Source organism: Pyxicephalus adspersus, chromosome 2 (genome assembly GCF_032062135.1).
Source record: "Pyxicephalus adspersus chromosome 2, UCB_Pads_2.0, whole genome shotgun sequence".
Taxonomy (NCBI): Eukaryota; Metazoa; Chordata; class Amphibia; order Anura; family Pyxicephalidae; genus Pyxicephalus; species Pyxicephalus adspersus.
Window position 1 is genome coordinate 31,656,185 of NC_092859.1, and position 110,091 is coordinate 31,766,275.

The 110,091-nt window shown below is 38.9% G+C and overlaps 1 protein-coding gene across 2 annotated transcripts; it reads right to left on the reverse strand.

Annotated features, from left to right (window-relative positions):
- Positions 1-11,739: 11,739 nt before the first annotated feature.
- PRR5 (proline rich 5) lies at positions 11,740-80,518 on the reverse strand. 2 transcript variants are annotated; one of them, XM_072400283.1, is made up of 10 exons: positions 80,292-80,518; positions 53,336-53,427; positions 47,338-47,523; positions 30,336-30,416; positions 23,073-23,121; positions 21,684-21,741; positions 21,086-21,177; positions 19,640-19,780; positions 15,296-15,434; positions 11,740-13,756 (listed from the first exon to the last, which is right to left on the reverse strand). In XM_072400283.1, exons 3-10 carry the CDS (start codon positions 47,487-47,489, stop codon positions 13,209-13,211), a joined length of 1,260 nt encoding a protein of 419 aa, XP_072256384.1. In that variant the 5' UTR covers positions 47,490-47,523; positions 53,336-53,427; positions 80,292-80,518; the 3' UTR covers positions 11,740-13,208. The 2 variants fall into 2 exon arrangements, with proteins under 2 accessions (XP_072256384.1, XP_072256385.1); XM_072400284.1 differs by having other exon boundaries at positions 47,338-47,451; positions 80,292-80,517.
- Positions 80,519-110,091: the final 29,573 nt, after the last annotated feature.

A 110,091-nucleotide genomic window follows, 5' to 3' on the forward strand; every position in this document is an offset into this window, starting at 1 on the left:
GCTCTTCAAAATGTAAAGATAACATGGTTGCTCCTAATTACACCAGCAACAAAAAGGGGCAAAGATAAAATAACGTGGATTTTGCTGCAGTAATCCAGCCAATCCAGTTTTCCCCTGCAGTACTTTTATTGGCCATTAGATGTCCTCAGTTTGATGGCCAGCATTACTTAACCCACTTCCTCTGACCCCAGGTTGTCCTCGACCCACCTAAGACTGAAACCAGCCAGTAAAAGGAGGAGAAAGCAGCACAGTAGAGAGTCCACCCTGTTTTTTTCAGCATGTTAGTGTGCTTGTTAGATCCTTGTGCTGCTCTTTACTCTGAAACTCCAAAGACACCAAATAGCTGATACCAGGTTCAATTCAGGTACTTAAAAGATACTTGCATTTAAAAAAACAGGATCTAATAATGTTTTAATGACTAAAAAATGTAATAATTTGCTATCTTCACATCTTCGAGTTTAGCTTAGATGGAAACCCTAACTGAATGATACTTAATTTGCTAAAGCACTGTATATCAGAAGCAACTACATTATTTTATTTTGCAGCCACTTCCTACTTGCACCCCGGGGATGGCTAGTCTCCGGTGGGTTTCCTATTGGTGACAACAGTGGACCGTGCCTGTGTAAAATTTGCTGAAATGACCACTTGTAGTCTCCATTAGAAGCCCATGTGATGTGGACTGACCCTTTAATGAAGGGAGATTATGACAGATTGCTGTTTGACACCAGTTACCTGGCATTTTATATGTTTTATTTTAATTCACTGACTGGTTTCCAGCAATCCCATTGACATCATAGTGTAATCACTCTCTTGTACAAAGATGTCCATGAAGCAGGCGGCTCCCGGGGCTGAGCTGTGCTTTGATGTCCCAATATGTTGAAATGTATAAAGCCCTCTATCTACCTTCTCCCAACCTCAGTTTTTACATTAGTCAGAGATCAAAGTGTGCGCTACGCGGCAAAGCCGGTGACATCACACACAGGCGAATTCAGTTCAAACGCAACGCCTTCATCTCACATCAGTAAAGGAACAATTTTCAAACGCATGTAATGTCATCCATTTAGGAGGAGGCATTATTAATGAGTAAATATAGCTTCAATCCATGGGGAGTATATTTAGCTCTTTTTTTTAATAGGCCTTATAGCAGATATATTTGTTCATCCTACAAAGTAATGCGTACATGTAACACTTCCATGTATATATTACCTATCACAGCACTCTCCTGGACAATGATTTCCTCTGCTTTTCTCTGGAGAAGGACAGAACCATCATTGCTTAGCCATTAGCTGAGCACACCATTTGCTTCCTGGCCGTAAACAAAATACCTGATTCCTGGTGCCTCTGCAGCTTTGGGTTGTGCACACCTGGCAGCCTCACCTGGCTGGCCTACATACTTACAGTTTGTTGAATTCCAATTGCTATAGGAGAGGAGAAGAAAACGATCCCTCCTGCATTGTACTGCATGCTGAAATGCATTTGAATGTATGGGAGCAGTTGGGAACAACTTTGTACAAAAGTTTGCATGCTATTGTATTTGTGTTGCAGTGGTAATGGCGTTGCGGGACAGTCCAGGGAAGCGACATATTGCTTCTGCCTGTGCATCTTTCTTGTCCTCCTCTGGAGAAAGATCAGCATGGCCACTGCAGACACAAGAGCAAACTTGTGCAAATGCGTTGGACTGCACCTTGCCAGCTGCTCAGTTACTTGCACTAGGTCCTAAAGAACCAGAACCTGCAGATTTGACTATGGATGGCAGTGAGTGGTGCAACCCCCATTCATTATGTTTTGGCCTGCCACGGATAGAGGGCACCACAAACACTCTCACTGCATTATGGGTTCAGGGCACTGTGGTGATGCCCCCTTAGGGTGGGCATATGATGTTGTGTACTCACAGTATGTCCTGAGTCTCCTGGATGAAATAACGCTGAGCATGAATAAATCTAGAGTAGTGGTCACCAACCTTTTATGACCCACAGACTACAAAAATTTACCGGCTCCGGACCGTGTATGCGCAGGGAGTCGTGCCACTCAAAGGGGAAGAAACTTCCCCCATAGTGACGTCATGATGCCAGAACCTGCCCACTCTCTCATTGCAGGTCTGAGCCTGCGTTCTGTACAGGGGACATGGTGTGTCCTCCCAGCGGGGTCTATTTTCTTGATGCACCGGCTAGAGCCACAGTCCACCAAAATTTCCTTGTGGACCACTGGCGACCGCTGATCTAGAAGACTTAGGTTATCTTGAAGCAGAATGAGGGTTCTGCAGGGTAAGCTCCATAGAGGATTTTACCCAGCACTTCATTTTTTAAACACTAGACAGGACTTTAAAGAAATGGATGTACATGCTGACTTGGTTTAATATGAATATTTGTATTCTATATCATCAATGAATAAACTTGGAATGAAATGTAACAATCATTTACCACACTTAGTGAAGAATAAAAACTCTTTTGTTGCACAAATCCGTCTTATTAAATGTCATGTGATCAAGGTGAGCCTTCTGTATGATCTTATCACTGACACAGAAAATTAATAGATCTGCCTCAGTATATTTCACACGATTTCTCCGAAGTCTTTCTGTTCTCATATCCTTCAGATTTATCTCACAGTGTCACAGATGATGTATCATTCTCCTTCTGGATCAGATATTCCATTCTGATTCCACATTTTCTTCTACATATAGACAGCAGGTATATGGTACTGTACACATACCTCTGATTGCATGTTTTTACCATGAAAACTATTGATATTAAAGCTTCACATTAAAGCAGCCATTAAACACACACATTTGAAGTCCTGTATTCATAAATATATAATTACATTTATTTAATCTGTACCTGAATTTTATATGGTAACAGCCCCTGTACAGCAAAGCTCAGACTAGTGGAGGAACAAACAACACAAGAAGCCAATCAGTTGTGCTACAGTACAAATAATATTCTGGTAATAAAAGGGATCAGAGAGATGGGCTCATCAGTCTGCTGCTTCTTTTTTACTGTCCAATTAGGAGCTAAGAATTACAGTGCAATGACTGTAGTGTGTAACAGAGCCAGACAACTCATAGAACTGGATGGGTAAAAATAAACAGTCAGTATATATACATTTCATCTGTGTATTTAACAGTTTGCCAGGAATTTTCTTTAAATCTGGATGAACTTGTTTTTTCAACACATGACATTTAGTTGTTGGTAACAAGACCTTGTTATAATATCTAACTCTTGTGAATATTGTTTGAGTCAGCCATTACTATGGCCCTTTCATGTCTTTATATTGTAACTTGTGGCCTGTGTGTTTCTCTATGCGTTCATTATTACGCATTACACAATTATTGCCTGCTAATGTATTGTCAGCACTGTTTATCTCCTCGTCATTCCATGCCGCCCTGTGTCTGCACTGCATTCTGTGTTTATAAATCATGTTAAATATTAAACTGAGCCGGGAGTGTAGACCTCTGAGTCACCTGGGAAAAAATGTGCCATGCAAAAACTATTTTGGTCTCATAGTAGAGGGAAATTCTGTGTCATAGTAATGCTGGGTCAGACTTAATACAGGTAATCAAGAGTATTTCCACTGCTGAAGAATGGTTTTTTCTAGAAACAGATCTGACATTTATTTTAAATTTACAAAAATTTATTAAAAGGGACAAAAAAGTAACGTGGGATCAGTATGTTTATTTTATACTTTATTTAGACAAAATATTTTATACTTTGTCAGTTATACTTAAGTTGACCTTTTGTGCACAGTTGTTAGCCACCAATAGATGGCACTGTGTCCTCATATATGGCGTGTAAGAAACTCTATAAACAATTGCAAGTTTGTTAAACACAAGATCTGACATTTCTTTATAATAATTCTAGGAACACTTAGCTGCTGAACTGCCTTGTATAGCGCACATGACAACTCATACTTAATTTTGATGCCTTTTAAATCTGAGCTCCATTTAAAACACCATTTATGCATTTATCCATTTAAACCCATTCTTCAGCTTTGTAAACACAGCACTGTTCTGTAATATGGAGAGGGGAGATGGGAGGAGGAGTAAAATGCGCCTCATTGAACCCTTCTCTATTGGAAAGTACAGTGGTTGTTCCTGCAGTCATTCATCAATCTGCTTGGGTGAATTGATGAACAAATTTGGGGGGGACTGCTGTACACATGCTGGATCCCCCCCCATAACAATCATGACTGTTTGTCTCAGGTGACAATCATCTAGCGTGACTGAAAAGCTCAAAACCAGCAGAAGGAGGCATTAGAAACCAATCAGGTTTTGCTGCATGCCAGGTAGCAGGTAGAAAAAGAACACCCAAAGTATAACAGAAAGTGGTGTCATCCTCCTGACTGTGCTGCTTGGCAAAATTGTATAAACCGATGAAAGTCTCCGGAAAGATTGCCTAGGCTGATTGCCTATGGTTCGGTGCAGGAGACTGTCAGAGACAGGGTATATGTTACAAGAGACTGCTAGAGCTCACTGCTTTTACAGCTCATTTACAGCTCATAAGTCAGAGGTCTCTACTGCTCCTTGAAACAAAACACAGAAGAAAGACTTTTCAGCCAAATCTAATATTACAGATCAGAGAAAAAATGAAAAAAATAATGGAAAGCTTAGAAAGAGTAAGAATGTGTAAAAGGAATAAAATAAATAATTAGGCTTGCAGAAAACATTTGAATTATTATTTTCATTCATTGTCCCAGGAAAACCTTGGCTGTTTTGGTCTGAATACTGTACATCAGGGGTGCCCAAAAGGTGGATAGCGATCTACCCGTAGATCTCAAAGGCAACGCGAGTAGATCGCAGAGCCCTGCCGTTCAAAATAAACTCTACGGCGTACAGGAGTTATTGGGTCCAAGTTTTTATTGTTGGTAGATCGTTTTGACTTGGTTTTTTTAAAAGTAGGTCGCAAGCCAAAAAACTGTGGGCACCCCTGCTGAACACTAATTATCAAAGGGCCACATATGGCTTCTGGAAATCAGATTAGGCACCATGGTCCCTGAATTGTATATCATGACAAAAAAAAAATAAAAAAAGGAATTTTTAAAAATATTTATTGTGCTTTATTACTTTAGAGACCCTTAAGGTACAAATAAATATCCCAGTTGATCTGCCAGAAATGCAGTTCTGTTGTGGCCTGAAAAAAACCGATGCCTTTGCTGGACTGAAATCACTAGAAATGGTTTAAGCCATGCCCAGCTCTTTTTGCTGAGATAATGACCACTCACTGTTTTTTTCCATACAAGAAAGGGGTGAGGGAGTGTTCTGTAGTCCATAGGGAAGAACTAGGAGAGCTGATTAGACTGTTTGAGATAACATGGGAATTGTGCACAGGACAGCATTAGTTTCTAGCAAAATCAGATATTTTTTGTTTTATTGTACAGAAATATTGTATAGATATTGTGCATTGTTTTATTGTTTTTGTTTGTATTATTCTACAGCTAAAACAAAAAAGTTTCAATGGTATAGTAACTGATATTTGTACAGATAACCACCCCCCTCACACACACAGTTAGAAAAAGAAAATGGCGCTCCTTACCTAGGCTGTGCAATTAGTAGATATACCTAGCCTGGCCTGCTGCCTCTCATATCAACAAATGGCTGCTATGCAGGGTCTGCAGAATAGAGAATATAGACCCAGCTCCAATAGTTTCTGGAGGCCTGGAGATGGAAGTAAACCCTGTTCATGCATAGTGGTGTTCATGATATTCATTTGTTTGCATAGTAAGACAGGAGTTGAGGACACAGCAATCCATAATTAGAATATTTACATAGTAGCACAGGCCAAATAATGAGCTTTTTCCTTTACTTACGTTCAGATATCAATGGAAATGTGCACAGTTATCCTTAAACAGAGCAAGAAGAGCAAACAAAACTTAGGGTTTACATACGATTTAAAGGGCTGAAATGTTTTAAACAAAATTAAGTAAAAAAAAAAAGCTGATTCTCATATTGGATTGCAAAATAGAATTGGAATAATTTATTTAGTTCTGCTTGCTCATATTTCTCACAAAGACCCAGACTAAAGCACAAGCTGTTTTTTTACAATTTTTCCTTTTGGTCTTTATTGATTCTCTGGGGAGTAGAGGTGTTCAGAACACTAACATTCAGGTCGGATTTGTGGGGAAATCAGAATTTATATATTTTGTTAAATGAGCCATTCCATACATGTCACTGTTGCACTGGAATTCCGATCACTCACATTTTCAGTTCTTATTGGAGACTGACATAGCTACAATTCAAGACAGTATTGACTCCAATCGGATCTATCTGACCAGTACCGTTTGGAAGCTTTTTGAAATGGAAGTGAAGGCAATAAAAACCTGACAGATATTCTTCTTCTGTCTCTCTTCTGTGGAGGTTAGAATGGCAATTTTTTCTGTGTATACCTTCTTGTATCTGTGACAACTTCCCCTATAAGATCTAGTCCTGTTGTCACAGGGGCAGGAATTGATGTGAATTCTTCTGAACAAAGTCCCAAAGTCTATTGAAAACAAAAAGGTTTGATCTGGAGTAGGGCTTTAAATTGAGGAGTGATGAGGCATTGAATTCTTCCATATATTTTAGCATTTATAGGTGACCTTTCTAGAGGTAGCAGATAATGACAACTCTCTCTGCAATAAAGATGCATTGCGCCCCCCGCTGGGGAATATGTACATTTCAGGCAGAATAATGCCTCTTCTTTTATCACTTTGTGGAAATCTTTCTGAAAGCATCTCTATTATTATTATTATAAAACAGGATTGAAATAGCACCAACATATTACACAGTCCTGTACAAATAAATAGGGGTTGCACACGACAGACAGATACAGACAGTCAGGAGGGGAGAACTTGCGCAGAAGAGCTTACAATCTAGGAGGAAGTCTCACATAATACTCACGCTCTAACATTTTTTTTACACAGCAGTTGACTAATTAGATCAATTACAATCTTTCTACGCTTGTCTGTATTAATGTTACATCATATTGCTAAATTCACTGTCAGCATCTCTATTACACTATATGACCAAACTTTGCCACCTAATCATTAAACAAAGAATATGTAAGCACTAAAACAAATATATATTTTGAGCCCCAGGGTTCTTCTCACCATAATGTGCAGATAATGTAATTGCACATTATAGCAACAGACAGTAACACAGGAAGAGGAGAGGACCCTGCCCAGAAGAGAAAAAAATATCCTTCAGTGCCATTGGCACTTTTTATTTCTTCTGGACTTCTACTGGGTTTGGAGTCTTCAACCTCTTTATTGGCGGGGCCCCAATGATGTTACTCATATGCATATACATAGGCGACTCACTGACATACTGGCAGAAGAGAAGTTTATCTGCACTAAGTTAAGGCTATGGGAACAGTGGTTTTCAGGTGACATCTGCTCGGCAGCCCCAACCACTATACTGAACCAGCATTTCAACCAGTTGACAGCAGTTGGCAGCTGGTATTCTCTATCAATTTCATTCTTCCCAATTGGTCACCCCAAGTGAACTGCTGCATAAAACGTTTCGACCACAGGCACCAAGTTGTAACCGCACCACAACCTCATTGCCTGTGTGAACTAGTCTGGAGTTGCCCCCATTACATTCACAGCTACAATAGCCTCAACAAATGGCTGCTATGCAGGGGCTGCAGAATAGAGAATATAGACCCAGCTCCAATTGTTTCTGGAGGCCTGGAGATGGAAGTAAACCTTGTGCATGCATAGCTGCATGATATTCATTTGTTTGCATACGGTAGTAGGACAGGAGTTGAGGACACAGCAATCCATAGTTAGAATATTTACAAAATAGCAAAGTTATCCTTAAACAGAGCAAGGAGAACACACAAAACTTAGGGTTTACGAACACTTTAAAGGGCTGAAATGTTTTAAACAAAATTAGGAGAAAAAAAAAGCTGATTCTCATATAGGATTGCAAAATAGAATTGGAATAATTTATTTAGTTCTGCTTGCTCATATTTCTCACAAAGAACCAGACTAAAGCACAAGCTAGTTTCAGTTTTTTACAATTTTTCCTTCTGGTCTTATTGATTCTCTTGGGGAGTAGAGGTGTTCAGAACACTAACATTCAGGTCTGATTTGTGGGGAAATCAGAATTTATATATTTTGCTAAATGAGCCATTCTATTTATGTCACTGTTGCGCTGGAATTCGGATCACTCACATTTTCAGTTCATATTAGAAATTGCTCCAATTCAAGTCGGTTTTGACTCTGATCGGATCTATCTGACCAGTACCGTTTGGGAGCTTTTCCAAATGAAAGAGAAGGCAATAAAAACCTGACAGATGTTCTTCTTCTGTCTCCCCTCCAGTGGGGGAACAGACTGCGATAAGTAATTTGATTTTCTAGCCCTATTCTGGAGTTGCCCCCACCACATTTACAGCTACAAAACCCTCCACTTCTTTGGGAAGGCTTTCTACAAGGTTTTGGATTGTGTCCGTGTGAATTTGTAGGAGCACTTGTAAGTTTAGGTACTGATATTGGATGAAAGGTGTTCAGTAGGTTTGAGGCCTAAGGCCACTGAGTCCCTTCACACCAAACACAAAAGCCAGTGTTTATGGTGCTGGTGTTGTGCACATGGACACAATCATGCTGGAAAAGTATAAGAACTCTTCTCTTTATTTGAATTTCTTTTACCGGTCCCTTTAACAGTTCAATGCTGCACTGAGCAAATTATCTGATTGCATATATCTCTGTGTTCTATGATCCTGAAATAATGAAGGTTTACATGTAACATTTCATTAGATTAGCAACACTCCAACTCTCCTGTCATCCAGAGAGAGAAAGACAGTGAGCCATCAGAGAGGCTCATTGTGTATTCCAGACTACGAGGCGCGTTCAGTTGGATTTGCTTTAAATAACAATGAAACACTGATGTTTTCACGTCCTGCCCTGCCGAAGCTGTTTATTAGATGTTAGATCGGTGAATCCCATGACAAGTCTGCAGTGAATACAAAATGTTCAAGAATGGAGGGTGAGTAGAGGTAAGCCGCCGCTGTTATATTCGGTTACTGCAACTCTCTCTGAAACTGCGCAGCAGCATTATACATATTTACGGCAAAATGAAAAAAGATGATTTTTCTTAAAGGAATTTCTGTTTTGTTGAGGTCTCAGCTTCAGATTATGCTGACAATACAATACAGTAAGCAGTCATTTAAAGACCAGGCCTACAAAAACCAGAATTCATAATAATGCATTCAAATTGTTGACCAATAAATTTGGATGTGCTGCAGTTAGTTACTGAACTTTATACATTCACCCTTCCTTAAAAGAAAACTTAAATTCAAATAATGGAAATCCATTATCACATGGGGAACATACAGATGCTAAGGGTAAACTTCACCCTAAATTTCTCCTGAAAAATAGCAGCACATTTTTAGTGCATGGTACTCCTTGAGCCTTTAAGATTTTCATCTACAGTGTGAGTTTATCTAAAGCGCTGATGCCTTTTACTATGAGACCCTAAGATTTGGTAATATCATTACTGTGCTGCTCACTGTTCTCCTTGCTGGAAAGGAAGCCGTACCTAAGGAAATGCTGTGGGAGAAACCCCCTGCTTCTAATTCATTCAATATGTGTGTTTGTTTTACCTAGACATCTCCTCCTACTACTACTACTACTACTACTACACTTTACGCAAACATGATGCATTTGTACAGCCAATGAAAAATTCCAGTGTGTGATGCATGACCTTCACCGAAGATACATTTTTCCTGTTGTATGGTCTGGCTGGTCCATCTTTGCTGTAAACAAGCTGCTCCTTGATCATTGTTACATGAAGTTTGTTAAGAAAGAACAGAGATAATTGTTAAAAGTTCAGCCACACTATACTTTTTTTTGGCAAACTCAAAACAATGACAATTTTTCAACTTTTTTTGAACAATAATATATATATGAAAAGGATACTTTTTAGTTTTTGGTCTGTTGTCTTCCTAGCACACAGTAACAAAAGATATTTATAGGAGCTGTATTATAACTGGCCAGGCTAAAACTAAGTTATTATCAATAACAGAATCCCCTTAAAAAAAAAAAAAAAAAAAAAAAAAAAAACTTGACAATCAGCGAAGTTCTTTTTAATAATAAAAGCCTTAACCCTTGATGTGTTCCCACTGGGGCAATGGCTTCTGTCCCCTGATCCAGCAAACTTTCTATCGCAGGCAGCTCCACTTCATTCTGCAAATGCATGCTGCCACCCTATTTGTGAATGAGGGTAAGTCGTCCACTAAAGGAATGCTGGAGACTGCCTAAAGTACAACCGTTAAGAATGAATAAAGCTGCAACACACATGCACTATAGAAAGAAACTTGCCTGCACCTCATCAGAGGAAGGATCATTGGAATGGACAGTACTGACCCAAGATGACTGCATTTAGAGGGGTGGAGTGATGTTTTAAAGCAATACTTTAATAAAGGCTGTAAAGCCGCATACACACCTGCAATTATTGTCTTTGGAAAGGATCTTTCACGATCCTTTCCAATGACAAAAGACTGAAAGATGCATGAACAAGTGCTGTACATACAGCGCCATCCCTGCTGCGCGCTCTGCCCCTTCCCTTGCATTACCATCATTCGACGTCCAACGTCCGTGGATCCGCCAGGGCGGTCCTTCGGACGATGGACGATGTACACACGCCAGAATTTCACCCAATATCGGCCCTGAGCCGATTGGACATCCATTGGATGTGTGTACACAGTTTAAGTTTTATTTTTAAGCACTGCTATTGTGTTGAGCTTTTCTTGATTAGAGCATAAACTGGGAACCTAAAATTGTCGTTTCATATAAAATTGTAATAAACCAACATTATTTTTTTGCACCCAGTGAGCTCATTTGTCCTGGGATCATGCAAATAAAACCCTAAACTACAACTTTATTCTGGAAAAGTAGAGACACTGCATTTCACATGACACATAGTTAAACAGACGTCCTCAAGTGGTACCACACACAAACACCATTCTGGTATGTGTAAAAGATATTTATTATATTAATGGACATGTAAAAGTATTTGGAGATTATAAAAAAAACAAAATGTAACATGAAGATGGCATGTTGAGGAGATATATTCCTACACACCTCAACATCCTGTCCAGTTATCCCATAATTAAAACCTTGACATTTTAGTACCTCTTTTGCCTGACAGAGACAATAATGTACAACAATAGGCTGACAAATAGAGTTCCTTAGCCCATTGACTGTGCGGTCATGGAAGCTTTCACCTACATGATGGTAAGCTGTTGTAGTTTCTCCAAACACTGAAGAGCTGGCCATAGATACAAAAATGCAGAGATATGGGGTGGAAATAGACCAACCAATGTGTCTATTGACAGGAACGGACATACTTAGCTCTATGTAGAGAGATAGGGAAGATAATCTGCTGGTGCCTTCAGTCCCCAACCCAATGAAATCAAGGACTGTTTGCATGTCTCCAAATATAAGGTTTGAAAAGCACCTTAAAGTGTATGTCCAACCAAAACTTTTTAAGTCTTGGGGAGATCAAAGAAAAGTTTAGAAGATGGCAAGTTTTTGTTGTTATTTAGGACTTTAGAGAGATTTGTCCTCACTTTCTGTCCTTTTGACAGTGGTATCATCATACAGAAAAATCTCTAACTATATTAAAGGGTAGAACCACTTTCATAGTTTTATTTTTGTCTATGTTGCATATTTTGCCTCACTTCCTATCTTGTGAAATTGTTGTCAGAGTGTCAGGAAGTAAGGGTAAATCTCTTTACCAGATATCAATAAACAAAGCCTATGGCTAGACCCTCACTTCCTATCTTGTGAAATTGTTGTCAGAGTGTCAGGAAGTAAGGGTAAATCTCTTTACCAGATATCAATAAACAAAGCCTATGGCTAGACATACACTTTGATCTTTTTAACTTTTGCTTTCATGTTTCAGCAGCAATTTTTGGAAGTAGGTGTACTGAAGCTTGCATTTATGTTTGAGGTGTCCTTCACTGGAAATGCCACAGCATAATCTTCACTCCTTTAGTGTTCTCCAATTCCTCCAGGAGGCAAACACTACTGTACAAGTTAATCTTGTGGTGCCAGAGGCTAAAATCAAATATAGAGCTCCTGTCCTGTAAGCCTGAGGATTGGGGATTGAGCAAGGATGGCAAAGCTGGTACAGAATTTCCATCAAAAGGATGTCAATTTAAACTTAAAGATTACACCTACCAACTCAAAAGCTGCTGTAACACACTTCTAATAATATCTCCCTTTTAAAAGGAGAATAGAAAAGCAAGAAATATAAAAACAGCATGACGCAGAACACCGTACAAGGTACTTTTGAATTATCTGTCCACAACACATGCTACACAGTGTTCCAGCGTTCAATAAAACATTATTTTGCCAGAGGCATGAACAACGATTAAGCTCATCCTAGGGTGAAATGCACCAGTAAAAGTAGTACCTGGTGGGGCTTCCTTGTTTGTACCTCTGCAAAAATAAATGTTTTTTTTTCAATGCTGAAACATATGATGTCCAGCAGATCTTTTATCTTGTAGACTTTGTGAATAAACTCTGATCTGGCAATGGCACCCAACAGCCAGGAACCGGAGCCACTAGTGAGCCGTGTTAGAATCAAATTGTTGCTACCAGTTGATGACAGAAAGAAAGCAAGTAAGAACAAAGACCATGAAAGGGTGAAGTAAGAGGAACATTTTTCTGGAAGAATTCCACCCTATTCCATGCAGGGTAAGGCAACAGGTTTACCTTCATGCCAGTCAATACAGCTGCTCATACTTATCTTCCTTTTACTCCTATATTATGTACCCATTATGAGGGCAGTCATCAGGAGGGGGACAAGGGGTACTTCTGTGCCAGGCCCGATGAAAGAAACTTAACTTTTGCAAGGCTGGAACTTTTAAACATGGGGGTAAGGGGTCCCAGGAAGTTTGATGTGACTACCCTTTCACCTTGAGAGTCAGCTCTGCTGATTAGTGGCTTAGGAACCCATCATTGTATATAAGGGGTGAAATGAGACTCCTTAGCCTTTTGGATGTACAGGTCATAAATTGTAAACTATGAAGTTTACTTTCTCCTTATTTCTGTAGGCAAACCAATTAAAGGACAAAGGAAAGTAAATATAGGCAGCTGCAGATTTGGACTACCTTCCTTTTAATTTTAAAGATAGACTTCTTTAACCAAACATATCATCTGTAACTGAAAGTCATGCCCCCTAAAGGTGGGGCCAGTATAAAAAGAAAATTAAAAAAAATAATTAAAAGTTTTTATACAAGGCTTTGTCTGCCCACATCCATGCCATATCCTGAAGACTGAGAACATACCCTCCCAAAATCAATGAAAATTCCTTCAGAGTCTGAGTCTATGGATTCTAAAATCTGATCAACAATTGTCTCTGGACTGGAAGAAGGTGCGGGTAGCAGTGTGGAGTCCCTGGACAGATTTTCTATGGAGTTCTGGCTGTGTAATATTCCTTGCTGAGGTTCGCTGGTATTGTGGACGGGTGGAAATTGTCCGTTGCCTATGCCAGGTCTCTCTGGCTCGGCTGGAGGTTGTGTTTTGGTGGTGGTGGTCATAGAGAGTTTGGAGCTGGAGTCCAGAATGGTGGTTAGGTTGGAGTAGCTTTGGATCTCTAAGAAGGTCGTCATCTCTGACACAGAGTGCCTACGAATTCCTGTGCCATTGCTTGCAAGGTTTTCCATTTCGTACTCAGCCACAGGTGTTAGTAGTGGATTGTTGTAGCTCTTGGATCGCACCACTGGGTTCTTTGCTACGACATCACCAGACTTTGGACAGCGGCGAAATATGCGCTTTTCTGTTGGGGACAAAAAAAAAAAAAAACAAGTTTGAGGGTTCCCGCATCACATGACTGGATTTGGGACTTGTCTAAAGTGTCATACAGGAGCCTCTAGTTGTGTTTTAAACTGACAATTGTAATAGGTTATCATTATCAAAATATTTTTAGATAATAGTGATAATTTGTATAAATAGACAATTAGAAGACTCCCAAACACAATGAAGTGTTTTGTACATGTGAACTGGCATTATTAGCATTCAAAACTGGAAAAAGTTTCATTATCCACAGTAGGCACTAGGTGGTGCCAGATCTCTTCTAAGCCCTGCAATTGGTGGTAATACTTGCTGGTAAAGAAGAACTCTGATCTAAAGGATGAACTAATTAAATATATATATTTTTTGTAAATGTGATAAAATCCATATCAGGAGATTGATGGGAAATTACTTGATTGAAGACAAATAAAGGAAAATTTTATTAAAGTGTTGAAGGCTTACAACTTCTGGCAGTGGCTTTATTGCTGTTACTTGCAGATATCAATAAGAAGCTAGCAATATGTTCTGCTTTTTCTTATTGTATCCAAAGCTAAAAAAGTTAAGTAAATCTAAAAAGGCTTTTAAGAATCAGTTAAGTGTTAGGAGGTAGGTAAAAGTAGGTCTAAACCCAATAACTACTATATCATATATGCTTTATCTTGATTGCCGTATGTTCTTCTGTGTCTGATGTAGACTACAGGAGGCTGTACCAACACACATTAAGCAGGAATAATGCAAGATTGCCAGTATATGAAAGCTGGTCCAGAAAAATGATATATAGCGGAGCTGAAGTGCATATAGATAGAATGTGGTTAGAAAATGCTGGAAAAGCAGTAAAATAACTCATCTAGTTATAGGGTAGATCTATGTAAGTGGTAAATTCAGGTATAAAGGTAGTGCTGGGGACATGGATTCACATACATTACAAATTTACACTTGTTTTTGGTGCCAACAACCATTGAGAGCTAATGTACCATCCTAATAAGACTCATCACAAGAAGAAAGTGACTGTTGGCAAGTTTGTAAATACTTTTCAAAGGAAATAAAAAAGTTCTCTTCACCCATTTTTAGAGAGAAAACCAACCTGAAATTAAAGCTATATGCAGAATGGAGGGCAATACCCTCAAAATTTATTTTTTCTCTATTAGTTTCTACTTTAGGATTAAGTTTAACTCTGGGCACATTACAAATTATGAAAATTGCCCATAAGAAACTATTGCTTCTTTTTCTCTAGTGGATGAGCTAGCAAACAATACCTGAAATTAGATCCTGTAACCCAACTTTGGCAAAACAGAAGTAATGAGAGTGGGAATTCCTAGCATTATCCATGTTCATTCCAAACAATGTGACCTGTGATCCTATACTCGGTGTGATGACACTGGTGACAATTATAAGTCATGCAGACCAGGGGATTATATTAGCACATCCTATAATAAAAACATCAATAGTAAAGAAGGCAGCAAACTTTCCTTACTTTTGATGTGCCTTTAGACATTTTGTAAGCTGCTATAAGAAAAGATCTTACCTAGAATGCAGGACGATTGAGTGAAGGGAGCATCACTAGAGTACAATCCATATGTACCAAGGTAAGGAGAGACCACCTTCTGAATAAGTGACTCCAAATTCATATATTCCTCTGACACACCCTTTGATTCATGGACACCCTAAAAAATGGGATACAAATCAGAGAAGTTAGGGTACTGCACACTTTATACATGTTTATTAAGCTTGAGTCAGAAAACTCTAAAGCAATTGAATGACAATGACATCCAGGCACTGCCAAATTACAGGACAGTAAAGTTACAAATCCTCATATTGGTTTCAGTTTAAAAACATTATAGTGTTATAGTGTAAATTTATTCAAACTGACATTCAGGTTTTCTTTATATACTTATATGTCATAACATAAAAATACCCTTCCTGAATAAAAGAATAATTGTAGTTATTATACATGGTAAATTTCACACCACATCCTGCCCTAGTGTTCAGAATATATCCAACAAACAAAATGACCTTTAAACAAAGAACAACCTTTATCTGATTTTTCAACTTTTACAAATTCTGCAGTGTTTTATTCCCAGGTATTCCTCAAGCTATTTGTATGGTAATTTTTCGTTCCAAACTCGTTGTAATTAATCGCCAGTTCCTCTGTCAGCAAAAGCAGCACATTTTCATTAATGCAGGAAAGAGTGGAAGTGAGATGCAGAGCCATCGCTAATAAATTTCTAAAGAACGGACACAACTGATCCATGGGTTTTCTCCTTAGTGGCACCAACAGCATCCAACATGCAAAATAAAGGTGCAGTTGTTTGTCTGTCACAATATTTTCTTGGTCTCCCATCTAGAGTTTTTTTATTATACCAAATGGTACCCCCAGCACACTTACTAGCTATTTAGTACTCCCCTCCTCACCAAATCTTTACTACTTTACCGATTTGCTTAAAAACAGAGAATTTTGTAAGTATTTAGAAGGCCTCCTGTCCTGCTAAGTAACCTATGCAAACTCCTAAATTGAGTTTATCAAAATTATTATATTACCATATATACTCAAGTATAAACCAAGATTTTTTACCTTCACAATGGAGTAAGAAACAAAATCTTGGTTTTTATTTAGGTGTCATCTAGTGGCCATGTCCTGAAAGTGAATTTGTCTCTGGTTTGAATAATACAGGTTCAGTCAATGTGATATATTTCTCTTTTAAATTAAGGTTTTAAAAGTTATCACACCATGTATGTATTTGTTCACATAAATTTTATTGCCATTTTTTGATTAATGTTTTATTAAATGTAAGTAGTAAAGGGTGCATTTTGTGCCCTAGGATTATACTCCTGGTAAAAGTAGGTACCTTGGTTTATAATCAGAATGCTTTAAATTTGTAAACAGTATTTATATAGCACCAACATAATATGTGGCACTGTACAATAAATAGGGTTTGCAAATGACAGACAGATACAGACAGAGACACAGGAGGAGGAGAGGACCCTGCCCCGAAAATACTGTAATAAATTAGGAGGATACATCTTGAACTTTGTTTTATCATTTTTTGCTTACGAACATGTTAGTTGTGAATTTTAATGACTTGTCCGCTTTGCAGTTGAAAATTGTGGTGATAAGCCTCAATGTCGCTCAAAGTAAATCAACCTTTTCATTTGTGTTCTTCGATAAAGCACCAGCAAGCGTAAGAGATGCAAAAGCAACAAGCCTTGCAATGTTTTCAGGCACTCTAAATAATACATGTCCTCTTCATTCTGCAGGCTCGCCAATGTTACTTAAAGCCTATTCTGACCTTTCAAGAACGAATCCATTGTATGCAATGTTGTGTATATAAAGCCTTCAGTTTAATGTAACTTCAGATAATATCTGTATATAAAAATTCTTTCTTGACCTTGTCCGCTTCACTTAACTAAACCACAGAGGCTGCTTGTTTAGTATTAACTCGTATAAACACACCAGAGTGTAACAAATCAATTTTTAAATTGAATCATGGAGGTATATTCGCTTCCTTGAGCGCCGCCAACATATAGAGACACAATTCACTATACATTATTCATCCTAGGGGAACGTGAATGTGTTGGGCTGCCATCATTGCTCCTGCGATTCTGAATGTACAAAACAGGGTTTACTTTCAAATAAGACCCTACATCAGGCTTTCCAACTGTCCCAGATTTGGTGGGGGGGGGATCATCCTTCAATGTTAAGGAAAACTTATGATCTCATGGAGCCCGCGATAGTTCCAAAAGCCCTGCTGCCTGTATATGAGAAAGACTCTGCTTTCACTGAGCGGATTTGCTTCTGCCTGTACTAGATCGGCAATAAGAAGATAACATCATCCGTCACATGTGGCCATTCGGGAAATTTGCATGAGATAGTGGAGGGCCATATGGAAGAAGCCATATTTTCACGTTTCTTCTTTTGCAAATACCATTCTTTATATGTTGCATTCCTTCTACCTACTGACTACTGAAACCTGGGCTTTTCTTCATTCCAATGATAACAGACAGGGTATTTTTTATGCCCTCTAACACCAGAACATTTTGACCAATTTTTTTACTCTCACTGACCACTAATACCAATTAATGTTTTACTCCAAATGACCACCGAGATCTGAGCATTTTTTCTTCCACCGATTACACAGTATTTTTCCCTCCCTCTTTTTTTTTTTTGAGCAGACATCTTTATGTTTTATGATGTGGAAAGTCTGTTCTGTACAAAATAATACACAAACAGCACTTCAGTATAATTCCCTTTTCTGAACCTCTCTCAGAATCATTGCCAAACGCCCCCGTTCTCTCCTGACCACTTCTCATGGATGTAATACATTACATTCTGCAGCGTGATCACATGACGAGGGACACGGGGGATTTTTTATAACACCGTGTAAACGTCTTACTGTGGGTTCATGATTTATAATGGCCAAGGGGAACAGTAAATGCATTGTGAAGAAATATGCTGCTTCTTTACAGTAGCTTTCTGTGTCGGAAATATATTGGTGTTTATTGACAATGTATAATGACAGACGGTTGGGTTGGATACAGAAACCAGAGCATAAATTAGGTAGAACTCAAGCTAACTTTTTTGTGTGTAATGAGTAAAACCAAAATTTAGATTCAAAGCTCCTCAATATATGATGGCAACAGGGAAGATTTCCCACAGGCCTAGGATGCCACCGTCACAAGGGGCAGCAACTGAGCCCCTGGCACTGCCTTTACCACTCCTAGCTGCCTCCTCTCCTGGCTGACCTTGTCCTGGGGTCCTGTGTCTATCTAGCAACCACAATAACCAGCTTGCTTTCTACCTGCCCTCAATATGTCGAGAATGTCTTAAAAAGGCCCTGTCTCCACACAATCAATTTCAACAACAATCTACCCTATGATTATACACTAATTAGCCAAAACATTAATACCACTGGCAAGTAAAGTGAATTTATTACCATAAAGTGCAACACATTAAACAACACTTTCTATAGTCATGCCACACCTGTTCCTTAGAGAAGTACATAATCCAATGTTTTATCAAAGTCCAAAAAGATAAAAAGCCAAAAAATCTTGTAGAGTTATTTGGGATGTGGTGGAAACTCTTACAGACAGTGTCCTGGCCAAGAGATGAACCTGAAATCCTAGTATGGTAGTTAAGGATAAAGCACTAGCCACTGAACCACCATTCTGACCAACATGTTTTGAGGTTTTAATATATCCTTTCATTAGGTGTCAACCTTGGTAAGATTTTAGTTCCTCTACAGACTGAATATGGCCAGCTCATGGCAGAGAGATTTCTAAGCCATGTGCCTGTGATATGTATTACCAATACATTACCAGGATAAGGAGTGTAGGCAACTCTCCCCAATAAAGACACAGGCTGAATTTAAGCTAAGCATCCAAATCACTTCTCCATTCTTTTCAAATATAAAACTTTTTTAATAATTAAAGTTTATTTTTTTTTTCAGTAACCTAATTTAGATAAGTGTCAGAACTCTAGTCAGCCAGCATGCTACAGCACTTATCTGCTTGTATATCTGCATTTACAGTTTTTTCCCCCTACGAAGTCTTAAAAACACTAGTTGATCTTGTCAATTAGATTGCAACCCTCACGTAGTCTGTCAGTGTTACAATGATTTACAAGCCTGTAGCTAGCAGCTGGCCACATCTAGTCCTGTCTACTGGTTTTAGCATTAAAAACCAAGCTTATTACCTCCAACTGTGAGCTCCAGTGTCTGGGAGGGAAGACAGAAAAGATTTTAAGTCAACTTTTTTTTAAGCCTTATACATCACACGGCAACTGGATTTGGTACTTTTTTTTTTTTTTAGATAAATGAGCCTTTAGTTGTACTTTGAGTAAATTGTCCATGCATTGCCCCTTAAATTAATATACCTGAAGTATTAGCAGCATCTGAATAATGGAAGGAGGTACACGGGCTCGTGGCCGGGATAAGGCATCGTCCAGTTTTAGATTTAGGGTTATTATATTTCTGAAATGTAGCAGAGCTAGCTGTCGGATGGAGGGTTCCTTTCCCTGCAATAAAGAACATGACATTAAGACATTTATCCAATTCTGGAAGCCTAACTTGAAAAAAGTGACGTTTTACAAAATAGCACATAATCTGATCTGCACCTGCTCAGACATGGGGATGGGGTCACCAAAAATGACTAGCATAGGCTGGTTTATTTAGTAAGCTGTGGGCAGACACAATGATGGGCAAATCTAAAAGATATAGGAGGGAGTTGAGTATTGGTTAGACAATAATGTGTCAGTGTCCAAAAAGAAGAATTTCATAAGGTATCAATTTCAGGTGTGTTGTGGAGAAACTTTACCACTAGTTGGAATCTTTCTGTAAATGAAAAAGCTTTAAAACATTCACCCCCTAAACTTACTGGGATCATTGAACCTTTACTGTGTGATGCTTTTGGCTATGAAATCTGACCATATTGTTTGTGACCACCCTGATCCGGAGACTGATGCAGCCTGTGTTGCTAAGGTTTATACAGTGAACCTTTAATAGACACAGATGACAGCCCTTGTTGTGGCCATATTCACAGTTCTCCAGATTAACAGGATTCTTGTACTTAGAGCACATGCCCCAGATATTTTACTGAGTGCATTTCTGCAGTATTTCCTGCCGTCATCACAATAATGACTGTAAACAAACATATCAATCTTTGCAATTTTTAGTTTATGCATTCTCATTTATTACAGTAATTATAATCTAAAGAGGCTTTTATTAATACCAACAAAAGCCATTTGCACATATCAGTTTAGTTCAGTCTTCAGGAAGTGTAATAAGATATATAAGATAAGTGGACCTAAGGGCATTGCCTTTACAAGCCTGGGTTACTTAATTTAATATTGCTGTAAGCAAAAGGCAAGGGTATTATTAGAAAGAAAGGGAAAAGAGAAACAAAGAACAAAAAGAGAAGATGCAATTTGGAAGACCTTTACCCACTTTTTGCCATGGTTTGATACACTCCCAATAATAAATATAGATACCCAGGAGTACCTTAGGTCTTTTGGTAACCTGGACACATCCTTGCCTGATGTAAAAAAAATAACTGTTTTTGTAACCTACACATCAATAAGTATTTTTTTTTTCCAATGTATTGCACTAGAGATTGGAAGTGGAAAGGCTGAGCAGCAAGAATTGTCCTGTTAGATTATCTATTTCCATCAAGATACCTAGCTTGAGCACTTTTTTGGAGGACATCTTCAAGATTTTAGCTGAAGAAATACTTGGATTGAAGATCACTCTAGATATTGATATGCATGTCCATATATTGTGTGAAGAAAAGTGAAAATAGGAGGTAAAAGTAGCAGACCGTTTACCTGAACAGGATAGAAAATGGCCTGAAGCATTGGGAGGACATCGCTGAAAAAGAAATCCCAAGTCTCAGCTAATGAGTCCAGGAGTTTCTGACCTGTAACACACAAATACAAAGAGTTTGTTAACAGAAATAGGTTGTAGTTTTTATGTATCTGTCTCCAACATCCAATTCCCAGACATTGTTTGTCAGGGCAAAAAAAGTCTAAGGTAAACCAAAAAATTCACATTTGTCAACAATTAGGGCGGAACTGTTCCTAGTGTCAACTGGCAAATGTGGGATTTCCTCTCTTTTTAGGATTACGCACTCTATTCTACTGTTCTTCCCAATGGGGACACAAACAGCAATCTATAGCCATTTCTCCATATCTATCAGGTCAGGAGCTATGGAAGGTCCATGACTAGGCTATATGGTTTTACCATAGTGATTATGGCAAACAAGTCCAGGACCTGTTTGTGCTCTTTAGAAAGAGGGCCTGGACCACAAGACTGGCTAAACTGTAATTAAATGTGTTATTTGTGGATTCCTGGAGTTCTACAGTAATTCTACTGATTCCTGGAGTTCCTGCAGTAATTCTACTGATGTCAAGCAACTTTGGTTACCTTCATAAAAGCGAATCTTGTCTCGGAGAATGACCATTCCTTTGGTGAGAAGTTGGTTCTAAAAAGAGAATAAAGGATGTCAAAACCATTCTATTTCTCAGACAAATAAAAAGTAATAATGTTGTAGGCAATATAGGCTCTAAAATATGAGAAAACTTCAGGGTTTTTTGAAAAAAAATATCTGGTATGAAATATTGCCAACTAAAAACCATATGTAATAAAAAGCTATGTATTAGAATAATACTATATTGTTACTTCTGTCCAGCTGGTCACATTTACATTTCTATTCAAAATAGAATGAGCCAGTCATAACTACAAATATTGCCTTGGAATGAGTACCACCCACCCAGGTTTATTATCCATGCCCCTATATTCTGCATCAATCTACCCTATTCCTTTTCCACATGGGAGTATTGTATTGCAGATAACTCTATGGTTAATACAGTTTCTGCAGCATGCTCTGCATAGTGTTCTAGTACACCTACACCTGGACTATTGACATAGTTTTTTGTTTTTTACATTATTAAATACCTTAATACTATTTACTTATACTATTTATTTATCTTAATAAATAGTATAGGAACATTAAAACAAACCGCCACTGACCTCTTTAGCTGCTAGTACTGCTGGGCAATAAATCAACATACATCCTCAAAGATCACAACAGAGGTTAAAAGTCATCATTCAGTGGTTTCTAATAGCTTACAAGCAACTGTTGTGCGTTAACATTAAAGGGGGCAGACTGCCAATATTCTACTGACAAATAAGGAAATGGAAGCATCTGTTGTGAACCTTGAAGAATAATTATTCCATAATGCCTACAGCTACATAGATGAATGATGGCTTGTTTTTAATGTCATTACTGCCTATAAATTACGTATTTAAAACAGACTTTAAATCAGACGGTCTGCCAACACTGGCTGGGTCTCTTCCCAAAATTAGCTTATATTTGTAGGTGAAAACAGATTAAATTAGAAATATACCTGATTTCTGCCTTCCACAAATCAGGACATGATGTTACCATTCTTCTAGGTCAAGTCCTAAAAGAACAGGGGAAATCTTGCAAGAGGAACATCCAGTCGCATATAAAGGCTTCTTAAAAAATGTCACCTTTTCGGCATTGCCCAGGATTATAATCCGAAGGATGGCAACGTCATTCTCACCTAGGTGCTGTAGTCTGAAGACCAGATTAAGGTATGAATAGTTTTAACTTAATCCTTTACAGGGACACTTTCACCTTTATATAGGCGATTTGGGGAGGTGGCCCAGCCAGCATAAGTGGAATTTTCATTTTAGTGGAAAATCCACTTAATGTAAACATGTGCCCAGAACATGAACATTAAACCGTTCATATACTGAAATACATATAAAACCTTGAAATGTCCATACCTGAAGGTATTCAGTGAAAAAGGAGCCCAGTTCAGTTTTTAGAAGTTGCCTATAGAGGAAACACAAACCACACGTTAACTGAGGTAGAACTGACAAAACTAAAATACTGTGAATCCTTAATGCAAAACTACTCCATTTTTTTAAAGAACACAGATATGTAGTTATCATTGGCATCAAGTTTACACTGAAGTCATTTCAAGTGATCTTTAAATATTCTTGAATGGGTAAATTTTTGTATACAAACTTTCATATTCCTCTTTAGTTATTGGCTATCTATAGTACTACTAACATTCCAAATGAATGTCATATAGATGGTGGCATTTGGGTAGTCATACATCATCAAATCAACCTAATGGTTCCAAATCTTTACTATCCTATCCAAAACTAAAAAAAACTCTTTGGTGCTATAATCATTTTAAATAAAGCCTCCCTGATATAGTTTTACAGTTTGTTTTTTGGAAGCAGGGAATGTGTTGGACCCTGTACGGAGATCACTGCTTTCACATTCTGGAAGTGGGCAGCCTTCTCGGCTTCTATTCGGTAAGACCTTAAATATCTTTTGTTTTTAGGAATCCAAAATGTACTTACAGATAATATCAACTAAAACCAGTGGCGTAAATTGGGAGGTGAAAAGTGTGCCACTGCATGCGGGCCCCAGACTCTTCTCAGGCAACAAATGCCCCAAGTCGGTTCTGCACAGGGGAACACTGTTGACTAAGTCCACAACTAGTTGGGACACCAATACTTCAAGAGCCCTTGCAATAAATGCTATTCACAAAATTCATTTTCTGCCTTACAGTACACATTTGTTTGCTGGACTTCTGTAACACGTAGGTTTGGCCCCAAATATGCTCTGATATTAGCAAGTGAAAAACCCCTGATCATAAAACATAATAACACATTTATGTGGTGATAACCTGAGATGTATAAAAAGTCCTTCACACACTAAACTTTGCAACAGCTGAACGGTGACTGTTCGAAAAGCTATAATAAAATAAACCAATAAAGATTTTATGACTTAATTAAGCCCTTTTTAAGGTCAGATTTACGGGAAAAATAAAATCAGGGACTTCCAAGAATGAAATATAAGCCACGGCGGTCATGATCAGAGGCTCCGGAAATGTCTGTGTGCTTCCTGCCAACAATTTTTGGAGAAGGAGACACAAGGCCAAATATATACTGAGAAATATGGATAATGGAGAGTTAATCCTTCAATTCTTAACAATGTAGATGGGTTGGAAACCCTTTGTTAGTTATACTAAAAAGTACAGTCTGGTTAACTGCTGGAAACTGCAAGTGTCAGTTAGTCTCTCTTCGGGGGAAAAGCAATATGGTAGCTTCTATTACAACCTATTATGTGACAGTTAGTCCCAAATGTCAGTTAGTCATGCTGGTCAATATCTCGAAGAATGAGTTAGCCATTCTGTTGGTACAAACTTATGTTGCCTTCCTACGAAGGCAAAGGTTAAATCTTCAGATTGGGGAACCTTGAACTGATTAGGAAAGATCATAACACATACACAGTAAACTTCTAAGTTATACTAATATTTTGTAAGACTGCAGATTACTGACATGCTAGTAAAAACTTCAACTACACAATTATCAAAAACATAAATTGTATTAGTAAATATCTTAGGCTGCTTTTTTGTTAAAGACATGCCACCCTCTTGCTATTGGTCAGAGATTCCAATGTCCTAGCTCTTGAATATTAGAACAGGTCTATAGGATTCATGTCAGAAAGGAAAAGTCGCTAACTCATTCGCCCAAATGGCCATAGAATTTACCTTACTATCCACAATCAGCAGAGTTGAGAGATTCCACTGGAAATAGTAAATTTTATTATATTGGTTCTTTAGTTGACAAAATGTTTATATATAGTTCATATTATGCACTCACTAAAATACAATTTTTTCCATTATAAATCAATATCATACCTTCCAACAATTAAAAAAAATTAAAGAAAAAAATCATGCCAGCAAGCCACATAAACTCCACCTAGCATTAGATAATATTGTATACATCCTTTGGCCATTGGTTGCCAAGCTTAACCTTTTGAAGATCTATAAATTGGCCTAATGGCACTAAATGCAAGATCAGTTTCACAAACCGACAATACACATTCGTCCTGGCAGGCATACATGTAAAACAGATTTAATGCATAAAACAGTCACAATGCTCTGTGCTTGTCATTACAAAAAAGTCATCTTCAGCTGTTTGGTCAGCGGAGGACCCAACTTGAGATCAACCATGACAATATTTATCTATCTGTATGAGCCTCTGAAGCTTTCAGTGTTTATGTCCCCATATCCCATTAACCTATAAAAGAGTCATATAGTCAATGGTCCTTGTCATGAGGATGATTATGGATTTATAGGCAAGTTATTACCATTAGCTTATTAGAACTCAGAAGAAAGAAAATGAACATTTGCTCCATCAAATGAAATTGTTTCAATTAAGAAATAATTACTCTTGGGAGTGCCAATTACATACACTTTCATTCACTGGCAAGCTAACGAGGGTCAGATCTTTTCTCCAGGAGTACAGCTACATTATGCTAGAATTTCTGAAAGATAATCTAAGAAATAAATACAGCTATCTCGGTAAACACAAAGATTTAAACAATTTAAAATTTATAAAAAATATGGGAATATGGGAAAAGTAATAGTAAAATCTCTATTGAAAGTGTCCCAAAACTTCCAAACTAAACTGTAATACATCATACCAGTCCTTATATTTTGTGGTTGAATCAATTTCCTTTACATAGTGTCCTGTCCTAGGCTGACAATGCACATTCACCATATTGTATTTATGGAGGAGCATTGTTGGACTCCAGAGGTTTTCCCCTCTTCTTATTTCCACATAAAAGGGAGGAGGTGTGCAATTCACAAAATAGTTTGGAAAGTTAATAACCTTTTTTGGCATATCAGTTTGGTGCCCAAGAAGTTACAGAACTCTGGATTTCTATCTGGATCAACAGGTATTTTCTGTACCTAAAATACGTATGCCATAAAATAGTTATTTTGAGATATACATTAGGTAACATTAGGGCCTGTATTTATAGTATTTATTTAAGATGGGTATGCTTTAACTATGTGATTTTAATTTTTAGTGCACAATAACAAAGCCTCTTCAGTGACCACCTTCCCCAACCAATTTCTGCTTATGTACGCTGAACTCTTCCATTATTCTTTTGGATATTACAAAACATCTGGTGTGACCTTCTCATTTAGTACAGTGCAGACCAGGCTTAAGCTTTGTCACATAAAGCTACATACACATGTCCAATAGTTCTTGCCCGATAATCGGCTCAGGGCCGATATCGGAAGAGAATCTGGCGCCTGTACAGAGCCCGACGTCCATTCTCCGAACAATGGTCCTGGCGGATCCATGCACGATGGAGGATGAACAATCCTAATGCAAGGGAAAGGGGAGAGCGTGCAGCGGGGTTCTCCCCCGTCATTCTCCCCCTCCCCTCTCCATACAGCAGAACAGTGTTGCATGTACATCGCTCGTTCATGCATCGTGCAGTGCTTAGTCGTTGTAGAGGATTGTGAAAGATCCTTTCCAATGACTATAACTGCACGTGTGTATGCAGCTTTAGGTAAATTGTGATATCATCGGCATAGGGGTTCATTTCTGGCCCCAACAGAGGAATGGCATGGTGGGAGAGAAGGACATGGAAAAGTATATTTCAGGTAGGAAGGGTGGTTTTTCATTAACCTTTGCCACCTAAATGGTAGAGTCTTATGAAAGCAAATTTGCCTTAAAAAGGACACAAATGCAGACAGGTGCCATAAATGGTCAGAACACAGCTTCTATTCTTTAGACTGGTGTTCTACTCTGGGAGCCCAATAAGCTTTCTAAAGACTTCCTAAAATTCAAAGCTTATACACCCAATAAGCCTTTTATTGACCGATCGGGGCATTGCAGGAAGTAGTGCAGATGCACCATGAAATTTCTGAGATTTACAGCAGGAGCAGACACTTTTATTTGTTTGAGGATCTTTATGCGCATTGTACCATGTATATGCTCGAGGACAGACAGATATCTTTACGCCCATTGTACCATGTATTTGCTCCTGTTCTATGTTTCATGACACATTTATTTCCTCTTGTCATCAATAGCCCTGAAAATTTTTTAACATTGGACTGTATGCTATCATATTGGAAGTCAAGACTCTGTGTAAGATATGTTACTTTAAATTCACTATAGGATCTCTTTAGATGTGCACGGCTTTAAAAGCTTGCCCATAGTAGGCTAGCAGTAGTGAGAAGGAATAAGCTCAGCTGTAGAGCTTATGTCTTCATGTCTTCTTCCAGCAGCTACTCTCCTTAGTACTTTTAATACTAAGACAAAGCATGTGTTATATAGAAACCACATTTTTTGGTTTCTGGCACCAAAGCCATAGAGACTGCTTACAGCTTACAATAAAATGCGTTATTTCAATAACTAAAGTGCACTTATCCAACATATGTCCTTACAAAAATGATACATTCATTATAAAAGTGAGATATCTTTTTTCTAAAAATCCTTTCCTGGGATTATTATTCTATAGCCATTTGCCAAGCAGCCAAAAAGAATTATAAAACACATAGTCCATTACAACAACATGGCTAACCTGCAGTTTAAGCTAAACTTTTATGGTCTTCTGAAGAATTTATGTTTCTCCTGATCAGCCAGTTAAAAGGATAGATTGTTTGAATTATACCCATTGGATATGTCAACGAAGAGCCAGGGGGAGGACTGTTCTATGTTTCAGTCTGCAGATCATCTTTCTATGAGACAATTTTGGAGTCTGATCAAATAACATTTCCAGTATCAGCATTTTCACTTGGCAAGGGTTGTTTAACGACTTTTAGTGCTTAAAAAGACATAGCAGGATCTTTATCAAATAACACATTATAAGTGAACATATAGCAACCAATTACTATATAAGTTTGTAGCTTTTGCAGGTCCATATAAAATTTACAAATGTCTTGTGCCAGCTTTCATAGGTGCATTGTGAGTGTTGGTGCCACTTTTCTGTATTGCTCGAGTACTGCTCCTTTCATAATCTGAAAATATGAGTTTAAATTTCACATTTTGTTTTCCTAAATCATAAAAAATGCCTGACCAATCAGTGGGGAGCATAAGCCATACTTATTGCAAAGCTATTGCTCTGTATTTGTAAGGATCATGTCAAAACCCTGCAATGGGACCACTGCTTTCCCACAAGTTTCTGCAGCGGCTGGCAGGGGAAAGGCTTTTTTTCCTTTGGCTGCTTTAGAAAGAACAAAGTTGTGTTGTGATGAAGCTGAATTGTATTTTACTCAACAGAACTAAAGGATTAATTGGATATACATTTAGTAAGCTGATGTAAATCAAGCCCCCCAATTTCTTTGCTCACTCTGCTTTCTCCTGTTCTAAGCATTTTCCTTCTCAGACATTTACATGCAGCCTCATATGCTGCCCCTTCCCACTCCTAATATGAGCTTTACCCCTCCAAGTAAAATTCAGGTACTTCCATAGCTTACATTTAAAAAACAATACATGTAATTATTGCAGACTTGTAATATTCCATGCCTTTTATATCTGTATGGAGGTTGGATTTTAGTACTAGAAGTTTGAGTATAATAAACAGTGGAAAGTACCTATTTATAAGGATGGCTCACTCATATATCTTTAGTCACGGTTGTTGTAAATCAGTAACAGACTTCTCCGATACTGATTCCTAAATAAACCTGACCTAATTTACCTGGAAATCCGGCTAAGCCCCTGACATAACCTCTGCATTCAATTTCTTCCTGAATGTTCCTTAAAGTAAACAAGATCTTGTTGGCGATTCCTCTCTGGTCCTATTTAACTAGTGAAGATTTATGGCTTCCCCAGCTGCATGCCAAACAGTGGCCACTATCAGATTACAATATCCCCAAATATAGCACCGTGGCCTTGGGGGAAATTACTATTACGGGCTAATCTGAAATCTACATATACGGAAATGATGGCATGCGTCAGAAAAGGCCAGGGTCAAGGTAAAAAAGATGAAGTGTTATTGAAAGGTCTCTAACCCTCAAGTTAACTCTATTGTTATATAAAAATCCAAGGAGCAAGGATGCTGTTTACAGTGCAGTATCCAATAGCACCTAGTATACTAAATTTAGGATAAAAATAAGTAAAGAAAAAAATGACTTTGCAGAAATCCATTACAGATTTTCTGGATCACCCAGCTTCACTGATGAAAGTGTATTCTCTCCAGCCTTGGATAGCTTTAATAAATCAGGGCCAATATAGGCGAGGAATCACAGAAAGATTATCTTGATCATCATACCTACAATTCTTATTTCCTCTAAATGTCATCTGTCTTTACTGATGCAATAAATAGAAATATTTTCAAACAGACAGCTCTGTAAATCATGATGTGACTTTTTTATGACTCATAATACAAACATACTTTACTCATCTATTATCTGATGGAAATCACTGTGTGATTTATATTCATTGTCAAAGTTTTCACAATTTTTTTTTTATGTTTAGTATTGATTTCCTAACAGTTTCCAGTACAATCTGTGTGTCCTGGATGGATCATGATATCCTCAGATGGAAAAACAAAATAGTATTTTTATGTAGATTCTATAGGTTACGTTGCATGCTGTTTCAATGCTCTTTATTTATTATGAATAATCTGTCAATGCATGGCAAAGGCCCAAAAATCATATCTAACTTTCTTTCCAATGCTCTGCAAAGTAGTCATATCTGGTATGGTGCAGTGCAGGGAGCTCTGCAATGACAGTTTCCATTTCTAGGTACATAGTTTGGTTAAAAAAAAAAAAAAAAAAGTCAGAAGTTCACTTGTAATCGAAACCCATAGAATAGTTTAACTCTATAATCATAAACTAAGCACACTCACAATCTCCAGGGGGCCTGGACTGGGGGCAGAAAACCATTTGCCCACTGGGTCACTTATCTTAATGTTCACCCAACTTAAGGAATCTAAGTATTTCAGTATTACTATTCAAATCGATTTTTTACTTTTAGCAAAGAAGTTTTCTAGGTTAAACTGCACAGAAGATACCAGTTAACTAAATGCAAAAGTATGCAAAGAAAGCTGAGGTTGAAACACATGGAAAAGGTACGGTATGTCATCAACTATGTCTGTTTCTTTAGCCTGCAGAAGTCGGTTTCTACCATGAAATAGCCACTTGGTTATATTTGCTCCCCAAACTAAATGGTCCTCAATGCTCCCCTGGTGTAGTATGGTTCAGTATCCATAAACTCATTATTTACCGGACTCCTTCGTTGAGGTTATACAGTTCATGATCCTGAAGGCCTTTCTTCTGAAAAACCGATATCACTCCATTCTGAATGCTGAAAGAAAGCACAAGTCATCAAAACCAGTTCTACTGAAGTTTTCATTCAAAAATTTAGGGTTTATCACAGTCAATGTAAACCTAAAATAAATTTATTCTGTTTTAGTAAAATAAATTTATTCTGCTAGTAAACTAGCTTACCATAACAAAAGGGCTTAACAAAGCAAATATTGTCTGAGGGATAATAGTAGCCATAGTGTAAAGAGCTCAGGTTTACGTTGTAATAGATGTTGTACGATGATAGTCTTTTTGTATGAAAACCAAAAATAAAAAACTAGTCAAACCTTGTTTAATATAAGTACAGTAGATTTAGCTGGAAATGTTCATATAAAATGTAAATATAAAGTGATTCGAAATAGTTTGGTAGTATCCATGTTTCTTTTTTAATACACCCTTTTTTTTAATTTACATATTGGATGTATGCCTTTAGCAATCTTTCATCAATGACTTCATGTACAGCGTCTCTCCTCAATGATTACATGGGAACGGCCTAAACTTACTTGTTATTCAGCGTTTACCTCTTGTTTTGTTTAAAGAAAAAAAAAAATCTACCCAATTCCTTCACTATTCTATATATCCCGAAGTATCATGAAAATAATTTAAAAAAAGTTGGAGCATAATTTGCAATAAAACAGTATCAGAATAGTATCCCTTAAAGAAGGTGTAAACGCATTACCAAAAACTTACATACATGCAGAAAATGCTTTTCATGGTATTTTTAAAAGAGGGTGCAGCTCCACACCTTTAAGTTTTGATCACGGTGATCAGGGAGCCCAGAGCTTACCGGGATACCTACATCACGCATCCTGGAAGGCTCTGGCTGCTCTTTCTGCGCATACCCGAGATCAGGGCATTTTTCCTCCTAGGGGAAAGAAATGCCATTCTCACGCAGACGCAGAGAGATCGGCTCTTGTTTCTTTCCTCTTCACAGCGGCTACATTACCTGATCTTGCACCTGCACAGTGCGAGATCAAGTGACAAAGACAGAAGGGAAGATTGAAAATGGCGGTGCTGGGACAAAGAGGAATTCCAGGACGAAGCCGGACCAGAACGCAAGAAGGAGCAAGGCCATCGAGGGACCTGCAGGATTAATGGTAAGGTAATTTTTTTGTTTTTAAGTTTATTCCCGCTTTAAACATATATAAGTTTTCTTTGGGTTTACTTACAAAAGTTCACTATTGATCCAAGTTTATGACACTTGAGAAAGGTAGGCCAATGTGTAAAGTCGAGATTTCAGTTAGTTCATATCAGTGACTCATTTTGGAAAAGCCAATGACCAAGAAAATCCACATAAACAATTTATTGACTTACACTAATAATGCACTAAAAGTTTCTCCTAAAGTTGACTTGCCAACCTATATCATGTTTTAAACCTTAAAAAAATTGCAGGTATTGCCAAATTGCAACATATCATTTGGTATCGCATTATACATTTTATACTATACGCTTTAGCAGTGTCCCTTGCTTTATCATGCATTTTTGCCCCGTTATGAAATTATGTAAACCTATACATGATGTTTCATTAAATTAAAGGTCTGTAAGATTTCACAGACCAGCAACTTGCAAATTTTTGATAAATTAGAAACTGCAAAACTTCAAGTACGTTGGGGAGGCAAATCTCTAAACAGGCCACAAAAAGTCAAGGTGCCAGCTGGCAGATAAGACCTGAAACTGGTATAAGTTGGAATATACTGATTTGACTATCACAAAGGATTTGATAACTGTATAGAGAAAGTAGAAAATGTCAACTAAGATATTCCTGCTCAGTGCCAGGACAGGGAGGATTATGTATGTCGTTGGGTATCATAACTGAAACGTTGCCTTGTAAAACATGCCCAGACAGATGGAGGAATCTTATCATTAGAAAAGGGCTGTCAAAATTATAAATCCAACTGAGCTAAGCTGTCTCTTTTCATGACACTGCAGCGTGCCGGCCCGAGTGACAGTGAGAACAAAGTTATCCTGGGAGCCGAGCCCTATACAGTGTGACAATATTATGAGACATGACAGTCAGTCCTCCTACACCGTCAGAGCTACAACACCACCGAAAAATCTATATTCAGTAGACAAGTGGAACAAATTTGCTGCAGCTTAGCGCTATATGATTAGAACTGTAAAATACACCAAAAATGTTATACTATTGAACATTTGATAATACTCTCATATCCAGGGTCCAAAACTTTGTACACAGGCTAAATAAACCATCATAGCAATATTAAATTTTGGAATACTCCAACGGTGAAATCTCCGTTCCATAAGTTATGACTGTTCCTGGCCATCTTGAAGATTTGTGTGTTCCAGCTCTTCCCGTTATATACCGTTAACTAAAATAATAAAAATCTTACAAGGATGGTAAAAGTCCTGTAAATGGACATATCAGATGCGGAGACCCAGAAAATCATGGTACATCTCATTAATAAAATCAATTTATTCTGTCATCTACTAAAAAAGTATTTTTTTTCAGTGGACTGACCCTTTAAGCATATAACTGAACAAAATGACAGGAATCCACAGCCCACATTTTTCCTGAATATGACTTTTATAGAATAATAGTTTTTAAAGCCATGCAAGGTTATTTTCCTGAAGATACAGCCACACAGGTTTATATTTCTCCCTGTACAGAGGGCAGCCTGGTTCAGACATCTCAATATTATAATTGAATCATTTATCTGTATCGCAAGAGACATGGTTTCACTTTTCAAAGGTTAAATATGAATTATTCAATTCACATGTAATATACTCCCCAGTATTGGATCTTCTTTAACCTCTGGTGCCCAGATGAATTTAATGCTATAAAGGAAATATTATGCAGACATGTGTACCATAAGGCCAAAGGTTTGTAGACGCCTGGACATCACATCTACTTGATAAGAGCTTGTTGGGCATCTTATTGCAAAACCATGTCCGTTATATATAGAACTAGCGGAGTAGAAACGATAGCAGCCTCCACTCTTCTGAGAAGGGTTTCTAGAAGATTTTGGAGTGTGTATGTGGGAATTTGTGCAGTACGAGAAGACCTGGATAAAGAATTCATATTCCAACTTATCTTGAAGTTGTTCATTAGGGTCAGTATTCTGTGCAAGCCACTCAAGTTCCCCCACATTCATATCTAATCACCTGAACTAAAGATGTCAACATAATTTTGGATTCTTTATAGCTACTAACTGTTACTAATTTCCAGTGCAAGTTGGTAATTTGAGGCATCATCCTTTAAAGAAGAAGGCTGCAAATCATGTGAAGAAGCTGTAGATCGCCTTACAAAAACTGCAGAAAGTCCTTGGCATTGGGGAACAATGAATACAGTAAAATTTAGGGTCACGAGTCAGTTAGTCTGATAATTCTTCAGTTACAGGTAAATGCAGGAAAGCCAAGTTTATCACGGACACCTATAACATGAAACAAATCACCACTGTCCTGCAGGCTGCACAATCTATCTACTTCATGGGACTTAGGGCTGTGTAGGCAATATAGGAGTCTTACAGTTAGAAAAATGTCTGCATTAAAAAAAAAAAAAAAAAAAAATTCTAGGGTAGAATTAAGAATCTACCATAATGGAGGCTGCAATGCAGTTCTGTAATGGTAATGAACTACAGCATCCGTACAGGCAGCAGAAAACTTGTCTGGAAATCTTGGCAAGACCCAAGACAGGGAACAGTGAATCACTGTGGTCTGGCTTCTTGTCCATTCCAAGGGAAGAAACCACTGCACTACAAAAAAAAAAAAAAAAGAAAAAAAAAACAAATTACATTAACTCACCTCCCCTACCTCCTCAGAGAAAACCCCAGTACAAATGCAAGGTGCTAAAACAGTCTAAATGATCCCAGTTAAATCTTACATTTATACAGTGGTGACACTAATGTTCTGGGATCAATTTTTAGGAGGGCTCCTTCTCTTGCATGATTTTGTGTTATCCACTATAACAATAATTACATGTAAACAGGATGCCAATATGTTTTACTTGATTCTCCTTGATCTTCTTGTACCAGAGCCTGTGTTTTTTTTAATCATTGCCAGGTAATGGATAAAAAAAAAAGCTAGATCAGAAATGTTTCCATGGGTAGAAGTAAAGTTGTCCAGAACTGATCTTTTTCATTTGTTATATAACAGTAAAATAGGCCAACACATTTCAAGGTAATAGGATCGGCATCACGAGCCACTGCTCAAATGTCTTCATTTTTCAGAGTACAGTAATGTAAATTACAGCTTGAGCTATGGAGCTCTTTTTTTAATGAAACTATTTACCTGGCTAAGAAGAATATTTACCTGACTTAACCTATCTTAAATTATAAGAAAAAGTGTACACTATTTTTAATAACCATTGATGAAAATATGAGCCAAACTACTGTTTGTTCTTTTAGAAACAACAGCTGATTTATTCCATTGTTATGCGATATTAACACCTGTCTGTTGCCTAAGAAATTCCTAGCAGTAGCAACTGAGACAATAAAGACAGCTCAGCAATCATCATTCCTACTTATGAGCACCCAACACTAGTCACTAAGAGAGAAGAGACTGAGAAAATGTATTCCTGTGTGTGCAGTAGATAGATGGCATCATTCCAGCCTAGGAAGAGAAACTTTGAAGAAAAATAGCTATTATATTGTTACATATTAAGAAATTATTTATGCAGATTTGGAATAGACACTTTTAACTGACTGGTTGAACATAGGATAAGACTGAAACAGCTTTAGAAATTGTCCAGTTTCCTTAAAAAAATCTTCTACTGCAAAACAAGCTTCTCAGCTCTCTCAACATGAAACTAATTATTCGCCTTTGGATTACATCTCTTTACATTCCAGTGAATCACGTCGAATGTCTAAAAGCATGACAACCAAGCAACAGTGAACAACGTCAAGGAAATTCTGTGGCTTGACTAAAATCCGATTTGTAACTTCTGGTAAGATTAAAAATAAATTTGACGAGACCCATAAAATCATGTTTTGGGAGGAACCCAGAAAGCTCCAGCTGTCACGAAACCATCGGCTGAATGTACAAAAAGGCCAGGGCTTGACAAAGAAAAATTATACTTGTCCTGAGAATTCAAGCCATGCATAAACAGTTGGGACAAATACAAACAGCAAATGATTCCTCCTATACATGGCACGTTTCACAGTCCCCTTTTTAGGAAACCAGAAGGAAAACATATCAAAGATTTTGTATGTTCCAGAAATAATTTTGAACCTTTAAAATAATGTTTACAAGAACATTAAGAAATCTAATTGTGCTTAAAAAAAAGCACTGCACATCCTGTACAGCTATACAAATGTGTACCTGCAGTGTGAGATCATCTAAGGCACCGCTGTCCTGCCTAGACTCACTAGATTTGTTGTGAGATTTCCCCATGTCATTACAGCTCTCCTTTCCCTTACTTTCTCATCTCCCGTTCCCCTTGCTGGAGAGGAAGCTGTACCCAAGGCCCTGCTGTACAAGAATCTCCCTGCCTCTGCTCCATTCAGGGGGCACAAGGAACCAGCAGGTGCAGTGTTAAGGTATTTAAATAGGGGTGAACTAGGTGTCCAATTAAAGGTTTCGTTGAAGGTCAGAGGGAGGAGGGGATATGAGGCAATAAATAAAAAAGGCAAGGGGGAAGTAGTTAGAAGAGAACGGACAGGAAGGTGGTATTTTCTGGGTATGGTTTGGTGTTGAGGACCCATCATAGGTATGGAGTCTCCAAAAATTTTGAGTGAGTAGTAGAAGTTGGTGACCTATGAGGTCTGGATTGGCAATTTTCTTTCCACAGTCAGTGTGTTGCAGCTGGGAGAAATATGGTTTAGGTGGTGGCAGAGCCCAAGTTGGATGTTTGGGTGCTTAAGGGCCCTTAAAAACCTGTATCCCGGGGATTTGTGGTTACTATACCCCTTATATTAAACCCAATTTCAATGTCATTGTTGGGTGGTGAACTTTAAGCTCCCCCTGTCAAGGCACAGTAAAGAACACAGCATGGTAAATAAGCAATGGGGAAAATGAAGGGATACAGGAAGCCCACAGACAAAACTAGTTACTATTCCATTGCCTATTGCTTGCCTTTTTTTGGGCACAGCTTCACAGAGTTCTCTTTAAGTCTACACGGACTGTTTCTCAGCATTTAACTTGAGGCTTTAAAAGCCCATGTTTGAAATTCCCATGTATTCCAATGGGCTAATCCACACCAGGAAGTTTCCTTGAGGCACGCTTTTGAACATTAAAGATAAAGCTTCTTGCAATGTTTAAAAATTCAAATGCAGGGTTAACACAGCAAAACATGGCATAACGCACGTAAACGAGTCCATTGGTTTTCATTGGGGTGTTTTCCAGCATTTTCCTGCATTTATAAGTGCTTGAAATGCAAATGCCGGAAAAAAGTGTGAAAAGGCATCATAGACATTTTGCAGAGGTTTAAAGGCAAGCTTTAAAATGCTAGTAAAAGTGCATAAGACCCATATAAACGCAGTAGGAAGGTTTATACGCATTTTTAAAACTGTCTGTGTAGACCCAGGCTAAAGGAAACCTGAGAGAGATATATGTAGGCCACCATTACCGACTTGTCCTTATACAAATACTAGCTTTTTTGTATGCCAGTTTGACCGACCCAAAAGACAAATCTAAATTCCGGACTTCATGGATTGTTAGGTTGGCTTAAGATGCCAATCAGCGAATTGAAGGGAATGCAAACATACCCCTCCCATACCCATTTCTGTCTGGTCAAACCCAACTAATGGACCATCTCGCAGGAATAACACGTGTATGACACAGGAGAATTATACATAATAGATTATAACATATTATTGACAAATGGATTATGAGTCAGATGTTACGGTCCCACGATGCCGTCGGGGCTCATCAATATTTGATTTTTAATCACCACCTTTTGCTTGTCTGCTATAAAAATCTTTGTCAGATATCTTGCTCACTCAAGCCCTTCATGTCCACATGGCCTACAGATGTTTCTAATTCATAACTAGTGACATTGCGGATAAAAGTACCTCCTTTTGGAGCCAACTTATTTCGGCTCATTTATTTATAGGAAAGAAAAACAATATGTAGAGTGCAGGAAACCAGAACAGCCATTAACGTTCATCTTTATCAACCAATAAAATTCACCTGTACTGGGAGAAGAAGAGGGGCTGCCATGGTGGACCATTCCTTATGAGTATGCTAGTTGCCTGGCTCCCTTTTTATTCTAATATTTTGCATATCAGAAGTTGTGACATTTACGGAAAGCCTGCTTTAAGGTGGTGACTCAGAAAGTACTGACGCCATTCACAATCAGGCAGTTAACATCTTCAGAAGAAGTGTAGCAATTACAGCCAACATATTTCTTTCTTCACTCTTATCTTTCACTTGACTTGTCCAGAGAGACTTAGCCTGTACTGAAAAGATAACATTAGCACCTGCAGGCAGGAGGAAGGAGTTCCCAAATCTCTCCCCTAACCATCACCTATGTTTATAAAATTGACATTCCCACAAACATGCCCTATTCCCCAATATTTTATTCCCTGTTTTATAAATGGAGCCCTAATACTATATCTGATTCTGGGTTAAATCCAAGACCTTTGACGCACCTTCTTTTTACCATATATTTTCTCTATAATACATGATATTTTTAACACGCACATCCTTATTAGTTTTAGTAACTGCTTCATAAGATATACACTCAAAAAACGATACAAAATCACAAGCTCTTTATTTATTTGTTTCATAAATATTGTATCTATTTCAAATCAAACTTTTCATATATGTTATTTTTAGTCAAACCTTGGGTATATGACAATTTAATCTTATACTCTATATATCCTTTTTTGCTGGTTATTGGTTGGTTCTCACTATCCCGAGGAAGCCCGTTGGGTGAAACGTGTCGGGAGTTGAGACCCGTCATGTTAACAACGTTTATTCGTGTTTCTTTGTTACTCTAAATCCATAGTTCTAGACAGATGATATATGTTTGGTACTAAATTAAATCCAACCCACAAACTAGATGAAGCTTGGATTATCTTTACTTTGCTGTATTGTTTTTCATTGTATATATGTAGAACACTTGATTGTATTTATTGTTGTAATCATACAATTGTATGATTGTACATGATTGTATTTATTGTTGTAATCAACACACATGGATAAATATATATATTTTATTTTTTGCTTCGAAAAAAAACAACTATGGTTTTCTTGCTCTATCCTTTACTAAGTTAAGGGGGTGGCAAAACACATTTAGGAAAGAACCATATACTGTTTCTTTACATGTTTTGTAATTGTAATGTTCTCGGTCATAGTGACCACATATTCGGAATCCAATCAGTGTGGTTCTGGATCCTTAGTATGAGACTGGTGGCTGTGTAATGAATATAGAATTGGATGTAATATATGATGTGCACCCACAATAATAGTGATTTCCTCATTCCTTACTTCCTGTATCACCAGTCACATTAAGGGCCATTTCAGACTTGTGGTTGACCACAGCATTGTTTTGCGGGCTCAACCTCACTCTGAACTGCTCCTACTCAAGTGAATGGCAGTATTAAAGTGTGGTTCCTGGACGCAATGTGTTAATTTTGGCTCTACAGTTGCTTTTCTATCTCTGAAGGAAGAACCACATTGCCAGTGCAAAAGCAAGGGCAACACTTGGCAACAAATGGCAACAAATGTGTTGACCTGTAGTAGTGCCATTTGTCACTTCTGGGCATATAGCATCAAGTTGCAATGTGCCCAAGAGTAGCTAATCATGCAGTTTTCCACCACAAAGAGGCCTTAGGAAGATTGAGGAACTGCTCTGCAAGAACCTCTGTGCATTCATATGCAGAACAGCACAGTGGGGTTCTGCTTCCTTACCCCCCCTCCAAAGAACTGAACAATGCTGTGTGTACAGTGCTCATTCATTCACCTGTCACTGGAAATGAATAGGAAAGATCAGCTTTCAGCTTCCAGGACAGGGTTGAATTTGATTGGGAAAAATCAAATCAAAAAACAATTTGCCAGTAACTTGTTGTACAATATTCCTTTTGTGTGAGAGGCAGAAAGAAGAGTGTCCCAGCATCACCAGGAACCCTAGACATAGACATTAGGGAGTGGTGAGGACTGCCGCATGTCTGGATGTAACATTGAACCTCTCAGTTATGCTTTAATCCCCAGGGTTTCATTTTTTATTGTTGCTGGAGTATACAAGTGAAAGAATTCCAATCCCAGCAAGCTTCTGCCACTAAAAAAATGTGCCCTGTTCAGCAGCTGTTTTTTTTATTACTTTTAGTACTCTGCCATGTGTATGTCTTTTTGGTTTTCATAAACTATGGAACGTATGGTTCAAGGGTTTATTAATAGTTTTTTTGGACATTGTGTAAAATAATTTGTATAATAAAGACACACGAGTGCTAGACAGATGTCAGATTTGCAGTACAGGTATTGTTTATTTAACAACTTACCTGTTTATTGACTGCTCACACTTACAACCAGCACTCCAACGAATACACTGTACAAGAATTGTACAGTGTACAGGCATGCAGCAACTCCACTTCAGTCTTACATGCTCCATCTTTCCTTGCAATCCAATTCTGAAGACTGTCAGCGAACTTGTCAGCACTGCAGATTGGCTCTTTAGTATGTTCCTTACCTAATGACCAATTGACTTAATGACCAGGTTGTTGGAATGGAACCTGGTCGTTAAGCTAGGAGTACATTGGATCAGGGTTGCGCAGTTTGCTGTGATTGAATACTTTTAATTTTAATGTCCCTTGTCATAAAGTTTGCAAATAACGCTAACAGTGGATCCTACCATGGGCAATTTTATTATAGTGATCAAGTAACTTGTAGGAAGATTTAGGGGTATGGAGTAATGATATCATGGAACAGAAATATATACCTGACTACACAGCAGCTTCTGCTACCTCTGTACATGTGCAGCCATAAACATGTTACTCATTCCTTGTGATGTCATTATATAATCGGGAGTCACCTCTGTACAGGTAAGGCGGGCATCACCTCCTCTCTACTACATACCAATCGCAGTGACAAAGCTCACCCCCTGCTGTGTAGTGCTAGAACACAAATACCAATCAGTCAGACAACTCAGGGCAAATCTTTAACTATTTCCTGTACTGCAAAGGGGCATGCTGGGCCATAGATACTTCACAGGTGTATACAATGTTTGTAGAATTAGATTGTGAGCTCTATGGTCATCTCAAACTAACTTAAGTATGATATAAAAGACATAAATATTGCAGCTCTGTGTTTATTATTATATATCATTAAATGTATGTTTTAAATGAGAGCAAGGGAAGTACCTGAATATGACCTGATATTAGTACATTGTACTGCAGAGCTTAAACTAGTAAAAAGAAGCACAATGAGCCAGTCAGGAGTCATGTAAAAGGAGGTGACATACTGACCGGAGGAGGGAGCAGAGTGACCATAGGATGAGCTCATTAATCTGCCTTTTCCTATTCTGTCTTCAATCAACGGTTTGGGAGAGGAACAATACCAGCAAGTGTTTCTTAACTGCAGCAGAGAAAAATCTGGTCTCCGTCCAAATAAAATCAGTTATTTGGAAGGAATAGCCATCCCCCCCTTACCCTATATTTCCTTTGCCTGTGTATTCAGCAACCTAAGCTTATAAAGGAACCCGTGATTTTTGCTATGCAAGGTTCTCTAAATTACGGACACCCTGCCCCATGCTGCCTATTTCTCCCATCCCGTTTGCCCAGTGCAGTGGGAGGAAATGGTACATGACGAGTATAACATAGAGGGGGCATTTTAGTTAAAAATCATATTGGTTTTATTTAGCACAAGAAGATAACAATGTAAAGGATAACAAGTATTATCAGCAATATTTCTGTTTGCAGATTACGTGTAAATGAACTTTGACATTATGCAGAATCCGGGTAACTAGTAAATTATTAGATATTTGCAATGTTTATTCTCAAATGATTATGGCCATTCTATAATTTCACTGTTGTATTACATAAATAAATTTGTAGATTGCCCGAAACGGCCCAGTCAATCTTCTCCCAGATGATTGGATGAATCAGCTAAATTGGGCAACACCACTGTGTAGCTCTACCAAACAGGAAGCAGAGCCGGATTATGTAATAATTAAATATGACTGCCCCATGTACAATTACAAATATGTGTCCTGTATGCTAAATGTTTTGTAATTCTATCCGTCCACTTTTGTAATTTACCACTTTTGTGATACTCCTGTGCCACCTTCTTCTTTGGAGTTTTGGCATATGCAAAGACAAAATATACTGCTTCATTCTGAATAGGTTAGGTACTTAGTAAAGACATAGTTAAGCCTTTTTTTATATTTAGATTTATCTACCTGAAGGTACATTTGTCCAAAAAGTGGGATATACCCACTTACGATAGACAGGTATCGCTGGTAGGAGTGCCCACTTTCAAATTCACTATTTCTAGTGGCAAATCAGAATTTTGCATTGAAGTTCAATACCAGCGACAATAAATAGGTGCATGTCCCAAACACAGGTATAGGCCGTAATACCAATCTGAAGAGGTTTAGGCCAGTATTCCATAGAACCCCAGGGATCCTCCATAGTGTGCTAGGGGTTTCCTAAGCAATCAGCAATTGGGCAGTTGACATAGAAAAATGATCTTTTTGGCTATCTGGGGGACATTCTTCTCAATGGCCATCAATATAAGAAGCATTCTTCCCACTGACCTCCACACTAATATATTGTGATCAGTGGAGATATTAATTATATCAAGAGTTTCTCTGTGGTATATGGGTCAATAAACACTGCTTTAGGCTTTCAAAAAATGTTTTTGGTAAAAATACCCTATAACGAATACATTAATATCACCCCTCTGACTGCAACTTATAATTGATCAGCTCATTTGCTTATTTTACTTTCTCCCCCCTTCAACATGTTCCATGCTAGCACATGTGCATGCAGCAGAACCTGACTGGCTACAATGATGACCCTTCCAGTCTTCATGCCATGCTTAGACAAAAATATTCAAATTATGCAAAAAAAAAAAAAATACATTTAACCATTTCAGCGTTTGTACCTACAGGTTATGGACCAGAGCACATTCCTTACTAAGTGACACGGTGAAAAATATTCAAACTGAATATAAATGCAAAATATAATATTGGTTAAAAAGAAAAAAAAGGAACAGAGAGAAATCATGAGAAAAATAAAATCTAAAGGCAGAGGGCAGGAAAGATGTAATTGGGCTGATTAGCTTTATCTGGTTAATAACGGGTTAAATAGATTTTTTTTTTACTTCTGTTTACTTGTAACTTTATAAATATTTACCGTTTCAATGAACGATCATTGCAACTAGTACAAGGGGTCATTGAAGGAGGAGTCACAGACAACAGAACTCGCTCAGGTGTGCGCTATTGTGTGTACCTTGGGCAACATGAATATACTGTATCTGTTCTTAATTGGTTAATTGTGTTAAAAGCAACACCCAACTACATTAAAGAGGTATTTGTAGTTCTAATACAGGTCTGGAATTCAGCATTATTACACATTGATCACCATATTTATGTTAAAGTGTATTTTTAAAGCCAAAACTTTTCATTTTATTTCCTATTTATTTTGCAACCCTCTGTGCCTAATTTTTTTTAATTCTTGTAGATACAACAGGAAGTGAAAAAAACCTCTAGGACAGGTGATGTCTTTGAAGATCCTATTGCAGTAATGGTAGCAACTTAAAACTGAGAACTTGCCAACACCTTTATTCCTTGTAGTCACTGGGGCAAAATGAAATGGTGAAGCAGGGACACAAAACAGCAATAAGAATTGACAGGGTAACTAATTAAAAAAAAGTTTATGGTTTGGATTGGATATCATGGAAAGTCTTCTATAAAGCATCATCACAATAATCAGCAAAAATGTCACTGTTCCCAAAGTACTTATTTTTGGTGATCTCATTTTTAACGGTTCATAAACATTGCCACAGTGACCCAGCAAACAACTGCGGGCACATCCAGGAATGACTCCAGCTCGCTGATTGTACATTGGCATGCAGCTATGCCTGGCACTCAACACATGCTGAGGCTCTGTACAAACCATGAAAATTTTACAATTCATTCATTATATAACATATGGGAAGAGGAAGCTGCAGCTATATTTACAAATGTTACAACGTTTGTAAAAACGCAACTGTGAAGTGTAACAATGTGTAACAGGATGGTATTATTCCCATGAAAGGCTTTGTTTGTTAAGGCTGGGTCTACATGGACGTTTTTAAAAACACATGTAAACGTTCCTCCTTCGTTTAAATGCGGTTTAATGCACTTTTATCTGCGTTTTAAAGCTTCCCTTTAAAATGCTGGAAAATGTCTATGCCGCGTTTTTAATGCAATTGCGTTTCAAGTGCTTATAAACGCGAGAAAACGCCCTATTTAAATCAATGTAAGCGCTCACCCGCGTTTTTTAGCGTTAACCCCGTTTTTTAATTTTTTAAACGTTGCAAGTAACATTATAGGTAACGCTCATAAACGTGCCTCAAGGAAACGTCCTGGTGTAGAATATCCCATTGGAATGCATGGGAATTTCAAATATGGGCTTGTAAAGCCTCAGGTTAAAAGCTGGGGAAAACGTCCGTGTAGACTAATGAAATCTGAGCAAACAGTAGGAGCATGTGGAGTCAGACATTGAAGTGTCATGAGGATGCAATTTCCGGTGTTCTATGAGATCAGCCACTGTAACCAATCATGTCATCCAGTTTAGTTGGGGACAACTGGGGTATTCTGTAAAACTCATATTGGCATCTAAAAAGAGGGGAGGGGGAAAGCACGGTGGTTGTCCAGCTCTGTCTTTGATCATTCCACTACGGCAGATTGATGAATAATGTTGGGGGACCACTGTGAACATGCTGATTTTTCACCCTAGACAGATATAGTTGTGTTCAGACTCCTCCGCATGCTTCCAAAAGACTAAAACTCGACATAAAGTCTGGTTGATCAATTTCTATTTTTTATTTGCAATCGAGAAAAAACTGAAATAATAATTTACCACCACTAGGCAGTTATTCTGAATGTAGCAGAAAATCCAATCACTTTCTATCAGATTAGGCATTGAAGTTCCAAATTTTAATCAACTTTAATCAATTTTTCTTGCACTAAATCTATTTCAGTCCATAAAAGTGATCAAATTTTGCCAGTAGAATGAATTTCCTAATAATAGATTGCCTAAATTCTTTCAATCCCTTTTGATCATATTAAAGCGGAATTCCATCATAAGCAAATATTGTCTATATATAAGAAGCTTGTATCTTGGTGTGCTTTGTATATTACCTGCAGGGTGGGAATAGCCTTTTGTGCAGGAGCTTTAATTTGGGAAGACACTTATGCTCTGTCCATGTGCAGTGTGATTGGTCTTGTATTCACCCATTTTTATGGTTTTTAGCAGGCAGACTGTGATGAGTGGACTTGATAGATCTCTCTCATATTTACAATGTGATAACTGGGTTCACAATCACATCTGATGCTCACATAATGAATTTATATGTTTTGTGCTCTAAGTTGGTAAGAATTGCCTGAAAATTGAAAATTGTATTGCTGGTATCCATAGTGTATCTATATGTTCACATGGGATAAGCAATGTATAAAGCAATACAAAATTTCCCAGATTGAGAGATCAAATTTACAGAAGTGAGCTTCCAAGTGCATTGTTTAAAAAAACCATTCTGCAGAATACTTTTTTCTTTTAAATTGGCTACACACCATAATCAAAATGCAAGGTCAGAAAAATGAAGTGTACAAAAAATTAGGTGCTTTTTTAGTTCCCTATGAGGCCGCTTTAATGGAACAGAGTTGGCAAAAACCAAATATGCAGCAAATCTCCAGCTATAGCTTATCTTTCTAAAGGATTGAATGCTACAGCTGTGGATTAGCTCCTAGTTATGAGGATCTAACACATGCTTATTTTGTAAGTTTTGTTACCAGTTAAGAGTTATGGAGCAAGGAAGGGTGAGTACAGACACAAAATAGTTTATGGTGTCTGAGTACTGGATGTACTGGGTGCAGGAGAAGAAGGAACACTTTAAGTGGCTTTATTTTTATGTTTTCAATGGATCTTATTAAAGAAATAAAATCTGATTATCCATGAGAGCAGAGTTCCCCTTTAAAATTGCATAGCACACCTTCTTTGGTTAGATTTAGTTTTTGTTTATGGCTGCAGCAAATGCCAGAGAGGTGACTACGCATGGTGAGGTTGATGATTTGCATAGGGCAGAAAACTTTATGTAATCATTTCAGAGTTTCCTCATCCTAAAATGATTCATGATTGAAAAGCAACAAGTTCATGTTAAAGCAAACAAGTGCATATACACCACCACTGATAATTATATGTACCTGCCTTATATTCCTCATTACTACATCAGCTACTGGAAGGTAAAGGAAAGCCCTGCGTAAGGCATGGATCACTGGAGTTGTACCTTACATAGGGCCATGGACTTGCTGGGTAGCCCATTATTATCATCACATGGAGTAAGTCACATTTTCCTCCATACACCAAAGCTCTGGCTATTTGTTTTGGTTCCTAGCACTGAATGGGTTAGCAGAATAGTAAGGGACAGGTAAGTATATGATGATGAAAGCAAATCTGTCACTATGCCCTGAATGCACAAAGCACTCCATCAGGTATTTAATAAAAATGAAATGGTATATCTCTGTAATAGAAAGGGAAAGTACATTGACCTCTCTGGAAGCCTGATACTTCTACCTCCCCTCCGCTCTAGTGTCTATAACTTCCCCCAAGAAGTAGTTTTAGCAAGTACTTTAAAAAAAGATGAATGCTTTTCTAGAAGTACAGAATATAACTGGGTAATAACGTTTTAAAGTAGAGATAACAGAGACTGTTAATCCAGGGAACATCCAACTGGGTTTTTTTGCCTTCCTCTGGATCAACTATGGCTATAGGGTTTTTATCTGGTATATGTTTATTTCCCTAATGGATGAACCTGATGAACCTATGTCTTTTTTCAACCTGACTATGTAACTATATCACTACAGTGAAGAAGGTGTCAGAGAAAGGATCCACAGAGCACTGCAGAGGATGCAGGCATTTTATATTGCAAAAAGTGTTGAATGCAGAAGACACTGACCAAGGCTGCAGTATGGGAAGAGAGGGTATGAGATATTGGCTGCCACAGAGGTGAGAATTTTATCTCCTCTCCTATATAGAGCTACCATTTTCAGTTCTTTAGACACTTTGCATTGTTTCTCTAACCTCTACATTGATCTATTTGACCAAAAGAAAATTGTGGGGCCCCCAGGAGCATATTGCTATAAAATGCAAGTATGCATGACCAATTTTTACATTATAACAGCCAAAACTAACAAAGAGATCTCCTCCAGAACTGCAATCTATGTACTACCATTGTACACTAATACGTGTGTTCATCAAGTCTTCTTTTGGGTTTGAAGTCTTTGGCCACCCTGATTTGCAAGGCCGGGATGATGTATCTCCATACACATATACATTTACAGAAAACTGTATAGACAGACAAGAAGAAGCATCTACGACACAAAAAGCTTGCATGTCAGTATTTTAAATGAACCAAGTTTGGTTCCACTTTAAGCCGGTATGCCGGATCAAGCTGACTGCCAGTGTTTATTTAGCACTTTGTAAAGTTTAGTCTGAAAACACATGTATTGTGCTGCACCTTAAAATGTCTATGGATGAAATATATAATATACAAAATCACTTTAAATTTGGGCACAAACATTCATATTTTTTCCAGATCCATTATGACAAATTTGTGAACAACTATATAGCGTGAATGTTTACCTAGCAAACCCATTTATTATTTTATTGATCTGTCAAATCAAAACAAAATGTGACAGTGTGTACCCAGCTTAAATGATTTTACACCAAGGTGGTAAATGGGGCGTCCTGACCATACCTGTTCTGGAATGACATCTTATTGCTCAGACAGTTTACAACACTGTATATAGAGTATATAGAAGGATTTACCTGTTCCAGGTGGCGTTGGATCCGGCTCTCTTCTGCTGCGTCCCTCTCTCATCCAAAGCTGCCTGTTCTTTCTTGCCCAAGTCACTGAGGCTGGGCGAACTCATGAATTTCGACCTGCGAAGAGTCCTCATGGTCAGCGCCAGTCTGAGCATTTGCTAATGACAGATAATCCTGCAAGCTCCCAGGCTTTGCATTGAAGAAAAAAAAAAAAAGAGGCAAGGCAAGTTTTCTTAACAGAGCTCAAGTGAGGCAGGGGCAGACCTTTAATCAGAGGAAAAGTACAACCCATTCGTCATAAAACTCCAGCATAACTCCAGTCCTAGGGACAAAGCTACATATTTTTTCCCTCGTTGTTCTAGCCAATGTGCCTCCATCCAAGTGGTATTTTTTTTGTTTTATACTTTTGTAGTTCTAGAACCCAGCTGATGCCTTGCAGTTGTCAAGAATGCAATTCTTCTCATGTTTCCTCTGTCAGTTGTAAAACTCTCCAGTCAGTATGTGTCTGCCTGACTCTCTGCAAAGTTTTTTTTTTTTTTTAAAGCAGCATTGCTGAATAAGAGATGGCGGAAGCTTGAATTAAAACAGAAACAGACAGAAAGAGAGAAGAAAAATGAGTTGCACAAGGGATGGGCCCAGATGTCGCAACACTTACAAAGTGTACAAACCACGGCTTCTTCCTAGGGTATGGAAAGTGGACTCTGGAGACATCAGATAAGCGTGAAAATAAGAGAAAGAAAAGAGAAGAAACACAACATCAGGACAAAAGACAAGGGGAAGATGAGGGAAACACACATTTCAACTGGCTGCCATGTGTAAAGTCACCCTGTGTTCAATGTGGCTTATCTCACCCAGGGCATTTGCATCTGAATGGAGAAAGAGGGGAGCAATGTGGGAACCGGACTGCAATGCCAATTCACTAAACCATACTATAAGATAAAGCACACAAGCTTTTCTTTATTGATTCGCTTTCTATTGCATGTCAAAACTGATGTGTACTTACTTAAAGTGTATATAAAACCAAAACTTGTTTCTAGTTTTGAAAATCTATAAGGTATTTTTTGATGTCTGAAGCCTTTCAGGGAAATTTCCCTTAATTTGCTGTCCTAAAGATACAACCGGAAATGATAAGTAATCTCTCCACCGGGACAAAATCTCGGTTGACAAATAGGGGGGGGGGGGGGGGTTGTTCCTACTTTGTACAAAACTAAACAAATACTTTTTGTCTTACACTTTAAAGTGAGTCTCAAGTGTAAATTGATCTTTGATTACTTTCTTATACTGCATGTGCCCTTGTCTCACTTCCTATTCCCAATGAAGTCAATTCAACTGCCAATGGTGGGGTTTCGTCCTCAACTTCGGCCCAGTGTCAATGTCTATAATGGGAAGTGATGGTGACACAGCTTTTAAAAATCTGACAGGTGCCATCTTACGCCCACACTATCAAAAAACTAAAAAAAGCAAAAATTTGCTTGGGCTTCCACTTTAAATTTAAACTGACGGTTTGGTCATGTAACTGGCAATAGGAGCCCGGAACATGGGTAAATAATGCCAATCTTGGATGGTCCAACCTTGCTTATAACTAAATCCACCATAAACAAATGCTTGGCTGACCATTGATATTTATGATATGAAGAGAGCTGGAGGTGGTAGTAGAGCAGCGATGGAGGATGTTACACTCATGTTCTGTCATACCCGTCCCATCAATTGTTCCCGCTAAGTGTTTGGGTTGTGGTTTGTCCATATTGTTTTGTTGTTAATTTTTTGGTGGCCTTCATGAACCATTTTTGGCTATTCCACAGACAGGTAGGACTGCATTCCCAGGGCAATAATACAGACAATACCACTGATTTCTGACCACCTGGATATATACCTAAACACACAGTAAGAATTGAAAAAATGTTCAATTATAATACCAAAAATGAAAACAGGCTCCCTTCACCAGCTTTTCTTAACCTGGTTAACGCTGAGCAACCTCTAAAATATTAGAGAATCCAATTATTGGGGACCCAATTTATTGAAAACCTAAATTGGTGGCAAGTGGATAGAATGCCCCCCTACAGTGGTGACTACAATACTCACTTTAGAGACAATTAAAAAATTCCTTGGAGTCATTCGGCTTGCTCTACTAAGTGATGTTGGTCCCAGAACTATGCAGGCATCAACAAACTTAGAGATCAATCTGCAACAGTTTTGGGAACCCCTAGCAACCACTGGAGAAACCCTGGGACTCCACAGGACCCTAGTTGAGAATGGCTGCCTTATACAAGCTGAATCTGATTACTAGGGATGAGCGAGCAAGTTTTTAAAACTTGATCTCGCGGAGAATTCAGCCATTCACGCTTACCGAAATTGCGTTAATAAGCCAGAACGGCTGGTGTAATATCGCTAAACGAGATCGAATTTTAAAACAAGAAAAAAAAATTTCAAAAAAAAAAGTATTGCGGGCTGTGTTGATCATTGAATGCAGCGGCTGCATTCATTGATCAGCTCAGTGTTTGATCCCCGACACTAGAGGTTAAAAAGGGACAAGTCTCCCCATTCAAAACCTCTAGTGCTCTCATTTTGGCAGAGGAAAGCTTTCCTAATTAACCTCTAGTGCCCGTGGATCGCAAACAGGAGGATTCCCAGGGCTGCGTGAACAAATGTAGCCCTGAGAATCCACTGCGATCCCGGTGCACTAGAGGTTAATTATTCTCTAGTGCCCGGGGATCACAATGGAACTGCAGATGAACTCTCAATGGAGTTTCTCTATTGAGAGTTCATCTGCAGTTCAGTAGCCACGGTCACCAGGTTGATAAGTAGAGCCCAGTAACTGTGGGAACTGTGTAGTCACAGCTGATTGGTAGCATGCGAGTGCCTCCAATCAGCTGTGACTGCAGGTAAACACTCAATGGAGTTTATCCATTCCGAGTTCATCTGCAGTTTCACTACGATCCCCGGGAACTAGAGGTTAATAAACCTCTAATGCCGGGGATCGCAAACAGGAGGATTCCCTGGGCTGCAAGAATGAATGCAGCCCTGAGAATCTACTGCAATCCCAAGGCACTAGAGGTTAATTAACCTCTAGTTCCCAGGGATCACAGTGGAACTGCAGATGAACTCTTAATGGAGTTTCTCAAACAAACTCACCAAACTGTAACTGGTATTTCACAATTTATAAGTCAGACGCTAAACCGTCATCTGCATCTATAAACCCTCTTCCTGTTTGCTGATATATAAAGAGCAGTGATGCATGACTGTCACAGGATAGGAAGCGGTGTCTTTGACAAGTGGGTTGTGATCTAGCTTTATGCTGCAATTAAAGGTGACATGGTAGAACCAGGTAGAACCCTTGTTTATAATCTCAGTAAGTTGTATTTGGGAGTGGTTTCTTTAATAAATGGATCAAGGAACAAAAATAAGAAAAATGGACAGTTTTGTAGGACAAAGTATGCAGGCGGAAGACACATCCCTGCCAATTATATAGACACTGAAGAATTACTATGATGGATTAAACCAAAAATGCTTCATGCTAGCTTTCCATAATAGCAAATCTAATACCGTAATTTAGAGGTTATAAAAAGGCTAGTTTAGTAGTAAGGAGGGACTGTTGCTTTAAAGGAGGGACCGTTGGGGGTTTTGGCTTTAGGAATGGCCTTAGATGGGGTAAATGTCTCTTCAGATGTAAAGAAGCATATGCCCACCTTTGATGGCATCACAACCCTAAACTGTTTCCATATAGTCCACCCGGCAGATTAAAGGAGTTTGCTCACAGACCACAGGCAGCTTCCCTATTCTAAAAGAAAACAGATCAACTAGATCACGTCAATGAAAACATTTGCTTCTAATATTGAAAGTGATATTTTTGCCTTAAAGGTATCCCTATAAAAGTAGCCAATCTCTGCCCATTCCAAGGGTGGGATCAATGTTTATTCTAATTCCATAGTTCTCTTCTTATTACCAGTTTACTCTCAGTTTAGGCCAGTAGTGTGATGACAAGGTATTGGTAGAGAATTAGTAATGTTATTGTGCTGTTATCTGTATTTATACTCCGGGAAGCAGTTTGCACAGGAAGATGAGTCATTATATTCAGGAATTCCTGAGGTGGGCATGTATACCTTTCTGCAGGTACAGTAATACGTGCATACACACACACACAGCTCATAGCTTGATAAGCAGCATAACTTTCATAAAGGGAACACTCTGCATCACATTGCAGCCTGTATGTAATATATTCTATGTATTTTCTGTTCTTCCAGACAGTATTAGAATTATCCTGGGTGGAGGAGTTAAACCTGTGTACACGGATCTATAGATCAAGGCATCCAAAGGGACAGTCCTTGTCTTGTCTACACTGGTCCTCCCATCCCTGCTTCTGCCACAAGTTACAAATCTGTATAATTTAATATATTATAAATTAGCTTTAAATCAGCGTAAATATAATCTTGACACTTTTCATAACATTTTACACATTTGTATGCTGATGTTTTATGTCAAATAAACATTTAACATAGGGTGAAGCTATGACATTCACTTTGCAATGACTTATAGGCTTTCCTAATGTTTATGTTTTATTATATTTATATTATTCTATTGCTTTTACACTTCATTACATATTCATTTGTTTTCATGATGATGCCTCAAATTTCCACTGCTTAGGATAACACTGCTTAGGATTCAGTGCAACAGAGGCACTGAATTGTAAACTCACATCTCAGGAGTTTATTGGATTCTGGATATTAATCAAGTATTATTCTGTACATGCAGCATTTTAAGGAAGCATTTGAAAATGTTTAAATATTTCAGAGGTGTAACAAATGTGATTTTTTTACATAGACATACTAGATTTAATTTGCAAAGTTCTCTAAATGGTGAACTGAAAAAGTGTAATCCTTAGGAGAGTGTTTTGTTATTGTTAGTCGATAAGACTCATTGATAGAGACGGGGAGGGGAGCAAAATACAATCCATGTGGAGTTATAATAAGCAGGAAGTAGAGCCAGTGTGGGCAATGCAAAGAAGAGACTACCCTTCATATATAAATTTATTACCTTTACATAGTAACAAGTTTTTAAAGAAATATTAGAACACATTTATAAAAATGTTACAAACTGACTGAAGATAAAGATGTTACATAAAGATAAAGATGTTACAAACTGACTGAAGTGCAAACGAGTACATAGACACAAATACATAAGCAGGGGTTAACCATAGTGAAAACCACATATCAGAATGATTAGTACATTATATACAAACTTCTGCCTTCAGAAGCCAAGCCTGGCCTCTTCTTCCCCAGGATCTTTATAGGTCATTTTATATGATGGAAAACCTTTATAGGGTGGGTTATTATTAATATTATTATTATTAATAATATCATTAATAAAAAAATTAGATAGTGCTAACATATTATGCAGCGCTGTACATTAAATAGAGTCCAATCTGATTACATGCACATTATGGGATTGATTTACTAAAAAAAAGGGATTTGTGGTGACAATTCACTTTGCTAAGAATATCCAGAAATCTAAAAAGTAGGATTTTTTGACTGGATGGTTGAAGTTAGCAAAGCTTCACCTTATTCACATGGCTAAGTAAAATTTCCCTTGAGTTAATTTACTTTGCTATTTGTGCAGCTTTTATTCCTTTAGTAAATCAACCCCTATACCTGTATCATTTTAATGTGAACTTGTTTACTCGAAAAAATTGGAAACTAAATGAATTTCATAAAATACTACTGCCTATAGTAATGATCAAATATTTTCTAGCCCTAGGAAGTGCCCCAAACAAGCCTCAAATTTAGCTTGGACTAGGAGTCCAGCTATGCCTCAAGCAAATGCCAATGCCTCTTTATTGCCTTCCTATTAAAGGGCTATATATTGCAACAGTCACCAAGTGCCATATTGATTTGGCTCTCATTTTTCATTTTTCTCAGTAATGTATCTATCATTTGTCTATATTTGGTTCAATGTCTGTGGTAACATTTCAGAGCAAAAAAGGAAGGCTATAGAAACATGAACCCACCTTTTGAGCCAAGTCAGGAGTTTCTTGAAGTCAGTTATCAACCTAGCTCGGCGTATTACAGGAGATGACAGACATGTTGGGTCTGGTTAAACCTGCAAAATACAAAATGTATAAATAAGGGTTTTGTCACAAGGGTTTTTGTGAGAATACACATGTTGTACACATGCTGGTTTGATTTTGAATGCATGTAGAGAGCTCGAAATATGACAGAGACAATAGAAATATGATAAACTTGAACTTAATAAACTTAATAAAAAACACAAAACATTTAAGAATTGATTGGTTATAGGTGCTACAATATTTACTCAGCACTAAAAGACATATTTAATAATTAGCTCCTTGGAAGCTCATATTTAGGTTTTGGATGAATCAGAGCGTTGGAGAAAAACACATGCTTCCTTGTCATGTTTTGAAGCCCCATAACTGGGATCCACTAAAGCATATATAGTGTTGACCCCCAATATTGGGCCTGATATATTAAAGTTCACTGGAGAAGATAGACTATCATAAGAGAACCTGGGTTTTTCTGGGATAGTAAATCAAGCCCACTGAGTTCCATACCATTGGAACCATTTTGGACATTGGCATGGCTTTATGAGAAAACCCTGGATTGCCCTTCCGTTCTGTCTCCAACAAACAGACATAGAATTGAGTGCTAAACTTTGTACAAAATTGTACACAATTTTCAAAAACAAATACTGAAATATAATTTCTCTAAAGTAAGTTTAAATCCCCTTTTATACAACTTTTTAATCTCCTTCTATAGTGACCTTGTTTTCAAGTGGACAGCAATAACATTTTTAAATTTCTATCACTTTCTGTTTGACAATTGCCACCAGAAATATAAAGGTCAATTAGTTCAGTGGAGACACATACAGCAATAAAAACTTCATCCTAAACAGAAAATGTTTAATAGAATTAGTAAACTGTCCCAAAATCATTCTAAGATTCCTTTAAGAAGCAGGAACTATATTATTTAAAGCTGGCTGCTTAGTGGAGATCTGGAAAAAATGTTAATACCAGGCCAGATTATTAAGTCACAGAAAAAGCATTAATCATGTATAAAAGAAATTGCCTTCCGGGATTTAAGAATCAAGAGACTATCGCATATTTATAGGTACTTTATAAGTACAGAATATTTTGTCTTATTAGGCCTAGTCCATAACATAGTGCTCCTGATCTGCCAAACCTGGCCCTTCTGGCCAATAAAGAGATACCCAAGAAGCAAGATGGTTTTACAACTTTTATTTTTCTAGAGAAAATAAACTGTTTTTTCTTTTACAAGCACATTTTGAGTGTGTAGTCTGTAGTTCACCTTTAATAAAACCCAGAAAACACCTAGGCTGTTTTGAAGGCTTTAATGCTGTCTCAGTCATTGCCTTATTATGAATAAAGTGTGGCAGAATCAGAACCCTGACACATTTGCAATACTTGGATAAAAAAGTAAATGAGAGCAGCAGTCAACTGATGTACGTCCAGAGTTAGATATATTTTATTATTTGTGTATTCAATAAAAACGGTCAATGCCTTTCAGAAGTTCAGAATTCCTCCATCAGTAAAGGAGTCTAGGTCAGGGGTCAGCAACCTTTACTATCAAAAGAGCCATTTTGCCTCCTCTTCCACTAAAGAAAAATAGTCTGGAGCCGCAAAACATAACACAGTTTATAAACTTTTAAAAGTTTTATTATTTTTTTAATTTTATCTGTTACAACAAGTGTGCATGTGTAGGCCTACTTTGAAATAAATTAAACACTGAACTATGCCCCTAGAAGCCTCCAGCTTCTAACGTATCATCCTGTTACATTAGAAGCTGGAGGCTTCTAACGTAACAGGGTAGACTTTTTTGATGGGCAGAGTTCTTTATGTTCTGATGATAGCCTAACAATTAAATTTTAGGGGGTGTTAGTCACAGATGTCCGCCACTTGCACCTACATTTTTGGTTTTGTACATCTCCCCATTCCAGAGGAATTGGGGTTCAAAGGAGGGGGATGTCATTGTACACACCCATTTGTACATGCCCCGTGGTAGATTTATTTCACTGGTAGATTTTTTTCATTAGAACACCGGATAGGGAATCCCCCTCCTCCGCAGTGTCTTGGGAGGAAGGGGATCCCCCATCAGAGATCTCCCCACGGCAGCCGAAGGGAGCCAAAACAAGGAGGCTGAAGAGCCGCATGCGGCTCCGGAGCCGCAGGTTGCAGACCCCTGCTCTAGGCTAAAATTATTAGCTTGCACAACAAGGAATTGTAATAAAATTCTAAGGTTTCTATTCTACCTCTTAGATTGGCAGCTGTCCTGTTCAGCACATTTGTCTTTTACATTTGTCGATTGAGAGTTGCCACCAGAAAAGGGGTGGGAAGGGAAATATTCCTATGAAAATACCTGGCATAAGGGATGGAATTACCAATCATTTTGGAAGGAGTTTTACTTTTTAAAATCTGGTGTTGTGTCTTAGAGACAGGACATAGTGGAAACGCTCCCTAATGTGATAAAGAATAAATTATTAGAGATTCTATTCATTTTATCTTCCATCCCAAACTGAAAAAAATGGGTTACAGATTCTCTTTAAATCTGCTTAGTATGTGTTACAACCTAGTTGTGCCTGTGACCTATTTGCTTGAGGAATTACAGGAACACATCTAATAAATACGTTCCACAGGGAAAGTAACTGTGTCATTATTAGCAACCAGAAATCAGTCTTGTATTAAAAACGTGACAGATGGAAACTGGTTGCTGGGGTCCAGAAAAGCTGTCAAAATAAAATGGCATTCACTTCATTCTGCCACTAAACACCAAGGTAAAAGGTTCTGTTGAACTAAATGCATAGCTCACAACTGTCCTTTCTTTGGAGGAATCGTCCTTTTGGATCCAAAACCTTCTGGCTCTCTATTCTTCCCAGCTGTCCTTGTTTGGTCTGATGAATAGACTTTATTATTATTATTATTTATATTATTAATAAACAGGATTTATATAGTGCCAACATATTACGCAGCGCTGTACAATAAATAGGGTTGCAAATGACCGACTAATACAGACAGTGACACAGAAGGAGAGGACCCTGCCCCAAAGAGCTTACAATCTAGGAGGTGTGGTAAGTATCACACAATAGATATGGAATGGTGGGAAGTAGTGAGGGTTTTAAGAGACAGAAGAATATGGGTAGGCAAGTTTGAGTGCTCTTTTAAATGAGCAGTAGGAGCAAGCCGAATAGGATGAGGAAGACCATTACAGAGAGTCGGGGCAGCTCTAGAAAAGTCTTGGAGCCATGGGTGTGATGAGGTTATGAGTGGGGAAGTCATTAGTAGGACATTGGAGGAGAGAAGAGAGCAGCTAGGGGAGTATTTTTTTTACCAGGTCAGAAAGGTAAGTGAGACAAGAACTGTGTAGGGATTTGAAAGCAAAGCACAGGAGCTTGAATTTGATTCTCAGATGAAATGGAAGCCAATGAAGAGAACTACAAAGAGATGCAGCCGAAGAGGAGCGGAGGGAAGGATGGATGAGTCTGGCTGCAGCATTCATAATAGATTGTAGAGGAGAGAGTCGGGTTAGTGGAATACCAGAGAGGAGATAAAAAAAATACTACCATACTATATATAGTATATATACTAATATACTATTGTAATTTTTTTATCCAGGCTCTAGATTTGGGGAACATTACATAAAATGCACTAAATGCACTTGAGTTGACATTTGGTACTTTTTTTTTGCAACAGGAACCAAAACACTTTTTTTCTGCCTTAATGACAACTTTAGAATGCTGTAATATGTTGTAATCATTTTCAGCATTTTATGCAGCATCCTCATTTTCCCACCAAACACCAAAAAACCGGGCCTATTGGAAACAATGGGTTTCAGCTTGGCATTGTGTTGGGCAGTCTAATGAACGAGCACTAAATGGTTCAATTTGTTATTTTGTAAAGCCAATATAAAGCAAAATAATTGGTTTCAAAAAGAACTTGTAGGTTTACCAACCAGATAATGTTCTAACAAACTTTGTGTTACATCTCTGATCTCAGAAGGTTGGTGAAAACCAACAGTTTCTTGGTAGCGTTCAACTTGCTTCGGTTTTCCATAGAGATGAATAGGGACTGCTACATCTGACTCTATTGTACCAGCTAATTCCAACGGTGTATTCATGACTTCCTTTATGCCAGATCAAGTTCCAAGAAAAAAAAAAAAAAAACATGGGAGATTATAAAACATGAACACTTTATATACACGAGGCCTACCAATGGTCCATACTATCAATCACAACCTGATTCATTGACGCTTGGACAGGAATAAAATACGCCATGATTACAAATCATTAGTTAAACAAAGGCCTCACTTTCCGTGCCGTGTTTACGATCAATAAATGTAATAATCTTATATCTTGTAGTCCTGCGGAATCCGTCATTCACATTCACGGATCATGAAGCAGAATCTTCAGCGTGGCCATGCCCGAGACAATAAACAGTTGAAAGAATACAGCGACTAACTCCCAAAGGGAGATAAAAACAACAGAGCAGTGATTAAATGTAATAAATCATGGAGAAGGGAGGAAGCATACAAGCTAATGAAAATCGAAAAGGTCCTACCACCTCACTCAGTGATTTAAAGGGTAACACCGGGCAAGCAACTAAATACACAGCTGGAACACATAGATGGGAAATGTTTTAGCTACAACAAAGATTTGGAACATGACGCACATCCAAATATGAATAGGATAAGGTGACACCATTTTTCAGAGGCTTCACTACCCTACCTTTTATTTTCAGTTGAACTTCAGCCAAATAACTATGCAGATAAAATACATATATTAGGACTGTTTACCCTGCCATAGGATTTATATTTTGTCTAGCCCTGAGAATTACACAACTTACAGCAAAGAACACTCTAACAAGGGAGGAAAACTGATTAGTTTCTGGTGTAGGTTCACTTTCTGATACCCACCCAATGACTGGATAGTACAAAGAGAAGCAGGAGACTGACAGACTCATCTCTCCGTCATTTTACTCTCTCCTCATTTTATGCCTATTTTTAAAAAGAGTTTGCATTCTTTACTTCCCCTCCTCAATGTCGTACTTATCTTGCAATCATGTCTGCTGGTTCTATGGTTTGTCTGTATCCTGTTGCTTATCTTCTATACACCATTGGCATTAGAGCAAAAGTTTCCTGTAGGGTTTAATTTGGCGGTCTTTCAAGACATAGAATGATCAGGAGACAGCCCTATTGAACCCAATGAGAAACTACTGTGCAGAGAAAGCTTCCAGATTGGCAGAGGGATCTAAAAAAAACCCCGGAGGCTTCGGGGTAAATGTGAGGTATGCATGTATCTGAGGAGGGGCAGGGGGTTATCTTAGCACTGTGGGGGCAAAAAGCATACATTGATTGTGTTTTTAAGGTTTTAGCCCTTAAAGCAACCCAGTCAAGTTTTAAACATTTAGAATTAATTTGTTTTTGCAATAAAAGAGCTTGTATGCTCATCTACCTGCTGGGCCACGTCACCCACCATCCCTTTGTTCCAGGGCCAAAGTCTCTGTAAAAAGTCTTTGGCACTTCCAGGAGTTTCAGACACCTGGGTGATTCCATCATCCAAGCCATGCACTATAAGGTTATGTACATACAAAAGATGAAACTCTGACGTGTACAGCAGACCCCTGACATCATTCATCATCAAAGTGAATTGATGAATGACTGATCAGGAATGACAGCTGTACATCCCTATGGAGAGTGCCTCTCAATCATCTTGCCCTTTTTCCCCCCATAGAATAGCTGGAATTGAGGAAAGGCAGATGACATGGGCTGCTGGAGAGGTGAAAATAAACAACTTCCTCACTCATAACCTCTTCACATGTACGGCTCCAAGATTTTTCTAGAGCTGCCTCGACTCCCTGTTAATCTCTTCCTTGTCCTATTCGGCTTGCTCCTAATTTCTCCACATTTACAAGAGCCCTCAAAGCCCATCTTTTCAAACCTGTCCTCCTCTTGTCTCCTAAACCTCCACTACTTACCCACCATTCCATATTCCCCTCCTATTTTGTACTATTTTCCTCAATTCTTAGACTGTAAGCTGGGCAGGGTCCTCTCCTCTTCCTGTGTCACTGTCTTTATCTGTCATTTGCAGCGCCTACTTAATGTACAGCGCTGTGTAATATGTTGGCGCTATATATATACTATATAATAATGCTCTCTTGTACTGCAGATATCATGTGAAAATTTTTAAAACATAACTGGGTCACCAGAGATCCTACAGCAAGATTATTTTATTAAAATAGTATGTACATTCAATGTATTTTATTCACATGATTTACTCATAAAGCCTCTCTCGTGTAGACACCCAAAAGTCCTGAGACTTCTGCTGGGTGCCATTATCATAGATGTGATGTCAGCAGCTCCAGTAAATTCACATTTTATAATTTTCCCCTTGGCCTGTTCCCTGGCAGCTACATAGAAGGTTATTTAGGTAGATGAATGGAGCACGGAGGAGCTGGGGCTACAAAACAAGGTAGGCGGTTGTGTGAGGAAATTGGCATTTTTTTCTGAAATAGTGAAGTTCCAAAGTTCAAAGGCAAACTGCAAGTGAATTAAACATTTTGTATGGAAAGACAAATGGTTACAATAGCTGACTGTCCAGTGAATTAACTTGCATTTTTTAGGCCGACCTAAACATTTTTACTTTACATAGAAGAGTAAACAACCCTTCTATTTAAGGTAAAAATGTTGATGTTTTTTAAATGGAACACCCTTTCTTTAAAAAAAAAAAAAGGTACAGCACTGCCTCTTTAAGTCTTGATCTCGGTCTTGATCTTGATCTCGGGCATACGTAGAAGGGACATTTTTCCTCCTCAGGGAAAGAAATGTTATGCATGCACAATGAGAGCGGCTCCCTTTTTTTCCCCTTCACAGCGGCTATTTCACCCGATCTCGCACTGCATGGGACGGAAGCAAAGATTCAAGATAGTGGCACCTGGCTCTTCCTTTGTGCCAGGACGAAGAGGAAATCCAAGGCAACACGGGACCAGATTGCCAGAAAGGACCAGTGCCATTGAGGGACCTACCGGATTAAAGGTAAGTGTCATTTTTCTGTTTTTAGTTTGGTTCCGCTTTAAGTTCGTATCTCTTATTTTGTTTAATTAAAAGTCCTATCACAACAGTTTCTATCTGTCTCAACCAGAGATTTCTTAGTCAAATTCTTCAAACCTGGTTCTTTGCCAGAGCTCAGCTTTGCAGCATGGCACACAACCTCAGACCAGGCTCAGCTCAGTGACAGGTTCCCTTTACCCATGTGACTAACTTCCCGTCTGTGCCTGCAGAATACTGCACCGTAAGGCCCAGATGTGCAGAGACGCTTGTCTGATCTCCACCTGAAACCTGCGATGATTCAACCATATTCCCATCTGTTCTGCCAAAGTGTTTTGATATTACACCGAAAGAATTGCCTGGAAGGATGTGACAAGTCAGCATTGTAAACAAGCGCGGCTAATAAAAGCGCCAAGAATAGAACCTGCAACTTGTCACAGGAGCAGCTGTACGGAGGACAACTGGCCAGACGTCTACAGCTCCCAGACGCAGAACGTGAAGAATTAAACTTGGGGAGGAAGTTCCAAGCCACAATTTGAATGAGAAATGGAGGCCTGTAGTGGAAACTGAGCGCATCTGCGGGCCTGCTGTGACTGAGGAATACAAAGCTGAAAATAAAACTCAGATTAATATTATCTGCTGACCTCCTAACTAATCTGGAGTTATCCAAATGACATTCATCTTGATAAAGCAATGCGTATCATAAACAAATGTTATATTGTGCTTTTACAAAACATTTGTTTCAGTTGCTGATCTGCAACCATTTCCTATGTTCACCCTGGGATGACAACCTTAGAGCGAAATTGAGCGGCAGAGTAAAAAGTTGTCACCAAATAACAGGATGTGCCAGAACCAGGACCTTTTTAGCAGGTAGTATAAAAATAGATGACTTTAGAAAATGTTAATTCCCTAGCACAGCCGCAGACCACCTCCTATTCCTCCTACTGTATGCTATGACCCTTTTCTGCAGGTATCTTATCACCGTCTGCACTGTCCCAAATCCTCTGCCCCTCTCTTCCCAGTGGACATTATTTTATGTATACTGCATTTATAGTTTCAGTAAAAACATTTTACACCAATGTTAAATTTTGTAAAATGGTAAAAAAAAAATACTTATAGATGAAAAGTATCATGCAAAACGTAGAAAGAACCCAGACAATGAAATCTACTTCCTAGGGGGAACCCAAAATGTAATTTCCCCCCTAAATGCAAAGAAATGTATTCAAATAAGGTGTCACATTTATAGATCGGCATAATAAATGCTGCCGTTATGCTCTACGGAGCTCTGTACCTGCTGTGACATTTTACTGCTGTACTCCAATATGATTTGTATTTACCAGACTTATAATGAGAGAGCCTCGGGCAGGCAGAACACGTGGGAAGGGAAATGTATTACTACAGTCATTTACCAGGGCACTGGCAGGCCGTGTGCCATACACCTCTAATGGGATAATTATCGTACCTGAAGATTGTCAGGGCACAAGCGAGACTGGAGGTGGGGCAGACGGTTAGCCGAATTGGGAAAACCCAAGAACAACCTTTAAAGTTCCATACACATTCGCAGATATAGTTGATGTAAGCAATTGTTAGTGCTTGTTACATTCTCTGTATTCTTTTGAAGTAAAACTGAGGTCCTTGTTATTTTTGCTGCCATAAGTATAAAAAGCTCTAGCTTCATAACTTACCTTCTTTTCAGCACTGTCACCTTTACCTCTTCTCCAAGTCTTGCGCAGATCTCAGGATTGGAAGAGCAGCCACCAATCTGATCCAAACCAAATGTTTGTAGGAGATTGGTGATGAAAGAAGTGTACTGCACCTATTGAGCCTGGTATGTTGGCCACTCTCTGGTATTTAGGTGCACAGGCAGGTAAATGTTAATATCCCATAATGATCAAATAATCAGATATTAGTGGCCAGCCCAATTTTTTGCCTGATCAATGGCACCCCCTCGTTGTTCTGTCCACCAAAAGTATTGGGAGCACGTCCTGGGAAAAATAGGGATCTGTGATCAATGCTTGAATGATATGAATGAATGATTGATCAAAGGTCAATCATAAATGATAGATTTTCAATAGTTTTCATGTTTATATGAAATCTAACATGAAATCTATTACAAATATGAACCAGTATAGGGCCAGTTAGATGATCTATGAAAACCTTTCGACAGTGACCTATATAGAACTTTAACTAACGTAAATTGGGTTTATCACCTGTTTAAACACAGTTGTAGTGTTACCTAGTTTGTGCGGGCAGCAATGATGGGCAGATTACTTTCCACTTATGTTATCCATTGCAATAGGAACAGGGAGGTTAGTGACAATCATCAGAGCTAAGATGTCCCATTTATTTGCAGTTTCCACAATGAGGACACAGGCAGTAATACACACATGTGAGGGGTTCAAACCCTTCACCACTCTATGCATAATAAAGAAAGTTTTGCCCAGGGTTACCCTTTAACATATGCATTGTGGTGAAGTCATGCATGTTTTTGCACAATTCTGTTGTTGGGAGAAAAAAAAGTCTCCGGGAAGTCAGTTTGTGCCTCACGTCTGACAGCCTTTTAATGTCTACGGCCAGATTTTATAATAGCGGAAAGTTCATCTTAATGTCACCATCTGTTGCTAAGGAAAGATTATCTGTAAAAACAAACAGAGATTAACAGGCGACACAGCATCCCCAAAACACTTCAAATCAGCTGAAAAATGTTGAAAGATGTACAGAGAAAACAACACAGTGACCATTGGATCGAACAAGATGGGAACATACTGAAGAACCTTGGGGTTCGATAAAGGATCAAGCAGAAACTACAAAAACTGTTGCTTACAATGTACAGTCCGATCACTGGGGGAGAGGTGACTGTGGACATGCTTCCTCCTACCTGCAACAGACTAATTAAGTTATCTCAACCCTGGCCAAGTCCCTGAGCTTAAGGAAGTCTTTTAGTGATAAAAAGTGTAGTTTGTCATAAAAAAGTCATGTTCTTGTATATTATGACATGTCAGGAATTGTTTCTTTATTATGAAAACTTTTATTGAATGGCCCATTTATAACATTGAACAGGTGGAAATGATTCTACTTATCGTTGACAAGGGTGAAATAAAACAAAATTGCTGTTTGATGAATCTCTTCCACCCTGCATTATTCACCATGTTTAGTATACAATAAAGACAGCATACTATAAACAGCTCCAAGGTGTCCGGCACAAGCTGGATGACTGGGAGGGTATAATTGATGTTTGGGGTGAATTCCTTTAAGTGACAGGGAGGCAACATGCAGGGTGAGGAATCCGAAATAAATCTGTGTGTTTTAAAGGGATCCCACGCTGAGATAAATTATGGGGAGTCATTGCTAAAAACGCAATGGTGCCTGGCTGTTGGTGAATTTAATACTTTTTTAAGTGACTGACCAAGTATTCAAGGGTCCTTCAATTGTGCCTCACAGTCTATACCAGCCTTTGTCAAACTTTTCACCCCAGGGGAAACCTTTTAAACACTTTTTAGATGCCAGGGAAACTTTTTCCAAAACCATTAGAATCCACTGGAAAAATGTCTCTCAGTGGCAGTGAAAAGAATGCCCGCTAATACAATGCTGTTCAATGGACCTCATACGGACAGCTTACTGATAGCTAAAAATATCATTGAGATCATGCATATGGCTCTGCCTAGTGGCATTGACCCCAGGACTAGGAAGGCACCACAATATAGGTTTGTCAGCCACAGCTCAAAAAATGCTGAGGAACCCCTGGAGGTACCTTAGTGTTCCACAGAACCCTGGATAGGAATGTCTGGGCTACATATGTGCTGTCACTATTGTCATGGTATGTGCAGTAATATATGGAGAATGTGCTCCGTAGAGAGGGACAAGGATCCTCATCTCATAGCCTGGCTATAAAGGTCCCAGCATTTGTGGGGGAAGAGAAATCCCAGGACAGTAATAATGGTCAAATATCAATAAGAGATTTACCAAACATGACTTTATGTAACATTTAGCCCAAAACTAATATTCATGTTTTTAGTAGGTGCTACACAGCTTGGATCTACACAGCTGCTGTGCTTTTTTTGCTGTTTTTTTCAATGTTCTGGTAAAGAGAATGTAACAGAAGGAACTGGAACAAACAGAACATCCAAACCTGCCAAGTGGACAACAGCAACGTTGGGATTTATATCAGAGAGACGTCACTTCTGGAGTATCCAACACATATTAAAAGCCAGGAGGTGACTCAGTCCACCAAGATCCAACTAATATATGAAACAAATATTAAAAGTTGAAACTAAACATGGCATTGGATGGCAAATCACAAGGCCCATACCATTCCATTGTCCTCCAAGTTGGAGATTAGGAGAGGATATCAGCTAAAAGACTGCGGTTGTAGTAAACATTATTTTTAGTGAAATACCAAATCCCAAACAAGGCAAAAATATGTCTACAATATTGCACCAATGTGATATCTGTACCCCATGACCATCGGTAATACAAAGCAAGACCTCCCACTGCAAACCACATAATGTCTGATTGTCATTGTTTGCCTGCAGCCTCAGTAGTAGAGGATCTGCCTTATTAATCAGGAGACAATTTCCTTTGCAGTGTACAGAGCTTCCTGTGATTTCATACTTGAATGAATAGGCCGTACCACTCCAATGCCTGAACACAGTACGTTCTCTCCAAGAGATGTGCTGAGCTTCTGCAGCTTCAGTTCAATGCAGTGATGTCTATATAGAATATCTACATGGACAGGCGACAATTCCTTATTTTACTTGCTGACAGCTAAATTATCAGTGTTGGGGGGGTTTGTTCTGGCTTTATTTGGATTATAAGTATTATGAAATAATTGGTTAAGTAAATCTGTGCTTTCCTTTTATCTGTCAGCTACTGAAGGGGAACAAAGAAAGATAAACTTAGTCCAAATAAAGGTACAAATAAAGGCTCATGTAAAGGCCCAAATTATTTACTATGTGATGCACATCCATCCCCTTCTATACACAGCAGCTCCCAGTGGGAGGGTTACGGAAAAGAAGTCTGTGCTGGCAATCCAGAAAAAAGGATTGGGCATGGGTATGGCCAGGTGCTGACCGAAAAAGGTGCAGGTTTGTGAATCAGCAGTGAAAACACCCCCTGCAAGCAGGTCCATTCTACACGAGAGTGGCAACTCTGCTCCTAATTTAGGAGCAGTGCAGCATTGTTGCTACATTATCACAGATAACTGCACTTAGTTATCTGGCTCAACTGGTACCTATAAATTTTCATAGGGGGATTAAGAGAAAACTGAAAGCAACAATGCCCTTATAATAAACTACTACAGTGCTTTTTATTTTTATAAAATGTTTAATATTATATTATTATATATCTAAATTTTATAATAGAAGGTCTCAACAAAGCCCAAATTCTGACCCCGAAATCTTACTGTGTTTAAAGCAGTTTCCTCTTCCTTTTCTCATAAATGTGAGGTGCATAATATAGTTTTTTTTTATTCCTTGCCAATCCTTAGATCCCCAGAATAATACAGCTCCCACCATACCTCTGGACACTGAGTGCTGCTAGTCTCATGCAACCAGCACCACAGATATGTTCCTGCACAAATTTAAAGGCACATTGCAAGTGAATAAAAAAAAAAAAAAACATATGGAAAGAAAAACACTGTAAGTAAGATTTTAGAATATTCAGAATTTGCAGCTGTCTGTTTAAAGTAGAACGAATTTTACCTCTCCTCAATCTATTGCCAACACTGCATTGCACCTGGTCTTCTGCATTCAGGCCTGTAGCTATCTTGGCCAGACCAGAACAAATCAACTCTGTTGCAAGCCCATAGAAGTTCATTTGTTGTACAATGAGCGGCACATGTACAGCTCAGTATAAGATTGTGAGCAGGCATGTTTTATTTTTATTGTAGAAGGAACATTAAATTTTAGCTTTGCTTTAACTCTCCAGACTGAAATATTGGGTAGAATCACCTGTTTACATAGCTGATTAGTTTTTTGGCTATCTTTAAACTACATACCAACATCAAATTTCTTCATTTTTGTGATTGTTTCTGGTGGTGGTAGAACAAATGAGTACTGTTCACACAGCGCGGTTCAGTTCTACGGAGAGGGGAGGGGGGAAGGACGATTAGGAGGCACCCTGCTGCATCCTCCTTTATAGGAATTGGCAATAGTCATCCCTGGTTGGTGGTTGGCCATGGCAAATCAATGTTGGAGGACCACTGTACACACAATAGATTTTTGCTCGAGAAGATCATTTTCGCTCGTCTTAGTCACAATTATCTATCACACGCACATACCTTAAGATTAATACTCATAAAATGTATTTAAAATGTCTTAAAATCAACTGAATTTTTCAGAAAATGACAGCAGCGGCATAAACATTATTTATCTATTACTAAACCCTGCAGAGATCTGGATCACATATGTAGCAAGCGGAATGGTAAGTACAGAGCACTGACGTAACAAGGGACTCCCAGAGACAATTCTGCTCACATCTCATCCATAATTCAGAACATTTTCTGCAATAAATGTAAAATTGAAAGCCTGATAGGAGAAAGTCCGGTCAGAAGGATCAAGTAAATGGACATTCCATGTTCCATATGCCGCCTAATAGGTGAAGAGCACACAGGCAGAGATCTTTCATGTGAAATGGAAATCTAAGCTCCGAAACCTATTTTCACATTTCAGCTGACGACTCCTTAATGTGACAATACCTTTATATTTCTTATATTACAAAAGAGAAACATGTTTTTATTGACAGAGGGTGAGCAAGTCGTGCAAATGCTGCTTTATTTTGTGGTTTTGTCTTCCAGGAACTTATTTTCTTTATACTTTAACCCCTTCTCACCCTCAATCCCCATATCAATGTGTCTAATATTAAACATCCACATGCAGAACTATCACTTGAAACTTGCACCAAAAGTTCTGTGACAGCACTGTGTCTGTCAGTTTCCCGTTCAGATTTAGTGATTGGGAACTGATCAGCATGGTTCTCTATCATATGATTAGTAGGACAGCCAATCATGGTAATTACATGCTTCCTTCTAATTCTAATAGATAAATAAAGTAGCACAATGAAAGCCAACTGAGCATTTATTTCATATCTGCTAAATACATTCCAGGTGCATGAAAACAAAAGGTGTGCAAAGACTTACAGTATGTTTTCTAGAAGGTGGGCCCAATGCCAGCAGGCTGCAGAGAAAGACCCTTGCTTTCTGTGTGGAAGCAGTGGTCTCCGTGCAGAGAGTTAACACGTCTCTTGCTGGGTTTAAACTTTTCAGCCAGCAGGGGGCATGAAGTTTGCAGGCTGCAAATTTTAGGTATGGCTCGGCACTGGGAATGACAGATCAACAGAGAGGCCTCTGATATCAACAGAGAGGGTCCTCCTCTGTTATGTACTGACATGGGACAAGCTTTCCTACCCAAGCTGTGGCTGCTTTGTGACCAGCACAATTCAGGAACCATTCTTCCCACTGGCCACCAGTAAATAGGGCCCTTCTCCACCAATCACCAAATAGACCAGTAGGCATTTCTCCACTTCTACCAGTGCAGTAGAGCAGTTTATTACCTACCAATGTATGAAGAAAATAACTAACCACCATTTAGGAATGGGGTCATCACTGTTAACCAATGCAAGGGGTACTTTACTGACCTTACCTCTAAATAAAAATGTCACTGACCACCACTGTAAACAGGAATTTCACTGACCATCAAGCTAAGGATGACATCATTAGCCACTAAGGAAAGGAGGACATCACTGACCACCAAGGTAATAAGGACATGGCTGAGGACCAAAGTAAGGAGTAAATTAGTAGCCACCAAGGTGAGAGGTACAATACTAACCACCAAAGTAAGGGGGACATCACTGACCACCAAAATAAGGAGTACATCACTGACTACCAAGGTAAGAAGGACATGTCTGACAATTAAATATATCAGTGGCCACCAAGGTAAAGGGGACATCACTGTCCACCAAGGTAAGGAGGACATCGGTGATCACCACCTCCTCATCTTGTGCCCACCTCCTTATCTTGTGGTCACCACTGAGGGGTTCAACACATTGCTGGCCACCAAGGTAAGGAGGACATCGCTGACCACCAAGGTAAGGAGTATATCACTTAACACCAAGGTCAGGAGGACATCACTAACCACCAAAATAAGGGGGACATCACTAACCGCCAAGGTAAGGAGGACATCACTAACCACAAGGTAAAGAGGACATCACTAACCACAAGGTAAGGAGGACATCGCTGACCACGAAGGTAAGGAGGACATAGCTGCCCATCAAGGTAGGGAGGACATTACTAACCTAAAGGTAAGGAGGACATCGCTGACCGCCAAGGTAAGGAGTATATCACTAACCACCAAGGTAAGGAGGACATCAATGACCACTAAAATAAGGAGTACATCACAGACTACCAACGTAAGGGGGGCATCACTAACCACCAAAGTAAGGGGGACATCACTAACCACCAAGGTAAGGGGGACATCACTGACTACATAAGTGAAAATGGGCACTAAACTGACCAGCAGTATAAGGGAAAACTACAATTTTCTTTTCTGACCATCATTGTAGTTTGTTAAATTTGAATCAAATGAAAATAATGTTGTTGAGCTAAAACAGGCAGGCCACTGTGATGAAACACAGAATGAAAAAAATGTATTGTATGAAAGAAACGTGACAATCGTTCTTACACAAACTTATTATCACCCAGTTTAGATTTAGATCTACATTAGGGTTCAATATTAAACCCCAGCACGACATTTTCTTGCTTCATCCCATCTCAGGACTTCCAACATATTTGCTCCTTGATTGCATAAATCCCATTGACGCTGAATATTTTCCCTGTAATTGGATCAGGCAGGCTGGTAAAACATTCCAGTCGATACCTGTAATAATACAAATGGTGCACGGCCCATAAACATTACATAAATAATGGCTTGCAAGGTGACGCTCTAGTTCAATGTGACATTGAGGTGGATGTGTTCTCCTTGGCCCGATCCTTCACAGCAAAGCTTGTGCTCAGCACGTGGGCGGCCGGCAGGTCTCACGCATTTTGCTGAACATTAAACTGGTGAATTGAAAACCCACTGAACCTTCACACCGTGGTTTTGAAAAGTTTCCACTTGAAAACAGACAGTGGTTTCTCGGAGGTCTGGCTTGACGTATTCACTGAAATAGTTCACAGCAGGAAAAAACACCCAACACAGCACAGATCACAATCTACGTTTCTGAAGTCCACGTTTTATAAACTCTCTACAGAACAGAACAGCGTTGCCTGTACATTTGTTGTTCCTGGATTTCCCCCCTTTTGTTTTGGGCAACAAAAATCTGACATCTATACTTCGCTTTATTTCCTGCCTCGCAGTAAGCAGCAGAGATTCCATGCGGGCCCTTTATGTTGGCCGTTGGATTTGCCATTTGATAAACTGGATAGGCAGCTCAATGGCCAACTGAAGGAGCTCACACAATAGGCTGACAACACTGCGACTGATTGTAAAGCATTGACATTGCACTTAATTGACAGCAGGGTCAATTTATAAAGCATTGAATATGACATTCTCCAGAACATTCCCTGGTGGAGAATCAATTACTACCATTGAAACACATGGACCTAGAAGATTCGTCATCAGGGAATATTTCAGGGATTGTCAGATTCACTGCTTTACATATACACCTCATTATTTGAGAATGGGGTCATTTCCACATTTTTTATAGTTATATGCATAAATTGCATTTATTTATGAGCCGGTGACAAGTCCACTTACATAGAAAGCTATGAGCTCCTAAGCATCTACGTGCAGAAAATGACAAGCAATGGCATAGCTGACCAACACCTGTAAAATGTGTCACTTGTGACTGTTCTTCGGCATCGGGTCAAACTGAACATATGATACTGATACGGAGAAGAGGTTATAACTGGATGCTCCCTTAATCCCAGCCATCTCAACCCCCTATGGAACAAAGCCAGCTTCTTTAATAAGTTCTGGAGCTGCACAGCATCTCAAAGGCTCATTCTTCCATTACAATTTCAAGTATATGTAAACCCAATCTGATAATTCAATAGGAATATACAGAATTACATAGGATAATGTTATTTCACTCCTTTTCATTAAAATAATCTTAGGTGATCCTGCCATAAAGATCCTATTCAGTCCCTTCCTGGTATGGGGTGACAATTGTCTTCCAGTTGTCTTCCTGCATTGTTACCCTGTGACATGCACCACAAGCAGCAATGCCAACACATAGTGCAGCCATATTCAACTGGTATCTTAGAGCCAGTCCAGAGCTATGGACTTTGCAAAACAGGAAGTGTCTAGGAAACAAAATGCATAAAGATAAAAAAAGTGTAAATGTAATTTAAAGAAAATTTGTAAGAAAACCACAGGGAGTGAATGAAATACACAGTGCTTCATTGAAATGTCAACCAGTTAGGGTTATAGCTATTTTAATTCGTTTTCCATCAGTCAAAAATTTTGTGTGTGGGTCATGCAATGTAACAGCTAAACCCAACTCATTTCAGCAAACCTAGAAAAGACTGCAAAGCTGCTAAAGGAAAAACACATCAGGACTAATAAATGAAAGGGTCTGAAAAGGTGCTCTTGTATCCTATAGAAACTATATGGTAGAAGATTTTCATATGCACGCTAAGTCACTACATTGAGTGAAAGCAGTTGGGAACCATTCAGTGCCACTACACACAATGATGGTGGAGCATGCTGCATTTCCTAAAACAGACAAGTCCTTTTTGGCCATATGGTTATTATTATTATTAATTATCACTACTTAAACAGTGCCAACATATTACACAGCGCTGTACAAAGTCCATAATCATGTCATTAACTGTCCCTCAAAGGAGCTCCCAATCTAATGCCCCTACCATAGTCATATGTCATTACCAACACACCCAGGTCAATTTGGGGAGAAGCCAATTAAGCTAACTACATCTTTGGAATGTGGAAAGAAACCCATGCAAACGTGGGGAGAACCTGCAAACTCCATGCAGATAGTGTTCTGGCTGAGATCTAAACCTGGGATCTAGCACTGTAAAGGCCAAACACTAACCAATGAACCACCATGCTGCCCATGGTCGCTATTGGAAGAGCTGCTCTACAAATGTGGGTACCTGCAGCACTCCTAGGTGCACAGAAGCCGGGCTGTATGCCCGGGAGCAGCGCGCTGTGTGTTTTTCCACTGCAAGGCCCTAACAGTGGAGACCTGAATGCCATGGAGGGATTAACTTTTTGGAGAGATTTTTAAGTATCATAGATACTATAAACATATATCAAACCCTGCCCTGTTCTGTCCAAAACTAAAACAAAAACTTTTGGACAGAGTTCCATTTTAAAGCAGGAACAAACAGTGAATACCTTTTTGTTTCTGAAAATTGAGCCGGATTGCACAGAGCTTCTTACACATGGGTTGAGTGGGTTGGTTTCCTGAAGTCAGTCTTCCCTTCTCGTTGTACCTCTCATTGATCACCCAGGTCTTCCCATGATAGTCTTTCTTCTCCAGTCTTGGAGAGCTTTAACAAATCAGGCCCTATGAGTGGAGTTATTGCAATACCAGGTTTCACCAGCAGGTGACTTGATAAAATTGCAGCAATGACTGGGGTTTAAGTAGCTTTTAAATTTCATCAAATCTTGGAAAAAATTCATAAATAGGACTTTTTATCCTTTTTACCTTGCATATAACAAGGCTGATCCTCCTCACTGATTTCCCTAATTACTAAATCATAACTGGAGTTGAATCTACACGGTTCCTGACAGTACAAGGTAACATCTGGCTCTCAAATGTAAAGTAAGACAAAATTCTTCACATTTTAATTGAAAGTCATGTTGTTTTCCTGCAGGTCAGACACCCTGCAAAACACATGACTGGTTAAGAACTAGTCAAGCGAGCAATGTCAGAACGGCTGGAGTGTTTAAAGGGAAAATAAGTTCTATTTCCAGTAAATAGAGTTTAAATTGTAATATTTAACTGTAAATGATTTTGTATGAAATGTACATATTTTACATACTTGCAGCAGTACATTTCTACATAGAACTATGCAGATCTTCCACCTTGTGATGTCTGTATTGTATTGCTGTCACGATTAGGTCTTGGCTATGCAGAATAAATTGTTCTCCATCATGCAGGTCTGTCTGGTAGAGTTACACTGAGCAGTGATGACTGGAGACCATATATAGTGGCCCCAATGTATATTTGTCTATTTGTACTTTTTTCTACTCTACCTGCCACTTCCCAGGGGCCCCAGACAGCAAAAAAGATTATTGTCTGTGGGGTGGTCTGGAATATTGTAATTTATTTGTACAGGAAGATGAGTTGGTGGTAGGGAGACCCAAGCACATAGGTAAATGTAAAGTATTCTGGAGTGGGGCTTCTATATATGTCCCTGGAGTTAGGTTGTAAATATTATTAGTAACTAGTATTTTTATAGCACTGACATAATACGCAGCGCTGTACAAAGTCCATAGTCATGTCACTAGCTCTCCCTCAGGGGGCTCACAATCTAATGTCCCCATAGCCATATGTCTTTACTACAGTCCAAGGTCAATTTGGGGGGAAGACAATTAACCTAAGCACATGTTTTTGGAACATGGGAGGAAACTGGAGAGCTCGGGATAAAACAACATAAACACAATAAGAACCTGCAAACTCCATGCAGAGAGAGTCCAGGCCGAGATTGGAGCCTGGGGCCTAGCCCTGCAAAGGGCAGAGTACTAACCTCTGGGCCACTGTGCCACCCACAAAACCCATAAAACATAAATATGTCAGTAATTAGAGATGTGTTGGCTGCGTTGGGTCCCATGACCCTTGTTAAAAGTCAGAGACATTTGTACTTGTTCCAAAGCCTGCAGGCAGCCGTGGGAGAATAGAAGTAAATATCATCATCTCCCACATAGAAAATCCTTTACAGCAATGACTGACCTTTATAACATTTCCTACATGTGCTGAACCTTTGGTATCTTTTCAATTATTTCCAATTGTTTCTCATATGCATGTACTTTATGTTCTTTGACCTCACTTTATATTTCAGATTTTGTTAATAGCCATATGATAAGTTATATAAACATGGAATCCCCTTCTATGGAGAATAAAATGGTGCTGGGACCAGGGGTCATTGTTGCATTGATGCCCATCCTGAAGTGTTTCAGACACTGAGAACTGTAGGAGAATATGTTTATAAGGGCTTTTACAGCATACAGAGGGCTAAAAGTGTATCTAAACCCCAAAACAGTAAGTTAATATAATATTTATTACTATAAATAAATGTATAAATTAACCAGTTATTAGATGTTGAGTCTGTGTTCTTTTTTTCAGATTTTTAAATTTTTTCTTGCCTGGGATAACAACTCACTGTACTGTACGGAGCAGCAGAATTGTCGTCCCAGGCTAGTAATATGGACTAAAAAAAGTTCTGCTTCCTATTATTGTCATTACATAAAGTGGCTACTTTCATAGTATACAGAAGAAAGCTGATATGCTGATATTGTTTAGAAGTTACAAGAACACTGGAATTAAGAAAGGGTTAACCTAAACTGTTGCAGAAAATGTACTTAACCTGAAAAAAAATGTTGTCACTGCATTTTAGGACTGTAATGCTGCAATATATTACAGTTTTGTTGTTGGGATTAGATATACTTTAACCAGGCGGTATTTCTTATGCACACCCCAATGAGCTGGCTGGAAGAGGAGACATAAAAAGAAGCAGACCTGCAGGCTCTATATACTAATATAACAATCTGTATCATATCCATCTATAGCTTTTTTCTTCTTCTGTTTTTTTTTTGTTCATTTTACAATTTTCTTCTCGCCTCCTTTGCTGGAGTCAAAGTGAAATTTCATTTCAGTTCTCATTCATTTCAATTGACAATAACTATCTGGATATAAAAAGAATGTAATAATTAGCTAAAATCTTTAAAGCTCAATGAAACTAAAAAAGTTTAGGCTATAGGACCCCCTTTAATCAATATAGTGGCTGTATAAAATTACAGACACTGTGTCACTGGAAGCTGTGCACATACATATAGACCACAAGCATATCTAGCTGTCCGGTTAGAGTTCTGCTTTAAACCCCATCATTTTGCTCCTGGTACAGCCCTGTTATGTCATATGTTATGGTACTGATTTATCTTTTTTTTATTAATGCTCAGGTTTGTGGTTTTACATACTGTAGCCACTTCCTAATATATAAATCTGAATTGAGTCAGCAACAAATCACACTGCGCTCAAGTCAAAATATTATTTTTACCCTATTTTCCATGTCTGACTCGGCAGGGAAAAGCCCGTATTTGTGCATCACACGTCTCTCTGCTTTATCAATATTTGCATTCTCGAACAGTAGAGCACAAACCGCATCATTAACTTTACAGCTTCAGTCTCAGCCATGTGAAGATTCTTATTTTGTGATAAGGGAATACTAAAGTGACCCTGTCACTAGGATGAAAAATAGCAGACAGAAGCACCCTGTAAAAGAATATGGCAAATACTTACCTCTATGGCGGTCAGCAAGTGAAATCATGTGTTGGAGTCTGTTCCCTGCTGGATTCTCTGGTTCCAATCACTAACCGCAATGTCACTACAAGACACAATAGTGATGTACAAACGATGGGGCTCAGTGATGGAGTGGCCAGGCAACTAGAATTCTTAGAAACAAGTTATTAAGGGCAGTCTACATATTTCTCTATCTACATGTTTCTTATAACGTCTTCTTTTTGTCTGCAGAATGTTGCAAAACCTGAAAGGGACCAGGATTTTTTCTTAAATTCTTTAGACAGGATCTGACTGGTTATCGGGTAAAGAATCTTCAAAATTCTCTGGAAATGTGTGTTCCCTGATTTCCCAATCTAATGTACAAAATTCTGGTTCATCTGCATGGAGTTTGCAGGTTCTCCCGTGTTTTTGCGTGGGTTCCTTCCAGGTACTCCAGTTTCCTCCCACTTTCCCAAAAACATACAGGTAGGTTAACTGGCTTCCCCCCAAAACTGACCTTAGACTGTATTAAAGACATATGATTATGATAGGAACATTAGATTGTGAGCTCCTTTAAGGGACAGTTAGTGATATAACTATGGACGCTCTGCGGAATATGTCGGCCTATATAAAATATTGTGTAATAATATTAATAAAATCCCTTCCCATTGCCCTACCTATGGAGATGGGTGATTGGTCCCACCTGCTACAATGGCAGTTGCAACATTTGTTTCAAACACTTATGTACAATAGACTCATCTATCACACCTATTAATATGGCTAAAGGTATATGGACACTTTCCAAGATATTGAAGTCAGTAGATGCTGCACGATAAAAATAGACATTTTGTGGGTTTCCGCAAAATGTTCTTCTCTACTTCCATGTAACTGGATTTCTCTTCAATAGCCAACCAGGCAAATGTTTCTTTGACTGAATGGGCACACATTTCCAAAAGCCATTTTCATAAAGGCATGGCTTGATAAGTATGGAGAAACATGTGGCCTTAACATTAATGAACATTTTGAAATGAGTTGGATTGAAAGCTAGGTCACATCCAATAAAATTACTTTACAAATTCTTTTTTTGAATAAATGGGTACAAATTCCACAGCTACTCCAAAATATTGTATAAAGTTTTCCATGAATAGTATGTGCTATTGTAACTATTAAGGAAGGGGTGGGGGACTCCATATTCATGTCTCAATGGTTTTGGGATATACGAAAGGATATCCAACAAGCTCATATAAGTATAATGGTCATGTGCTCACAAACTTTTGGCCATATAGTCTATGGAAGGTTTCAGGGAAGGGATCTTAGGAGGCTCTTGGAACTTTGAGGTAAACAGCAAAGATCTCTAGTACAAGACCACCTTGACACTGACACTATACCAGTCCTCTGTGCTGGGATCCCCTATGCAAAGATTATATAGCACTGGAATCCTACACCAGAGGAACCTTATACTGGGCCCATTTATAGTTTACTTTGGTCTTGGACTATGGCATTTTGGTCTTTTTTGAAGTCGATCTTTACAGTAAATTATTTTTTATTTTTAATTCTGTCATTAAAAAACTATCCAAGTCCAATCCAGTACCTAGGCTGAGAAGATGCAGAAGCATTGCTGCAGGTAGGAGGCATCATTTCCTCATTTTCATCATCTTCAATTATCAGCCTCCAACTCTGTAACTTTGAAGTCATAAGGTGAAAGGATAAAACAGAAGGCTGTATCAGACATCTATGAATCTAGCTAAGAACTGCTTGGACACCAGAATTTATATTATTGTGCGTTTCTGTCATGTCAGGGTCAACTTTTAAGCCAAGAAAATAGATGGCAATCCTGGAAGATGTCTGAACAAAAAGGACACCATCCCTCTGGAAGGCAAAAAGGGCATTGCCAGGGGGAGTATTATGATTTCCAAGATAATCTCAGGGTTCTTTTCATAAAAGTTTTTACTCAACTAAAGAGTTAACTCAACCAAAATAAACACATTTTTCACATTGCAATTTATTGGACAAATGCATGAATTATAAGTAAAAGTTGATTCACACATTTTCAAAATGAATGCAATGTGAAAGATGTGTATTGTTTGGGTAAAAGTTGGGTGAATCATGGTTGATAACATGTATAAACATTTACACATTACTTAGCATGGATGCAACACACATGAAAATATTTAGTATAGATAAATCTAGGTCTGTTGTAAGGTTATATTTGGAATGCATGAAAGTTTTCATTAACTTTGTGCCACCTATGGGTTTTGTTCATTACAAGCAGTCAGCAGAACCAGTGATCAAAGGTCTCAAGTTAACATCGGGTGAATGCATTTGTTACCAAAACAATGTTAAGTGGACGTAGAGTACTGAACTTTGGTATTTTATTTCCAGTGAACATTTCATCATTTTACACTATGTTGGACTGCATATTTAGGATTGGCTAATAATAATTCATTTAATTATGCACTCCAGCCAAACATCTTCTTACACAATTTACATACATATATGGGGGTTATACATAAATGCTGGTATTGTTTGTATTTCTGTCTAATCAGTCAAGTTTAAACAGCTTGGCTAGACAGGAAAAAAACACTGGTGACCTGACTTTCCTCTTTAGCAGATTCTCAATACAACTTGGTTGCCTTCTTCTCCTCCTGTTCTTGGACAGTGAAGGAGAAGTGCTAGGCTGATGTGTTCTCCTTCTACTAACTTCCCCTTGTCAACACATGTGCATACGGGTGACCTGATTGGCTTCTAGTGCCAACCCTTTATCCCCCAGACTTACGACACAGGGACTTACGACTAAACCACTATATCTTCTGCAAATACTTTTTTATTAGGGCCACAAATCAAAGACTTGGCCCCATGGGAGTGTCACCCAACCACATTTCTTACCTAATCTTTATTTTGGTTTATAGTATGTACAAATGTTGGGAAATTGAGATGGCCTGAAAGCTTGAACTTTTTCTTGCAGGGTAAAGTTTGCCTGGAGGAGATTTAGGATGGTAAATTTCATTTGATCGATGATGCATGAGACTAAGATGGCTGGTTATACAATGTTTATGGTCATGGTTTACAAGGTAATAAAAGTTAAATTTAAACCCAATAGAGGGACCTGGCTAAAACCTTCCCACCCTCATGTCTGGTGGTAATTATTTTTATTTATTGTATATATTGTTGGAGTGATATTGGGTGTGTATAAACCCATAGGACATTGTTCCTGCAGTACGGGTGCATCCTACGCAAGTCTATGAACATTATTGTTTTGGTTCAGACACCCCCCCCCCCCCCCCCCTCCCCACTAGATTTATACCAGCTGTAATATGACGTTGGTGGAGATTTGCACAATCATGTGTAGGGATCAGTAAGGCAGGAAATAAAGGAAGACCTTTCCAACAGTACACAGACAGCAAAAATAACTTGAGGGGGCTGATTTATTAAAGCTCTCCAAGGCTGAGAGGATACCCTTTCATCAGTGAAGCTGGGTGATCCAGCAAACATGGAATAGATCTGGTCCAGAATTTAAAACATTTGCATTTCAAACATAGCCAATGACTTCTGGAAATCCATTTTAGGTTTGCTGGATCATCCAGTTTCACTGATGAAAGTGTATCCTCTCAGCCTTGGATAGATTAAATAAATCAGACCCAATAAGTCTAAGCACTAACTCATCTGATCCTTGCTTAAGAGAAGAATCAGCCAATCTCCACTCCGATCCTCCATGCAAACAGAAAACAGCACTGAAGGCAATATGGGGCAGAATAAATCTTTTAACTTCATACTATTCTTTTTTATCAACCGCAGGAAAAGTGTGACCATAATTTTGTGTTAACTAGTGAGTGTACCTTAAGAAATGCAATTTATATAAAGTTATTAATATTTAGGAAACTTATTTCTGGGTGCATTTCTCTGCCATGTTGGGACATTCAAACATTTCATAAAAACATAGGGGTTTTCAATATATTTTGTTCCAATATGGTAATTCCTATGGGTTAGACTAACTTTGAGCCACTAACCCAGAATAAATATGCAGATAAGTTTGGCTGACACTGCGTACCTACTCAGTATTGTAGGTCCAAATAATGGCGAGACTGCATGCATACATTTCTCATGATAGTTTACCCTAAAACTGAACTCATAAAACTCAATATTCATCCAAAGCAATGCTGCCAAAGAAAGAGTATAAATATTATACTAGCTGCTGCAGAACAGCTTCGGACCCTGGAAATAAAAAAAAAAATGCCAAATGAACCACACCCAAAAGGTACCAAGGAGGCAATTAATACAAAATGCAACCTTGCCAATCAAGTAAAAAGTTCAGAAAAATCAGAAGAAGCTGCAGAATATCTTTGCAGTCTAATACTAATCAAAGATTTCACAAAGCCCATTTACCAAAAAAGTTCTGGGGGAAGTAAAATAAAAAACCTGAGCCACCCAGCCCAAGAAAAGCTAAAACAATTCCCAGCTGCTGCAGAACCTAATTGAAGTCTATTAATATTCACAAACTTCACAAATGCCCATGTAGCTCTGCCCAAAAAGATGCCAGGGGGGAATAAGATGAAAAACCTGAGCCACCCAGCACAGGAAGAATCTGCAGCTGCTGCAGCACATCTTTATAGGACAGATGCATATAATATCTCAGCAGACAATATCTAAAACTTTCATCCAACAATTTTTAAACCCTTGACAGCACTTCAGTCTCAAAGGGGTTAAAGAGACATTGAAAACCCAAATGCAATCATCCTGGGGTCCCAATTCTCTTCTTGCAATGCTTCCTACATTGTTAATGCAAAAATACCCCACAGGGACCGACTCAAATTACAACAATATGTCTCCAATTAAAAACATAGGGCTCTACATCTGTGCTAATATGATATTTCTTGTAATCTATAAAGCCCATTCTTTTCGTCATTTAGGAGACCGGACAGCATGCACAACCCAAACCCCCTCTTATTTATGTAAACTGCATTAACCAGGCGCAAAGCTGTGCGCAAAATATCATCTTGTGCAAAGATCGTGTCCTTTTCTAGCCTTCCCAGACCAATGTCAGCGGTCGTAGCACCGATTTCTCCAGCGGCTACAGCGGTTTTACTTGCATGCGTCTCAGGAAAACCCTTGCGTGTCTATATCGATCAATATTATTATTATTATTAATACTAATAAACAGAATTTATATAGCAGTAACATATTACGCAGCGCTGTACATTAAATAGGGGTTGCAATGACATACGAATACAGACAGTGACACAGGAGGAGAGGACCCTGCCCCAAGGAGCTTACAATCTAAGAGGTGGAGGAATTAACACACAATATAGAGAAGACACCCAGCCTACAGTGCAATTAACCTCTTAGGTGCTGGCAGGCAGGCAAGCAGCATTGCAGAGATTTGTAACCCATTGGGGCTGCATCAATGTAATGACATTTTCTAGGTGGGGTGAGACTCACCTGGAGCAGTTAGCAGGTCATGCAGATTAGAAGAAGGAGATCCCTGGGATCTGACTGCTAGAAGGAGAAATGGGGGGAAGCAGCTGGGGAAGAAGAAGGGGTTGGGATGACATAAAGCCCTCCTTTTAGGCAGCTGGCTGTAAAAGCCCTCCAGACAGGGTAGTGACAGGCTCACCCCTGGCCCTATAGTAAGCTGTCTCTGCCTTGATCTCTGGCTGCTGTGTTGCCATCCTCTTGTGATTGCTGTGGGTGACTCCCCTGCTCTCCCTCCCTGCACAGTCACTGGCTGTCTCTCCTCCCTCTCTGTGATATATGTACAGTAACACTCAGTGTACAGGCTGCTGGGAGCAGAATGGGCTCTCTGCACTCAGGCTTCACTGGAGCCACTATACATCCTTCTATTAACACATCATGGCCATGCAAAAACAAAGGGCCACATGCTATAGGGGCATCAAATCTCCCCCTCTACTTCCTCAGGGCATGCTTTCTCATGAATACACATGCACGTGTCAGTGTGTATAAAGTGTACCTAAACTCAGAAATGTCCCTTTACATTTAAGGGTAGACAACCCTTTTATGTAAGCTAAAAATTCTGTTTTTTTTTTAGTGCAATGCTTCCTAGCACCGCCACCTAATTTTCGATTGCCTAGGCGATCGACAATGAATGCGCAAAGCCTTCTGGGATACCTACGTCACGCAACCTGGGCATGCGCAAAAAAAATTGCTTATCACGCGCATGTGCCATGAGATCGGCAAGTTTTTTTTCCATCCTACCCCTATCCCTCCCGATCTCTTGCCTGGGTCTGGTGACGTAGGATGAAGAACCCGAAAGAAGGGACGAAGATGGGGGGACACAGAGCGCCGGGACGGATCCTGGGACGACACAGGACCCAATGCAGGACAACCTTAGATAGATTGAACTGCCCTGCGGGATAGAAGGTAAGTGTATTTGTGTTTTTTGGCAGTTTTCAGTTTAGTTTCTCTTTAAATTAAAGCATAAAGGGTATCCAAACCAAAGAACAAGATTGGTATGTATTGTAGCCTCCCAGTCCTCTAATGTGGGGGCTGTTTTGTCCTCTGATCACATGCTGGTAAAGAACTTTCTGTCCTAGGGTGATACCAATCACTCACCCTTTTATTATTATTTTTATTATTATTATTATTTTATAAACAGGATTTATATAGAGCCAACATATTATGTAGCACTGTACATTAGAGGTTGCAAATGACAGACGAATATAGACAGTGACACAGGAGGAGGAGAGGACCCTGCCCCGAAGAGCTTACAATCTAGGAGGTGGGGGAAGTAACACACAATAGGAGGGGAGATATGTAGTGGTGGGAAGTAGTGAGGGTTTCAAAAGACAGAAGAAGATGGGTAGGCAAGTTTAAAAGATGGGTTTTGAGAGCTCTTTTAAATGAGCAGAAAGTAGGAGCAAGCACAATAGGACGAGGAGGGGGTTACAGTAGTCCAGACGAGAGATGATAAGAGCGTGTACAAGGAGTTCGGTGGTCTCTGGGGACAGGTAGGGGCAAAATAGAAAAAGTTTTGGAAGTCTTTCTCAATCATTTTACTCCATGGAAACCCCTGAAAGATTTTTTAGGTCTAAGGGAACCCCTGCTAAACGTCATTGAGGGTAATGGGAAAAAAGCTCCTACATTTAGGATCAGTGGGATGAGTGCCCCGTTTTACAATGCTGGTCAGATTGCAACCCTTACAGATAGTTCTTGTAGCTGGCTTTGAATAACACTGGCCCTGGACTATTAAATGGGAGGTAAGTCAACCACATGTTCAGATCCCTAGCGACTACTGGAAGAATCCTTGGAGTCTGGGGTAACAATGTTGCTTCTATTATACAGTACAATGAGTGAGTGTTGTCAGCCTGAAAAAAGAAAACAAATGCAGCCGCCACATCTAAAGACTTTAAAGCAGGATGTGCACTATAAGCAAGGTCTGCTTTTTTAATTAAGTCCCCCTCCCTTTAGATAAAATGTTGCATTACACTGATGGAGTATGCTGAGTAATCCAAATCTCACGAGAATAAGTTGCAGCACAGTGCAGGATGGGCTTCCAGCAGGATTTAGGCTAATTTAAAATATGATGTTGAAGCTACATTTGCCTAGACTCCACAAACAGAAGCAGAAATAAAATATGTTTTTTAACTAACTTTGCTAATTCCGTTTAATGCATTGTTTTAGAACCTGTTGGCACCAGCATTTTTATGTTATTGTGCTTATAATGCACAGTCATTGGTGTCCATTGTAACATAAATTGCACTGTGTTGCAATTCTTAGTTAACAAGCATTGCAGTGCTTTCTTTTTTATTTTCACAATGTTTTACAGTGTTTCAGAATGCTTTCTGCAAAAATACAACATATCTGTATTTTAACAGCTCACATAAGACATAAGACAAATGTGTTTGTTCTTGCCCTAGGCCTTATGTTACAATTCTGATCCTGTTTTTAAATCATCAAAATATATCTTTGCGTGCTGCAAATTTTTAGATATCCCTGTGTATTTTATAATAGTATTGGCCCATTGCAGAAAGCCACTTAACCCATAGAGTTTCTGTCTTGCATAGTCTTCTTTATCTGGCTTCTATTCTGCTGACACTTGAACAATTTACTCAGCCTAATAGAAACCACCAGCTCCTACGAGTCTCGCAGTGACATGCTTTCAGTTCCTTATTCAGAGGTGCAAAGGTGGTCCTGGCGGAAGTGGTCACATGAATGACAGAGTGCTATATAGCAACCTAAACTGTTGAAATATAATACAAGAGAAAGGGCTTTAGACAGGGACAAAATTACTGTCAAAGCATATCAGAGCCCCACTATGGTTCTTACTACTGTTTTGGTATATTATCCAACCCAACATCAGTCTGATATACCTTATTCCTTTAAATGGAATACATATCATCCATTAGGAACCATTCTATATCAGTGCTTTCTTCTCATCTACAATATCTGTACGGCCATCTGCACTTGTAAAGTTAGGCTGTGTACATACTTGCAATGCTTCTCGCCTGATAATCAGCTCAGGGCCGATATCAGACAAGAATTTGGCGTGTGTACAGCGCCCGTCGTCCATTGTTCAAATGACCGTCCTGGCAGATCTTCGGACGATGGATGACGAACCATCGCAATGGAAGCAAAGGGGGGAGAGAGCGCAGCAGGGTGGCGCTCGATCGTTCTCCACCTGCCCTCTCCATAGAGCAGAACAGTGTCGTATGTACAGCACTCATTCATGCATCGTGCAGTCCTTAGTCATTGGAAAGGACAATGAAAGATCCTTTCCAATTATTGCATGCGTGTACCCAGCTTTACTGTATGAATCTACAAAACAGATACTAGAACCCATCCCTGCCTTTGGTCCCTGTACTCCTCATTTGTATTGCCAGGGTTTTTACTGTGGTATGTAACCCTAGGAGAGATTCACTCTCTTTTTCCCCTGGTGATCATTATCAATGGGACAGAAAATAATGGAGCATCCAAAATTTTACTAAACAAAGTTGGATGGGATAACTTCCGATGGTGGTCACCTGTTTTAGTGTCTTCCCTTCATTTTGGGGAGATTTCCTTTCTCTCGCCGTGTCTTCTACAGAGGAACTGGAAAATAAAACAAATGTTTTTGCTTTTAGATGCATTTTAATTAGCTGCGACAATTGGCTGTGTAATATCCATATTGCTTTTAAAAAAAATGAGTTGATGGATGTAGAACAGCCTTTCTCATTTTTTTTTTACCCCTAAGGAACATTTGAAATAATTTTTAGGTCTCAAGGAACCTTCTAAAACCTTTTTTCTTGGTTCTAAATTGGTGGCCAGTGGAAAGCTTCACCCCTACAGTAGTGGCTAAAATAAAATCATTGGAGTCAGCTGGCTCTACCAAGTGGTGTTGGCCCTAGAACTGTGCAGGCATAATCAAATAGGAGGTCAATCAGCCACAGATTAAAGAAACCCATAGCAATCTTTGGAGGAACCCTGAGTTCAATGGAACCTTGGCTGAGAATATTGGATTTAGAACATAAGGAATGTGATCAAAAGAGAGGAAATTGAAATTTTTAGTTACTGATGTCTTGGGTGGCCCAGAGTTCCTCCAATAATAAAGGTGTTTCATGTATTAAATCTAAGAAAACAGTAAGTATTTATTCTACTAGTGAAAGCTGAATGTCAGATGTTAAAAAGCAGACATAAATGCTGACAAGAGGAAAGGAGGAAGGTGACCTTATTAGTCTCTTGCTTCTCCTTCACTGTTTAATATTAGGTTGGAGGTGGGGAGGTGACCTGTCTGTATTGGATACCTGCAGTACAGAAAAGTCAGGTCATCAAGCTGGCTGGCTTCTGTAGCAGGGCTGAATGTACAGAAACACAAAAAATACTTATTTAGCATTAATTTGTGTATTGGAATGATCTTTAAATGAAGCATACATAGCTATGGCACTATATTGTAGTCTCCACTGAACAGAAGCTTTAATGTTAATGTTAATCAGACTCATCAATGACCAATACAATGTTGTAAGTTGCTTTCAGTAGGTATCTTTGGGAAGAAGTGTTTGCCTTTTCCAGCAGGGGTTCTCAATAAAGTAGTGGGGTGGGATGCAGGAATGTTTAGATAAAATAATTACATACAGAGCAGGTGATTCAGTGTTCAATGTTCAGATTTCAGATAGAAGACCACCCTGGTTGAAAATGTAGACTGAGATCCCGAGAGTTAGATTTTAATGGTGTTTCCCCCATGTCAAATGTATTCATAGATGCCGCTGCAGGGTTTGAGAAACATTAATGGTTAAGTCATTAATGATGAGACATTATAACTATAATTAGTTCAGCATTTTGCAGTCAGGGTAATTAGCAGCTTAATATAGTTGCTGAATATTCTAGGACAATTGGAAGACTAGAGATTGCAGTGTGTGAATGCAAATGATAACTTTGTATTAATGGTGCCTTTATGCTATGGTCTGATTATAAAAGCATTATTCAATTATATTAAATATATGGAACAACTGTAATAGTGGTGGTGAGGTGGGTGAACGAAAGGACCTCCATGTGCCATTAAGTAAATGCTTTTTACAAAAATACATTTAAAGAAAATGGTCCTTAGGAAGCACAAAGGCTGCTGTTCTTCATAACTTAAACTGGAAATGCTTGTTACCTGGCAGTCATGTTGATCACATGGGATTAGAACCTGGTTGTTGACCTTGAAAAAGTATACAGATTAAGATACAGAAGTGCTGACTTTGCTTTTCTGATTTACTTTGTTTTTTTTTTAACTTTTTGTTGAAAGATGTTTCAATAAATAACAATAAAAACAGAAAAACAATCAAATAGATTGACAAAAAATATACAAATGTTTAGAAAAACATACATTAAATAAAAAAACAAAAAAAAAAAAAACAAAACAAGGAAAACTAAACAGAAACAAAAGGAAAAAAAAAAGACAGGCATATGAAAGAATACCTATATGATATGGAAGAAGAAAACAAATGCTTACACAATCTCGTTGACAATATCAGAAAGTTTCGATTCACATATCATCTATGAACACAGGGGGATCATTTTCTAACAAATTTTCTAACATGCACAAAAGCATACCAGGAGGTATGTTCAAACATAGACATAATCTGACGTTTTATTGAAGGAGACTGGATTTCTATATAGGATTCCTTATCCAGAGATGCCTCAATCCATGCCATTCTGAAAACATATCCCAGTTTTTCCTGAAAAAGCCCAAGCGTCCAATGGATTTGGGTGTATCCATTTATGTAGTATTGTTTTTTTGGCCACTAAGGAGAGGATATCCAATAAACTTTGGCTGCCCCTAGTAATTTTTGCACCTTGTAAATAGGTATCTAAAATAGCCCATTCCGGGGTCAGTGGAACGTAGTTAATCAAATATAAAGTAATGTAATGAGCCACCTCTTGCCAGAACTGCTTTATTTTACGGCAGTTCCAAAAAGCATGGTATAAGTCTGCCTGATCCTGTGCACACTTAAGACAGTTAGAGGTAGGGGCATAGCCCATCAAAAATCTAATTTCCCTGTACATCGCCCAAGGCAGGACTGACCACGCCCTGGAGAATGCAACAAGAATATCATCAGCTGATTTACTTGGAAAATGATCAGACCATTTAACAGGACCCATTTTTCTGGTGGAGTAATCTAAAACTAATCTAATCGTCTTATCATTTTCTGTGATTGCTTTTGTAGAGAGTTTGCCTCTTAACAGCAGAGGATTCTTCCAACCCCTTTCGGATAGGGACTTCAATACCTTCTAAGTGTATGACTGTAATTGCATGAAAACATAGACTGCTGACCTCAAAAAGGAAATTCAGCCACTACCCTCTCAAACCGGAGGGGTCGTTTCGCACTCCCATCCACCAATGAGTTGAACATTAGAGTGTGAATAGTAGGCCATTTCTGCAACAAGGAAAAATGAGGGTGATTCAAATTGCCCCAATATGGTAAAAACAGAGGAGTGACTATTCAGAAGATGTTTTCCCCTAATCCTATTCCACACTGTCCAGCATGAGAACAATAGGGGGTTTGACGTGAATTCCTCAGGAAGTAATTCCCTATGAATGTGTAGAACATGTTTTGGAATAATATTTGGTATAAATTGTTGGTCCAAGGTAGAGTCAGTGTAAATACAAGTAGTATGTAACCAAACTTTAATGTATCATATGATGGAAGCAGCATTATATAACTCAATGTCGGGTAAATTTACTCCTCCATTTCTGGTCGGTTGTTGCGACACACAGAGACTCAGTCTAGCACATTTACATTTAGGAAAAATGTATAAAAAGTTTTCAGGTCTGTCTTTTTACTTACTAAAGATAAAGATTGAAGGATATATAGAAGTTTGGGAAAAATAATAGTTTTTTTATCAAACTAAGATAGGAGATCATAGGTTTTGACCAGTTGCGCAGTTGTTTACTAATAGCTCTGAAAATCGGTTCAATATTCTGAGATTATAATTTGTAAGGATTTTTAGTAATTTGTGTATTCCTAGGTACTGTATTTTCTTTTCTCTTCACACATTTTGTCAAATATAAAGCTTTATATTTATAAAGATTAATAATATAGCCAGATACAGAGCGATATAGAGCAATTAATCTCAAAATAGGCGTCAGGCTGTGTCTCGGGTTAGATATGTTTAACAGCAGATCATCTGCAAAAGCAGTGATCTCTGATTTGCTTTCTAGTTCGGTTCAGGGATTCTGAAAATATTAAAGCCACTGCATAGACCAGATGATAACCAGCATTTTTAGAAAGCAATGGCAGCCTGTGGATTTATGTGATTTAAGCATAAAGAAACACATCATACCCTACTAGAGAGAACTGAAAGGAGGAGCAGAAGGAATCAAGCTGAAAAACTGAGAAGCAGGACCTAACATTACAAATTCTTGCAGTGAGCTGAAATCCCAAGCAGTGTTGTCAGCACTGTTTTCCCCTGCTGGACTACTGAGAACCTTAACCTCATAGAGAATAAAATAGAGAAGTGTTCTGCAGTCCAGCAGGGGAGAGCAGGGCTAACCATGGCTGGGATTTCACTCTACTACAAGAATTAGGAGGTTACTGGATATCTGGCACCCACAGAAATGTGAATACATTGTAAAGATATACTAAATAATTTATATTATAATTAATATTAATAATTATTAAAATTATAAATATTATTATTATTAAAGTGGAACTAGTTCCACAATGAAAAACTGAGAGCAAGCAGGATTTGTGTTGGAGAAGGGACAGACAATGTCTGCAATAACACATACTTACTGTACAATGCTGGGTATACCTGCTGCCTGGGGGATGCGCAGGAGTTACATCATTCTGAACTGGCCAATCAAGAAGGTTAAAAATCCAGAACCCAGAAGATGGGATGAAGGTGGACCAACTCAACATTGCCCATCTCTTCTGCTCTCAAGAACCTGCCTGCTTCCAATTTTTTTCTTTATTAAAAAGTTAATTTTGGAAGTGCTTGATGGACTACAAAGGCAGGAAAAAAAGAAAGGAAATGAATAAACTAAATGTAAATAAAAATTAAAATATAATAAAGCAGGACAATTTGTCTATGGGATATTAGGTTGCAGTGTTGTGTTCATTTGCTTTGTATATATTGCTACATGCACTGATTTTTAGAATTTTCTGTATCATGTGAAAGTAGTGCACAGTGATGACAGATAGCCCTGGCTGACATGTTGGAAAGGTCAGATATGGGTTTCTCATGCACAGATTTTCGGCTACGAGTGTAAGGTGGCAGCCAAATGGCAGCTGTTCTCAATCCTGTTGTGCTGTGTTCCCTGGCAGGTCCTGCGTTCTCTGTGTATTTATGAATATTACTAAAACCTGCTATACACATTCATACAGCTCAGCTCAGGAATACACCGTCCTTGTCAGAGGTGATCAGAAAACGTTATTCAGATTTATAAATACATGTGATCAGCTTAATAAGTGTCTCAAGCAAAAACAATTGTAGATTTGTGTGCGGGATTAGGACCCCATCAGTTTCCTTACTCTTTGTGTATGTGTATGTGAAAATAAGGGAAATCCAAAATTAAAAGTTGTCACCAGAACAGGAATATTAAAAAAGTCCTAAAATGGGGACACTTTCCCAGTGACAACTGTTCAGAGGAGATTTCTTTAGTCATGGTGATTTCTTCTAGTTTTCTGGATAAGAAGTAAAAAGAATTCTCGCCATTTTAGCCAACCTCTATTTTATCCAAAATGAAACTCCCACCAGGGAAGACTCACTTTGTGTCTTTGTGCCCTGATGGCTCTTGTAGTAAAATGAAAGAAAAACCAACAACGTTATTCTAATCTATTCAGTCTTATAAGTGCCTTATTGCTGCCCATGTCTCTACTAGGAAGGTTTCATCTCTCTCTTTTGTCCTGTGACCACCGAAGAATAGAATAGAATAAATTGGATATCTTCCATCTTGGGCTCTTGTTACAATGAAAGAGTTATTCTTATTTTGGAAAGATTTCCTTCCACTTCCTGCTATGTTTTTGGGATAGGAAGTAAAAGGAAAATCTTCCCCATGGAACAACAGGGGATTGGCTACAGATTTACTTAAATGTGCATTCATCTGGATGAGCATATTATTATTTCTATGAATAGCTTGTAAATATAGATAATACATTGACATAGATGTAGCGGCATTTCCTTACATACTGTATTCAAGGCTCAGTGCCTGTGCTTTACTGTCTTTTTACTGTCACATTGCAGGTTGTAGATATAGCTCATGGAGGTCTTTTAGCAGATATTTAGTATTGTAAGAATGCCTCTTGCATGTCACACTTCCTATGCAAAAATTGTGAATTGCTCAAGACCCCATACACACCCCACACATGTGGTTAAGTGTGCTTGTCTCTGGTTTGGAGTGGAGGTGGGGGGGGTGAGAGGAGTGTGCATTCTCCAAACAAGAGCATAAAGTGCAGATGGAGTTAGAGAAATTCTTTCTTATTCTTATGGCAAAATAACTTTGACTGCCCAGGCCAATATTGGTGGCGATACACTAGGACCCTGATTTATTACAAGTTTCTGAGACTGGAAATGTTGGGTGATTCTGCAAATCTGGAATGGTTTTCTTAAAAAACGTTTGCTACTAGTTGACAAATGTTTTTAATCCTGGACCAGATTCACTCCTAGCTTGCTGGATTACCCAATTTAATCAGTCCCCATAAATCATATTTATTAGACTAGAAATTAGAATAAATAAAAATAATAATCAATTAAAACACTGATCAGGAATGCCCATTCTTTGTTTTTTTTAATTTAACAACCCCCAGCCAATGGGAGTAAACTCCTCCTATTACTCTAACAACACAGATCTGTCTGTAAACATCACTGTACGCTCCCATTGGCTGGTGGTAGTTAGGGAGCATTCCCAAATTAACATCAGTAAGCTCTGCTGGCCCATGGGCACATGGTGGTAACCAGTGAAGTTATTAATATCAATGATTGTTTAGTTTGGTCTTCTGCCCATCGAATAGTGCAGTCTTTCTCAAACTTTTTAACATGGGGGAACCATGCCTCCTACAATGGTGACCTCTGGGAAGAATGTGCCCTTACAGATACCAACATGAACATTTGTGTGAATTAAATTAAATGCACAAATTGCTCATTGGGAACCCCTAGAAACCTCTGGAGGGGCCCTAGGTTTCAGAAACACTAGTCTAGTGCACCGGTCGCCAACTTTGGTCTGTGAGAACACTGGTGGTGCATGAGAAAATTTTGGTGGTCCGTGTCTCTGTCCCCCCGTATAGACACAACCCGCCCACTCTCACATCCCAGGCTCAGACCTGCTTGCTAAACATCCTGAAGGGACCGTAACGCAGGGTTGTGCACACAAATTTTGCTGCATCCACAGCCCTGCGCTACTGTACCTCAAGATGTTTAGCAAGCAGGTCTGAGCCTGCAATGGGAGAGTGGGTGGGTTGTGTCTATACGGGAGGACAGGGCCGCGGACCACCAAAGTTGTCATCATGACGTCACTCTGGGGAAAGTTTCTTCCCCTTTAAAAGACACACGGCTTCTCGCGCATTCGCGTCCCGGATTCTGTAGATTTAGTTGCCTGTAAAATTAGAAAGGATGGCGACCACTGGTCTAGTGTACGGCCACCATAAGACTGCACACCTCTGGTATTGTCATGATTCCGCACAAAACAAACTTTAGAGAATTGTAAACATTGGAGTCACTCATCTGATTTCTTGTCACATTTAGGATACAATGTACAATCTGCTGCAGGGGTCATTAGTCAGAGGGCTATATTATTGTGTTTTCCAGGTTAATAAACCAACAGAAGTGTAGTGTTAAGGAATCAATACATTGACTTATTTAGCAAAGAAAAACAAAATCTGGACTGATGATGTGAACAGGCTGAAATGCTTTAAAGGAATTTACTTATCTGTAAAGACAATCTCTGGTTTTCTGGGCACTTTTTCATGGTGTTGTAATGATGTAGCTGGAGCCTCAACAATATTGCAGCCTCCCTTCCATTCTAACTGGAGACAACCCATTAATAGAGGAATGTACCAGTGAATGGTGTTCTTCAGGTGTATATAACCCTAACAATAAATGACTCCTATTTCTCTCTTATAGCCCATGACATATACTAATATTAATATTATTATATTATACTAGTATCTTTTATAAAAATGATCCTGCTAGGAATTTATAGGATAGGAGGACATTCTAGGCTACACACAGATAATCACACATAAGAATCAATGTAATATAGGCTGGAATGTTTTCAGATAGCATGCACCATGTCCATTGTGTGCTTGCTGATTTTACAGCATATGTATAGATAGTTAATTTAAATCCCATGGTGAAAAAGACACAAAAGAATTTTTGTAGTACATAAATGTTTCCTAATCACTCACAGCCATTGCATACAAACCAATGTATTTAAAAAAAAATCCAGAATAAAAGATAAAATATCTGTAGCTCATCAGCTTACTACTTCTCTTTTTACTGACCAAATGCAAGGTGGCGGTTGGAAGAATATCTGTAAGTAAAATTTCAGCAGAAAAAGATCAGGTTGCCTCGCCTGCCAAGGGCTGTGCTATATGACAAAGCTGTGTAAGGTTCAGGATTTGATGGGCAAAAATACAAATTTTGCCCATCTAAACCGCTTTCATGCTATGACCTTGCATCAGCAAGTAAAAATTTATGTTGCATAGTAAAACATTTATTGTTCTAAGATATCTAAATAAAAAATGTTGTTTCACAATGATAATTAACAGGCATATTTATATTCTCTGCTTTGGAATATACTGATACCATCACCTTGTGATATTTGCTCTGCTGTATTTTACTGGAGAGTCACATCATACCAGCTCTGGCATGGACAATTAGCTTTCACAAGTGGAAATTTATTGCACAAAGCATGGTAAGCCTGATCGCCTTAAACCAGTACAATAACACGCTGGTCCTGGTACCACAAAGATTTACAGCTCAGCAGATCTGCTGCAGCTTAGTTCTGCAATCAGCATTTTTCCTTCTGAAATAAAAACTTCATTGACTTTATTGATTTATCCTGGTGTTCAGTTCTAGTTTGATGTTTATTTTTAAGGTTTAAAATTTCTCAAGGACAGTAGGATTATTTTGTGTTTGTCATTAGCAAAACAAATTTGAAATAAGTTTGTACTGAAACTTAGTGGTTGATAAACAGAAGTGCAAATATTGTATGTGAATAAAATGTCAAATGACACCAATTCTCCATTACAAAAATATATATATAAAAATAATATATAAATAAAAAAAATATATAAAAAAAAATACTTTGCTGGTAAAGTCAATTTAATAATGAAACTCAATGAGTCTAAAAAAAGAAAAGTTTTGTCTCCAAAGTCACAACTAGCAGGTGTGCAGATGCGGGAACTCAGCACACAGATTTCACCAATACAATCCCCTAGAGATAGAAGAGATTACCAGGTGGTTTTACCCTCTAGCCTACATCAAACGCTGAAATATTGGACTGAGCCTGTAAATCAGCTTTTCTCAAACTTTTTTTTTATCATGGGGAACCCCTTGAAATAATTTACCAGCAATTAGGGAACCCCGGCTATAATTACTATATCTACAGCTTACAGTACATTAGTGGGGGGGTCATTGGGAAGAATGCTTTTACACTGCTGACCATTGGAGAGAATGTCACCATTACAGATAGCTAAAACAAACCTTGGCGTCTGTTAAGCTGACCTGAGATTCACAAATTGCTTAAGGAACCCCATGAACCTCTGGAGGAACCCTGGTTGAAAAACACTGCTGTAAATGGTTAGGATTTTACTTTACTAGACTTTGCTTTTAATAGTTGTTTATGCCAGAAATATGACTGTGTTGTGTCTAAGAGTGCCATGTGTTAGGCATTAATAAAAAAGAAATCTCTCTTGCTGATACACAGACAGCCTCCACTGTGAACTCTTTCCAAGGTTCAGAGAGACTTGGAAGCAGAAATGCTGCTACAATCCAGCAAAGATACTTTTTGTCACTATAAAATACCACAGCAGTTGGCAGGCAAATCCATTCAATAACTTCATTCAACTTCTCATCTCAGTCGCAGATAATAAATAACTATTATTCAAATGAAACAAAGAGGAATTTGTAGTTCTCATTTAAAATTCACCTGATTTGGCCTGATTGATTTTCAGATGTGTTCATTCGCCTACCGTATAGATTTCCAATTCAAGTCTTGGTAACATCGGCAATATTTATACTGTGGCCAATGTTCCAGTCACCAACAACAATCATGTTCAAATGCTGAATCATTGACTTTATTAATAATTCACTGCCTGCTCCTATGAAAGGGCTATTACAATTGATCACCCTTGTCATCTGATAATTATTAGGCTCATGGTGATCCTTTAACTGATGACAACTGAATTTGTCTTAGTGGCAGCCTCTTGTAGTCTATTGCACAGTGTGTACAAGAAAGATCACACAGAGAATGAAGAACAAGGAACTAGTCAGTAGGGATGAGTGAGAAGGCCTCTGACAGTCCTGCGAAAATTTCCTCGAACGTCCGGAGGGTTTGCGAATTTTCAGCGAATCGTTTTGCGAATTACATTAAAGTCAACAGGCTGACCTTAATCATTAATAGCAAAGCCCCTGTACATGTTAGAACCACCAAATTTGCTAGGTAAGTGTAATAGAACAATGGCAACAAGGACAAAAACAAAAGTTAAAAAAGACCTTGTGGTTTTCTAGAAAATGGCAGGCAAAGTGATAGCAGGAAAATAGGATTTTTGCTTGATGGACAGCGTACAGAAGGCAGCACAAACATTAGGACATTGAGAAAGGGTGAACTCAACCCACTACCAACAGTCTCTGCCATCAGAACAGCAGGAAACACGTTATGTTTTAATGTACGCACACCTATTGAATTTACATAGCTGCATAATATCTTAGTGCTATATAAATCCTGTTTAATAATAATCAATAATAATAATTGCTAGCTGGCATCATGACCTGGATGATATGTGATAGGAATGCCACCCATAAAGTTGTGGAAAAGTAGTGCGGTGACATTAGGCAAGGATGGAGGACCAGAGATGGAGCGTGGGTCAGCGAGAGCAGTAGCAGTGTGTGGCCTCTGGTCAGCTATCGCCAGGGTGACCGCATTGGTAAGTGTCATGGAGAGCTGACACGCGGCAGCAGCAGCAGGAGGAAGAGGCGGTGGGCCCTGAGACAGAGCGTGGAGTGCAATGGTAACTGACAACTATAGGTCGGTGTAGTGCATTTTCAATGACACCCTGAAGTGTGTAATACAATTTTTGTGAATGGAGTACTGACAGGCAGCAGCAGCAACAGCAGGAGGAGGAGGCGGTGGACCCTGGGATGGAGCGTTGACAGTATTGGTAACTAGGCATCTAGAGCTTGGTGTAGTGCATTGTCAATGCCAACCCAAAGTGTGTAATGCAAATATTGGAAATTTGTGATTAAACATAGAGGGGGCAGACCAATATATTTTGTGCACCATCATTGTTGCTGTGGTCTGTGGTGCTGGAAGCATTAGGAAGGTAGAAGATATTGCTAGTTTGCCTCATGAAGTGGATAACATGAATGCCAACCCTCAATCTTACAATACTTAGCTGAAAATTTAGGCAAGGGCAATGGTCCCTTTCAGTGTGGCAGTACTGGGGGTTTTCTTCTCCAGTTTGTTGGCCTCCCGGAAGCAGCAAAAATGTACAGTATATTGCTAGCTGGCACAATGGCAGGCATGACTCTGGCGATGAATGCCACCCCTGGACGTTGCGATAACTAGCAGAAAAATTCAACCAAGGCAGGCTCAGCTGACAGGGTGTTGGTGATAGCCAGCCACAGACTCAGCACAGGTGCAGTGTGGGTTCATAGAGGCATCTTGGTTGGCCTAGTGAGTCCTTGTGTCAGTCAATCAGTGACATCTGCAGTGGGGATATGATAGTTGTTAGTAACCCACCTTTCGTTCATTTTCAAAAAGGTGTGGCGATTGATATTTTCCAGCGATCGGTTGTCCGTTACCACTCCGCCAGCGGCACTGAAGGTTCTTTCGGACAGACCACTGGATGACGGGCACGAAAGAAGCTTGATGGCATACTGTGCCAACTGCGGGCAGATTTCAAGCCTGTTGACCCAAAAATTAATGGCGTCACTACTGTCAGGACAGGCATCCTCCTTATAACTGCTATTGTCAACACCACCACCACCAGCCAAAAAAGAGCCAACATAATTGTGCACCATGTGCTTCATCCGTGCTCAATGGTTATGCCCCTGCACTTCACTTGTTTGAGGTGGCCACATCAGGTTTCGCCAGGCATCCAGAAAATCCCCCCCTGCGTTGTCCTACACTTTTGGATGTGTGCGGCCTGCTGCCACTACTGCTAATGCTGCTGCAGGAGGATACACATATGTGGACACACATATGAAAGAGCGGTTCCCTGGGCGCATCCTCCTCCTGTGCCTCAGGAGGTGCCAAAACATCTTCCTTTTCATCACCCACCTCCTCCTGTTCAAGCTGCAGCAGTTCCTGTTGTTCCATTTCCCTCACAATGCCTGGAGCGCGACAGCACAAATGCGGGTTGGACGGGTCCAACATGGTCTCCCTTATCATCATAATCATCTTCCTCCTCCTCTTGTACCTCCTGATACTGGCCAATGTCCCTTCTTGCTTCTCCTGATGCTGGCTGTGCGTTATGGAGTGTAATGTCACCCTCAGCCTCCTCCCCCTATTCTTCCCCTCGTCTTTCATCACCACTATTCATTAGCCCACACAGGGTATTATCAAGCAGAAAGATGATGGGAATGACATCGTTCCAGCCTGACTGCTCCCGACTCACAATGTTTGTGGCCTGCTCAAAGGGGGCCAGTACCTTGGACAGCGTCTTGATCTGCAGCCACTAGTCACTGGTAAAATAGCTCAGTTGTGTGGCTGTACCAGGGGCCCCACTGCCTCCATGCACCACGCTGACCAAATAGTGGCGGATAGCTAGCTTTTGCTCACACAGACACTGGAGCATGTGCAGGGTGGAGTTCCATCTAGTCAGTGTCACAAATCAGTCTATGTGGTGGAAACCTCCGTTGGCGCTGGATCTTGCTAAGCACCGCAGCGACAGTGGGGGATTGGCTTACATGGCTGCAGATGGAGCAAGCCTGTCTTAGTATGTCCTGCAGTCCTGGGTACGTGCAGACGAACTTCTGCACCACCAGGTTCAGTACGTGCGCAAAGCAGGGCACATGTGTTATGCGGTACATGCGCAGCGCAGCCACAAGGTTGGCCCTGTTGTCGCACACTATGTTGCCTGTTGTGAGCTGGGAGAGGACATCAGCCAAGCCTTAACCTCTCTGTGCAAAGATTTCTCTGGCGGTGTGACTTTTCTCCCCCAAGGACACCAGTTTCAGCACTGCTTGGCAACACATGTGCTTGAGGGAGCCGTAGTGGCAAGCACAGTGTCCTCTGCTGCTGGCCTTTCAGGAGGAGTGTCGAAAAGAGAAGGTTTGCCAGTAGAAGGAATGAAGGAGGAGGAGGGAGAGGACTGGGGTGGCCCATACTTTTCCACCACACCCCTTGGCGGGGGAAGCAGGTGCTGCAATGCCTCTTGCAGACTACCACCCACTCAGCTATGCAAGGCCACCCAGGGAGCGGTGAAGGACAGGTAGGGTCTGACTCTGTGCCTGGTTGTCCAGCTGTTCATGGTGACGTGGATTTGACAAGACACCGAAAATGCCAATGCCCAGGAGAGGTTACCCATTACATATGCATGTAAACTGGGTACAGCTGTGTGGGAGAAGTAATGCCTGCTTGGTATAGTCCACCGACGCTTGTCACAGGCCATCAGGTCACAGAAGGGAGCAGAGTCCACAATATTGTACGGCAGTAGCTGCAAGGCTAATAGTTTGGCTAGACGTGAATTTGATGACTCTTTTGTTGGTTGGGCCCATAGCCTGATGCCTTGAGGAGAACTCCAGTAGAGTGGGCTGAAGGGACTGGGAGCTAGGGGAGCTGAAGGGGTCACTGGAGTACCTATCTTTCGGCTACAAACGTCATCTGACACCACAAAACCTGCGGCCAGAAGCTGATACTTTGAGAGAAATACAGAAATTATTTTTGGCTTTTTTGATAGATAGCAAGTAGGATCAGAATAAAATATTTGTATTTTTTGAGAGAAATACAGAAATTTTTCTGGCTTTTTTGATAGATTGCAAGAGGTATCACACTGAAATATTTTTTGGAGTGTAGGACAGAAATGTTTCTGCCTTTTCTGATAACTAGCAAGAGGTAGCAAGAAAAACTGCACAATCTGTATATTTCAAGATATACAGAAGGCTCCTAACCTGTCCCTGTCAATTGACGTCTCTCCCTGCTTCTTTCCCTCACACAGAACACAAGATGGAGTGACTAACCCCTCCCTCCTTCCCTAAATATATGTCTGTTCTGAGATCCCTGCTGATTGGGCTGTTGGGCCTTGCTGTGCATCCTGGGAGCAAATGATTCGCTCCCAACCACGCCATTCCCGCCGGAATTAGTCACCGTTCCCACCCCCTGCATTTTCCCTCGTTTGTTCGGCGAGAACACGACCTCATGGCGAATCACAATGCCGTACTCGCTTAAATGTTTGGTAAGCGAGAAAGGCCCGATTCACCGTGAGATCGAACTTACAAATCTCGCTCGCTCATCCCTACTAGTCAGGTATACTACAGAGCCAACAGAGTAACAGACAGATGAGCATATCTGTATGCTGCTTCTTCTTTTACTGTCCAATCACAGGGTGGGGCAGGAACAAGACCTGCAAGTGTTCCTTAACAGCAGCAGAGATAAATCAGATCTTCTGCTTTGCCAGACATGGCTGTGTGTCATGGCATACCTGTGTTAATCACAGGACTGGGAGGACAGAAATATATTTGTGTGTTTAACTGTTTGCCTTGAGTTCAGTTTTAAATAAAATCCTAAAATCAGCAATTAATTTGAGCCTTTTAGTACTTGTCCAGTGTAATGATATCCAGCAGCCTGTACCACAAGTTTGTAAGGGTGGGAAAAATGTGGCACTTTAATGGATCATTGCACATTGTGCAATACTAGCTAAAAAACGTCATACCTCCTATGGCAGGCTGTGTTCAGTGGAGAAGAGAGTCATACTGTTCCTATAGTTAGATTCACCTTTTGTGGATTGAAGAAACACATAAATCTTTGCCGGTGTACAGATTGCAATGAACGGAACTGGGGATCCAATCAATATATGGATGTGCTCACTGAAAGATGTTGCTGCTTCAGAAATACAATCATTTCTCCCACAAGATTGTATGGGTTAGAGAGGCAGTACTACAGGAGAGGGGATGACGCCAGTATGAAATTATGAACCCAAAAGATTTAAAGAGAACCTCTGAAGACAGACATGTGATACCTGTCTTCTAGTTTTACAGCGACTGTACCATAAAAATATTAGCTGCAGTCTGGGATGGAGGATACATACAGGCTTTGGGTTTCTGCTGAATCATTACTTTGACATCATTTTGAGATGCTACAGAGATTTAGTATTCACAAACAGGCACGTTTCACCTGCACTTTGCTCCCTTTGGACCAGCATTGGACCTGTTTAATGCAAGTTTGACATTCCTAAAAAGTTTTATTGGAAAGCAAAACCTGTTTGAAACAAACCCAAGCACATAGACAAAAGTCCTAATACTTACCTTTCAGTGGGTGAACACAGAAACCTTTAGTGTTTGGAAGAGCACTATTTCTAAGTATCATATTTGTTCCATTGGGACATGTGGTTCTGGTAATGGGCAGTGGCAGGAACCATAGACCAAACCAGGGGTGTGCTGTCTGATACTCCCAGAAGTGTTGAGTTCCAGTAGTCCCTAAATCTTTTTAAGAGAGCTGAGATTTTACTCATCGACTGTCTTAAGCATTTAAGTGGAACTACACCCTAAACTGAAAAAGTCACTAGTAGGTTGAGGTTTTTGGCAAAAGAGACACGCAAAGTCCCTTAACTAAACAAACAAAGATGATTCCCCTGCTGCTGTATTTATTTCTGCATGCATCATGCAGCTTGGATCTTGGTTCCACTCCGGGTGGTGCTGAAAATAGATATAGATGAGGGGACAATTCCTGTGCCCATGCAGGAGTTACACCATTAGTTGAAAACCTGGGTGATTGGGTAATAAGGAATATAAATTCCATTCCATTTCATATTATAAATTATGTAATTATTCAATTTGGAGCTGTAATTTGTAAAACATTTTCCTTTAGAAGATATCCTCAGTATGCCAGGTTTGATGAAGGCCATCATCATTATACCCACATCCTCTGAGACCTCATCCTTAAGGAGTGACTGAACAATAAAAAAGAAACAGCACAGTTCTGCTTAGTTCTGTCTAGAGGCAAATGGTGTTGCTTAGAAAAGGGAAAGATTTAGCCCTTCTAACTAAAGAATCTCCTATTTGATTACTGATACCTCCCACTGCTTTCTATTGCCACCTAGATGGGCAAATAATTGCAAGTTGTGCTTAAAATCTGAAGCATTGATTGTAATTATCATTGTTTTCGGGAACAAACTCTTTTGTGTAATAACTATATAGATAATACAACTTGTTTTCCTGATGACTAGAGTAAAGAATAGCTTTTTAAAGCCAAATATGACTGTTATTAGGCAGATAATAATGTGCTTGTTTCTATTTATCTAAGTGACAGTAAGAAGCTACTATGCGCACACTTTATCATCCGTACAGTGAATGTGCATGGCAGCGTGTAATACGCGTGGCACTAATTCCTGCTGAATTGATGAGGCTAATGGTTTTACAAGCCACACTCATTTCATTCCATTAATATATAAAGACATAAAATATTGTGGAACAAATGTAATATAAAACATAATATAATTATCTGTTGTTTTATTAGTGTCTATATATTTTCTCAAATATAATGGGCCATATACATTAAAAAAATAATCCATTTAAACCAACAACATTATTACGTTCGATAATATATTTCTATATTTCAAAGAGATTTGGGGATTTTTTAAACTAGTATGTCAGTGGTTGCCAAACTGCAGCCAGCTGGGCTTGATGCAACCCTGCAACCCTTTGCCTGCCTATAAGCTTGGGGCACTATTCCTTTCATTGATACCAATGATGGGGCAAAGTTCCTCCCATTTACACCAACTACAGGGCAACATTCCTTCAACTAACACCAAAGATAGAATATTATTACTCCCACTAGAGAAAGGTCCTTTCCACTGACATCAGACTAAGGATACTATTCCTTCAACTGACACCAAGGATAGACCACTTTTCCATCATTGATAAGGTAGGATCCCTTTCACTGACACCAATAATGAGACACAGTTCCTTCCACTTACATGAATTGCAGGGGGGTACTATTCTACTGACTAGCAATAATGATGTGGCACTATTCCTCAAACTGCCAACAAGGATGGGAATTTCTCCCTTCCACGGACACCAAGGATAGGGGACACTATTCCTTCAACTGACACTAAAGATACTACTCTTCCCATTGACATCAATGGTGGGGCAAAATCCCTTCCACTGACACCAATATCGTGGTGCAATTCCTCCATCTGACATTCTGATGGTCAATTTTCCTTCCACTGATACCAACATGACATCAATGTTGGGGCCTTAATTTTGCCTTTAAGCCATGTGTATGCACAATTTCTCTCAGTGTCATCAAAGATTTCCCCCAATGACACCAATGGGCCACTGCTCTTCCCAATAACACCAGTGATAGGGTACTATTCCTCCCATTCCGTGCAAGAATAGGACAGTATTCCTTCCAATAATACCAAATAATGAGGCAATTACATTTTTGGGAAAGCATTTTTCTAACTCCACCTTCTGTAATACAGAACACAAAAACCTATGGTTATTATAAAAAAATTCAACCTAAAGTAAGGGGTTGTGTGTCCCAAATGATTAAAAAAAATAAATCACATATGTATTCAAAATTTTTTTTAAAAGCATAGTAAACTAAACAGATCTAAAAACATATTTATTAAAATGATCACAAACATTGGTTTGAAGGTCTTGGTAAAGAGACAGTAGTATCCATTTAGACTCATTGGTTCATTTGAACCTGTTGGTAGCTGTGAAGTAACAGGCAATATATTCTCCTACAAAGCCAACCTTACAAAGCAATCATACATTTGTAATACTACTGAGGTCCTATGCAATGAATTGATACATGTGACCTGCCCTTGTTGGTGCATACTGTACACCTCCTGTTAACAAAACACAGATATGTTGTTTTCTTGTTTTGCTTGCTTGAAGCTAGTATGTTCTATTCCTGACCCAAACCTCTGAAGGATCTGGAATATATTTTTCCATCCTTTTTTTCAAACATAAGATACATCTTGAAGAGTATTTCCCCCCTCCCCCGAAAAAGTGGGTAATTCCTGTGAAACGCGTTGGGTCTATAAGGATATTACTGATTCTTTACCAAGACCTTCAAACCAATGTTGGGATCATTGTTAATGAATATGTTTTTAGATCTGTTTTGATAAAGAGACAGTAATATGTATATAGACCCAAAGTGTTTTTCAAGAAATCACCAGCTTTTTCAGGGTGGATATACTTTTCAAGATGTACCTTATGTTTGAAAAAAGGAGAAAAAATATATTCCAGATCCTTCAAACGGTAATGAATATGTTTTTAGAATGTTTTGTTTGCTATTCTTTGATATATTAAATGAATAAAATGATTGATGTTTTATATTCATTTGAGCCGTACAACTCATTACTGTAGTTGGGATTTTTATATCTCAACCATCGTTTTTTGTGTTTTTGTGCATTATTTTTTCCACTGATCCTAAAAATGTGGCCAATTAATAGGGGGTCTAACTGACACCAATGATTTGTATTATATTTCCAAATGCTACCAGTGATTGTAGCAGTAGTTTTTTTATTCCACTAGAGAGTTCTCCTCTTGTCTCCTATTGTATCTCAGATACAGATAGTGTGCGGAAAATCTACCCAGTAGGGTACACACAGAAACAAACCTTGAAAAAGTCCCCCTTCCCTACTTTATCCAGAACATAACAGTTTTATAATTATATTCGATATGGATGGTAATATCTCTTTTTTGTCCTCATTTTACATGTGGCTTTAACTGAGGAAACCAAAGTTTGCAACACTGGCACCCACTGGCAATAAACAGCTTTGAGTGTTGAAAGTGTTTGCAAAGGCATAAATTTATACAGCAGTAAATACTATCATGAAAAAAAAACTTCAAACACTTTGTGTAAAGTTGTACACTTTTACAAGAAGTAAAATATTTATAAATGTTTGCTATTTCTGAGTATACACAACAGCTCATTAAAGCACAAAGCAGTTTGAGATTTATTCTTTCTGATACAATCTAAGGGCCTAAACCTGAAACTCATTTGGCCTGGTTAAATGAACCCTATCACCCCCCTGGGAAGATCAGATAAGGCTTTCAGAAAAGTCTGAGAAGAAAAACTTGAAAAACTGGACTCAGCAAAACTTTCCATTCTCAGTGACTTTGGATTCACCTTGAAACTTTTATAGTTGTTTTTAAAGCAGAAGATAAATATGGAATCTCAGGTTCCCACATACACAATCTGCCCTACATTGTCACCTCTATTGGCCCTGTGACTGTGTTTATGGGCTGAGCAGATCCTCCTAGAAAGATCAGGGGTGCAGTAAATCAGCCAAGAGTCAGCATAACTGAAACTATTATAATAACTATATAATAAATGTTAAAATCAACAGACTTTGGTTAAATGTTGTAGCTATAGCAAAGTTAAAGTCAATGGGAAGGCAAATTTAGGATCTAACTGGGGCTAAACACATATGAAGTATATATATGAGGGGGTTTCTTTCCCACCCCATGATCGGTTCTAGCACATCCTTAGGTGAATGTCACACAAACACCCAACCATCTAGATGATCTACAGGAAAACCTGATTCATCAGACCAGGGCACCTTCTTCCATTGAATCTTGTTCTAATTCTGATGCACACATGCCTATTGTAGGTGCCAACGCTAATGCCTTGGACAGCAACATTTCTTCTCAACAAGTCTTCTGTGGCTATGCAGCAAGCTGTGTTGCATTGCTTATTCTGCATTTTCTTTCAAGTCAAACATCAATATTTTCAGCTATTTTTGCTACAATTCTGCTTTTGCAGGATAGGACACAGGGGCTAGTCTGTTCACTCCATGTACATGATAAGCCTTGTGTGCCAATGATCCCATCACTGATTCACATGTTACTCTTCCTTTGACGACTTTTAGTAAGTACTTACAACTGCATACCAGGAACACATGATCATGCCAAACATGCAAAATATAGATTGTAGGTTTAAATATTGTACATTTAGCTGATCATCAAACTTACAGTAATTGCAATGTATTGGAAAAAAAATGCAAGGCTAGGTATATTGAGCTATGTTGTATCAACCTCCACTTTACACTTGGGCATTAAAAAAACATTTGCCCGGGGGTGTTTGACTTTTGTGACCATGGTGCTACATTATGACCCTAGTTTGACAGACATAAAAGTGTAGTGATTTGGTACCTGTTTTATTAGTCTATGAAAAATAGATTTATAATATTTATTCAGTCCTTCCATATGATTAAAATATGGTGCCGAAAAATACATTTAAAAATGCCACCCATTGTGCCTACCATCTCCCCAATAAACTAAGTTATGATGGGTGTCACTTGATTTCAGAGCCTCCTGTAAATTTTACAATGTTTTGTTGGCTCTGTCTTGTTGAGTTGAGTGCCAGATGCTATCTGTTAAATGTTTTGGCCCCCTGGGAAGGGCAGACAGCACATACATTACAAATATATCCCAGGAAGAGTAGAATCATTTGCATTTACATTGGTTAAAGCACATACATATTTCCCCAATATTAAATCAGGTTACAGAGCCTGTCAGTCTAGAAGTTTGAATTTCAAATCAGTTTTCATTTTGTGCAACTGCATGCCTATATGACTGCTTCATAATTGCCAGCCATCCTGGAGTCAGCAGGACAGTCCTGGAATTTTGGACACTGACCCACAAGATCCCTGGCAATAGTACATAGAGCAACATAGTGTTGGGTTACAGATTGATTACAGCCCCCCCGAAAAACCACAGTTCTGACCCAACTTCATTAAGGAAAGATCCAGACTAAAGAAGGGTTTAGAGGTGTTTAATCCACACAGAAAGCATGGAATAATGGTATTGCCAATGACCACCAATGAAGGGGGAATACATTTCACATACTGTGGGGGTTTAATATTATGACCACTGACCACCAATAGATGGGTGAGATATTCTTACTGCTTCTAACTAGAAAAAAAGGGTAGAAGTCTAATATTCTGTTATTTACTACTAATAAAAGAGGTTTTTTATTACTGTCATGGACTGGGCAATATTTAATTAAATACCAAAGAAGAGTTCTTTAATAATACTGCCCATGGCTACTTAAAAAGGAGGCTTCAATATTACTGTCCCCACTAAAGGGGAGTTGATTATCACTAAATTTGAACACAGAGGCAGTTTATTAATACTGACCACCAACATTGGGGGTATTATTGCTCTCACTAATACTAGGGGTTATTATTGCATTCACTCACGGCAAAGTTTTCAGTTATTATTACAGCCACTGATACCAGTGCTGGGGTTTATTATTGCAGTTACTAGCACCAAATCTGGGGATTAATATTACTATCAACGACACCAATACTAGAGGGTTAATATTGGTGCCAGTGAAACCAATGCTGGGGGTTATTACTGTCGCCACTGACACTTGTGCTGGAGGGGTATTATTGCAGTCAGTGACACAAATGCTGGAGGGTAAGACTTGTGAAACTGAAAACAATGCTAGAGGCTATTTTTGGTGCCACTGATATCCATGCCAGGGCCAAAAATCAGGTCCTGCACTGAAATCTTAATAATTTAGCTCTTTTATTGGCATATCAGCATTTAATAAAGTATCATACTTGTTGCAGCAGAGTAGCAGTGCTCATTAAAACATAACAATGATATTTTTGATCTCTTGATCTTTTCTCAAGTCAAAACTGTAATTACCCAGTTAAAGCAGAACTAGTTTTACTCAAGTAGTGATTTTTGTAAAAAAAAAACTAGGGGAGATATTTTTAGCAGAAGACTTTCATTAAAAAAAATTTCCCTTTCTTGCTGCTGAGTTTTTTAATTAGTGTGCAATGGCAGTGGTGCATGCAGAGTGTATGCCAAAGCTCTATTCCTGGTATCATTAGGATGCAAAGAATGGATCTGGGCGCAGGAACAAAGTAACTCCAGCACACCTGCCTTTCAGAAACTTGGTATTTGGATAAGAACTTTTATGTTATCATCTGGACATGTAATTAGGGTACCTGAAATCAAAGATTATAAATGCATTTAACTTTATTTTTTTTTAAAGTCTCTATTGTATGGACATTCAAAAGCCCTGAGGCTGCTGTTGGGTGCTGCCATCTTGCATGTGATGTCTGCAACCCCAGAAAATTCAGAGTTTCCTTTTACAATAATGGGACTAATAACGATATAATAATGGCAAGCCCTCCTACCTAGCTCAGGTCAATATCCCATAGAATGATACAGGTAAGCAGTGTCTTCAATACGCGTTACTTATTTCAAAAAGCTGGAAGCCCCCATGTCTCTAATTTTCCCCAGGGGATTTTTTTCCTAATTATCAAGTTGCATAATAAACTAAAATTACTACTCATATTTATAGAAAAATTTCAGAGTGATAAAAAAGTTTTATACGTATCAATCAACTGCTCTTAACAAAGCTTTCTGGCTTTCTCATTCATGCCTGATTTCAGATATGCCTCTTAAAAATGAATACAGAAAAGTTTGGTTATGTTGTTTTTCTCAGATGTTCAGCATTCTTATAAGTACAAAGATTTTAACTTGCGGTCATTCACAAAGCATTTTTTTTAATGTTTTTTTTTTTTTTTTATAAGAAAGTTTTACTTTCATTTTTAATGGCACTTCAGAAAGAAAAGGAAGACGAGTGACTTTGCTTCAAGTGACCCAGATTCCATCCACACACAATGATCTAAAAAAAAGTATATATATTTTCCTGCACGACCGTTTTATGATTGTAAGGGTATTTTTGCTGTGCTGGTGTTCCTTAATATCTAAAAATTTGATATCAGAGGTTACCTGGGAAGAGTGACAGCTCTGGGACTGATCTTACATCCAAGACGGTGGCACTAGGGATAAGCGAGCAAGTTTTTAAAACTCAATCTCGCTGCAAATTCGGCTGTTCTCACTTACTGAAATTGTAAGTGAGAAGGCCAGTGTAAATTCGCTGACCGAGCTTGAAAAAAAAAAAAGATTGCGTGCTGCGCTGATCAATGAATGCAGCGCCGGCTGCATTCATTGATCAACTCAGTGTGCAATCCTCGGCACAAGAGGTAAATGGGTACAAAGCTTTCGTCAGCCAATAAGAGAGCACTTGAGGTTTTCAATTGGGATACTTGTCCCCATTTAACCTCTAGTCCCGGGGATCGCAAACAGGATTCCAAGTGCTGCAAGAATGATAGCAGCTCTAAGAATCCACTGTGATCCCGGGGCACTAGAGGTTAATCAACAAACAGGAGGATTCCCAGGTGGGAATCCTGTAAATCCCCTGTGAATCCTCCTGTTATGATTTCTTCGTTCTTCTGATGGTTTCGCGAAATCGATTCTCCGAAATTGCACAGAACCATCGGAAGTTCGAGGAAATTTTCACGAAAATGCCAGAGGCACTTTATATCAGTCTCAGGGCTTTTGGAGTCTACATAAGGGAGACTTTTACAGAAAAATAACATACAAAAATAGGATAAATGACCATATAATATTTAATCACAACACTGACATAAGGGAAAAGAGTCATCCAATATTCCCAGAGGTGTCAAATGCTGAAGGCTTTGCCTTGAAGACAGCAGAATCTGGGGCTCACCACCTGCAGTAAATATATTCATTGTCATCTTCAGATCTTCTTGTTGCATTGAATTGTAAAGTTTTGTCTTCTTGTCATCCAAATATAGAAGTGTATCATTATCTGTGTCTCTCTTCTTGATGAAATATTTGTACGTTGCCCCAGACAGCAGCTGGATAAACATGGGATGTGTCCGGTACCTTATGTGCGCCTTTGTCATTTTGTGGAAATGAAGCTTTGTTCTGTCAACATCACTGCTGTGCCTGTTTCCTGACTTTCTAAAACCTTCACCATCCATTCCAATCTGCCTAATAAAGAAGGCCAATTCCCATAAATAGTGGGGCACCGGGCCATGTGCTGCTGTGATTCACTTTACTTTAATAACTAGTTGTGATACAACGTAATATACAAGAATGAAAGGCAAAGCACGCCAATCACCTGTGTTGACTTGTCTATCTTGAAATGTGATAGTAAGGTGTAAAACACCCGCAACTGTAGGAAAGAGATACATATACATATAAAGGATGTTCAATGCTGTACTTATGTGACTTTGAATATAAATACCTAAAGATATGAACAGCAGACAGCTTAAAGAAATAAAACTCAAAATTAAACAAAGAAAATGATGATAGCTATCAGGTTGATAAGGTAATAAAGTATGTGGAGGTAAAGCGGTGGACAGAATACTTATAAGGTCCAAATGTGTTTGCACACTGCACTACGTCTCATTTCCTTTCATTTCTGATTAGGTAGGTGCAGGGTACATCAGAAGTCTGGATGTCTGTCTCTCTCACAGGAGCTAGAACCTGAACCTGCCTCTCTCTTTTCTGGTAAATTACATTATCAATCACTCCCACACAGAAGAAGAAATTGCCTCTGATTTTCTGGGCAGCAATTGTACATAAATGAAGCATCAACCATATACAGCATGCAGGGGGCACAAAGTAAGTGAATGTTTATAGTTCTAGGAGAATACACAAATAATACTGTTAAGTCATGCAAACCGCATTATTAGGTGCAAAGCTACGCAATGTTTTTTTTTTTTAATTGAGACGTTTAGTTGCACAGGTAATGCCTTTAATTTACATTAATCAACGTGATTGCTTTTAGAATTTGCCTAGTTGGATTTTGGCTTCAGTTGGATATTAATATAACAATGGTATTAAAAACGAAACAGTTTATTATTGTTGGCACTGCTGTGGTAGCCAAGTAATCTAAACTATTTCAGTTATATTATAAACTGGTTTGTCATTGTCTGGGGCAATACAGCATGAAAATGTGAAATCGTGTGCTACAAATAGTTACCTTCTGTATTAACTGACGTGTCACCTGAAAGGTATTCAGGAGGGGGAAATTCTGTGCAGTGGTAGAACAATGTGGGAAATGCTCATTATAATCCAAGCACTTTCTTATCCTTTGCTTTGTCACAAGTTACAGGGTGGAGGATTCCCCACTCCAGGTGCTGTGGATCAGCAACACTGCGTGTAGGTTTTCCATCACATTGTAAGATGCAGTGTCAGCTTCTTTTTCTAAAGGGAAACTCCAATTTTAACTCTGGCTGCAATTATTATTCTAACATTTTTTGATTCACTGACCTAAATTTAGTGTATCCATCAGGTGCTTTGACTTTACTTTGTCTTTAACTAGAGCATAAAACAAGATATTTCTGACAGCCCACTTTTGCAAAACCAGAACCTACCTAATGTGGATGTTTGCAGCAGGAAGGTAGCATGTGAATGTTACTAATCTATTCTATTGGGGACCTAAAACAGCAAAGTGACAAGTTCTCTTTAATATTATTATTATTATTATTAAACAGGATTTATATAGCGCCGAGCATCATCAGGATTTTCCTTTCCTCAGCCAATCAGAAAAGCACTAGAGGTTTTTGAATGGGGAGACTTGTCCCCATTTAACCTCTAGTGCGGGGGATCGCACACTAAGCTAATCAATGAATGCCCTCATTGATCAGCACAGCCCGCGGGACTTTTTTTTTCAATCTCGATCTGCGAATTTACACCGGCCGTTCTCGTTTACAAGTTCGGTAAGCAAGAATGGATAAATAATATATTATTATATTCGTCCAGTATAATAATATTAACAGTATAATAATAATAGTAATATTAAAAGTTGACACAACAAAATGTAAGTTAAAAAAGTATACATACAGTATTTACAAGAACAATGTTGGTAATTGCCAACCACATAAAATATTTTACCTTAAGTTGCTCTGGCTTCCTGTATGATTTTGTGTGCCGTTTTCTCGATGCCCCTACAGACTGGTTCCCACAATGCACTGTTTCTCCATCTCTATGCTCACAGCTGGCACACCAAACATTTTCATGTCTGAACAAAGTTTTGATTTATTCTTTTGTCTTGATTGGAAACACAAAGGTATGGATCAGCTGTGAGAGTAGAGATGGAAAGAATTACTGCTACAAAAATAAATGCACATTGCTATATATTTAGTGATTTTACAGGACATGAAAACAATTTATTTGACTATTGTGGTTTTATTGATGAGTATAGAAATATACAGTAGCATTTAAACCATACTCACCACACATGAACTGCCATACCTGCCACAATAGCTGTAATTATGCTCAGCCATTGTTGTGATTTAAAGCAAATTAAGCAAATAAAGGTCAGCGGCTATACATATTCCCACTGCAGTTAAGCGATACACATTGATCACTTGGAGAGAGATGAGCTCATACCTGTGCTGCTTCACCTTTCCATTCATAGGCATTGGTGAGTCCAGGACTACCTGAGATCAGGGGAAGAAGGTTAAATTATTTTGGCTATAAAACTAAAGGCATCTACCAACAAAAAATGCACTGTGAGAGATTTATTTTTTGTTTGGTAAGTATTTCTGCAAAATCTGGTTTTGTCATTTTATTTATTTTACTTTTC

Bases quoted from the DNA above. Each gene is read 5' to 3' on its own strand.
- PRR5 (XM_072400283.1), bottom strand. From the start codon at position 47,489: ATGCTCAGACTGGCGCTGACCATGAGGACTCTTCGCAGGTCGAAATTC. The intron at 19,781-21,085 runs GTAAACGGTCTG...TCTTTATTGCAG, and splicing joins CCATTTTCTATCCTGTTCAG to GGAAAGGAACCCTCCATCCG. The intron at 13,757-15,295 runs GTAAGATCTTTT...TGTCCCCAACAG, and splicing joins TCAATCGTCCTGCATTCTAG to AAAAGCGCATATTTCGCCGC.